This window comes from Sus scrofa, chromosome X (assembly GCF_000003025.6).
Source record: "Sus scrofa isolate TJ Tabasco breed Duroc chromosome X, Sscrofa11.1, whole genome shotgun sequence".
In the NCBI taxonomy this organism is placed as follows: domain Eukaryota; kingdom Metazoa; phylum Chordata; class Mammalia; order Artiodactyla; family Suidae; genus Sus; species Sus scrofa.
In genome coordinates, this window is record NC_010461.5 from 124,977,172 (window position 1) to 125,111,901 (window position 134,730).

At 58.2% G+C, this 134,730-nt stretch overlaps 9 protein-coding genes and 1 long non-coding RNA gene across 27 annotated transcripts in view; 3 read left to right on the forward strand and 7 right to left on the reverse strand.

Moving 5' to 3' along the window:
• PLXNA3 (plexin A3) lies at positions 5,136 to 19,927 on the forward strand. Its single transcript, XM_021080740.1, is given in 34 exon segments — positions 5,136 to 5,243; positions 7,000 to 7,623; positions 7,918 to 8,457; positions 8,705 to 8,887; positions 9,645 to 9,773; positions 9,841 to 9,941; positions 10,258 to 10,381; positions 10,465 to 10,621; positions 10,702 to 10,801; positions 10,915 to 11,029; positions 11,194 to 11,394; positions 11,535 to 11,631; positions 11,722 to 11,844; positions 11,847 to 11,911; positions 12,000 to 12,145; positions 12,237 to 12,357; positions 12,444 to 12,580; positions 12,676 to 12,846; positions 13,625 to 13,718; positions 13,795 to 14,034; positions 14,120 to 14,263; positions 14,342 to 14,576; positions 14,674 to 14,816; positions 14,896 to 15,152; positions 15,256 to 15,322; positions 15,429 to 15,575; positions 15,657 to 15,816; positions 15,930 to 16,033; positions 16,160 to 16,256; positions 16,465 to 16,655; positions 16,753 to 16,922; positions 17,397 to 17,609; positions 17,797 to 17,947; positions 19,011 to 19,927. Coding segments are annotated over 33 exon segments (5,616 nt in total). The 5' UTR covers positions 5,136 to 5,243; positions 7,000 to 7,026; the 3' UTR covers positions 19,107 to 19,927.
• Positions 24,502 to 26,035, reverse strand: LAGE3 (L antigen family member 3). Its single transcript, XM_003360514.3, has 3 exons — positions 25,440 to 26,035; positions 25,063 to 25,191; positions 24,502 to 24,827 (listed from the first exon to the last, which is right to left on the reverse strand). Exons 1-3 carry the CDS (start codon positions 26,018 to 26,020, stop codon positions 24,713 to 24,715), a joined length of 825 nt encoding a protein of 274 aa, XP_003360562.2. The 5' UTR covers positions 26,021 to 26,035; the 3' UTR covers positions 24,502 to 24,712.
• Positions 29,950 to 32,486, reverse strand: UBL4A (ubiquitin like 4A). 2 transcript variants are annotated; one of them, XM_003360512.4, is made up of 5 exons: positions 32,347 to 32,486; positions 32,107 to 32,212; positions 31,708 to 31,922; positions 31,491 to 31,597; positions 29,950 to 30,110 (listed from the first exon to the last, which is right to left on the reverse strand). In XM_003360512.4, the coding sequence occupies exons 1-5, from the start codon at positions 32,392 to 32,394 to the stop codon at positions 29,999 to 30,001; spliced, it is 588 nt and encodes a 195-aa protein (XP_003360560.1). In that variant the 5' UTR covers positions 32,395 to 32,486; the 3' UTR covers positions 29,950 to 29,998. The 2 variants fall into 2 exon arrangements, with proteins under 2 accessions (XP_003360560.1, XP_003360561.1); XM_003360513.4 differs by having other exon boundaries at positions 31,360 to 31,597; positions 32,347 to 32,478.
• SLC10A3 (solute carrier family 10 member 3) lies at positions 32,957 to 36,821 on the reverse strand. Of its 6 annotated transcripts, none has more exons than XM_013986576.2 (3): positions 36,777 to 36,819; positions 34,263 to 34,757; positions 32,957 to 34,175 (listed from the first exon to the last, which is right to left on the reverse strand). In XM_013986576.2, exons 2-3 carry the CDS (start codon positions 34,617 to 34,619, stop codon positions 33,186 to 33,188), a joined length of 1,347 nt encoding a protein of 448 aa, XP_013842030.1. In that variant the 5' UTR covers positions 34,620 to 34,757; positions 36,777 to 36,819; the 3' UTR covers positions 32,957 to 33,185. The 6 variants fall into 6 exon arrangements, with proteins under 6 accessions (XP_013842030.1, XP_013842031.1, XP_020936404.1 ...); XM_013986577.2 differs by lacking the exon at positions 36,777 to 36,819 and adding an exon at positions 36,633 to 36,725; XM_021080745.1 differs by having other exon boundaries at positions 32,957 to 34,757; positions 36,777 to 36,821.
• On the reverse strand, positions 38,814 to 47,948 carry FAM3A (family with sequence similarity 3 member A). Of its 2 annotated transcripts, XM_003360509.4 has the most exons (10): positions 47,524 to 47,948; positions 47,350 to 47,422; positions 44,592 to 44,705; positions 43,997 to 44,020; positions 41,333 to 41,456; positions 41,178 to 41,236; positions 40,909 to 40,959; positions 40,588 to 40,672; positions 40,385 to 40,511; positions 38,814 to 39,467 (listed from the first exon to the last, which is right to left on the reverse strand). In XM_003360509.4, the coding sequence occupies exons 2-10, from the start codon at positions 47,360 to 47,362 to the stop codon at positions 39,372 to 39,374; spliced, it is 693 nt and encodes a 230-aa protein (XP_003360557.2). In that variant the 5' UTR covers positions 47,363 to 47,422; positions 47,524 to 47,948; the 3' UTR covers positions 38,814 to 39,371. The 2 variants fall into 2 exon arrangements, with proteins under 2 accessions (XP_003360557.2, XP_005674108.2); XM_005674051.3 differs by lacking the exon at positions 40,909 to 40,959.
• On the reverse strand, positions 51,976 to 63,869 carry G6PD (glucose-6-phosphate dehydrogenase). Of its 2 annotated transcripts, none has more exons than XM_021080744.1 (13): positions 63,405 to 63,869; positions 62,452 to 62,579; positions 56,244 to 56,281; positions 56,063 to 56,171; positions 55,440 to 55,657; positions 54,261 to 54,419; positions 54,050 to 54,175; positions 53,661 to 53,754; positions 53,247 to 53,433; positions 52,920 to 53,155; positions 52,748 to 52,824; positions 52,569 to 52,661; positions 51,976 to 52,472 (listed from the first exon to the last, which is right to left on the reverse strand). In XM_021080744.1, exons 1-13 carry the CDS (start codon positions 63,514 to 63,516, stop codon positions 52,382 to 52,384), a joined length of 1,668 nt encoding a protein of 555 aa, XP_020936403.1. In that variant the 5' UTR covers positions 63,517 to 63,869; the 3' UTR covers positions 51,976 to 52,381. The 2 variants fall into 2 exon arrangements, with proteins under 2 accessions (XP_020936403.1, XP_003360563.5); XM_003360515.5 differs by lacking the exon at positions 63,405 to 63,869 and adding an exon at positions 63,132 to 63,277.
• Positions 58,404 to 79,274, forward strand: IKBKG (inhibitor of nuclear factor kappa B kinase subunit gamma). Of its 9 annotated transcripts, none has more exons than XR_002340522.1 (11): positions 59,315 to 59,435; positions 67,694 to 67,895; positions 70,346 to 70,557; positions 71,308 to 71,426; positions 73,327 to 73,479; positions 74,598 to 74,694; positions 75,586 to 75,729; positions 75,948 to 76,090; positions 76,203 to 76,264; positions 76,453 to 77,004; positions 78,763 to 79,274. XR_002340522.1 is itself a non-coding variant. In XM_005674040.3 (10 exons), exons 2-10 carry the CDS (start codon positions 67,709 to 67,711, stop codon positions 76,593 to 76,595), a joined length of 1,260 nt encoding a protein of 419 aa, XP_005674097.1. In that variant the 5' UTR covers positions 58,404 to 59,435; positions 67,694 to 67,708; the 3' UTR covers positions 76,596 to 79,274. The 9 variants fall into 9 exon arrangements, 7 of the variants coding, with proteins under 7 accessions (XP_005674097.1, XP_005674092.1, XP_005674093.1 ...); XR_309303.3 differs by lacking the exon at positions 59,315 to 59,435 and adding an exon at positions 63,713 to 63,849; XM_005674040.3 differs by having other exon boundaries at positions 58,404 to 59,435; positions 76,453 to 79,274.
• LOC100737597 (translation initiation factor IF-2-like) lies at positions 94,920 to 120,803 on the reverse strand. Its single transcript, XM_003484168.4, has 6 exons — positions 120,758 to 120,803; positions 118,851 to 118,998; positions 118,373 to 118,787; positions 95,881 to 96,122; positions 95,444 to 95,572; positions 94,920 to 95,252 (listed from the first exon to the last, which is right to left on the reverse strand). Exons 1-6 carry the CDS (start codon positions 120,801 to 120,803, stop codon positions 95,114 to 95,116), a joined length of 1,119 nt encoding a protein of 372 aa, XP_003484216.2. The 3' UTR covers positions 94,920 to 95,113.
• On the forward strand, positions 101,064 to 103,747 carry LOC110257719. 2 transcript variants are annotated; one of them, XR_002340632.1, is made up of 2 exons: positions 101,064 to 102,251; positions 102,334 to 103,747. It is a non-coding gene; the product is annotated as an uncharacterized LOC110257719 (long non-coding RNA). The 2 variants fall into 2 exon arrangements; XR_002340631.1 differs by having other exon boundaries at positions 101,064 to 102,081.
• The window catches only part of LOC102158155 (uncharacterized protein CXorf49-like), a 3,274-nt gene continuing 442 nt past the window's right edge, over positions 131,899 to 134,730 (reverse strand). The window contains exons 2-7 of the mRNA XM_005674055.3: positions 134,068 to 134,706; positions 133,477 to 133,633; positions 133,116 to 133,192; positions 132,845 to 132,890; positions 132,182 to 132,223; positions 131,899 to 132,077 (exon numbers count right to left, since the gene is read on the reverse strand). Coding sequence (XP_005674112.2) covers positions 132,183 to 132,223; positions 132,845 to 132,890; positions 133,116 to 133,192; positions 133,477 to 133,633; positions 134,068 to 134,706 — 960 coding nt within the window. The 3' untranslated portion in view covers positions 131,899 to 132,077; position 132,182. The remainder of the gene's footprint in view (positions 132,078 to 132,181; positions 132,224 to 132,844; positions 132,891 to 133,115; positions 133,193 to 133,476; positions 133,634 to 134,067; positions 134,707 to 134,730) is intronic.

Consider the following 134,730-nt stretch of genomic DNA (forward strand, 5'->3'; position numbering starts at 1 on the left):
CTAATATCCATGAGGTTGCATGTTCAATCCCTGGCCTCGATCAGTGGGTTAAGGATCTGGCGTTGCCTTGAGCTGTGGTGTAGGTCGCAGACGTGGCTCAGATCTGGTATTGCTGTGGCTCTGGCGTAGGTCTGCGGTTGCAGCTCTGACTCAAGCCCTAACCTGGGAACTTCCATATGCTGCGGATCCGGCCCTAAGATGAATAAGTAAATAGAATACAAAGAGAAATTCTCCCAGGTGTATTTCAAATGAATAACATCACTATATGAAAAGGGTATTTTTGAAAAAAACATTGAGAGGTTTTATTCTGGAAAGCACATATGCACATACCTGAAACACAGAAACTCAATCTGGGAGCAGATGTTCTAACAGATCAGCAGCTGACCGTCCGTCATGCAGCCAGGTGTGAAATGCACGTATTGGCCCTCGAATCCCCACAGCGTCTGCAGGAGGGCAAACAAGCAGGATGCTGCATCCCCACGTACCGCCAGGGAAAATGCACCCGAAGTGGCAGGTTCCTAGCGATGAGAAAAACGTACAAATAGAATCAAAACTGATTCAAGTCATGCAGTAAAAGGACAGAGGAGACAGGACAGAGCCTGTGCAAGGTCACTTCCAAATGGCAGACAGGCCCTGTCTGTGACCCTCTTCTCATCTTCAGGTTCCCCAGCAAGAGAGCGGAGCACTGGGCCTTGTCTCTAAGGGCCCAGGTAGCACAGGTCCCCAGGACTTGCTGAGGGTCGGCGGAAGCCCCCTCGGTCACTAGAGCTCCTCACCCAGGCCCCAGAGGCTCCCCCCCGCCCCGCCGCCTTCCTTGTACACGGGACCGACTCTGGGTCTCTGTAAGATCTTTGGGAATCACCTGCTAGGGAGATGCTGGATTTTGTTTTATCGATTTATGTATTTTTGCTTTTTAGGGCGGCACCCACAGCATGTGGAGGTTCCCAGGCTAGGGGTCCAATTGGAGCTACAGTCGCCAGCCTACACCAGAGCCACAGCCACGCTAGGTCTGAGCCACGTCTGTGACCTACACCACCGCTCACAGCAACGCCGGATCCTGAACCCACGGAGCGAGGCCAGGGATCGAACCAGCAACCTCATGGTTCCTAGTAGATTCGTTTCTGCTGCGCAGTGACGGGAACTCCTGTCCAGGCATTTTTGGCACTTCCTCTCCTCACACCTACCAGTGTCCCTCCTCCTCTGGCTCCGGGGTCCAGCCATTCCCTGTGATTAAAACAAGGGTCATTAATATTAGCAACAAACTGGCTTCAACAGACCAGTGAAACCGACTTTTTTCACCTGTCTTTCTTTTATATTACTCTGCCAGTTGTAAATCTATTCCTGTAACTGTACTTCATTGGGATTTTATTAATTCAGTAGCAGCTTAATCTAAAGTCTGTTGGCCGTGATGAGATTGATGTTTCCAAAGGCCAAGCCAAATGGCTCTTTCTCAATCTTGTCTCATGCGAATCACAAAGTCTCTAAAGAGAAAACGAAATTAACCCGATAGCCATGCCTCAAGTAAGCAACTCATAAAAATACTGAATAGACAAGTAGGATTATTGAGCTTGAAATGTACCAAAAGGAAAAAAAGGAATAATAACATATCTAGTTACTGTGATGATTATTTTAATAATCTTTAGTAAAAGCCCACCATTGTTTTCCATTCCAGAAAGCCTGGGATTGGAGTGCCCGGCGTGGCGCAGTGGAAACAAATCCGACTAGAAACCCTGAGGTGGTGGGTTTGATCCCTGGCCTCGTTCAGTGGGTTAACGATCCGGCATTGCCGTGAGCTGTGGTGTAGGTCGCAGATGCAGCTCGGATCCTGTGGTGCTGTGGCTGTGGTGTAGGCTGGCGGCTACAGCTATGATTGGACCCCTAGCCTGGGAACCTCCAGATGCCTCGGGTGCGGCCCTAAAAAGAAAAAAAAGAAAGAAAGAAAGAAAAAGAATGCCTGGGATCAAATGATCTAGACCAACACATTTCAGACTGCAGGACTGGTCCTAACTTAGAGTAGACTACAGACCTGGAGTTGAGGGAAGGAAGTGCTGACAGTCATTCCCAAGATTTAATTGGAAGGGGGAAAATTTTTTTTTTTTTTGTCTTTTTAGGGCCACACCCACAGCATATGGAGGATACAGGAGCCAGCTTGCAGGGGCCAAATCTGGGACAATTTGAGTGTGAAAATGAATAGTTGACAATCATGGATCACAATCCATCAATGAAAATCAACATCCACAAGTCCATACTGATAATGAATATACAGACAGATGAACAGAAGGGCTCTTGGAGACAGTAGAATCCCGATGAATGTAGGAGGGAGGATGGAGGGAGAAATGCTATCTTGTAACCATCAGAGTAAATCACTGACTCCCACAAAAGGTATCAGTGATTAGGTGACATTTTGATGAAGAACAGAATGTTTTTATCTAGTTTCAAAGTATCTTCCCACCAACTACGTTTTAGCTACAAAGGGCAAAACTGTAACTCTCCACTTAAGAAACTGGCTCGAATTTAACCGCACAGTGAAGGCATGAAACAGTACCTCCTGATGAGAAGCACCGATGGCCTGGTGGCCTCCCAAATGCCACACAGCCCGAATCACATCAGGAGAATCAAGCAAATCCAAACTGAGGACGAGACACTGGAGACCTGGCCTGCAGCCTTCAAAAATGTCCATGGAAGAGTTCCTGTGGTGGCTCAGTGGGTTAAGGACCCAACGTAGTTTCCAGGAGAACTCAGGTTCAATCCCTGGCCTCACTCAGTGGGTTAGGGATCCAGCTTTGCCACCAGCTTTGGCACAGGTTGCTGATATAGCTCAGGCCCAGTGTTTCTGTGGCTGTGGAGTAGACCTCAGCTGCAGCTCTAATTCCACCCCTAGCCTGGGAACTTCCATATGCCACAGGTGTGCCTGTAAAAAGAAGAAAAAAACATGTCCAGTGGTGTTCCCTGGTGGCGCAGTGTGCTAAGGATCCTGTGTTTTCACAGCTGTGGCTCTGGTTACAGCTATGGTACATGTTCAATCCCAGGCCCAGGAACTTCTGTATGCTTTGGGCTCAGCCAAGGAAGGAAGGAAGGAAGAAAGACAGAAAGAAAAAAGCTGTAAAGTTATGGGAGTTCCCGTTGTGGCTCCGGGGGTGAAGAATCTGACTAGCATCCATGAAGATGTGGGTTCAATCCCTGGCTTCACTCGGAGGGTCGAGACTCCGACGTTGTCGCAAACTGTGGCGTAGGTCACAGATGCGGTGTGGATCCTGAGTTGCTGCAGTTGTGGTGTAGGCTGTGGCTGCAACTCACATTTTACCCCTAGCCCATGTACTTCCATATGCCGCGTGTGCGGCCCTAAAAAGAAAAAAAAATAGCCAAGGAACTTGAAGTAGACATTTCCGATTTCTTTCTATGATAAAAAAGATATGCAAATGGCCAATAAACTCAGAAAAAGATGCTCAACATCATTAGTCAGCAAGGAAATTCAAATGAGACACCATTTCAAACCCACAAGGATGGCTAGAAACAAAAAAATATTAACAATGCTTGGCAAGGACGTAGAGAAACTGGCAGCCTCATACGCTCCTCATACACTGCTGATGAGAATGGAAAACGGTGCAGCTACTTTGCAAAATAGTTGGGCCATTTTTCTTAAAATATTAAAAATGAGGCATTCCCGCCGTCGTGGCGCAGTGGTTAACGAATCCGACTAGGAACCATGAGGTGGCGGGTTCGGTCCCTGCCCTTGCTCAGTGGGTGAACGATCCGGCGTTGCCTTCAGCTGTGGTGTGGGTCGCAGACGCGGCTCGGATTCCCGCATGGCTGTGGCTCTGGCGTAGGCCGGCGCCTACAGCTCCAATTCGACCCCTGGCCTGGGAACCTCCATATGCCGCAGGAGCGGCCCAAGAAATGGCAAAAAGACAAATAAATTTTTAAAAACATTAAAAACAGAGTTATCGTTTGTCCCAGCAGTTTCACTCCTAAGTGGAAGGGAAACGATAACGCGTTCGCACAAAAACATAGAGAGGAATGTCTGTAGCAGCGTTGTTCACCCGAGCCGAAAGATGGAAACGACAGCAGTGCCTGCCAATTGATGAACGCATCAATAACAGTGGAATATCCAAGTAATGGAATATTCTTTGGCCCTAAAAAGAAACAAAGTCCTGATACAGGTCACAATATCAAAACATCATGCTCAGCGGAAGACCCCAGACGCCAAAGACCCAAGCGGATTGTGTGAATCCACTGCTGTGAGACGGCCAGAAGAGGGAAAGCCATCGGCCGCAAGTGGAGGAGTGGGCACCGGGGCCTGGGGTGGGGGCAGTGCGGCCGGCTGGAGGTGGGCTGTGCCAGGGCGGGTGAGAGGTGGACCAGCGAGGACTGATAGTGGGTACTCGGGGCTTTTCTTTGGGGGTGATGAAGACGTTTGCGGGTCTAATAATGTGGCTGGTTGCCCAACTTTGTGAATACACCAGACACTGGCCCAACGTGACACTGTAAATGAGCCACTGGCAGGATAGATGGATGCCATCTCAAGGAAGCCGTCTAAACCGAAAAGGCCAAGGAAACCAAGGCGATGAGAGAAACCGAGGGCCGCGCGTGGGGCAGGGCCCCGTGCGAATGGCCGACAGCTCCGAGGCCTCGCGCCGAGCCCGGGGTCACCGACCGTCGCAGGCAGAGGGGCCTCGGGGCCGCGAGGCCGTGGCAGGTGTGCGCCTGAAGGAAGGGCGGGGACGAGGAGCGCGGCGCGCGCGCGGCAGGTGGCCCCAGGCGCGCCCCCGAGCGCCGGGGCGGGGTCTGCGCGCGCCCGCGGCCCGAGGGGGTGTGGCGCGGGCGCGCGCGGGCGCGCGGTTCCCGGGGCTGCCCGAGCCGCCGGCCGCGACGAGGGGGAGAGACGCGCGCCGCGGCCGCGGCCCCGGCGCGAGGGGCGTCGGCTCGCGGGCGGGGACCCAGCGGCTCTCGGGGCCTGGCCTGCGCCCTGGGCCTCTCCCTGGCTCCGCGGAGAGCGGCCCTCGCGCGTGAGCCCCGCCGCTCGGTCCTCCCCGGGCGCCCCCGCCCGGCGCGGTGGTACGGTCCGGGTTTAAAAGGCCCCGGCGGCGGCGGCGGGCCGGCCCAGTGTGTGGGCGGCGGCGGCAGCGGCGCTGGCGCGCGGGCTGCGGGGTGCGGCGGCGGCGGCGGCGGCGGCGGGGCGCGCGAACGGGGCCGGTGTGGGGCTGGAGGGCGGCCCCCCGGAGCCAGCGGCGGCGAAGGGACAGGTAGGTGGCCGCCATCCCCTGCCTCCCGTGGGGGTCCCGCCTGCTCGGCGGCCCGGGGCTCCCGCAGCCCGGGGGTTCGGCTCAGCCCCGAAGGGGTCAGGGCCCGCCCGGGCCCCCTGCCTTCTCCGGGGCCAGCCCTGTGGGGGACCGACCCTTTGTGGCGGAGGAGCGGCCGCTGCAAGGGCTGATGCCGCGCCGCCCTCCATGGGGGTCCCTGTGGGTCCGCCGAGGGGGGCGTCCCTGGTGGGGGCAGGGCGAGCCGGGCCAGGAGCACAGCGCGGGGCACTGGGGAGTGGGCGCTGGAGCCGGGTCTCTGCGAGGGTCTGTCCCCTCCTAGGGCTCTGCTGGCCGGGCTGTAGCAGAGAGGTGGGGGAGCCGGTGATGCCCCAGGCTCTCACTTACAGGCTAAGGTTTGGGGTGGGCGCTTGGGCTGCCAGTCCTGCCTCTCCAGGTCTCCCAGGCCACCTGCCCAGGCCCATTCTTCCGCTTGTATTCCTGTGCCGCCGAGTGGAGGAGGTGAGGAGGGGATGAGGCCTCCTTCTCTTTCTTTCTTCTCCGGCTGTTGCATGGAGGGTCCAGGATTCGGACCTGACAAAAGAGCCCCAGAGAGATGATCAGTCTGAGCTGAAACTCGGCAGTTCCAGGCTGTGTCTGCTCCTTGTTCCAGCAAATGCATTTCCCCGCTTTCTTCTGTGCCTCCTTGGTTTGGGTCTCTGCACCCCCCCCACCCCGCCCCGGCCGGGTACCTTGTGTCTCCCTGGGGGCTTGGGCACTGAGAGCGGAGCCCTGAGCCCTGCCCTGTCCGCTGCCACGACACTGCTCTACTGGCTTGGTTGCCTGGAGCTGGTCGAGGGCTGGGTGTGGCCTAGGGGTGAAGACCCAGCCAAGCGCAGTACTGCTTCTGTGCGCCCCCAGCCCATCTCCCCAAGGTCTCAGCTGTATTGCGACCGTGGCCTCCTTTCCGTAGGGCTCCTCGGGCCCCCCTGCGTCTCCCTTTCCCCAGCGAACCTCTGGGTTTGGAGGAAGAGCTGCGCGGGGCTGCCTGGGCATCTGTCTGGCTGCGCCTGAGCAGAGCCTGACTTATGTCTGTCTCTGTGCGTGGCTGTGGGGGCAGGCGCGACTCGGCTTTGTGTTGCAGCCGGTATAGGCTACACAGCAGGCTCCTGGACAGCTAGCAGAGGGAGGCCTTGGGCAGGGAGGCAGCTGCGGCCAGGAACCTGGATGTGGCGTCCTGCGACTGGTCTCAGGCTTCGAAGCCTTGGGCCTCTGTCCCGGGTAGTGTCCTGACACCCGCTGCCAATTTGCGATTGTTTTCTCCCTGCCTGTCCCTGTCCCCCAGCTGGGGTGTGGGGCGTGTCTGTGGCCTGGGCTGGCCACCCTCAGCTCGGGGGTCTGGTGTTTGGGTTCTCCTTCTGGGAGGGCCGCCCAGCCTGCCTTTCCCAGCAGCTGGCTCTGCTGCCCCCTTGGGTGTGGCCCAGCTGCGGCGAGGCCTCAGGGCCCCTTTCCAGCAGCGGGTGGGGAGTGATTGATGCCCCCGAGCCTGCCTGCGCTCGCCGCTCACTCCTGCGCCCGGTGGAGGCCCCTCCTCTCTGCCAGCCATGGTCACCATCTGGGGCTCTGGCGTGCTGGTGGGTGGGTAGCCTGCCCCCTCTGTGGCCTGGCTCCTGGCCTGCTGGGGGCCCCAGGCCAGGCAGGGCAGCCGGGCTGGGCAGCCCGGGCTGGCGCCCTCCGACCCGTGGTGGCCGTCTCTCCTCAGGCCCGTCCCCTGGGGCAGCCGCTGGCCATGCCCACCCTCTGCCTCCTCGTGCTGTTCCTCCTCGTCGTGGGGCGGGCCCTGGGTGCCAGCAGGCCCTTCCCTGCCTTCTCGGTGACGGACACCTCACTCACCCACCTGGCGGTGCACCGGGTGACCGGGGAGGTCTTTGTGGGCGCGGTGAACCGCATCTTCAAGCTGGCCCCCAACCTGACCGAGCTGCGGGTCCATGTCACGGGGCCCGTCGAGGACAATGCTCGCTGCTACCCGCCCCCCAGCATGCGCGCGTGCGCCCACCGCTTGTCACCTGTGGACAACGTGAACAAGCTGCTACTCATAGACTACGCGGCCCGCCGCCTGGTGGCCTGCGGCAGTGTCTGGCAGGGCATCTGCCAGTTTCTGCGCCTGGATGACCTCTTCAAGCTGGGCGAGCCGCACCACCGCAAGGAGCACTACCTGTCGGGGGCCCAGGAGCCTGACTCCATGGCTGGCGTCATCGTGGAGCAGGGCCAGGGCCCCAGCAAGCTGTTCGTGGGCACCGCTGTGGATGGCAAGTCCGAGTACTTCCCCACCCTGAGCTCCCGGAAGCTCATTGGCGACGAAGACAGTAGCGACATGTTCAGTCTGGTGGGTGAGCCTGCCGGCCTGCGCACCCTCTCGTCCCCCTGAAGAGCCAGCTGGCGTTCCCTCCTGCCCTGGCCCTGCCGTCTGGAGGCGCCCTGGTCCCGAGGGGACAAGCCGCAGAGGGCAGGCCGGGTCGCGGGCTGGGGCCGCTCCTTCCGGCCTGGGCTCCCGTGACTGTCCGGGCGGCTGGCGTGGGCTGCGGGGCAGTGGCGCGGGAGCCCGGGGGCGGTGGCGGGGGCGGGGCCTGGGGCCCGGGGGCCGCCAGGCCGACGCGCCCCCTCCGGCCCCGCCGCCCAGGTCTACCAGGACGAGTTCGTCTCCTCCCAGATCAAGATCCCCTCTGACACGCTGTCCCTGCACCCGGCCTTCGACATCTACTACGTCTACGGCTTCGCCAGCGCCTCCTTCGTGTACTTCCTGACGCTGCAGCTGGACACGCAGCAGACGCTGCTGGACACGGCGGGCGAGAAGTTCTTCACGTCCAAGATCGTGCGCATGTGCTCGGGGGACTCGGAGTTCTACTCGTATGTGGAGTTCCCCATCGGCTGCTCCTGGCGCGGCGTCGAGTACCGCCTGGTGCAGAGTGCCCACCTGGCCAAGCCGGGCCTGCTGCTGGCCCAGGCCCTGGGCGTGCCGGCCGACGAGGACGTGCTCTTCACCGTCTTCTCCCAGGGCCAGAAGAACCGGGCCAGCCCGCCGCGCCAGACCGTCCTCTGCCTCTTCACGCTCAGCAACATCAACGCCCACATCCGGCGCCGCATCCAGTCCTGCTACCGCGGCGAGGGCACGCTGGCCCTGCCCTGGCTGCTCAACAAGGAGCTGCCCTGCATCAACACCGTGAGTCCTCCTCGGTCCCGGGGGACACCCGTCTCTCTCCCGCTCGGCCCCCCCGCCGCTTGCTCCATCTCGTGGGGGTCCCGCTCGTCCTGCTGCCTTCTCCCCGCTCCTTCCCCCATCTCTCCTCTCAGCCCCCGAGGCCCCGGGGGGCCCCAGCGCAAACGCTTCGGACCCTGCTCCCTTCCTGGCCTCTGTCCAGCGGGTGTCCCCAAGCTCTGACCCCCGCGTACCTCTCCTGTTTCACCAGCCCATGCAGATCAATGGAAACTTCTGCGGGCTGGTGTTGAACCAGCCGCTGGGCGGCCTGCACGTGATCGAGGGGCTGCCCCTGCTGGCCGACAGCACGGACGGCATGGCCAGCGTGGCCGCCTACGCCTACCGGCAGCACTCCGTGGTCTTCGTCGGCACCCGCAGCGGCAGCCTGAAGAAGGTGGGCCCGGAACACCAGGGCAGAGGCCCCCGAGAGGCGGGACAAAGGGTGGCCTTTGAAGACGGGGAGTTCCCGCTGTGGCACTGGGGGTTAGTGACCCCGCTCGTCTGGCTCTGCGGCGGGGCCAGACCTGGCCCGCCTCAGGGCCTCCCCGCCGGGAGAGCAGGAGCCCTCGTTGCTGAGCGCTCAGCTGAATGAGCGAGGGACCCGATGTGGGCCTCACCCCCTGTGCCCTCATGTGCCCTCGTGGGCACCGGGGCTGCAGTGCTGGCTGGGCCGCAGCTGCCCCCATTCAGGACTGGGAGCGCCGGTGTGTCCTGGAGGGGAAGGAGTTGCGGCAGCTGCCACATCCTCCCCGGGTGGCGGGGGAGGTTTGGGAAGGGAGCCGCTGGTCGCTTTTCCCTCTTATCCCAGCTTTGTTGACGTGTCAGGCCGCGTCACACACTCCGCAGTCCAAACGCACCTTTCGGTGGTCTCAGTTAGTTTGCAGGGTTACGCAAGCACACCCGCTGTCTCGTCCTGGGACGTTGCCATCACCCGAAACCCCCGGCCCCTTTCGCCATCGCCCCTTTCCGCCATGCCCAGCCCTGGGCAACGCTCGGCTCTGTCTCCCTCTCCTGGGAGCCCTTCCCAGCTGGCTGTGGCGCCCGCCTGAGCCCTCCGTCCCTGGTCTGCAGCATGGGGGGGGCAGGGCGAGTCCCTGGCTGGAGGAGAGGTTGCCCGGGCAGTGGCATCAGGTGCCCGTCTCGTGGCCCAGGTGCGGGTGGATGGCTCCCAGGAGGCCCGCCTTTACGAGACGGTGCCCGTGCTGGATGGCAGCCCCATACTCCGAGACCTGCTCTTCAGCCCTGACCACCGGCACATCTACCTCCTTGGCGAGAAGCAGGTAGGCCCGAGGCGGCGGGCGGCGGGCGGCGGGCGGGGGGGTGGGGTGCTGACGCCACTGTCCCCAGGTGAGCCAGCTCCCGGTGGAGACCTGTGAGCAGTACCCGAGCTGCGAGGCCTGCCTGGGCTCGGGGGACCCGCACTGCGGCTGGTGCGTGTTGCAGCACAGGTGAGGGCGGCCGTGCGGGGCGGGTGGGCGGGCGCGGGCCTGGGAGGAGCGCCCCTGCCTCGTCGTCACCCACATGCCCGCTCCTCCCGGCTGTGCCCTTGTGGCCTCCACACCTTCTCCTCTCTCCAGCTAATGAGCGGAACCTCTACCCCGAGTGACGTCCCTAGGCCCCCAGGGCATGAGGCGGAGGCACGCGGTTGCCTGGCACTGGGGGCTGGGCCACCTGTCCCCTTTGTCCCTCTCAGGCCCCCACTGCTCTCCTGCTCGGGGGCTTCCTGGAGCAGCTGTGGGATGGGCCTGGCCTGACCCCACGCAGATGCTGCCGCCAGGGGGCCTGTCCGGGGGCCTCAGCCCCACACGGCTTCGCAGAGGTGCTGAGCAGGTGCGTCCAGGTGCGGATCCGGCCCAGCAACGTGTCGGTGACCTCGCCCGGGGTGCAGGTGAGTGGCGAGGTGGGGGTGCAGCCTGCACACCTGCACGTCGGGGATCGGGGGCCCCCGCTGTGAGTCCTCTGCTCCCCCAGCTGACAGTGGCCATGCACAACGTGCCAGACCTCAGCGCAGGTGTGAGCTGTGCCTTCGAGGAGGTGGCGGAGAGCGAGGCGGTCCTGCTGCCTTCTGGGGAGTTGCGCTGCCCCTCGCCTTCCGTCCAGGAGCTCCGGGCTCTCACCCGGGGGCACGGTCAGTGGGCCGGGGCTGCCCAGGGGTCGGGGGGCATTCTCTGTCCCCGACTCACCTGTGGCACCCCTGGGCTACTGCAGGAGCCACCCGCACAGTGCGGCTGCAGCTGCTCTCCAAGGAGACCGGCGTGGGGTTCGCGGGGGCTGACCTTGTCTTCTACAACTGCAGCGTCCTCCAGTCGTGAGTGCCGGCCTTCTCGACCCCGCGTCCCCGTGGCCCGTGTGTCCGGTCGGAGGGACGGGGAGGGGCGCAGCCGGGCCTGCTCTGTGACTTCGGCGGCCTCTTCCCTGCAGGTGCAGGTCCTGCGTCGGCAGCCCTTACCCCTGCCACTGGTGTAAGTACCGCCACGTGTGTACCAGCCACCCCCACGAGTGCTCTTTCCAGGAGGGCAGGGTGCACAGCCCCGAGGTGAGGCAGGCGCCACACGCGAGGGGGCTGGGCTCCGCGCGGGCTGGCCCCTGGCTTTTCTGCCTTTGGTCTTGTTTTCTGGGAGCCGCCTCAACCCGGGCCGCGCCCGGCCGCACCCGGGCAGCGGCCGTGTGCGCGTGCGGTGACGGCCACTTTCCCCTCAGGGCTGCCCCGAGATCCTGCCCAGCGGGGACCTCCTGATCCCGGTAGGCGTCATGCAGCCGCTCACCCTGCGGGCCAAGAACCTGCCGCAGCCCCAGTCGGGCCAGAAGAACTACGAGTGCGTGGTCCGGGTGCGGGGGCGGCAGCAGCGGGTGCCTGCCATCCGCTTCAACAGTAGCAGCGTGCAGTGCCAGAACGCCTCGGTGAGCCCCCTCTCCCGAACTGGTCTGGAAGCCTCCAGTGACTGGGGCAGGGGGGGGGGGCTGCTGAGTCTCCCGCTGGGGCTTCCTGAGCCGGGGGGCCTGCGCGGCTTCGCTGGGGTCACCCGGGCCCCTGTCCCCAGTACTCGTATGAAGGCGATGAGCATGGCGACACTGAGCTCGACTTCTCCGTGGTCTGGGACGGAGGCTTCCCCATCGACCAGCCTGCCACCTTCCGAGGTGAGGGCGGGCCGAGGCGAGGAGCTCGCTTCCGGGGGCAGAGGAGGCACGAGCCGGGGCCAGGTCCAGCGGTGCCCTCTGTGCCCACAGCCCTCCTGTACAAGTGCTGGGCGCAGCGGCCCAGCTGTGGCCTCTGCCTCAAGGCCGACCCCCGCTTCAACTGTGGCTGGTGCGTCTCGGAGCACAGGTGCCAGCTGCGGGCCCACTGCCCGGCCCCAAGACCAACTGGATGCACCCAAGCCAGAAGGGTGCTCGCTGCAGCCACCCCCGCATCGCCCAGGTGGGTCTCCCTGCCAGGCAGCCGCCCCGCTGCCCACGGGGCGCTCTCCGTCTCGGCTCACCTCCTTTCCTCCCACCCTGCCTCGCAGATCCACCCGCTCAGGGGGCCCAAGGAGGGAGGCACCCGGGTCACCATCGTCGGCGAGAACCTGGGCCTCAGCTCCCGAGAGGTGGGCGTGCGGGTGGCCGGTGTGCGCTGCAACCCCATCCCCGCCGAGTATGTCAGCGCCGAGAGGTGAGTGCGGCCGCGCGCGCGCGCGCACGTGCGCGCGCGCTCCGGGCCCCCTGCCGTGGCCGGACCTGACCCTGACCCCTCGGCCGCCTAGGATCGTGTGCGAGATGGAGGAGTCGCTGGTGCCCAGCCCGCTGCCGGGCCCCGCGGAGCTGTGCGTCGGCGACTGCTCGGCCGACTTCCGCACGCAGTCGGAGCAGCTCTACAGCTTCGTGGTGAGTGTGCTGCCCGCGCGCCCCGGGGGTGTGGCCGACCCTGCGCGGCTGCCACCCCCGCCCCACTCAGGCCACTTCTCCCGCAGACGCCGACATTCGACGGCGTGAGTCCCCACCGGGGCCCGGCCTCCGGGGGCACGCGGCTCACCCTCTCCGGAAGTTCTCTGGATGCCGGCAGCAGGGTCACGGTGACCGTGAGAGATGGCGAGTGCCACTTTGTGCGGTGAGCCGGGGCCGCCCCGCCTCGGGCTGAGGGTCAGGTGGGGGCTGCGGGCGGCCACCAGGTGCCAGCCCTGGGCCGCCTGCTTGCTTCCACAGGAGGGACGCGGAAGCCATCGTGTGCATCTCGCCTGTCTCCACCCTGGGCCCCAGCCAGGCCCCCGTCACCCTGGCCATCGACCGCGCCAACCTCTCCAGTCCTGGCGTCTTCTACACCTACACCCAGGACCCCACTGTCACTCGCCTGGAGCCCACCTGGAGCATCATCAAGTAAGACCCTGCCAGAGGCCCCACCAGGGCGCAGCGGAAACGAACCTGACTAGCATCCATGAGGAAGCGGGTTCGAGCCCTGGCCTCACTCAGTGGGTTAAGGATCCGGCGTTGCCGTGAGCTGGGGTGTAGGTCGTAGACGTGGCTCGGATCCCGTGTGGCTGTGGCTGTGGCTGGGGTGTAGGCCGGCGGCTACAGCTCTGATTCAGCCCCTAGTCTGGAAACTGCCATATGTCGTGCTTGTGGCCCTTAAAAAAAAAAAAAAAAAAAGAAAAAAAGGAGGCATTCCCGTCGTGGCGCAGTGGTTAACGAATCCGACTAGGAACCGTGAGGTTGCGGGTTCGGTCCCTGCCTTTGCTCAGTGGGTTAGGGATCTGGCGTTGCCGTGAGCTGGGGTGTAGGTTGCAGACGCGGCTTGGATCCCGCATTGCTGTGGCTCTGGTGTAGGCCGGTGGCTATAGCTCCGATTGGACCCCTAGCCTGGGAACCTCCATATGCTGCGGGAGCGGCCCAAAGAAATAGCAAAAAGACAAAAAAAAAAAAAAAAAAGATAAAAGATGAAAAAAATAAGACTCTACAGAGAATAGAGCCTGGTCAGCAGAGATGGGGCTGGGGACTGAGGCTGTGGGCATCGAGTTACAGCTCCTCTGAGCCACACAGCCCTTGGCCCCCACTGGGTGACCCAGGGTTGTGGAGGCCCTGGGCAGCCTCGATAACTCTCCAGGGCCAGGCTTGGGCAGCTGGGGACAAAGCCTGAGGCCCCTCCCCCTGTCCCTAGTGGAAGCACTGCCATCACCGTCAGTGGGACCCACCTGCTGACAGTCCAGGAGCCCCGGGTGCGGGCCAAGTACCGAGGCATTGAGACCACCAACGTGAGTGCCCGCTGACCCCATCCTGCCCCCCTGCCCGTGGCCTCGTGTGCCCGGCCACCCACCTTTGTCCCCACAGACGTGCCAGGTGATCAACGACACCGCCATGCTGTGCAAGGCCCCCGGCATCTTCCTGGGGCGGCCCCAGCTGCAGGCCCAGGGGGAGCACCCCGATGAGTTTGGCTTCCTGCTGGACCACGTGCAGACGGCCCGCTCCCTCAACCGGTCCTCCTTCACCTACTACCCCGACCCCAGCTTCGAGCCCCTCGGGCCCTCTGGTGTCCTGGACGTGAAGCCCGGCTCCCACGTGGTGCTCAAGGTGCCGGCGGGGCGGGGCTCGAGGGCCTGGGCGGGGGCGGTGCAGGGAGGCGGGAAGCCTGGCTGACCTCACACTCTGCCTGCAGGGCAAGAACCTGATCCCCGCGGCGGCCGGCAGCTCCCGCCTCAACTACACAGTGTTGATTGGGGGCCAGCCGTGCGCGCTCACCGTCTCGGACACGCAGCTCCTGTGCGACTCCCCCAGCCAGACAGGCCGGCAGCCTGTCATGGTGGGTAGCGGGCAGGGAGGCCACCCACGGAGCCTGGGGTGGGCGCAGGGCCGGCTTACAGCGCCCCTGTGCCCGCAGGTGCTGGTGGGCGGCCTGGAGTTCTGGCTGGGCACCCTGCACATCACGGCCGAGCGGGCGCTGACCCTGCCGGCCATGGTGGGGCTGGCGGCGGGGGGCGGGCTGCTGCTGCTGGCCATCACCGCCGTGCTGGTCGCCTACAAACGCAAGACTCGGGACGCGGACCGCACGCTCAAGCGGCTCCAGCTGCAGATGGACAACTTGGAGTCCCGGGTGGCCCTGGAGTGCAAGGAAGGTGCCTGGGCAGGGGCGGGGCGCAGGGTGGGCAGAGGGGCCTCCCTCCTTCTGCTCTGCTCACTCTACCCCGGCCCGGGCCCCCCCCCCCCCCCCAGCCTTTGCTGAGCTGCAGACAGACATCAACGAGCTGACCAACCACATGGACGGGGTGCAGATCCCGTTCCTGGACTACCGGACCTACGCCGTGCGGGTGCTTTTCCCGGGCATCGAGGCCCACCCGGTGCTCAAGGAGCTGGACGTGAGTGCCCCCCGATCGCCAGCCCGCACCCTGTCACGCCCAGGGCCGCCGCCACCCTCTGAGACACCCTGTCCCCCAGACCCCCCCCAACGTCGAGAAGGCCCTGCGTCTCTTCGGGCAGCTGCTGCACAGCCGCGCCTTCGTCCTGACCTTCATCCACACGCTGGAGGCCCAGAGCAGCTTCTCCATGCGCGACCGCGGCACCGTGGCCTCGCTCACCATGGTGGCTCTGCAGAGCCGCCTCGATTACGCCACAGGTCTGCTCAAGCAGCTGCTGGCGGACCTCATAGAGAAGAACCTGGAGAGCAAGAACCACCCGAAGCTGCTGCTGCGCAGGTACGGGGCCCCTCGCCTGCCCGCCCCAGCCGGGCGCCCCCCACCCCGCCCCCCCCGCGGGCCAGGCCCCGGCTGGCCCGGCCGAGCACGCCTTTCCCCCTAGGACCGAGTCGGTGGCCGAGAAGATGCTGACCAACTGGTTCACCTTCCTGCTGTATAAGTTCCTGAAGGTGCGCTCGGAGGGCGGGTGCAGGGGGGGGGTGGTGGTGACGTGGGCCAGCAGCCGGCTGGCAGGCCGGTGGCAAGCCGTGTGCGCGCCCGCCCACCCGCCCGCAGGAGTGCGCGGGGGAGCCGCTCTTCCTGCTCTACTGCGCCATCAAGCAGCAGATGGAGAAGGGCCCCATCGACGCCATCACGGGCGAGGCGCGCTACTCCCTGAGCGAGGACAAGCTCATCCGGCAGCAGATCGACTACAAGATGCTGGTGAGCGGGGGGGCCGGGTGGGCAGGGCTTCGGGCACGAGGGGCGGCCTCACAGGACCCACCCTGTGCCCCCCCGCCTCAGACCCTGCACTGTGTGTGCCCGGAGAGCGAGGGCAGCGCCCACGTCCCGGTGAAGGTTCTCAATTGCGACAGCATCACCCAGGCCAAAGACAAGCTGCTGGACGCCGTGTACAAGGGGATCCCCTACTCGCAGCGCCCCAAAGCTGAGGACATGGACCTAGGTGAGGCCCGGCCCCCTCCTCCTGGCCCCCGTGGCCACGTGGCCTGAGCTCTGTGCCCAGAGGGCAGCGGCAGGGGACCTGAGTGGGACCTTGGCGCTGTCTGTGGCCCGCAGAGTGGCGCCAGGGCCGCATGGCCCGCATCATTCTCCAGGACGAGGATGTCACCACCAAGATCGAGTGCGACTGGAAGAGGGTCAACTCGCTGGCCCACTACCAGGTGAGGCGCCGGATGGGGGTCCACTCGGGGCCTTGGGAGCTGCCCTGCATGTGGGCAAATGGTGGCTCCGGCCCCTTGGCTTCTCGGCCGCCTGCATGGCCCCCTCTCTGTGTCCGGGGTCCCCAGGTGACAGATGGTTCCTTGGTGGCACTGGTGCCCAAGCAAGTGTCAGCCTATAACCTAGCCAACTCCTTCACCTTCACCCGCTCCCTCAGCCGCTACGGTAGGTGTCCTGTGCGGTGGTCTCTGCGGGAGTCCACACTGGGGGGGACCCCTGCCTGCGCAGCCCGCTTGGGCCCCGGCGGCCTCCCCGGGCCCTGTCTCCAGAGGTCCCGGTCCCCTCGGGCCCAGACGTGCGGGGCTCCCGCGGCGGAGGGGGACGGCTGGCCTGGCCCCACTGGCCTAAGGGGCACAGCCGTGCTCTGCCCCAGAGAGCTTGCTCCGCACGGCCAGCAGCCCCGACAGCCTCCGCTCGCGGGCGCCCATGATCACGCCCGACCAGGAAACGGGCACCAAGCTGTGGCACCTGGTGAAAAACCACGACCACGCCGACCACCGTGAGGGCGACCGTGGCAGCAAGATGGTCTCGGAGATCTACCTGACGCGGCTGCTGGCCACCAAGGTGCGGCCGCTGGATTGTTCCTGGCCCTGTGCGCCCTGCCCTGGGGACCTCCCGCGCGGGCTCGCGCTCAGCCCACACCCTTGCCGCACCCTGGCAGGGCACGCTGCAGAAGTTCGTGGACGATCTCTTTGAGACCGTGTTTAGCACGGCCCACCGGGGCTCGGCCCTGCCTCTGGCCATCAAGTACATGTTCGACTTCCTGGACGAGCAGGCTGACCAGCGGCAGATCAGCGACCCTGACGTGCGCCACACCTGGAAGAGCAACTGGTACTGCCCTGCGCCAGCCGCTGCTGGCGCCCGCGGGTGGTGGGAAGAGCAGGCTTTCCCAGGACACAGGGACCACGGTCGGGACCACGGTAGGGGCTGGCGTGGTCCCTGCAGCAGGACGGGATGGCAGCCTGGCTTCCATGGTGCCACGGAGCACTGCGAGCAAGTGGCGCGATTCCGGAGTCGGGCTCCGCCAGGGTCTGGGCGGGTGGGACGTTGGTGGCGGGACCGCGATGCTCACCTGGTGGTACTGGGACAGGGCAGAGGTGCCGGAAGCCCCATCCGGCCGGGAGCTGCGCGGCGGGGCGGGGGGCGTCGAGACACATGAGACCAGAAGGGCGCGCTGCACGTCCAGCAGCAAGTGCGTGAACTGGCTGCTGACTCCCAGGGTCACTCTGGCGCCCGTGGGCCGGATGTGGCCAGAGGGGAGCCGTGCGGGTGAGCACCGCGGGCGTCTGTCCCCCCCCTGCCCAGCCTGCCCCTGCGCTTCTGGGTGAACGTGATCAAGAACCCGCAGTTCGTGTTCGACATCCACAAGAGCAGCATCACGGACGCCTGCCTGTCGGTGGTGGCCCAGACCTTCATGGACTCGTGCTCCACGTCCGAGCACCGGCTGGGCAAGGACTCGCCGTCCAACAAGCTGCTCTACGCCAAGGACATCCCCAACTACAAGAGCTGGGTGGAGAGGTGGGCCGCGCAGTGTGCAGGGGGGCGGGAGCGGCAGGGGGGGCGGGAGCGGCAGGGCCGGGAAGCCCAGGGGACACTGCTGCTTAGCCGGCCTCGGGAAAACAGCCTGGAGGCTGGCCTGGCCACCGGGGCGGGGGCTTTGTCTATCGTGGCACCTGCTTGCGTGACCCGCTCGGAGTCCCAACAGGTACTACCGGGACATAGCGAAAATGGCATCCATCAGCGACCAGGACATGGACGCATACCTGGTGGAGCAGTCCCGACTCCACGCCAGTGACTTCAACGTCCTGAGCGCACTCAGCGAGCTCTACTTCTATGTCGCCAAGTACCGCCAGGAGGTGCGTGCCCCCCCGCTCCCCCCGCGTCCCCAATGGCTTGGCTCGGAGGGCGCAGCCAGTGGCGAAGGCAGGGGGCTCGGATTGCTCACTCTTCTTCCCGTGACCAGGCCTTCGAGCCAGCACAGGTGACAGACGCGCTCTCTGCATGCTGGGATTTGAGGACCCAGGAGAGCGGCCACGGGCCGGAGTACCAGATTCTGGTCGGGCAAAAGTTAAGGGCCAGGGAGTTCCCTTGTGGGTCAGTGGATTACAGATCCACTGTTGTCCCTGCTGTGGTACGGATTCGATCCCAGGCCCGGGAATGTCGGCAGGCCCCGACCATGCCAGACAAAAAAGGAAGAAGAAAAGGTTTTAAACGGGCCAGGAGCACGGGGAGGGGTGAGCTCAGAAGGACGGGCTGGGGCCGGGAGGTGGGCGGGCTCAGCAGCCTTGCTGGTTCGTGAGCGGTGTCAGTAGGCAGGGGGACAGAGCTGGATCTGAGGACTGCGTTCTGGGCTGGACATGAGAACCCGTGAGGCCTGAGGCTGGGCGAGGGCACCAGCGTGGCCCGTGGGCAGCTGGACAGGGAGCCAGGGTGCAGGCTCTGAGCCCGGGACACGCAGGTGGCAGAGAAGAGGCGGGGAGGGTTGGGAGGGACACGCGGAGCGGCGGGGCCGTGGCGGAGCCCCGGTGAGGACCCCCCACCCCTGGCGGCAGGGAGGAGGCGGCGATGGGCTCCAGCCGGCGCGGCCCCCGGTCAGGGAGGCGAGGCCCCGGAAGGCTCGCTCGCTGGGGTCTGGCGGGGGTGGGGGTGGGTCCGGAGGGGCTGGGAAAGGGGACACCGCATGTGTCCAGAGGCGCCCTGGGAGGGGCTGCACGCCGGCTGTGGACAGGAGGAGGAGGAGGACGTCCTGGCCCTGGAGGAGGCTGCGGGTCACGGAGCAGCTGGACGTGCATTCGGAGGGGGACGCCTGGCTGGGGGGCTGCGCGGAGGCTGGGCACAGCGCCCGCGGGCGGGGGCTTGGCAGGGGCAGCCGGTGTCCTCGTCCTCGAGAGCCCAGCTCGGGGCCTCCCCCCGCCCCAGGTTCTCAGCGCTCTGGACCGGGACGCCTCTTGTCGGAAGCATAAGTTGCGCCAGAAGCTGGAACAGATCATCGGCCTCGTGTCGAGCAACAGCTAAGGGTGGCAGAACCGGTGAGGAGGGGGCTTCTCAGTCCTGAGCCGTCCCCCTGTCCCGGGGGGCGTCTCACGCCTGGGTCTCGGGCTTGGCCCTGGATGCCCTGGATCGGGTGGCACGGGAGAGGTCACGGCCGAGATGCCCCCGGCACACCTGGGCCCCCGTCGTTAGTGCCTTGCTCTGGGCCCTGCTGGGGAGGGGGTGACAGGACCCAGCCCCCGCCCAGGCAGCAGCAATACTCCCCTCCCACCCTCGTGCCAGGTCTCGTGGCATGGCCCCTGCCCTCCTTGCTATTTATGCCCGCGCCCCTATTTATTTATCGCCCCTGGCGGTCCCCGTCTGTAAATACGCGCCCGCACCACATGTCGCCGGCCTCGCTCACCTTCTCTCCTGGTGTCCTCCTGGCTCCCTGGTGACCTGGTCGGCCTCGGCCAGGCCCGGGCTGCTCACCTTTGCCGCTGCCAGCCCGCTCTTCCCAGGCAGTGCTGGGGTCTGGGGACACGGCCGGAGCGGCCCGCGGACTGTGGCCGTGCCCGGCGCCCCACCGCCGCCCCGCAGCCCCCCCCCCCACCCCCGGGCGGAAGCCTCTGCCACTCGGGGCACCCGGCGAGCCCGACCCGGGCCCCTGGCCCTCCGCCCCTCCGCCCCCTGCCCGGCGCCCGCCCGGGGCCCGGGCGGCAGTGCCTTACTCCCTCCTTCCGCCTCCTTGGAGCGGCCCGGCCCCGTCTCGCCGCCCTGGAAACCCAGTTTGCTTCGGGTCGTCGTTTGCATGAGGTTTTCTTTGCCGTGTGGGGTTTTCTCCTTATTAAATGTCGGGAAATGGAGTCCGCGTGCGGCTGTGGCCTTGGGCAGGTGGCCATTGGGCCAACACGGAGGCGGGTGGGGGCTGGTGGGCTCTGCCGGAGCTGGACGCTGTTCCGGGAGGAAGGGCGACTCCTTGCTGGGTTCCTGAGGATTTGAGGGGGCCCGGGCCACGTCCACCCATCAGCCAGTCCTGGGGGCCCTACCTTCGAGATACAAAAAGAATCTGCTCCCCTCTCGCCCTCCGCTGCCCCAGCCCGGGCCTGAGAAGGCCCCCATGACTTTGGCCAGGTTGCAGGATGTTTTGGGGGGCTGACACCTCGTTCCCGTGCCCGGAGGACTTAAGCAGCTGTCCCAGCACTCAGCCTCCCTCCCCGGAAAAAAAGCTGGTCAACTACAGAATTCCTAGCCTGGTATTTCTAGGTTGTTCTCTCATGCACACGCAGGGTTGTTTTTTTTTTTTTTTTTAATTTTTGTGGAAACTAACCCAATGGTGACCTAGATGTGGGGATTTTGCTGGTGTGAATAGAACAGAACCATTTGGGGAGGAGGAGGTGGGAAATGGGATAGCGCTGCGAAGCAGTTGCATTCTCTCCTCCCCGGTGATAATTAAGGGCTTCGAAATGATTTTTCTTTCTTTTTAGGGCTGTACTTGCAGCGTACGGACGTTCCTGGGCTAGGAGGGGGAATCGGAGCTACAGGCTGACTCCACAGCTTGCAGCATCAAAGGACCCATGTCCCACGGAGCAAGGCCAGGGATTGTGCCTGCACCCTTCACCGACACTGCGTCAGGATCTTGACCCGCTGAGCCCCAACGGGAACTCCAGAAATGACTTGTTTGTTTGTTTGGCTTTTTAGGGCCGCACCCATGGCATATGGAAGTTCCCAGGCTAGGGGTCGAATGGCAGCTGCAGCTGCCAGCCTACACCAGAGCCACAGCCACACGAGATCCGGGCCGTGTCTGCGCCCTACACCACAGCTCACGGCAACAATGCCAGATCCTTAACCCACTGATCGAGGCCAGGGATCGAACCCGCAACCTCATGGTTCCTAGTCGGGTTCATAACCCACTGAGACACATCGGGAACTCCCTAGAAATGATTTTTTAAAAAGGAGGAAAAGGGGTTCCCTGGTGGCCTAGCGATTAAGGCTTCAGCGGTGTCACTGCTGTGGCTCAGGTCTGATCCCCGGCCTTCCAGCGTCAGCGAGCCTTGGGCAGAGCCAAAAAAAAAAAGAAGAGAGAAAGCAAGAGGCCCTCGCTGTAGCCACTCGGGCCGCCGCTGCACGCTGCCCAGGGGAGCCACTGCGTCCTTGCCACGACCCCGGCCGGCAGCCCCCGCACACGGCAGGGCTCGCCGGCTCTGCGAGGGCGGGCGGTTCACGCGCGGCCCCCGTGGGGACGGGCTCTGCCCTGCCGCTTCCCTGGAAGAAGCCCCTCACACCCGGCCACGCGGATGACACCCAGGCTGCGACGGAGCCGGGCACCAGGCGGGGCGGCCGGTCGGGGACGCGATCGGAGGGGCAGCCGGGCCCCCGCCCCCGGCTGGCTGGGGAGACCGAGTCCCGCCGCTGCGGGGCCCGGGGGCGGGGTCTGGAGAGCGGAGGCCGCTGGACCGGCTGGGGCGGGGGTCCTGGCTGGCGTCGAGTCCGCAGCAGAGCAGTGAGCAGCCGGGTGGGTGAGGAAGCTGCGCGAGGCCGGGAAGGGCCGCCCCGGGGCCTGAAAGGCAGCTGGGCGCAGCGCTCAAGCGGGAAGGGCCTGGGGGCTGCCCCCACCGGCCGGAACCCGGGGGGCATCGGGCAGGGGGCTCAGAGGGTCTTGGCTCAACAGTGAGGGAGAAGAAGACCGCCCACACCGAAGGCCGCTCCGGTCCCACGGAGCAATGGTCACAGAGGCTCAAAAGCCCCCAGCCCTGTAACCGCATCACAGAACAAAGCTCAGAAACGACATCCGGGAACACAAAGGCATCATGTCTTTCTCCTGAGAAAACATGACCGCCAATGGCAAACATCCGACGGCATCTGCAAAAGAGCCGCTTGGATACGTGTTTAGCAAAAGGCTTCAGATACAACAGCTTTTGCAGGCAGATACTCCTTCTAACTAAACTCTTGTCCCAGGCATTTTTCTTTGCTGATCTGACACAAAGTCAGACAGTCACAAAGCTATTCGAGTGTTTCTGGGTTGTTTGCTCTTGTCATACAAGACAAGTTTTTAGGAGTTCCTGCTGTGGCACAGCGGAAACGCATCCCACTAGGAACCGTGAGGTGGCGGGTTCGATCCCTGGCCTTAGTAGGTTAAGGATCCGGCATTGACAGGAGCCGTGGAGTAGGTCGCAGATGCAGCTCGGATCCTGCGTTGCTGTGGCTGTGGTGGAGGCTGGGAGCTGGAGCTCCGATTCAACCCTTAGCCTGGGAACCTCCATGTGTCGCAGATGTGCCCCCACCCCCCAAAACACAAGTTTTAAAAAAGTTGAAAAAAATACAACATCGTAAGTCAACTATTCTCCAATAAAATTAAAAGAAAAATTTTGACCAAAGAGACCCGGTGGTGACCAGGATGTGGGAAACCAGCATCCTGGCGGGAGGGGGCATCTGCTGGAGAGCTCCTGCACACACTGAGAGCTTTAAATGTCTAACCAATTCTACCTCTTGTCATCTATCTTAAGGAAACAATCATTTATGCAAAGATTTATATACAGGCATTCCAGGGAGTTCCTGTTGCGGCTCAGGCGGTTAAGAACCCGACTAGTATCCCCAAGGATTCAGGTTTGATCCCTGGCCTCACTCAGTGGGTTAAGGATCTGGCCTTGCCGTGAGCTGTGGTGTAGGCCGGCAGCTGCATCTCCGATTTGACCTCCAGCCTGGGAACCTCCTTATGCCTCAGGTGTGGCCCTAAAAAGCAAAAAACAAAACAAAACAAAACAAAACAACAAGAAAACCCCAAACACCTATATAAGCATTCCACTGATTCATTACCTATAATATGGCTAAATTTTCAAATAACTTAAGTGTTCAGTAATGTATCCTTTATATGTTCATTCAACAAGTTTTTAAATTATTTATTTTTTATTCCACATTCTTTTCTTTTTTGGCCACCCCAATGGCATATGGAGTTGCCAGGCCAGGGATCAGAACCAAACCACAGTCGTGACCCATGCCAAGCTGAGGCAAAGGCAGATCCTTAACCCACTGTGAGGAGCTGGGGATTGAACGAACCTGCGTCCCAGTGCTGCAGCGATGCTGCCGATCCCATCGTACCCCCGTAGGAAACTCCTATATTCTTTTCCTTACCAGCAGCATCAGCAAGCCTCTCTCACTAATGCCGCTGTGTTGAGATTGCATCTACTGTCACAGTATAAATCACAGTATTTGAGATAATGCCAATTTACATATTTTCTTTTTGTTTGTTTGTTTTTGTTTTTGTTTTTTTGTCTTTTTGCTATTTCTTGGGCCGCTCCCGCAGCATATGGAGATTCCCAGGCTAGGGGTCGAATCAGAGCTGTAGCCACTGGCCTACGCCAGAGCCACAGCAACTCGGGATCCGAGCCGCGTCTGCAACCTACACCACAGCTCACGGCAACGCCAGATCGTTAACCCGCTGAGCAAGGGCAGGGACCGAACCCGAAACCTCATGGTTCCTAGTCGGATTCGTTAACCACTGCGCCACAACGGGAACTCCCAATTTACATATTTTCTGATGTTTATATTAGTTCTGTTTATTTTTCTTATTGCATTACCTAGACTCTTGAAGACAGCATTTAAAATAAAAAAAAAAGGGAGTTCCCCATTGTGGCTCAGCAGTTAACACACCTGACTAGAATCCATGAGGACTCAGGTTTGATCCCTGGCCTCACTCGGTGGGTTAAGGATCCAACGTTGCATCGAACTGTGGTATAGGTTGAAGATGTAGCTTGGATCCTGCATTGCTATGGCTGTGGTGTAGGCCGGCGGCTACAGCTGTGATTGCACCCCTAGCCTGGGAACCTCCATATGCCATGGGTGCGGCCCTAGAAAGACAAAAAAAAAAAAAAAAAAAAAGATGATAGGATTCTCGTTTCTATTTTAATGGAAATGTCTTGGTATTTCACTGGGGTTTGTTGTCATTGTTGCTAAACTTTGAAATATTATATATTACAGTTATGTTTACTATATAAACGTGACTATAACCCTAAGAAAATACTCCAAAATGTTGACAGTAGTTAATCCTGGATGAAAGACGGCCCCCATCCTCTTCCATCTCTTTTTGTCTTTTTGGGGCTGCATGGCATCTGGAGGTTCCCAGGCTAGGGGTCCGATCGGAGCTACAGCTGCCAGCCTACACCACAGCCACAGCCACGCCACATCTGAGCCGCGTCTGTGACCTACCCCACAGCTCACGGCAACGCCGGATCCTTAACCCACTAAGCGAGGCCAGGGATCGAACCCTAAGCTTCATGGTTCCTAGTCGGATTTGTTTCCACTGGGCCATGATGGGAATTCCTCCTCTCCCATCTCTTAAATTATCTTCAATGACCTTGTAGCACGTGACTGTCTGAGTCCCAGAACCTCCTCTCTAACCTGAGGACAACGGAGGTGCTACAGCTGAAGATAAACTCAGACGTAGCCTCGAAGCTCGATTTTATTTTCTGTGGTTACGAAACATTTAAGCACCAAACAAATAAGCGGATCCTGAGTGCGCAAGGGCCAGTACGGGCAAAAGATGAAGCCCCCATAATAAAGTGGCAATTCTGGCAGGAATCGCTGCCCCAGGAGGGCTGCACTGTCTGGGAAGGGACACAGGGCAGACCTTGGCCCCTCTCCCCAGCCCTGGCTTAGCGGCTAACAGGGGGCCCAAAGCGCTGCATGGTCCGAATCACCAGGGAAAGCTGGTCAAGAAAGTTTACGATGGAAATTCGGAGGAGGCGGGAATCGTCAGCTCTCCAGTGGCTGAAAGTGAGGGAAGTGACAATCAGGCAGGCGGCGGCGGCGGCGCCTCCAGTCCCTAGCTCGGCGCCTCCATCGCTCCCCAGCCGTTGCGATCTGCATTAGAGGTGGGCGCAGGGCAGCGCGTCCGCTCCCTCCCGGTCCTTGAGCGTCTGGGGAGTCGCCAGTAGAGCGCCCCTCGGGGGACCTGGGCCCGCCCACCTGCTGCCACTCCCGACCCGCCCCTTCCAGCACTTACACGGCCAGGTCGCTGCCGCTCACTGTGAGCTCCTTCCCAACCGCCCCTCGGTGGGGCTCAGCATCTGGGGCCAGCGAGCCGCGGGCGATCTCTGCCTCCCAGGAGGACGGGAACGGCACGCTTAGGGCGCTGATGGAAAGTCGGTTAAGGCTGTGGAGTTGGTGCTGTGGGCCGGGTCTCAGGCCGCCCTGACCAGGCTCGTCGCCTTCGGCACCGCTTCCAGCCCCTCCAGACCCGGCGTGGCCCTATAACCGCTCCCGGCGGCCGCGGCCTCCGCCTCGCCTCTCCGCCCCCCGACTCCTCCGTCTCCTCGTCGCTCCCCCCTCCCACGGCGGGCGGCCGCAGCCCGTTCCCCGCCGTCCCCTCGGGCAGGATACAAGACGTGTGCTCGGCTCCGTGGCCTTTTGGCTGCGGACGCGGGGTCTCCGCCCTCTTCCGAAGTGCGCTGGGCCGGCGCCACAGGCGGAACGCCCGCGGCGGCTACGGCAGCAGCGCCCGCGCCGCGGGGGCGGCCCCGGCCGCCAGGGGCACCCCTGCGGCCTGGGCCCTCGGAGCCGCCCGCCGCGCCGCTCGCGCCGGCGGCTGCGTCCGCCGCCTGCATGGCCGCCGCGCTCCGCCCTCGCCCCGCCCTCGGGCCGCGGCTTTCGCGGCCGCGCTCGCCCCGGCGGCTGAGAAGCTCGGGCCCCCTCGCGAAGCCCCGCCCCCCGCGCCGGCTCCGCCCCGCGCGCCTGCGCAAACCGGCCCCGCCGGGGCCGCGGGCCGTGCGTGGTCGGTTCCGGACCGTTGCCTCCCGCGGGGGTGTCAACCGGACCGGACGCGACTGGCCGCGGAGAAGCCGAGCCTCCCTCCGAAATCCCGGCCCCGCGCACGCTGTGTGACGCGATTTCAACTTCCTTTTTCTGTTTTCCTGCAAGTTTTTGACAGTGATTTTATACTCTTTTTTAAACTGGAGACACATTTTTAATCAAAAGTAAGTTTTTAAGGGAGTTCCCGTCGTAGCTCAGTGGTAATGAACCCGACTAGTATCCAGATTCGACCCCTGGCCTCGCTCAGTGGGTGACGGATCCGGCGTTGCCCTGAGCTGTGGTGTAGGTCACAGACGCGGCTCGGATCCCGCGTGGCTGAGGCTGGGGTGCAGGCCGGCGGCTACAGCTCCGATCCGACCCCTGGCCTGGGAACCTCCATGTGCTAGGGGTGCGGCTTTAAAACTAAATGTTTTCAAAGTAACGTGAAATTCTTTTTTTTTTTTTTTTTTTTTTGTCTTTTTGCCATTTCTTGGGCCGCTCCCACGGCATATGGAGGTTCCCAGGCTAGGGGTTGAATCGGAGCTGTAGCCACCGGCCTACGCCAGAGCCACAGCAACGCGGGATCCGAGCCGCGTCTGCAACCTACACCACAGCTCACGGCAACGCCGGATCGTTAACCCACTGAGCAAGGGCAGGGACCGAACCCGCAACCTCATGGTTCCTTGTCAGATTCGTTAACCACTGCGCCGTGCTGGGAACTCCATTTTTATTATTTATTTATTTCTTCGGTTCTTAATTTTTAATATAAATCCTATCAGGTCCCTGCTTGAAATCCTGAAACAATATCCTGCTGCCCTTGGAATCCAAGCCAAACTCCTTGCTGTAGCTGATAAAAGCCCTGTGTGCCCTGGCTCCCAGCTCCTCCACCTGCAGCTGCCTGCTTCCTTGCTCTGTGCAGCCTCTAGGGCATTCTCTACTCCTGCTCTTTGCACTTCCTCTTCCTATTTGGCAAACGCTGTACCCAGACTTTCCTAGGACTGCTTCCTTCTGGTCATTAGTATCTTGGCCCCGGTGTCACCTCTGAGAGGCCTTCGGGATCACCCATCTGACGTATTGCCATGCCCAGGCACCCTTCATCACAATGTCCTTTGCTACATTTCTAATAATCCGAGGCTGTCCTTTTGGACCCTCCTCCGCTGTTCCTGTATTGTCTCTGGGAACTTCTCCCGGCAGTTTATGCCCTAGGTGGTTTGTTGCTTGTTGGATGAAACAGTATTAACTACAACATTCCATCACTGTTAGTTACTCCTCGGTGTGAAACAATGTGTGCACAAAGTTACTCCCCGCAACCTAATGGGGTGGAGAGAAGCCATTGGACAGGAGCACTTGTCTCTCAGTGCAGACTGGGTGAAATCAACAACGGTACATTTACACACTTTTCCTCAACAGCACTGAGAAAGAATGAAAACCTCTAATGAAAAATGAAATGATTTCTGGAATATATCGTTATGTGAAAAAAGCAAAGTGCAAAGAACACCCCCACCCCCACCCACACATGCTTATTGAAAAGAAGAAGAAACACAGGATGGAGAACCCCGAAACTACTGAAAATGAGCACCTATAAGGGTGATTGCATTTCTTGTAATATAACTTTTTGTGTCGTTTTGACTTTGAACCATGTAAATATTTTATATATCCAAAAACATGTTTGGGGAGTTCCCGTCGTGGCTCAGTGGTTAACGAATCCCACTAGGAACCATGAGGTTGAGGGTTCGATTCCTGGCCTCGCTCAGAGGGTTGGGGATCCGGCGTTGCCGTGAGCTGTGGTGTAGGTCGCAGATGCGGCTCGGAGCCCGCGTTGCTGTGGCTGTGGTGCAGGCCGGCGGCTACAGCTCCGATTCGACCCCTAGCCTGGGAACCTCCATATGCTGTGGTGGGAGCGGCCCCAGAAAAGGCAAAAAGACAAACAACATGTTTGAAAGAGTGAAAAAGTCAAATGCTAAAATTGGATAAAAACAATTGAGGGAGTTCCCACTGTAGCTCAGCGATTTAGGAGCCTGGCTAGTATCCACGGAACTTCCCTTTGCCACAGGTGCTGCACTAAAACAAAAACCAAAAAACCAATTGAGTAGATGAGCCTAACTGCATATCTAATTGATAGCAGAACCACAGACAGAGACAAAAGAAGTCAGATACCTTTTTTTTTTCCTCGTTGGCTGCATCTACACCATGCAGAAGTTCTAGGGCTAGGGATCAAACCCGCACCACAGCAGTGACAACGCGAGATCCCTAACCTACTGAGTCACACGGAGAATTCCTTTCTCTCTCCCTCCCTCTCTCCTCTTTATCAGGTACCTTTTAAACTCAGTCTTCTGACTGTGTGCCTTTCACGGGATATACTCTAAGGACAGACAGAATTGGCTTTATTTTCGGTTTGTTGTTGGCAGAGAGAATGCCGAGGCGACTGTGAAGCTCTTTTGACTGTACTTTGGGCAGACTCTCTCTGGTAGAGGAAATGAGTGAATATATTGATGTACGGATGTTGTCAGGAATATTTCTGTGGAATGAGGGAAGGTGAGAAAGACGCATCCCATGCTGCTGGATTGGAATTGGGGTTGCACCATAAGCTTTTTTTTTTGGTTGTTAGGGCCATACCCACAGCCTATGAAAGTTCCCAGGCTAGAGGTTGAATCAGAGCTGCAGCCGCCGGCCTACGCCACAGCCACAGCCACGCGGGATCTGCGCCACGTCTGCGACCTACACCACAGCTCACAGCAACGCCGGATGCTCAACCCACTGGGCGGGGCTAAGGGTCAAACCTGCATCCTCGTGGACACTAGTTGGGTTCATTTTTGCTGAGCCACAATGGGAACTCCAGGGGTTGCAGTATGAACTCTTAAAAAACATATTTCCCGGAGTTCCCGTCGTGGCTCAGTGGTTAACGAATCCGACTAGGAACCATGAGGTTACGGGTTCAATCCCTGGCCTTGCTCAGTAGATTAAGGATCCGGCATTGGTGTGCATCGAAGACGTGGCTTGGATCTGGCGTTGCTGTGGCTGTGGTGTAGGCCAGCGGCTACAGCTCCGATTAGACAAGGCAAAAAGACAACACACACACACACACACACACACACACACACACACACACACACACACACACACATTTCCTGCAACTCTGGTGAGCTAGCGCTTAAGGATTCAGGTATGTCACTTCTGTGGCTCTGGTTCGATCCCTGGCCCTGGAACTTCCATTGCCAGGGGCACCCGCCCCCGAGTATATACAGTTCCTAGTTTTGTCCAGTGAAGTAGCCTAGAAGCAATGACACCCCAGCATTAATGAGCACACCCTGTACCCAAAACCAAAGGAACCAGAGCTCCTCGGATAAATGGATGAGTCCAGGTCTGGGGCAGGAAAAAGCACACACTGTGTCGGGAGCACCTCGTGGTACCAGAAGGTAAGGACATGCTTGAAAGGCAGAAGGGAGAGGCATGTCAAAGGGACACAGGAGCCAACCGGAAACAACCAAAGCTCGAACAATTTGTGCATCCGAAAAGCCCTTCAGCCTTTTGGAAGGAAAGTATGATTGGGAGGCCGGCAGGAAAGGTAATACGCGTGTCTATGTTGGGGGGGGGCACGGCAATTGGTGCCCCCACCCGTGCTGGAGGGGCCTTCCTGTGGCCTTACGCTTGGGGACACTCCTTGGCCTCTAGGGCATGTGCAGTTGGTGGGGTCCCCTCACGCCACAGGCCGTGCTTAGTGTCCAGGCTGTCCTGTCCACGGGCCACTCCTGGTCACAGAAGGCTGCCCAGAGCTGCGGCTTCAGACGGTCTGCACCCCGGTCGGTTCTGCCAGCGGGGCTCCCACCCTACACCCCGAAGGCGCCCCTCCCATCTCCCCGCCGACGTCCTGACCCCTGTGTCCCACTGCCCAGCGGATGGCTGCTAAGCACCAGATGACTCTGTCTCCCCGAGATGGGAGGGGCTGGCAGGCACCAGGGACTCAACCGCCATCTCCGGGGCGTCTGCACCGCCTCTGCCCTGCGCCTGCCAGTCGGCCCTGGCGGAGGCCTGGTCTGGGAGAAGCTCCCTCTCCCTCCACAGCCCACCCGAGCCCAGCCCAAATGATGGAGGCGCGACCCAGTTCGGTCTGAAAGGACAGCGTTTATTTGCTGGGGCATCTGAGGAAGAGGCTACACTACAGGCCGCGAAGGTGCTCCTTGCTGGCTGTGATCGAGGGATGTGGTGGCAGCTGTAGGCAACCATCTCCTGATCCTGAGGCAGAGGCCTGGGATGAAGCAGACGCTGCAGAGCAGAGGGAGGTAGGAAGACACACTGGGTATTTGGGGAAATTGCTTCTCTGCTGCCAACACCCCTGGACTCCTCAGCCTCGTAAACTAGTGTCTCCTTTATTGTTCGAACCCCCGTCCCTTATGGTTTATTGGGGACCACGAGCAGCGGCGCTAACACAGTCCCCTTCAGATCAGTCTCGCCCTCCCCTCTAGTGCAACGACAATGTCGACTTAAGTTTCCTGAAGGAAAAGGGACAGAGCTTTGGTGGGTGTCACGTGAGCTGCCAGAGCACCCCAGCTCCTAAGGGGGCCCCAGCCCCCGGCGTTCCCAGCTCCTGGTGGGGCCGGGGCCTTCCCCCTGCTCGTCAAAACCTCCGGCCCGAGGGCCTCTGTCTGTCTTCCCAGCCCGGGGACCCAGCGTTTACCCCAGGAGGGTGGCTTCCTTCAAGCCTCAGCCGGCCCAGGGCCCCTCCGCCGAGCAGGCGCCTGGACGGTCCCTGTGCCCGCACCCCAGGCCCCTCCCGTCCCTGCCGCCCGGGCTGCCCACTCAGCCAGCGAGTGGCGTGCCCAGCGACGTCCCCGTGCGTGCAGAGGTAGGGGCCACTTCCGAGCTGCGGGTGAGTGCAGGGCCTGGGGACCAGTCACCTGTCATCTCTAAGGGTCAAGAACTGCCCGCGGCCAGGAGCAGACAAGCAGAGGGGGTGCCCAGGACACCGCTCCTCTGGGCCGTACTTGGCCATTGCTCAGCTTTTGGCCTCAGCTGGTTTCGGGGACACAAGGGGGAGGCTCGCTGCAGCTGGGGGGTCAAGGAAGCTGACTGGCTGACTCTCCTTGCCGCGTGGAGTCAATGGCTGGGGACCAACGTGGCACAGGGACTTGCCTAAGGTCACAGCACAGACTCCCCAGCCTGCTCCTCCTTCGTCAGCTGCGTACTGCTGGCAGCAGCTGGGGGGCCTGGGCCTGTGTCACTTGGCCTCTGGGCAGCAGGCACCCGATGCCTCCCCTTTCGGGCCTGGAAAAGTGCGGCTAGCGGGCTCCTGCCCAGTGGGCTAAACGGGAAATGCGCCCCCCCCCCCCGCGCCCCTCAGAACCCTTCTAAAACAACGCCTTTCTCCTCCTCACCCTGAGGCACTTCTAGAAGCTGGCTGCACTCAGATTCTGGCTCCCCTAGGACACCGCTAGGAGCCTTGGCTGTCTCACCTTCTGTGCAAAGTGTGGGAGCAAACCCAGGGCAAGGGCTTTGAGCGGTGCCGGGCACCTACCGAGAGCCAGGTGCAGGTACCCGGTACCCGCCAGCTACTGTTATGAGCCAAATTGCAACATGAGAACACATTTAATGCTACATGCAGCTTGTGGCCTGGCCAGGCTCCTCCCCACACTCCGAGAATCCTACTTGGAGAACCCCTTCTCCATAGCTTCAGTCACTTCGGGGTGCAGGAAGCGGCTAGCCAAGCGCTCGATGTCATCCAGGGTCAGCCGGCTCAGGGACCGCTCGTAATCCTGAGGAGAGAGGCCGGGAGGATTCAGGGGCGCGCGGCGGGACGACCCTGTGATTGAGGCGGGGGCCGGCGGCGGCGGCGGCGGCGGCGGCGGCGGGCGACCCTTCTCACCCTCTGCAGTTGATCCAGGACTCTGCTGGCATCTGCAGCGCTGAAGTGGCGGCCCAAGACCTTGGAGACCAGCTGCCAGGCGGCTGGGGGCGGGGGCGGGGCCTCAGCCAGTCTCCGGGCCGCGCTTTCTTCCAGCAACACCTTCTCCAGCGGTTTGACCACTAGGTTGAGCTTGGAATTGGGCCCAACGCTGTAATCGGAGAGTCTTTTCCCATCTGCCCGAGAGAGAGGGATGGAGGTGTCGCCCGCAAGGGTGGGGATGGCCTCAGCGAGGCCAGGCGGGGGCGCTGCGACACCTGGCTGAGGAGGCCACCTCCCCGGCGCTCCAGCGGCCAGAGCCCCATCCGCCGCACCGCTGCGCAGGCTCGGCCCCGACTTCCCGCGGGGCTCCCCGGTTACCTGCTAGGGCCTTGCCCTTGAACAGCAGCCGCTGCTGGCGCACGGGGACGTTTAGCTTCTCGGAGACCAGATGTTTCAGCGTGGACACCAGCTCGTCCTCCGACACCTGGCCGGGCCAAGGATGGAAGGCAGGGGGTGAGGCGGCGGCCTCGGCCCCGGGCAGCCCTCCCGGCCTCCCCGGCGCCGCCGGCCCCGGCGCCCGGGGGCTGACCCAGCGAGCCGGGGGCCCGGCCGCCGTACCTGCAGGCTGCACTCGCGGCCCTGGAGCGCCTTCACCGTCAGCTGCATGGCGGCCGCGGCGGCGTCCACTCCGGCCGGCGCGCACCCCAACCGCCCCCTGCCGCGCGCCGCCGCCCCGGGCGCGCGCCGGAACCGCCCGCCGCCGCCGGAAGCCGCGCGAGGGGCGCGCCCGCCGCCGCCCCGCCCGCCCCGCCCCCACAACGCCCCGCCCCGCCGCCGCCGCCGCCGCCGCACGCGGGCGGCCGGGATGTGGCGGCGGCGGCGGCGCGAGTCGCGGAGCCGGGCCTCGGAGGCGTGGGAGCCGGTCGGCTCTCTGCTCCTGCGGCGCGAGGCCGCAGGGGGCTTGGCCCGGTCCTGCTCGTCTCCCGCTGCCCGCGGCAGACCAGCTGAGCTGGGGAGCAAGCAGGCGGGGGAGCCAGGCGCTCGTCTGCCCGCTGCTCCTTCTAGAAGCGAGGGGCCCGCCCCTCGGAGGGGATGCGTGGGGACCGAGGGCCGAAAGTCTGTTAGCCAGCCGGCCTCCGCCCCTTCCCCGCCGACCCAGCGACCCAGCCGCATCCGTCCTTGCCCCACCGGCCGGCCTCAAAGGGCAAAGACTGGAAGGGACCCGAGCTTGCTTCTCTCTTTTATTGAAATATATTTTCTGGGCAGTGCCCACCTACCTAACTCAGCATGGCCTCTTTGGCACTGAAAGCTGGAGAATAAAAAACCAGTAAAAAAAATAAGCCTGGATTTTTCTGAGTGCATAGTGCATGAGAACTAAAGGCCTTTGGTACACAAGAACTGTGGGGACAAGTGGGCGGAGGCTGGGTTAGGGGTGGCAAAAGCTGGCCCGAGGGGCCTCAGGGAACTGTGCACACGCTGCTATAGATGAAGTGGCCGATGACTAAGGCCAGCATCTCGGAGGTGCCACTCAGGGCCACGATGAAGGGGGCCTGGGAGGCGTAGTCGGCTTGAAGGCGGCGGAGAGACAGCTGCAGCATGGCTAAGGCCAGCAGGCTGTTTTGCACCCCAACCTCAATGCTGACTGTCCGCCGCTGGGCCACCGGGAGCTTCAGGCACGTGGCCAGGCAGTAGCCCACCAGGAGGCCCACCAGGGGCACCGTGAGGCCCACCAGCACGATGGGCAGCCGGACGCCTGCCAGGATGAAGACCCCCATGCGGTAGGCCAGGAAGAGGCCGCCCAGGAGCAGCACAAAGCTGAAGGGCTTGATGACCTGCAGCAGCAGCTGCGAGAACTTGGGGAGCTTGGACTTGATCACCACGCCTGCTGCTATGGGGATGGCGATGAACAGCAGGGTCCCCAGGATCTTGGAAATGGGCACGTGGAGTGTTTCGTGGATGCTGAGCAGGCGGCTGTAGACGGCCGAGGACAGCGGCAGGAAACCGGTGGCCGCCACTGTTGAGATGAAAGTCATGGAGATGGCCAGGGTGACATCCCCTCCAAGGAGGAGGCTGAAGAGGTAGCTCCCCCCGCCGCCGGGCGACGAGCAGGTGAGGATGAGGCCCAGAGCCAGGGCCTTGGGCAGCATGAAGACCTTAGCCATCAGAAAAGCATAGAAGGGCATGACCAGAAACTGGCCCAGGAGGCCCAGCAGCATGGGCTGGGGGCTCTGCAGCAGCCCCTTCAGAACCTCGAGCTCCACTTTGCACCCGAATGAGCACTTGTTGACAAAGATGAGAGGCAGGAGCAGGTAGAGGATGGGGTTCTCCGAGAAGTGAGCCAGGCCGGCGCCGAGGGTGGCGGGGGGGTCTTCGGCGGGCGAGACCTTGATGCGGAAATCTCTCCGCTCCTCGATCAGTTTGGGCGGGGCCTCGTGGGGGTCCACGAGCTGGATGTAGAGGGGGGCCAGGCCAGGCAGGCCTGAGTGGATGCTCACCACGAAGCCCCCCCCCCCGCCCCACGTGATGGCACTCACATTCTTGATGGCCAGCACCTCTGTGTCCAGGGAGGTGACCTGGAGCGCGGGGCCGGGCCCCGTGCCGTTGCCCCGGCCCGGGTACTGGCTTGAGATCACGATGATGCCCTCGCTCTCCTCTGGGAACTCAAACTCCATCACGGAGCCGTCGCCGATGCTCAAGTAGCGGCCCCTGGCCAGAGGCACGGCCCGGCCCAGAGCCGCGCTGGGGTGGGCACCGGCTGTTCCCTGGGCCCCCCACGGCAGGCTGGCGAGCAGCAGGGCAGCCCCGAGCACGCCTGCGGGGCCCGTGTGACCACCGCCCCCTCCCGGGCCAGGCCACCACAGGGGGCTGCCCCTGCCCCTCCTAGACACCATGGCTCCTCTGGAAGGAGAGTGAGCCCAGGCCCCCGGTGGCTCAGGAGCGCGGCCCCGCTGGTGCTGGCAGGTGGTCCTGGGCAGGGTCCATGGGCGAGGCCTGGCCCTGTGCCGCCTTTCTGGATGGTAGAGCTCTACCTGTGGACAGAAGGGATAGGGAGGTGGCTGGTGAGGGCCAGCCGCTGTTGGCCCGGCAGCATGGGCATCTGGAAGCCCACTGCTGGGAGGCTCAGCAGGGCCCCTGCCGCGAGCTCGGGAGGGGGAGGGAGCACCTAGTGCCACTGGCTGTCCCCTCCCCGGTCACGACTGCCTCCAGCGCCCCATCCCGCCCCCAGGGGGCCTGCCTACAGGTAAGCGTTCCCGTTCAGCTGCTGCTGTGTGCTGCCTTCCCTGGGTTTGCCCAGCAGTGACCATTCAGAGATGCCCTGATACCAAGGGAAATGGGAGAGCCAGCCCCAATCCTGCCACCATTAGCCTGTTCTCCATCTGCCTGACGACGCAGCTGTGGCACAGCAGTACCACAACCGGGGTGACATCTCAGCAAGACTGCCCTGGGCTGACAGACAGGCCTGATGGGAGGGAGTTAGGGCGTCTGAGCGTCATCTTCCAGGCAGAGAGCAGCAGGCGGGGTGGTGTGGGCAGTGGGACGGTGCCCACCAGCGACACGTGGTCGTGAATGGCGCTGCCACACTTGGCTCTCTGGCCTATGCCACCTGCTGAGACTGGAGATGGGGAGGTTCCCCGAGGGCGCGAGTCCCCTCTCCTCAGGGAAGCTGCTGGAAGGGGCAACAGGAAGGGATCGATCGGCTAGGGCCACAGGTCCACCGAGAAGTTTCCTCCTTCTGCCAGAGCTCCCGCTCCCCGGGCAGTCCCAGAGCCGCTGTGCCACATCTGAGAGCCTCTGCTCAGGGTCCGGGGACCCCTCCTCACGCCCATTTGTGCCCCTACCCGTGCCTGGAACTCCCCGTGAGACCCCAAGTGTTTCTAGTGCCTCGGGGCAAGGAGGAGCCTCGTCTCCTTTCACTTCGCAATGTGGGCAGCCAGCACCCTATTGTCACATCACCTGCAGGAACTGGGGCAACCAGGATGAGGACACAGTGATTTTTCATCACAAGTGTTGACTGACTCATGCCCTGTGCCCTCCTGGTCTTGGGAGAGGCCCCTGCTGCTCTAGATCCTACCCGGGCTGGGCCCCGGCCGCACCCCTCAGCCGCGACTGGGCAGCAGGGAAGTAGGTGGTGGAGGGCCGCTCGAGCAAAAGGCTCATCCCTGAGGAAGTCCCCGTCTACCACCCTGGGAGGCCATGGCCTCGCCCGGTTTGGAGTCTGGGTCACTTACCCTGGAGGCCTTGATCCAGCCTTGCGACCCACCGCCGCAGAGGGAGGCGCGAGAACCACAGGGAGTAGGAGAAGTAAAGTGGAGGGAGTCACGGGAAAAGACGAAGGCGCCCGGGGCTGAGGCGCCGGGCGGGTGGGAACAAGTGCAGAAGGGAGAGGAGACTAAGGGCCATCCACCCTGTCCTTCCAGTACGGCTGGCCGTTTTGAGTCACTGAGTCACTGCGTGAAGGGTCTGGCCCAGATCCCCAACGTTTCTGCTTGAGGCGCTGGAGAGTCTGAGGAGATGCACCCCAAGGCAGGGGAGAGAACCCCAGGCCGGCCGCTTTTTCTACACGGGCCGAGTGTTCGGTGGCAGGGCAGCTGGCAGTGCGCAGCCGGGGCTCCTCCCTACCTGGGAGTCCAGAAGTTTTCCGGGCGCGATCAGGGCTCAGGCAAGAACCGAGGAGGGAGCGAGGGAGGAGCACGCTGCCGCCCCGAAGCCGGCAGGCCGGCGACCCGCCCGGCCGGTCCCGGGGTCCCTCAAGCCACTCCCAAGCCCCGCGGCCACGCCAGGCCTCACGGACGCGCGGCGGTGGCCCTTCCCCGCGGGGCCCGGCCGCCCGAGCGGGCGAACACGGAGCCCGGCCGGGAGCAGAATCCGCCTTCCGCCCGCCCTTCCCGGCCCGAGGCTCTCACCTGCCTCCGCGGCCGCGAAGCTCGGCCCCGGCGCCTGCCGGGCCGGCGGACGCCCGCGAGCTCGGCCCTCTGGGGCCCCGCCCCCAGCCCGACGAAGCCCCGCCCCGCGCGCCCGCCCCGCCTACCCCGCGGCGGCCCCCTCACCTCCCGAAGCCGGGGCGGGTCCCGACCGGATGTGACGTATCTGGAAGCGACGGGGTTGCGTGCGCGCGCCGGCCCAGCCATCTTCCGGGGCGCGGTTGGTGGGAACTGGGCGTGGTCTCATGTGGCAGCCGAGCCTCGGGTCTCAGTCGTCTGTGGTCGCCGCCGGGGCGACTCGCTTTGGGTGGGCACCCCAGTCATTCCCAAACACGCTGCGACCTCTGGGGGCGGTGGGGCATGGGTTTAGCCGTTAGCCGGGCTGGGATGCCCGGGGGCTGTTGCTGGTGGCAGGAGCCTGGGTTCAGGGTTTCGCCCCAATTCCTGCTCTGGGCACCCAGCCCTGTGGCCCGAGGGCTGGGTCCATCCGACCTGGACTCCGGAACCCAAGCTCGGCCTGGTTCCACCTTCCTTCGTTGAAGCATTGACCGAGTGCCTATTCCACGCTGTGTCAAAACTATTTGGGGCCACCAAGAAGGTCTGGAGGCTTCACGGAAAAGGCTGTAAACAGATGGTGTGAGGAAGGACACAAAGGCAGTGAGGGTGTAGAACATGGCTGCGAGAAGAGAGTAAGCAAGTGTAGAATCGAAGGGGATTTGCATGTTTCCAAAGGCTGCTGGGCAACTGCAGTCACTCAGGCGGCGGGACAGTGGCCACCCACTGCTCTGGAAGAACCTCTTGTCTGGGCTGTGATGGAGGCCAGTGGTGCCCAAAGTTGCAAGTACTTACACCCAGGAGGTGCCTAAAGCACAAAGTTGAGAATGTCCAAAAAGACCCCAGAGCACCTTTATTTTATGTAATTTTCAAATAATAATTCATAATGTAAATAAAAACATTTCATACACACACACACACACATATTTTTTTTGCTGCACCTGAGGCATGCAGATATCCCGGGCCAAGGATCAAATCCACACCACAATGACAATGCCGAATCAACAGGCCACTAAGGAACTCCAAAAACATATTTTAAATTTTGACTTATTTAAATGCATTTTAGGAGTTCCCGTCATGGCTCAGCGGAAACAAATCTGACTAGTATCCATGAGGATGTGGGTTCGATCCCTGGCCTCCCTCAGTGGGTTAAGGATCCGGTGTTGCTGTGGCTGTGGTGTAGGCCAGCAGCTATAGCTCTGATTCCACGATGGGAACTCCTGGGAACTGTACTTTCTGCTCAACTTTGCTGTGATCCTAAAAAACAAAGTCTATTAGCCAATGAAGATACATAAAGCTTTTGGTTCAGGGTCATGGGTTTCAGCTTCTCAGATCACCGACTCCCAGGCAATAACCTGGGCCCTCCTCACGTCTGCTTCCTGGCCCTCTGGGCTCACGGTATCAGTGGCACGGCCTTTGCTCCTGGGCTGTCCCGCCCCCCCCTTCTGCCCCCTCCTCACATACTGTCATTTCTTGATGCTCTGTTCGCGCTCTGGCAGTACTTAACCCCTGGAGGAGGGACTCGTAAACCCATCACCCCTACCATGGCCCGAGCTGCCTGGCAGTGTGCCAGCCCCCCCCCCCCATCTAGGAAGTCCGAACCACCAAGTCTCCGTCATCTGACCCTAGACCATGTCTGCGCTCCCATGTGCTTTTCCAGCAAACCCTTCAGTTTCTGGCTGCTTCTCACCCAACGCAGGGAAACATAACTGTCATTTGCGAGAACGGCCAAGCAGCGCATGTGACCGGCCCGGACTTCAAAGGCATCTGCATTTGAGTGCTGGGGGGACGCACTTGCTGTTGAGGGAGGCACCTGGGCCGCTTCTAACCCCTGGCCCATCTGTGCAGGCCTGAGCTGTATCCAAGGGGCTCAGTGAGTTTCCCACAGCCCCAAAGGTCAAGACCAGCTTTCCCGAGCAAGACTACAGGGTGCCAGCCTGGGAGCCCCCTGCCCACCGCCCAAGTCACATCTCAGCCTCGGAGGGGCCGGTGGGTGGCAGGGCTGGACACAAAGGTGGCCTGCGAAGGGTGTGGGGGCGGGTCGGCTGGGCTTCTGGGACATGTCCCACCCCATGGCACCACCACCGACTCCCCACTGAATGCACTTCATTCCACTGGAGCCACCAGTTTATTGAGAGGTCGTCTAGAAAGCAGGCCCTCGGACAAACTGCAGGAGCTGCCACCCACCGTGCTAGTGACTGTGATCAGACTCGCCGCCTCCCCACCCGACAGGCCCGGCTCCAAAGTGGCCGCTCCTCTGTGCGGGGAGCAAGGCTGGAGGCAGCAGATGTCCGACGGAGCCGCCAGGTGTGGCTCATCACGAGTCACACGGAAAGAGCGAACCCACTCTGGGCTGGTGAGGTGCTAGAAGGGCTCCAAGCTGCCAGGCGGCTGCTCCCAGGCTTGGGGCTGCAGGAGCTGGGGACTTGGGTCGGAGCTGACCAGGGGGACAGCTTTAGGAAAAGGGGACGGGTCCCTGGGGCCCCCTGACCAGGCGCGACAGGGTCGGCGGCCGTGCACCCTCACGACAGCTCAGGGCCTGGTCGCTGGTCACCGCCTTGGCGCCCCCACGTGTCGGGGCAAGAGAACGCTCCTGGCCGGGCGTGGGCTCAGGCCTCCCCGGGCTGGGCACACGCTGCGTCCCTCGTGCTGTCCCGGGCTCGGTCGCTAGCTGGCTGTGGTCCTTCGCGGGATGCAGCCCTCCATCTCGAGCGCCTCGGGCCAGCCTTCGTACTTATTGGTGTGCCTGCTGTTCTTCACGTGCTGCGGGGCGGCAGGAGCGGGAGGGCACGGCCTCAGCCCTCGGGCATAGGGGACAGACAGAGCCCTCCACCCCCTGTGCTGGTGTCAAGCAAGCATGTCCTCTCAGGGCATCGTTCCCTCTGTCCCAGCCTGCCCCCCACAGGCGACACGGGGAGGCTGAGTGGGCCAGGCACACACTGGGCGGTCAAGAGGGAGCGTGTCCCCGCCCGAGGGGAGCCACGCTGGAAGCTGCGGGAAGAGCAAGGCCAGAGGGGGCGGGGAGGGTGGGCTTTCGGCAGCCAGGGCCTTCCAGAAACCACTGCCTTGTTTGCCTTGTCCTGCTGCGGGGAGCAGGGCTTGGGGGGCACCGTGGTGTTAACTGGGCTGGGAAGCTCCAGAGAACGAGGACAACACCGGGGGCTCACCAGCCACGTGCACACAGCCTGACACGTGTGGCCTCGGAGGAACAGTTGGCCAGAGAGAAGGGCGTGAGTGCAAACTGGGGTTCTGGGTGTCAGGGGATCAGACAGGACCGAGCATCTTTTTTCTCTCTGGCTGTGGCCTGCAGCGGCTTCATGTGGGATCTCAGTTCCCAGGCCAGAGACTGAAGCCAGGCTGTGGCGGTGAAAGTGCCAAATCCTAACCACTAGACCACCAGGGAACTCCCAGGACCGATCATCTTGAAGACGTACGGGAGGGTGGCTTCTTAGCTGCGAGTGCTGCCCATGTGAAAGCTTCGCCTTCTTTAGGGTGAAATCCCTGAGACGGGGCGATGGGCGTTACGGCCCTCCCTGTACAGACAGCGAGGGGCCAGGGCCGCCAAGGGGGCAGGGAGCCGGGCAGCACTCGGGGAAGGCTGTGGCGTGAACAGAAGGGGGCCTCAGAGGATGCAGGCGGGAGGGGCGCGCACGCTGCCCTGGGCCGGGCCCTGCCCATACCTGCTCAAAGGGGCTCTTGTTCTGCACACCCTTGGCCCCCACAAACACCCAGCTGTCCCGGAAGGCCAGGTCCTTGACGTTCTTGCTGCCCAGGTCACTGAACAGCTTCCTGGTCTCTTCGTTCATCCTGCCGCACAGAAGGGAGGCACGTGAGCGGGCGCGGCGGCGGGGCGAGGCTGAGGCTGGCCTCGACGAGAACTTACTTAGTGGCGGGGTCGTCGTAGGAGGCCACAAACACCAGGGTGCCTTCATGCAGCGGCCGAATAAACTTCAGCAGGTCGTTGACATCTGGGGGGACAGGTCCCACTCACCGAGGAACATCAGGCACCCCTGACGCCCCTTCCCCACCCGCCCTGTTCTCCCAACGAGGAAATGACATCGCGATCAGGGCCGCTGCGTGACGGGAGGGACAGCGGGTCTGAGCGGCCAGCGTGGGACCCGTGACCGTCCAGCTGTCCCTCCCCGGCCCGCGGACGGAGGGAGCCACGCTTCGGGAGAAGTGCCGCCTTCGGGGCCGCACTCACCGCCTGCCCACATGTCGAAGGCGCGGGCCTCAATGAGCTCTCCGCTTACCCCTGGGCGAGAGGGAGGAAGGGACGGTGCTGCCGAGAGCCACGCAAGGTTGGGGAGCTTCTGCCCGGCATCTGAGGCCCTGAGGGGCTCCCCGGGACACTCTTGTCCATTGGGTCGCCCCTCTGGGGAGACCTCAGCTCGCACAGACCCCTTGCCAGCATCCCCCCCCACCCCCGGAGTTCCTGGAGGAGCGGGGGCGCGGAAGGAGGTGGGGACTCACCGTTCACCAGGGCGACGTTCAGTCCACGGCCCACGTTGTCCTTGACACTGCTCATGAGCCTGGCGGGAGCACAGCGCCCTCCAGCGGCCCGCTCTGCCTCGCCCAGCTCCCGGAACCCCATGCCCTCCCCATCCCAGCCCCGCCAGGGAGCTCACATCTTGTCCTCCAGGCAGATCTTGGGTCCAATGACGTTGGCAGCCCCGCTGACCATGCGGAAGGCCAGGTGCTCCTCAGGACATGGCTGGGGCAGGCCGCACTTGTACTTCCTGGCCCGTGGCTCTGGGTGGGGACAGGAGGGGTGACCCATGGGCCTGGCTCTGGGGTGCGGGAGATCTGAGCGTAGGAGGTCAGGACCCGCCCAGGGAGAGGAAGGAGTGACCACAGACCAGGGGACTGGAGGGGGAGGGGACATGGCTCAGGCTGACCCGGGCCTCTTCCATAGATGCTTGGCACTCCGCTGGGGCCGGCTTCAGGGCAAGGTGACAGGAAGCCCAGGGAGGCTTTTCTGCCACTGGCGGGAGAAGAGGAAGGAGGCAGGAGGGCCGGCCCAGGCTGGCCCCGCCAGAAACAGGGCGCAGGCGGGGAGGGAGGCCCCCCCTGCCCCCCCGTGGAGAGCACTGGATCCCCGGGGACAGAGGCAGAGGCGGGGCAGGGGGGAGCATGGTCTCTGTTACAGGGTGAGCTGTGTCCCCACGAAAGGCGCACTCACATCCTAATGCCCAGGACCTCAGAATGTGACCCTATTCGGAAAGAGGGTCACTGAGGACGTGTTAAGATGAGATCATCCTGGAACAGGGTCTAACGACACGTGTCCTTAGAAGACAGAAGAGGAGACAGACTCGGAGGAGGAGCCACAGGTAGAGATGGGAGGGGGTGGCCACAAGCCAAGCGACACCTGGGGCCACCAGAGCTGCAAGAGGCAGGAAGGGCCCTCCCCTGGAGCCTTTAGAGTGTGTGCAGGCTTCTGGCACCTGTGGATGTCACACTTCCAGCTTCCTGAACCGTCAGCGGATACATGTTCCTTGTTTAAGCCGCGCAGCTTGTGCCAGTTTGTTATGGCCAAGGCGGGAAACTGATAATACGTTTGTTTTTCTTTTTAAATAGTCATAATTTGCTTTTAATTTTACTTCATTTTTTTTAGTGCTGCACCTGCAGCATATGGAAGTTCCCAGGCTAGGGGCTGAATATGCCACAGCCACAGATGCACCAGATCCTTAACCCCACTGAGCAAGGCCTGGGATTGAACCCACATCCCCAAGGATACTAGCCGGGTTCTTTACTCGCTGAGCCACCACGGCACTCCCTGATACAGATTTTGATACCAGGAAGTGGGGTGCTGCTGTAACAAGTCCCTAAGAATGTGGAAATGGCTTTGGATCCGGATAATGGGTAGAGGTTGGAGGATTTTGAGGCGCGTATTAGAAGAGGCCTAGGTTGGCTTGAGAGACTGTTGAGAGACATGCGGACGCTGTAGGTGCTTCTGGGGAGGGCTCAGAAAGGAGCGCCGAGCAGGAGAGAGAGCCGCTGCTGTCTCGGGGGACACATGCATCATCGCGCCTAGGATGCTGCTAGAAACGTGAAGGCTGAAGGTGCTTCTGGGGAGCTCCCAGCCGGAAGCGGGGGACATGCGATGGGACACTGCAGTCCTCGTCAGAAAGTGGCCAAGAACGTGGCCAAAACATGTTCTAGTGTTTTGTGGAAGGCAGGACTTGTGAATGCTGAACGTGGGGATTTAGCTGAGGAGATTTCCAAGCAAAGTCTGGAGGCTTTGGTCTGTGGCTTCTCCTCGCTGCTCATGGTAACACGTGAGGGAAGGGAGGTAACCTGAGAAAGGACTTATTAAGGAGCTCCCGTCGTGGCGCCACGGAAATGAGTCTGACCAGTGTCCATGAGGACGCAGGTTCCATCCCCGGCCTCGCTCAGTGGGTTAAGGATCCGGCGTTGCCGTGAGCTGGGGTGTAGGTCGCAGATGCGGCTCGGATCCCACATGGCTGTGGCTGTGGTGCAGGCTGCCAGCTGCAGCTCCGATTGGACCCCCAGCCTGGGAACCTCCATATGCCGCGGGTGCGGCCCTAAAAAGACCAAAAAATAAAGAAAAGAAAGGATTTATTAAGCATGAAGGAACCCGAACTTGAAGATCTGGAAAATTCTCAGCCTAATGATACTGCAAGAGCCGAGAAAGCAGTCCCCGGGGAGAACACAAAGAGTGCGGGCACAAAGAGTGCAGGCATATGTGCTCATGGACCCGCTCAGCCACGCTGCAGAAGTCAGGACAGAGAGATGAGGTTCTCCAGGAAAGATCTGGGGGCCCTCCTGTCCTACAGCTTAGACCCCCATGAATTTGCACAGGCGATCGACAAGGTTCCAAGGTTTTTGCGCCCTGGATATCACCCGGGACTGAACGACCCAGTAAAAGGGGCAGGGCAGGGGCTGCAGAGGCCAGAGGTGGCAGGGGCCCAGAGGGAGGGTAGGACCGTCCCCTGCATTCCAGAGCCTGCCAACCGCCCCAAAAAAGGCCCGGGATTCCTCTCATGCTTTGGAATCTACCAGTGTCTGCTCGGCTGGGCTTTGGACTTGCTTGGGGCCGACACGACCCTCACAGCTTCCTGGTTCTCCCTTTGGGAACGGGGATGTGTGGCCTGTGCTCGTCCCGCCAGCGTATTCTGGAAGCAGGGAACTTGTTTTCTAGGTTCACAGCTTGCAAGCAGCTCCAGCGGCCTTTGATGGCCACTCTGGAGGCCTGGGGACAGGCAGGGGGTCACAAAAGTGGGAAGAGGGCCGGGCACAGGGGAGGAGCGGGGCGGTGACAGGGGCCTTACCTGCAGTCACTGAGTTCTCCGGGCCTGTGGGTACAGAAAGTTGTTTCCGTTATAGTTCGTGCGGAGGTTTCCCAGTGGCTGCAGCAGGGCGCCTGGCCATGGACCATGAAGTCAAGGGGAGGGGCCAGCGGCTCAGCCGGGCTGACCTTGGCATGTCCATTCCTGCTCAAGGCTGAATGACGTTCAGAGACCAAGCGCTCTGCTCCAGGCAAAGGGTCAATCAGAATTGCCAAAAGCGCTGGGTGAAGCTCACCCGTAGTGAGGGGTAGGATGCCCTCCCCATCTCAGACCCTGGCAGGAAGCCAGCAGGGGGCAACCAGGGTGTCCTCCCCAAGTGAGCCCCCTGCCCCTCCCTCGGGCCCCACTGACTCTGAATGCACAGAGAATTCGAACGCGCCGGGATGGGGGCTTCCAGCCGAAGCCGCTGGGCGGTCGGGAAGGCCCGGCCGGACGCCAGGAGGCAGACTGAGGGCGGCTAGAGGTGTCCCCCCAGGAAGAGACAGAACACCCAGGCCCCCGTCCCCCACCCCGGCCCGGAGCCTCCGCCTGCAGCCCCCGCGGCCGCCCCGGGGACCTTCCCAGGGGGGACACTCACTGGCAAAAAGCTGCTGGATGCGGGGAAAGCCACTGCCAGGCCTGCCGAAGAGGATGCTCACCAGGATCCAGGTGAGGCCCACGGAGAGGACCAGGACCACGATGCGGAGGGGGCCTGGGGCAGTTCAGACACGGGCGAGGCCCCCTCAGAGGCCTGCGAGCGCTCGCGGGACCCCAGGGCCCCCCAGGGCCCCCAGCCGCTTAGGAAGCAGTGACTGGAGACCAGGACGGTGGGACCTGTGGCTCCCACGGGGGCGAGAGGGACCGGGGCTCCCGGCGGTCGGAGGAGGAACGCCAAGTCCAACGCCAAGGCTCTGGGCTCGGTTCTCCCCGGCCGGCGCCCAGGGCCTTGCAGGACGCCCTGCTCCAGGGGCCTCTCGCGCCCCCACGGGCCGGCAACCCCTCGCTTCCTGCCTTGGAGGCCCCAAGAGATTCGAGTCCCCCCATCCCGTCCCCTTGTCTCCTGCAGAGATGGGGGAGGTCCCTCCTCTCCGAGACCAGCCGGTCCTCCCTTCAGCTGCTGCGAGCTGGACGCCGGGCTCTCCGCCCTGCTCGGGTTACTTTTTCGTCTTTTACTTAAGATTTTTTTTAATTACAGTTAAGTTACAGTGTTCTGTCATTTCTGCTGTACAGCAACGTGATGCAGTCATATGTATATATTATATTCACACACACATATATATATATATACACTTGTTTCACTTTGTCCTCCCTCATGTCCCATTACAAGAGATCGGATACAGCTCCCTGTGCCAAACAGCAGGGTCTCACTCTTCTCCATTCGGTGTGCGACAGTTTGCATCTACGAACCCCAAACTCCCAATCCATCCCACTCCCTCCCCCTCTCCCTTGGCGAGCAGAAATCTGTTGCCTAAGTCCGCCATTGGATCCGGCAGTCCCACTCCTGGGCATCTATCCAGAGAAAACCATGACTCGCAAAGACACATGGACTCCAGTGTCCACTGCAGCACTCTTTCCAACAGCCAAGACATGGAAACAACCCAAGTGCCCACTGACAGAGGAGCGGATCGAGAAGAGGTGGTACATACACACAGTGGAATATTACTCAGCCATTAAAAGGAACGAAAGACTGGCATTTTTAGCAACATGGATGGACCTAGAAATGATCATGCGAAGTGAAGTCAGCCAGATTATGAGACACCACCATCAAATGCTTTCACTGACCTGTGGCATCTGAAAAAAGGACAGACGGAACTTCTTTGCAGGACAGATACTGACTCACAGACTTTGAAAGGAGAGAGGTTGGGGGATGGGGGGATGCTGGGGGTCTGGGATGGAGATGTTATAAAATTGGGTGGTGATGATCATTGTACAACTACACATGTAATAAATCCATTGAGTAATAAAAAAAAAAAGATACATGCACATGTATGTTCATTGCAGCACTATTCACAATATCCAAGACATGGGAACAACCTAAATGCCCATCGACAGATGAATGGATTCAGAAGATGTGGTACATATACACAATGGAATACTACTCAGCCATAAAAAAGAACAAAATAATGCCGTTGGCAGCAACATGGATGGAATGAGAGACTCTCATACTATGTGAAGTAAGTCAGAAAGAGAAGACAAATACCGCATGATATCACTTATAAATAGAATCTCATATATGGCACAAAGGAACCCATCTACAGGAACGAAACAAACTCATGGACTTGGAGATCAGGTTTCTTTTTGTCTCCCTCTTTCCCCTCTATTTCCACCACCTCCCGTCCTGAGAAAATGCAGAGGGAAAGGCCTCCTTCAGAATCACGCCCCCAGCCAGCCACTGGCCTCCCTGCCCTGCCGGCTCCTCCAGAGGCCTCTGTGCTGGCTCTTTGCAAGCCTAGTCTCCGACCCAGGGCAGTGCACCCCGGCCTCCGCCACGCACGGCTCCTCAACCCTGCCGCCAACACAGCTTGTTGCTAAAGCCACCTGGGACCTTCTTGGTGTCAGCGCCCCGGGTTACCTGTTGGCCCTGATCTTCCTCGACCTCTCAGTTGGCTCTGCAGCCTCCGGCTCAAACCCTGCTGGGCTGGCTTGTGGATGGACAGCGCCCTGGGGCCCCACCCAGACACGCCTCGTCCTTCTTGCCTGCTGGCTTGGTTCACCTCCACTGTCCCCTGAAAAGCTGGCCTTTCCCAGGCTCCTGCCCCAGGCTCCCCTCACTGCTGACACTCTCCTCTGCCCCCGGCCTTGGATTAACCCTCACCTGGCAGAGCAGTGACTCGATTTTCCTGCCCCAGCCCTGACCACTCTCGCGGCCACACCTTCCCAGCCAGTTACTCACGGGCCGGCTTCCCTAGGGTCACATTCATAAGGCGGCAACCTTAGCAGCTATGAAATCCGCTCCCAACCCATCCCTCCTCGAGCCCCTCATCTTACTTGTCTGGGCATGAGCAGGGCTGCCACTGGGGTCACATGCAACCCCAGGACCGCTTTGGCCAGCTTGTCCTCTGAGACCACCGCCTCTCCACCCAGCCCCAGACTCCCTGGAGCCTCTCTCCCAGTTGGGAGAAAACGACCATCTTACTCATCGCACAGCTTGGGGAGGTGCACTCCTCGGAGATGAAAAGATCTGCTCAAGGTCATAGAATGAGTGTTTCTGCAGAGGCCTCCATTTCCAAAACCCAACCTTAGGTCCCCCCCAGCGGCTCGGCCCCGACCCGTCCAGACACAAAACTCCCTGGACACCCGGGCCTTCAGGAGCTCTCCTTGCCAAGTCCCTCTCGTTCACTGTGCAAGCCACCCACCTGCCAACCTCATGTCCACTTCTCCCGCTGGGTTGGGGCCGCCGGCAGGTGCAGTGTTTGGGGACAGAGCGCTCTGGGGGGCAACAAAAGAAGAGCAGGTTGGGGCGGGGGTCTGGGATGGGCCCGTGCTGTGGCCTCTGCGCGATCGCTGCAAGGACTTGTTCATTCCACTACCTGACCAGGCTCCTCGGGAACGCGGAGAGAAGCCTTGCCGGGACCGGAGGGGCCTCTGGAACCTGTCGGCTCACGGTCGTGCCCACGGGAGCTCCGAGGGCTGGGAAGTCGAAGTGGTTCCCTCGGACGCGGGCCCCTCCCGTGGGAGGCCCCGAGCTCAGGCCGCCCCTCTGGGTCTGGCGGCCGGCGGCGCGGGTTGGGCCGGCCGGGGACGTGCCTGACCGCGGGGGGAGGCGAGCTCGGTCGGGGGCAGCCCCGTCAGGCCGGCCGCTCCGCTCCGCTCGGCGCGGCGAGGCCAGGGAGCTGCGCTGCGCGGCCCGAGAAGCCTGGCAATGGCGGCCCCGGGGCGGGAGCCCGGCCCACGGGCGCCACCTCCGCTGTCGGCCGGGCTGGGCGGCCGGGCCCCCGGTGGGAGGGCCCGGCCCGGCCCCGCCCCCGACGCGCGCTCCCGCGCAGTCGCGTGCTGCTGAGGGGGAGGAGCCCGGCCCGGCCCCGCCCACGAGGTTTCGGCTCAGACCCGGCTTTGAGGGCTGCGGCTAGGCTCGGGCCCCGCGCTCGGCTTTCTGAGGCCTCGGAAGGGGCGGGTGGGTCTGGGCGCAGGATGAGAAATTGTTTCAGAGTTAATCCACGTGCCTCTTAGAGAAGTGGGGGTAGAGACGAGCCCGGCGGGGAACCGGGAAGGCGACCAGGCCAGCGGGCTCGGCCCTGCCACACACACGCCCTCGCCGCCTGCTTTCTAGAGGGAGGCTCCCCGCTCGCTCTGAGGATGGCGGGGCGTCTAAACGCCGCGCTGGGAAACGCCTCGGGCCTCCGGGCGCAGCGCCCAGCGCACCGGGAGAGCTGCGGCCAGCCCTGCCGCCTGGACCCGTCTCCCTGGATACTAGCCGCATTCTTTTTATTATGATTTTTGTCTTCTCTAGGGCCGCACCCGCGGCACATGGAGATGCCCAGGCTAGGGGGCTAATTGGAGCTGTAGCCGCCGGCCTACACCAGAGCCACAGCAATGCCAGATCGGAGCCGTGTCTGCGACCTACACCACAGCTCATGGCAGCCCCGGATCCTTAACCTACTGAGGGGGGCCAGGGATCAAACCCTCAACCTCCCGGTTCCTAGCCGGATTCGTTTCCACTGCTCCATGATGGGACCTCCACTAGTCGCATTCTTAACCCGCTGAGCCACAACAGGAACTCCAGACTGCTGGTTCTTGGGGACAGTGTATACTGCTCAGAGCAGGCGTTCTGGGAAGGTGGCTTTAATGAGTCCCCCTGAGAGTCCAGAGGCAGACCATCAGCCACAGGGGCACCACACTGGCGATGGACCGGAGGCCTGCGATTCGATTCATTCCTGGTCTTCTGTGCCGCAGGGGCAGCCCTGTTCCTCTGGGGACTTGGAGAGGATGAGACCCTTGTGTCCCCACCCAGCCTCTTGCCTGTGCCCCAGTGTAGCTCCCATAGCTGCGATGCCAGTTTGCTGTTTCCTTGGCTCCTTGTGTCCCTGCCTGAGGCGAGGCACCCAGGGCAGTGCCCTCAGCCCATCCCTCATCGCCCTCAGTACAGACCCCAAGCGCTGAGCTGTCGTTTGTGGTGATCATGTGCTTATGCCCCTGAGTAGGCACCCAAAGCTGAGGTGACAGCTGGTGGTCCTCAGTTGGGCCCTCATGTCTTCGTTCCGTCTAGGCAGCCAGAGCTGAACAGACTGTCCTCATGCGCGACCTTTGGCCCCAACCCTAGATTGGCCAACTGGATCTCGGGCGACAGTCAAACACCCTCACCTGAGGTCGTCTCTGCCACAGTGTAGGAATGACCCTGATGGCCCGCGGCTTTCCATTCCAGGGTGGGTACCAAGACATGTGCCTTCACTGACCCATCTCACCTGGGCCCTGGCGTTTCAGGGCCCTCTGCTGGGCCAGGTCCCTGCCCCACTAGCTCCCATTGCTGAAGCACTACTCGTGTGCTGTGTCTTGGTTCCTGCCTCAGGGTGGGGACCTCACCTGTCTCTTGTGCCTTTACCAGAGCTTAGGCACCCAGAGTGGACGTGAAGTGACTCTACACCTGGGCCCTTAAGGCTCACCCTAGGCCAGCATCCCAAAGCCAAATGGTAGTCGAGCCCTGAAATTTGGACCCGATGCCTCTAAGCTGGTGTGGGCACCCAGGGCTGAGGGCTACTGGCTGTCCTCACGTGGGCCCTTCTGCTCTGTCCCAGTGTAGAGAGAGTCAGTGCCAGCCGAAAGCCCTCAGCGCCACTGTCACCTCCTAGAGCTCAGGCGACAGGTGTCTTTCCTCTCCTGGGACCGGCTGCATCTGCTGCAGGGCAAGCACGCAGGCCCTCGTCCCTTTCCCCACTGGAGGGCCTCACAGCTGCGGGGACATTTGTCTCAAGTCAGCGAGGCCCTAACGACTATGTCAGTCCTGAGCTTCGCCCGGATATGACGTGACCGGTGACTGTCCCCCTGCTTCTTCCCTGTCTCAGGCTCCTGGAGAGATCACAGCTACTGTCCTCAGGGCCCTCATCTCTTCATCACCAGGAGGCACTCAGTGGTCAGGTGAGAGCCGAGTGTTCTCAGCAGGCCCTCACGTCTCTGCCACGGGGTAGCATCCAGAGCTGAGGTGTCCGCTGACTGCCCTCCGTGTCACAGTGAGGACACTCAGAGCAGATCAGGTCGGGAGGGCCCCACTCTCCTGCTCACGCGTGGTCATCACACGTGGGGGCCCGGGAGCAGCCCCTGGTCCTCCGTGACACGGCGATCCAGGCTTCTACGTGTCCCCCTCGGTGATGCCACGGCAGCAGGTCCCCCAGAACACAGCTCTACCAGGTTCCCAAAGTCTGTAGACCCCAGCGGGGTCAGGAAGGGGCCCTGCAGCTTCGTTTATCTTGTTTCTCTCCTGAGGCTTGGCGGTCATCCTCCGGCTGGCATTTTGAGGCTGTGCGTCCCCGGACTGCGGGCCAGGGCGCCTGGCCGAGTCTTCCCCAAGCAGGCAGCACGGCGCCCTCTGGTGGCAGGTGGGGAGGAGGCCGGCTGCGACTTCAAAGGCCTGCTCTGTCCCTTTCTGGGTCATCATCTTGGGGGGTCCATCGTTCTTGTGTCATCTTGCTCCTTTTGCAAAGCCTCATCTGTCCCTCGCAGGCACGCGGCTATGCCACCGAGAGTCAAGGGCAGGACCTCAGCAGCTCCCAGCAAACCTCTGCTCCTGCCCCTTCTCCAGGAGGCCAGACCCAGGCCACTCCCTCCCCCCCAGCTGAAGCCTGGCCCCCCAGTCCTGTCCACACAGAGCCTCAGCTGCTCTGCACGGACCCGGGCAGGATGGACTGTGGGGTCGGTCCCAGCAGAGGAAAGTTAGCGCTTCAGGGTCTGGTATCTGTCCCAGCGAGCTCTTCTGTCCCTACGCATCTGGGTCCAGGTGACCTCGTCACCTCTCTTCTCTCACAGCCCGCAAGTGCCACCGTAGGGGAGTCGGGGAGGGTGGGGACGGCACCGGGGGTGCAGCCCGTCTGAGGGGACAGGACTTGCCACTCTGACCTGGCGGACGGGTTTGAGTGTCTCCCGTCTCTGTGTTGCTCCTGCAGAGTCCTGGGTGGGAGCCTCAGCTGGCCCCGCAGGCCCCGCCTCCGCCTGCTGCCAAACCAGCCCAGGGGGACCGCGCAGGGGTCAAGGACAGTCCGTTGTCAGTGGCAGGCCGAGGCGAGGTGCCAGTGGGTGGAGCACAATGCCCTGGGCCCCTGCCTTTGCTGACCGGGACACAGGGGCCGCAGGCAGAGGGAATCGAGGTGACTTCAGGTGACATCGTCCCGGAGGGCAGTGGGCCCCTCAGCCAGTCCCACTGGTGTCCTCATAAAGGGAAGAGACAAGGCGGGCCCCTCCGGGAACCCCAGGAAGGAGTGGCCCCGCCACACCCTGACCTTGGCCTCAGGCACTAGGAGGAGCTCCCCTTCTGCCTTCAGCTTCCCAGAGGCGGCGCTTTGTGACAGGGACCCCAGGAAACCCAGGCGGGGGAGGGCAGCTGAGAACACCAGCTGTGGCTTCCATGCGGTGGCCAGAGTGTGGGGCGCCCTGCACGCAGCCTGCCCCTTGCCGTCCACCCCCGGGTCCCTTCCCTGCTCCTTCCTAAACACCTGTGCCCTTGGCGAGCCTGGGAGCCGCCAGTGCTCCCGAGCGCCCCCCGCCGGGGGGGCAGGGGGAATGGATGGGACCTGCGCTAGTGCCCCTGTTGGCCTCGTGGCAAGACCCCGTGGAGCGGGGGGGGGGGGGGGAGGGAACGACGGGGACGCAGGGCACTGTGTCACAACCGGATGTGCGGTTAGGGGCGAACACCACCCGCATTCCCGGCCCACCCGGCGGAGGCGAGTGGGTGTTGGCAAGAGGCGAGGGCCGGTCCCCTCCAGCAGGTGGGCTGGCTTTGGCCCGGGCCCCGCCTCCAGGGTCACAGGTGGCAGGAAAGAAACCACCGGGGACAGTTGCGTCTCTTTGTGGATTTAATGGCAGGGACGGAGGTGGGCCCCCCCGCCACCACTTCTGCTTCTGAGGGGCGCGGATGGGCCGAGGAGTGCAGATGCGGGGAGCCGCGGGAATGTGGAGTGGCACCGCGGCTGGTTCGCACATGCCTGTCCCCATCCCCCGAGTTCCGGGGGCTCCCCCAGCTCCAGTCCGCCCCCAGGAGCCGGGGTGGAAAAGGCGGGCACGGCCACGGCCACGGCCACGGCCGCGGTGTCTGGAGTCTCCCTGGCTGAGGAATGTACTGGGCCCAGGGCGGGCGGGGCGGCCCGAGCGGGCGGGAATGTGAGGCTGAAGTCTATGGTCCCCTCGGGGCGGGGCTGGGCGGGGACAGCACCGGGGGGGGGGGTGGGGGGTGGGGGCGCAGGCTCAGAGCTTGTGGGGGTTCACCCACTTGTAGGTGCCCTCGTACTGGAACCCCACTCTCTTCATCAGCTCGTCCGCCTCCGGGGGCCCGCGGCTGGGACAGGGACAGTTGGGGGGGCAGATGAGAGGGAGCCCCTGCGCCCGCCGCCGCCCCCAGCCCACCCCCAGCCCGCGCCCCCACCCCCCGCACCTGCCGTAAACATAGGGAATGGGCTGGAGTTTCTCGCGTTCGATCTTGTGCAGCAGCGGCGTGAAGATGCGCCAGGCCTCCCGGAGCTCGTCGCTGAGGGGACACGGTGTGGCTTTGGGGGCTGTGGGGACCGGGGACACGGGGCGGGGGGTGGGGGCGGGGGGCGGGCTGCGGCTCACCTGCGCACGAAGTGCATCTGGCTCCCGCAGAAGACGTCCAGGATGAGGCGCTCGTAGGCGTCGGGGAGCTTCACGTTCTGCAAGCGGGGGTGGGGGGTGGGGGTGGTCACGGGGGTGTCGCCGGTGGCGCTGAGGGCGCCGCGCCGCCCCCGCCGGCCCCCGCGGCGCGCACCTTGTATCTGTTGCCGTAGGTCAGGTCCAGCTCGGACTCCTCGGGGCTGAAGAACATGCCGGGCTTCTTGGTCATCATCTTGGTGTACACGGCCTCGTCGGGCTGCACGCGGATCACCAGCTCGTTGCGCTTGCACTGCTGCTGGAAGATGTCCCCGGCCACGTCGCGGAACTGCAGGCGCACCTCGGCCTTGCGCTCGTTCAGGGCTTTGCCGCAGCGCAGGATGAAGGGCACCCCTGGGGGACAAGGCCGGCCCGGGCCGGGAGGGAGCGTGAGCGGGCTGCCGCAGCGCCGTCCCCTCCGGCCTCCCGGGCGGGCCGGCCCTACCGTCCCATCGCTCGTTCTCCACGTAGAGGACAACAGCCGCGAAGGTGGCGGTGGTGGACCCGCAGGGCACCGTGGGGTCGTCCAGGTACCCTCTGGTGGCCTCGCCCTCTCCGTTGGGGTTCCCCACGTACTGGCCCAGGACCACGTTGCTCGCCTGCACCTCTGAGATGCACTTCAACACCTTGACCTGCAAGAGGGGGGGCCCGCGGGTCACGAGGAAGCCACGCGACGGCAAGCATGGCCTTCCTGGCGGAGTGAGCGGCCGGTGCAGTCGGGCCTCGGCAGCGGCCGGCTCTGCTAACCCCGCTGGAGGCGGGCGCTCGAGGGCCCTCGAGCCCGCCTCGACTTCTCCTGAGGGAGAAGCTGAGGCCGAGAGAGGCAATGGGGCTGGAAGGTGCGCCTCCCCCCACCCACCTTCTCATCACGGACGTCGTCCGAGTCGGTGGAGGCGGGCTTCTCCATGGCCACCAGACACAGCATCTGCAGGAGGTGATTCTGCATCACGTCCCTGGTGGCACAAGCAGGGGGAACTTGGGTCAGGGCCCCCGAGCTCGGGAGGAGCGGGGAGCGTGCCTTCGTCCCCTCCTGGGTGGCCAGGTCCCAGAAGCTCAGGGCTGCCCAGTGCCTGCCGGGTCCCCTCGGGGGAAGGAAGATGACAGGGACTCCTGCCCTTCAGGCCCCCTCCGACTGCTCAGACCCTCCTGCCGCCCAACGTGCACCTCAGGGTGGGCGGAGGAGCCCAGAACAGGGAGGGGTGAGCCCAGGCCTGTGTCGCCCTCCCGGAAGGGGAGAGGGGCTCTCACCGGATGATCCCGAATTCATCGAAGTAGCCCCCACGGCCCTCGGTGCCAAAGGGCTCCTTGAAGGTGAGGATGACGCAGGCGATGTTGTCGCGGTTCCAGATGGGCCCGAAGATCCTGTTGGCAAACCTACCGGAGAGGCAGGAGGAGGCTGGTGCGGACGCGGGGGCGGCGGGGGGCGGCGGGGCCCCGGCCTCCCCTGGCCCGGCCGCACCTCAGCACCATGAGGTTCTGGACCATCTCCTTGCCCAGGTAGTGGTCGATGCGGTAGATCTGGTCCTCGCGGAACAGGGAGGAGATGTGGTTGGACAGCTGGTCGGAGCTCTGCAGGTCCCTCCCGAAGGGCTTCTCCACGATGACGCGGTTCCAGCCTCTGTGGGCGCCAGAGCTGGGTCACCCCTGCACCCTCTCTGGGGAGCAGGCCGCGGAGCCTCCTCGCCCCCGAACCCCCGCTCCCCAGACGCCGGCCTTTCTTTCCGGGCCCTCAGAAGCCTTGGCTGGCGACCGCGAGGAGCGACCCAGACTCGTGCGGCTCCCCTCCTGCCCACGCTGCGTCCCCACTGCGTAGGGAGCGGCCTGGGAGCTAGTGGGGGATCAGGCGTAGGGGCGTCAGGGCTTTTTTTTTTTTGGTCTTTTTGTCTTTTCTAGGGCCCATCCCGCGGTATATGGAGGTTCCCAGGCTAGGGGTCCAATCGGAGCTGTAGCCACCAGCCTGCGCCAGAAGCACAGCAATCCGGGATCCAAGCCGCATCTGCGACCTACACCCCAGCTCACGGCCACGCCGGGTCCTTAACCCCCTCAGCGAGGACAGGGATCGAACCCATCACCTCATGGTTGCTAATCAGATTCGTTAACCACTGCGCCACGACGGGAACTCCCCTGTGCGGGTTTTAACACGGGAAAGGATCCTTTATTCCTGATGGAGCGTGGATGTGGCTAAGCGGCACCCTGCACTCAGCCCCGGGACAGTGCTGGGGGAGCCGCGGCTCCGGAAACGGGAAACGGCTGCGCCTCAGGCAGCGGGGCTCTCATGGGGCAACATCGCCCCCTCGCGGCGGCGGCGGCGGGGCGACCTTGGGCCGCGTGCATAGCCTGAGAGCGGGCAGCTGGCGGCAAGCGGTTCGTGGAGCGACACTGCCACCTTGTGGTCCCAGCGGGGACTGCGGCCAGGAGCAGCAGGATTTCTAAGGAGGTGGACGCAGGTGCTCCGGCTGGTGAGGACGCGGGGCAGTATTTTTGGCAAAGGCTGTCGGAAGTGACCTCCACGACCCGTCTTTGGAGAGCCCAGTCATGGCAAGAATAGGCGGGCCTCCGCCCTTCAGACGCCCCCGGAGCAGCGGGGCCCGGGGCAGGGAGCAGCCAGGAGGCGGGGAGGGAGGAAGCCCAGCCTTACGCGCGGCTCATGCAGGTCTCGCGGATGTTCTTGGTGACGGCCTCGTAGACGGTGGGGGGCAAGGCCAGGTAGAAGAGGCGGTTGGCCTGGGACCCCTGGTGGAGGGCGTTCATGTGGCTGTTGAGGCGTGCGTAGGAGGCCGCATCGTCGTACTGGCCAGCCACGTAGGAGTTGCGGGCAAAGAACTCCTCCAGCCTGGGCTTCTCCTCGGGGGTGGCCTGGGAAACAGGGACGCGAGGCTGGTGCTGCGGGCCCTCCGGCTCCGAGCGTACAGGCAGGGTGGGCTCGCCCCCAAGCCAGCCTGGGAGGCGCTCTCCCACCTCAGCTGCGGGTGCCCAGAGGCACGGCTCAGACCCCAGGAACCTTTGACCCGGGAGAAAGCCGCTGGCCACAGTACGGGCTGTCGACCTTTCCGGGGTGGGGGGTGTGTGGGGCTCCGGGCCGCGGGCGGACAGGGCTCCCAGGCGGGCAGGCGGTGTCCCTGGCCCTGCAGGCCTCCTGTCACCAGGCACCAGGCGTACGAGGAGGTGGGGAAGGGCGTGGGGGGCTTCGGGGAGGGGTGCTGGGTTGGGAGGAGGCAGGGGGCTGGGGGGGCTCCCGCGGACACCCTAGAGGCCACTGACTTTGAAGAACGGCTCGCTCTGCCTGCGGATGTCAGCCACGGAGAGGCGCGAGCGGGCGTAGCCCACGATGTATGTGTCTTCGGGCAAAAGGCCATCTCGGAACAGCCACCTGCGGGCAGAGCGTGGCTGTGGCGAGGGCAGGAGGGTACGGAGGCTGCGGGGCAGCGGGGGACAGGCTTACCACAGGGTGGGGTAGATCTTCTTCTTGGCCAAGTCGCCCTGTGGCAGAGAAAACAGGCGGCGTTAGGAGCCGAGGACACGCCCTACAGCGCCTCCCGGGAGTCCTGGGCACCCTTCTGCTCCTGTGCGCACCCCTTGACCCTGACCGTGAGCTGAGAGTGCCGCGCGGCACCGGAGGCCCCTTGAGGCAGAGACCCTGCGCTGGCCAGGAGGGAGGCACCCACAGACCCCCCCATCTCCAGGCACAGGGCGAGCAGGCCGAACGGAAGCCAAAACAAGGGGGCTGCTTCCACCGACCGGGCTCGCGGGCAACGCCCCCCCCCCCCGATTCAGCAGAATGAAAGGGCAACAGAGGTAGCACACATCCAAGCTCCTGAGATGTGGCCTTAAATGCTTAGGTTGCCCAAAAAGAAGGGCTTGAAGCTGCTGAGCTCAGCATTTAAGTGAAGAAGTTATTAGAAAGACAGCAGAATTTACAAACCAAACAAGTGCCAAGGTGGGAAACAATGGAAAATAACAATTGATAAAATGGAAAACCCCCCAAATGATCATCGAAGCCAAAAGGTGGTGTTGGAAATAGACTAATGAAAACGGACAAACCCTTGGCGTTCCCATCATGGCTCAGTGGTTAAGGAACTCGACTAGGATCCACGAGGTTGTAGGTTCGACCCCTGGCCTCACTCAGTGGGTTAAGAATCCGGCGTTGCCCTGAGCTGTGGTGTAGGTGGCAGAGGTGGCTTGGCTCCTGCCTTGCTGTGGCTCTGGTGTGGGCTGGCGGCTACAGCTCCGATTCGACCCCTAGCCTGGGAACTTCCATATGCTGTGGGTGCGACTCTAAATAAAAAGACAAAAAAAAGAAAAGAAAAAAGAAAATCACCTTCAAGCCAAGCTACCGACAAAGTATTACAATTAGTGAGATTTCAGCGTGGTTGTGGGATTTAAAAAAATCAATAGATGGGAGCAGACAAAGGTTTCTTAGGACACAGAAAGCAATACCCCAAAAAACTGCTAAATTAAGGCTTCCTCAAAGTTAGAAACTCCTGTTCGCTGTAAGACACTATTAAGAAGAACAGACGAGCCACAGATGGGAACGTACAAATTACTCCTACAACAAAATAATAAAATGGGTAAAAGGGAGTTCGCGGGTGGCTCAGCACGTTAAAGATCCAGCACTGTTACTGCTGTGGCTCAGGTCACTGCTGTGTTCCCTGGCCTGGGAACTTCCGCATGCTGTGGGCATGGCCAAACCAAACAAACCAAACAAACACCAAAAACGGGTAAAGCACTTGACCAGACACTTCACAGGAAGAGAAATCGATGGCTAATAAACACACGAGAATGTGTTCAAGACAATCAGTTGTTAGAAAAACACAGATCCATGGAGTTCCCACTGTGGCGCAACGGGATCGGCGGTGTCTCTGGAGCGCTGGGATGCAGGTTCAAGCCTTGGTTAAGGATCTGGTGTTGCTGCGGCTTTGATCCCTTGCCCAGGAACCCCATCTGCCGAGGGCTGGCCAAGAACGCGCAAAAAAAAAAAAAGAAAAAAAAAAGAAAAAGAAAAAGAAAAACCCAATCAAATCATGATGAGGTCCCGCTTCATCCCTACTAGCGTGGCTGCCACCTGCAAGACTGACACCACCATGTGTTGGAGGCGACGCGGGGCAGATGCTTGTACACGCATGTTCACGGCAGCCTTAATTCCCAACAGCCGCAAGTCGGGAACAAGCCAAACGCGCCACTCAATCAACACGGGGTGGACACAGCGGGACGTGGATACAGTGGGACACCAACTCCGCGGGACACAAACTCAGCAACAGCAAAGGCATGAGCTGGGGCCCACCCAGCACACGTGACTCTCAAAACTCCTACGCTGAGCCAAAAGCCCAGACACAAGACGGAATGCTCTGCCATCATTTAAGTGAAACTTTAGAATAGCCAAAGCCGGAGTCCTCCTGTGGCGCAGTGGGTTAAGGACCCGGTGTTGTCACTGGAGCAGCTCAGGTCGCGGCTGCAGCGGGGGTTCAATCCCTGGCCTGGGAACTTCCACAGGCTGCCAGCATGGCCAAGAGAAAAAAAATAGGCAAAAGTCAGCTACTGTGACGGAACTTCCATCCATGGGTGTCTGGCCCAGGAGGTGGACTGGCCGTCCGAGAATTTTCTGGGGGGATGGGAGCAGCCTCTGTGGTGATGGAAATGGGTACCCGATGGGACACGGAGGATGTGCGTCTTTCAGTGGGTACAAATTTCGCCTAAAAACTCCACCGAAAAGAACACTAACGGAGCAGAGGGCGGGCCTGGGGATGGGGGCGGCCGTCTGCGCCACTGCTGACTTGTGCTTGCGCGAGATTTTCCAAAATAAAACCAAGGGTGTGACCACACGGCAACTGGGAGCAGCGACATGGCACTCCCACAGCGGTGACAGGAGACTCGCTGGAATGTCACCAAGTCCCTGCTCTCAGAGCCAGTTCGTCCAGCGTGACAGGCTTTCACTTGGTCACCCGACAGAGGGGCCCTTGGCTCTTTCGTGAGGCCGCCCTGTAATCAGGAAGGCCCTGAACGCCCCAAGCAAAGTGACCTCTTAGGAGCTGCCAGCCTCGGATGAGTCCGTGTCTGGGAGCGACTGCCCCACGGAAGCCGGAACCGACACTTGAAACTTCGCCTTCCTCCTGTGCCTCGTTTTGTCCCCAGGGTCCTGGGGAGAGCCGCTCTCTGCAGAGGGACAAGTCCAAGCCTCTCTCTGCCATCTCTGGTCCCTGCTGGGACCGCAGAGTGGGTGCTTCCCCAACCAGGGTTCCCCGTGTGGCTGCCCTGGCTCCGGGACAGCAGCCTCAGGGTCCCAGCTCTGACCCCAGCCTGGCCTCAAGCTCCCCTTCCAGGCCCCACTCTGGGCCTCCTCTTGGCGACAATCAGTGCTGACTGAGCCTGGGAAGCGGCAGCGCCACAGCCCGCACCCACCTCCCACCTCCCTGGCCTTCTGGGCACCGGGAATGTTTGCTTCGATCAAATTCCAGCGGGCTGCGACCAACTGGGACCGGTCTCCTGCCTGCTGAGTCACGGTGTGCCCCACACCCCGCGCTGTCTGGTCTCGCCGTGCCCTTTGGGATTAAGCAGCGACAGAACCTGCTTGCTTCAGTCAGCTCAGCCCCCAAACCAGCGGCCCGCTGGGCTCCAGGTCACCCATGGGAACGGCGAGGTAGGACCCAGGACAGCGGGGACAGGGGGCCCACCTGGGCCAGACTCCTCTGTGCGAAGGAAGCCGTGTGGGGAGGGGCACACCGCGTGCGGGGGCGGCTGAGGGCCAAGGGCTCCTGGCGGGGAGGCGGTGGGAGGCCTTTCATCTCCCCCAACCCCCCTTCTGCCTGCGGACCAGAGCAGGGGAGGAACCGCCTGGGGACACTCAGTGACTTTGCAGGAGAAGCAAGACCTGATTAAGACTTCCGGCTGCCAGGAACAGGAAAGGGCCCGGCTGGGGCATAGGGACCTGGGGCACCACCTGCCTGTCACCGCCCAGATCTGACCTCAGTCTCCAGGTCTCTAAAGTCTCAGTCCCTGAGTGTTTCCGGGCCGAGGGTGCGGCAGTGAACTCTGGAGGCCCGGCAGGGGTGGGCCATCCTTGTCCCCCTGTGGTCACTCGGGTCAAGGACCCACCCAGCCCCTGAGGCGAGAGAACCTGGGGCTGGCGAGCCAGGCTGGGCCGCAAAAGCAACAAAACGGCCCTCCCTCCTACACCCGGGGCCCATGAATCACCGGCCTTTGGGGGTGCGCCAGCGTCACCATGACACAGCAAGAACCTTATCGGCCCAGTGGCGGGGGCGGGGGGGGGGGGGAGCTCAGAAACACCCTGAGGACAGGGAGGGTCCAGGGACCTTGTGGGCTGGGTGGGGATCTGAGGCTGAGGGGTGAGGGGCGAGGGACCCTCCGGCAGCCAGGCAGCCAATCTTGCCCGAGGGCTCCCAGGCCCTTCTCCTGCCCTCCCCCCCTCCTCCGCCATCTCCGGTGGGGGGGGGGAGTGGCCCCAGCCTGGCCGAGGTCCTATCAGATGGGGGCAGACGCATCTGCCAGACCCAACGGTACTCTGTTCTCGCAGAAACGGAATCCTTTCATTCCAGAGCTCTCTGGACTGGGACAGTGAGTTAGCTCCTCTCCCTTCCTGCTGACGTGAGAGTCCCGAGAAGGGAAGAGAGAGTGGCCTAAAGCCATTGGGTAACTCCTGAGCAGCACTGGGCCGCCCCCAGGAAGGAAGTGGGGCGTGCGGGCAACGGGTGGGCAGGCAGGCGAGGGCGAAGCGGCAGAGGACAGCCCGGGGCTCCAGGTCTGCTCTTCCCTCCGGGTGCCAGGCTCCTGTGGCCCTGGCTCTGCGGACACCAAGGCCTGCTGGTGTCTTCTGTCACATGCGCTCACCCTGGGCCCCCGCCAGGCTGGGGAGCAGGGGCTCCAGCACGCGCCGTGCCAGACGGCTGAACGAACAGAGACCTCACTGGTTTCCTGGAGCAGCAGGTTCCGGATGGGAGGCCGAGCTCAGACCCTGCTGCTCCGTGCAACCAGCAAGTTCTCTGTGCGGCTGCTGCCACCCCCTGGGGAGGAGGGAGGGAGGGACACCTTAGAGGGTGGCGGGGGGCGGGAGCTGTTCCAGGTGCTGCCCGAGCCAGCCCCGAGCCGGGGCGCCCCCAAGCCTGGGCGCCCCTGCCGAGCAGGAGGAGGGAGAAACAAACAAGGAGGCTCCTCCCCCAGGACCCCCGGCGCCCCCACTCCACCTGCAGAGCCGCCCCGGAGCAGAGGAGAGCAAAGGGGAACCCAGCCGATTGCAAAGACACGAAGTTGCCTAACCCAGAGCCAGGCCACAAGAGAAGGCCACCAGGGGTCAGAGGGTCGGCTCCGCAGGGCCCTGGGCACTTGTTTCAAAAGCCCTCAGTCGATAAGTGGAGACAACGAGGGAAAAGACACTTGGCCCAGGTCACACCTGGCTGCTCTCGGCGAGGCGCAGCGCCTGGGGCCACGGGCCACTTCCGGAGGCCTGCGACAGGCTGGGGTGGGGATGGAGGAAGGAGGAAAAACCATCCGGGTTCTTGGATGAAGGGCCGAATGGTCAGAGTTCCAAGTGTTAAGGTTTGAGGCTCCTCTAAGCGGACCGGGCTGGGGCCAGGGTGCAGGATAAGCCTGTCCCCCTGTGTGTTCCTCCTGCGCACCCCCCAGTCGCCGGGTGACAAAGGTTCAAGGGATAGTGCTTAAGGTAGCCTTCGCCTTCTGGCTCTCCTTTTCCAAGTCCTGCCCAGAATCACAAAGTCGGCAGGGAGCAGGCGGTGAGTTCCCCAGAGCTGAGAGGACAGCAGCGTGGAAGGCACAGAGGGACAGTGGCCTGCCCTGTCAAGAGCTAAGGAGTTCCGGTAGGACTCTCGCTCAAGGTCTATACAGTAAGTTACCCGCAAAGCAGTGGATGCCACGGGTAGCAGATTCTTGGTCACATCCAAGGTTAAGAGGGAAAAGAGGACACAGATCACTTGCACAGGAAACCCCAGCAGGCCGCCTGCGTCTTGCCCCATGGGAGAGCTTGGGTCGCACGGCACGGCATGCAGAGGGAGTTTAGGCTGCGGGTCATGGCTCTCTGAGGAGCCACCCCCTTCTGTGTCTACTCTTTGGCCTTTCTGATCAGAGCAAAATGGCAGGTCCACTGGCTAGACAATGGGGCTGGTCGTAGCTCCTGAGCAGGCCCTAGAAGCTGGGGCAAAGAGATGCTGCTCAAAGCAAAGTTGAGTGTTTGTCCTCACGGAACCTGACGTGGCAGACACAAGGTGGAGATCAGACCTCAGATCCTACCTCTGGAACTAAACTGACTTCACGCCGTTTACCAAGTCAGACGCGAGTTTGGAAAACACACTCCCAGAATGAACAGCTTCCCCTGTTTGCCTCTCACTTTTCCCCACGGAGGAGGAAGTCCAAGCACACAGCCCCTGCGGACCTCCGGGCTCCAGGGCATGAGGCTGCAGCCAATGGCTGCACACAGACTTCAGCAAGGCCTTGCAATACGCCTACACCAGGGGGTGCTGGGGTGATAGTGGCGCAAGAGCAGGAGGGAGAGCCCAGCCAAGCAGAGCTGGAGAGGCCCTATAACAAGCAGGTGGGCGAGCCCAGGCACGGAGAGGGAAGGGACCTAAGCCATGTCCTGCTCTAAGTCTGCTGCATTTAAGATGTGGGGCCTGGGGGAGACTCACCGATGCTCCCATGATGATAAAGATATGTGTATCCGACTGATGGAAAGCATCGCCCTGGTACAGCTCTTCCCGCAGGATCCCGCACACTTGGGTCCGGCTCAGAGCCACCTGCTCTGCCATGGTACTCTCTGGAGGAAAAAAAACTTATTGATGAGGCAGGAGAACCGGAAAGCACTGAGAAGCTGGCTGGCCCCTTTCTGGAGGAGTCCTTTGGGCTCTCGTCCAGCTGATGCCTGATTACTGAAACCACTTGGTGGGAATGGCTGCGAGCAGGATGGTTGGGGGATGAGAAACTGCTGGCTCTGGTCATACTCTCCAGACAGCCTTCTTTCAGCGTGTACATTACAACATTACTCTAAGCATTAGTGGACTCCAACGAGGGCCTCAGCTCTGGGGGAGTAACACCAAGCTGGAACATCGGACCACCTGCTAAGGCCATCTCACCAAGGATTCAGGCGGAAGCTCCTCAATGAGCTGGAGCAAGTTAGATCAAGCAGCTGACAGTGTAGATCTAGTCCTCCTCCACCACCGCTGGGAGACCCCGGCCAATCCCCGCCCCTCTCGGGGTCCCCTCAGGGGCCCAATGGGGGTATGCAGGGGACGGTTAGATCAGTTAACACCCTCTCGATTTTGCCCCCTTCCCAAGCGTGGCAAATCAAAGCGTTCGCCCACTCAGTTACCTGTGCTTCACCGCTGCTGCCCTTCGCGCTCGCAGCCCCGGAGTTCCCGGCAGTTTCCTGGGGCTGCGCCCCGCCTGCCCATTTAACTGGCGGGGGCGGGCACCTGGTCTGAGCTGACCAGCCTCAGGCGAGGCGCGCGGGCGGGGCCTCCGTGTGCCCCTCCCCCGAGAGGCGGGGCGAGGCAGGTGCGCGCGCATCTCGGGCCGGTGGGACCCCCCCCCCCCCGCTCCCGCGCGAGGCCTGCCGGCCTGACCCGCTCCGCCCCTTGAGCACCTGCGCCGGCCGCCGGGCTGCGGGCCCCCTGCTGTCCTCGCCGCCGCTGCGCCGTGTCCCCGATGCTTCGCGAGTCCGTGTGCAGCTCCCCACAGCTCGCCCGCGTTCCCATCCCTGGCCTGGCCCCGCCCCTACAGTCTGGCTTTCTCGTCAGCCCGGGGTTGTCCTGCGCCCTCAAGAAGGGCTCCACTTCCGCCGGCAGCGTGGTCACGCCCCTCGACCCCACTTGTAGGCGGGGCCCTCTTTAGCCTCGCCCCCTCACTGGACGGGTCGTCGACTCCGATCAAACTGGCCCTATCACATGATAGCCTCGTCGTGGCTCCTCCCCTAGTGGGGGCGGGGCAGCCGACCTGCCGCTCGCTGGATGCCGCCGCCGGAGAGACAAGGGGAAATGCGGGTCGCGACGCATATTATTGAAGAGTGTCCTACGGGCCAGCCGAGCCTGGTACGCTCGGGCTTCCGTCTGGGGACAAGTCTCCCTCGCGCCTCTCGCGGGCCTGCTGGGGGCGGGGTGGGGGCGGAGTGTGAGTGTTTTACTTCCGGATCCCACAGCTACGACACCGGAAGCAGGAAATGGGAATTTGGCAGCCCGAGAAGGGAAGGGCGACCGCGGAACCCGAACTTTCTCCGAGCGCCGGGGTCCGAGGAGCGCTCGGGACCCGCCGCTCCCGCCCTTCTCACGTCGGACCGACTCTGCTGACAGGTGTGGTCCTCTTCTCCGAAGATAGGGTACTATTGGTGGGCGTTCCGCCACCTCCGAGACCCCCCCTGGACGACCAGGCTTTCCCCTCCTATTGGGCCCCGGCCCGGTTCTGCCGCCCGCTTCTAGATCACCCGCCGAGGCTGGCCAATTCAGGACCCAGGTTACTCTGGCGACGAGCGGGGCAGTTTTCGCCTCTCCTTCCTCTGCCGCGGCGGAGTCTGACCACACCCCTAGTTCGTGGATGACTATTCTACTTCGGAGACATTTTCTGTTCATCGAACTTGACTACATTTGAAGTTGTTAAGTTCTTTAAAAAAGCCTCAAGGGTAATTTGACAGCTAAGCATCTTTCCTCATGCGCTTCATTTTGCTCACTTTGCACAACGGTTAATGTCTGCCGGACCTCATATCAGTTCTGTGACTTGAGGATGAATGGGCCATAAGGAGGCCACTATACCTGGAATAGAGTGAGCGAGGGGGGAATAGTTAGAGAGGAAGCAATGGGGGACCAGATAGTGCACGGCCTACTATCTTGTTGTACGGGTTGTGGCTTTTTGGCGGAGGGCCATGAGGAACTATGGTAGGGATCTGGATAGAGGAGAGACGTGGTAGGAATTACCTTTTGGTCTGATTGTTCTGGCGCGGTGGGTAGAACAGACTGTACGTAGGGGGCAAGGGTTGGAGCAAGGTGATCTGCTAGGAGGTTATTGCAGTTATCCAGGTGAGAGATGATGGGGCTCGGATCGTTTTATTGTGAAAAATACCAAAGATGTGCAAAAGTAGAAAGGATAGTATAAACCCAAGGTACCCACCTCCCAGCGTCAACAGTTATCAACCTGTTGCTACCTTTGCTTAATTTATACCCCTCATAATCTCTTATTTTCAAAAATAGCTTTATTGACATATAATTCACATACCACACAATTCACCCATTGAAAGTGAACAATTCACTGCTTTTCAGTATATTCACACACCTGCACAACCATCACCATTCATTCTCGAACATTTTCATCAACCCATCACCTTATCTACTTCAGTTCTAAGCATCTATTAGTCTTTCCATCTCTCTATGTTTGCCTATTCTGGATAGTTCACATAAATGGACTCATAATATGTGGTTTCTTGTGAGCTGTTTCTCTGTGTTGCTCAGTGTTTTTTTTTTTTTTTTTTTTTTTTTTTTTTTTTTTGTCTTTTTGCCATTTCTTGGACCGCTCCCGGGCATATGGAGGTTCCCAGGCTAGGGGTCCAATCAGAGCTGTAGCCGCCGGCCTACACCAGAGCCACAGCAATGTGGGATCTGAGCCGTGTCTGCAACCTACACCACAGCTCAGGGCAACGCCGGATCGTTAACCCACTGAGCAAGGGCAGGGATCGAACCCGCAACCTCATGGTTCCTAGTCGGATTCGTTAACCACTGCGCCACTCCTGCTCAATATTATTAACATGGTAGGGTAGGAATGTACTAGATTGTGTTTATTCATCAGTCGATGGACATGTAGGTCATTTCCACCCTTTGGCCGCTAAGAGCAGTCTCACGTGGACCTGTGTTTTCATTTTTCTCAGGTACATACCGAGCAGGTCCCCCATTACCTTGAACCAAATTCCAGGCACCTTATAATTTCGCTGTAAATGTTTCAGGATGCATCTCTAAGAATGGACTTTGAAAGAAACAACCACAGTACCAAGTATCACACCTAAAATAAGTTAACATTAATTGCTTAGTGTCCTCAAATAGATTCTAAGATACCTTTTGACGGGATTTCCCAATGGATTAGACGTGAGCCCTGAGGGCCAGAGAGGACTCAAGAAGGACTCCCAGGTTGTGTCCTGCTGACCGGAGGGTGGACGTGCTGTCACCTAATAATAAGGGAGGCTGTGGGTGGAGCCGGCTTCTGGGGACTGTGAGCAGTGCAGTTCTGGAGAGGTGAGTTTTGAGAGGAGGATTAGATGTCCAGCCTGAGATGCTGAGTTTGATGCATGGGGGTTAAAGCTGGGAGTCTGGATGGAATTAGCGCTGGAGTAGCTGTAGTTAGAGAAAAGATGAGATCCCAGAAAGGAGCCCCGGAGCATCACAGCATGAAAAGTGTGGCGAGGATGGTCCACGGAAAGAGCCAGAGCAGGAGCAGCCAGTGAAGTGGTGGCTGTTCTGGACTCAGGGCTCAGCGGTTGGTCAGATAGTGCTGGTGGGTCAGGGGGTTATTCAGAGAAGTATCAGTGTAACAGCGAAACGTCCCAGCTTGTTTGGTGTTAAACGTCTCTAGCTGCAGCTCAGGCTCTCTCCTGGAAGCTTCTTTTGGGATCGGCTTCCTCCTCCATGTAGTCGGTTTTCTTGGGCAGGATTTAAAAGGGCTCCGGGCGGGTGCTGTCCCGCAGAGCGCCCCCCTGCCCCCGCCTCTAGTTCACAGGACGATGCACACAGCTCAGCCTGACTCTCGGCCCTGCCACCTTAGGCTGCAAGCCCAGCTCCCGCTTTCGGGTGCTCAGCTCCAGGGAATGCCCACCAGGTTCTGAGTGGTCTCTGTGAAGCCCTTCTCACTAGGTACATTGATTTCCTAGGCTGCCGTGAGAGAGTCCAAGGCAGATGGCTTAAGACAACAGCATTTGTCCTCTCTCCGTTCTGGAAACCAGGAGCCTGAAGTCAGGGCGTGGCAGGGCCCTGTTCCCTCTGGGGGCGCCAGGGGAGGGTCCTTCCTGCCTCTTCCAGCCTGTGGTGGCTCCAGGCATCTCTGGGCTGGGGCCGCATCACTCCAGTCTCTGCATCTTCACGTGGCTTCTTCTGTGTCTGTCTCTCCTTTTGTGTCTCTTAGAAGGACACTCATCATTGGATTTAGGGCTCCCCTGATCCAGGAGGACCTCATTTCAGATCCTTCACTTGTATTACATCCTTTTCCTTCTTTCCTTTTCCCTTTCCCTTTTTTTTTTTTTTTTTTTTTTTTTTTTTTTGCTTTTTAGGGCTACACTTGAGGTATATGGAAGTTCCCAGGCTAGGGGTCTCATTGGAGCTGCAGCTGCCAGCCCACATGAGTGAGAGCCACAGTGACACGGGATCTGAGCTGCGTCTGTGACCTATACCACAGCTCACGGCAATACTGATCCTTAACCCGCTGTGTGAGGCCAGGGATCGAACCTGCATCCTTATGGATACTAGTTGGGTTCTTAACCAGCTGAGCCACAATGGGAACTCCAACAAATCCCCTTTCCCAATCAGTCCCGGTTCCGGGGCCCAGGGAGTGGACCCATCTTACTGCTTGGAGGTGTGGGGAGGGTGGGCATTCCAGCACAGCGACCCCTGCCTCCCAACCTCATCTCCGTCGATTCTCCTCTGTGGTGAAATCGGCAGCTTCAGCGTCCAGCCGGGAGCTAGCCTGAGGCGCCGTTTACGGCCGGTGCTGAACCGTGACCTTTGCGAGCCCCACATGAGGGGAATGTGAGCCACTCGTAGACCAAAGAGCCCTTTTTAGCGCCTTTTCCACTTGGCAAAGTGCTTGTCCTTCTGCCGAGCGTGGCCCTGGCACTCCCTGTCCTGCAGGGTAGGAGAGTTCTGCCTGGGTCTCCTCACGCGATGCCTCTGCTGGCATCTCTTTCAGACGCTGACTTGTTGGATGAGCAGGACCCCCTGGAAGAGTCAGCCGTGTGAGATGGTGCAGCCTAGCGGCGGCCCGGCAGGGGACCAGGACGTGCTGGGTGAAGAGTCCTCTCTGGGGAAGCCAACCATGCTCCACCTGCCTTCGGAGCAGGGTGCTCCTGAGACCTTCCAGCGCTGCCTGGAGGAGAATCAAGAGCTCCGAGGTGAGGGCGGCAGCGGGCCTGTGCCCCGAGATCCCGGGCCGGCGCCTCCCACCTGCCGCACCTCTGCCTTCCTGGGACTGGGGCGGCGTGCACCCGGGCGGGTTAGTGATTTGGTCCCAGCCGCCGCCCCCGCCCTGGTCCAGGTGGGGTTTCCGGGAAGTGGACGCCGAGATCCAGGGAGGCACGCAGGAGGTTTATTCAGAGTCCTCTGGGACCAGCCCTGCAGATGGGGAGGGGAGGGCAGGGCAGCGAAGAAGCAGGGGTGGGTGCAGGGAGAGGCCCACCCTGCAAGGGGCTTGAGCTGGAATATGGCCCTTCTGCGTTGTCCCGGTTGGGCCGACGCCGCCAGGCCCTGGTGTCTCCGTACTCATGTACTGACCAGTCAGTCAGAACCAGCCTTACTGGGAGGGGCGCGGGTCTCCTGGGAAGGGGGCGGGATCTGCTCCAGGAAGGGGGTGTGGTCTGCGCTGGGAACGGGCGTGGCCTCCCTGGGAAGGGCCGGGGGGCGGCTTTGGGAAGGAGGGGCCAGGCGGCGCCGGGGACCTGACGGAGGGCTGTGCTCCAGCAGCACTTGCCGGGGGCGGGGGGTCGAGGGCTTTTCGGCACCCCCCACCCCCCCGCCTCCGTCCCAGCCCCACTCACCCAGCCTCCGCGTCCTCCCCTGTATCGGGGTCACCTTCTCGGGTCCCAGGGGCCATGGCTCCGTGCCCCTCAGGTGTGACCCGTTCTTGGCCCCCTCGTGTGGGACAGCGCCCCCTCCTCCTCGGGTTTGTGCCCTGGGCCTCCGCTGCTGGCAAGCTGCCCCTTTGGTGCAGTAGCCTGGGGCATCCGGGGGGGGCACCCCTAGCCTCTCATTCAGTGACACTCTTGTGGGTGGGAGGTTTCTTTTGGGGGTGATGGGAATGCACTGGAACTAGAGGGAGGGGCGGGTGCACAACTATATGAATACATTAAAGCCACTGAATGACTGTGTATTTTTTTTGTCTTTTTTTAGGGCCTCATTGGGGGCATATGGAGGTTCCCAGGCTAGGGGTCAAATTGGAGCTGCAGCTGCCAGCCTACGTCACAGCCACAGCAATGCGGGATCTGAGCCTCATCTGTGACCTACACCACAGCTCATGGGCAACGCCGGATCCTTAACCCACTGACCAATGCCAGGGATCAAACCTGCGTCCTCATGGATGCTAGTCAGATTCTTTTCCGCTGAGCCACAACGGAAACTCCTGATTGTGTATTTTAAAATAGTTAAAATGGTGAATTTGCTGTTACGTGAATTTTACCTCAATTAAAAACAAAAGTTGTGGGTTTTCTTGTGGTGCAGCAGGTTAAGGATCCAGTGTTGCCACTGCAGTGGCTCAGGTCGCTGCTGTGGTGCAGGTTTGCTTCCTGGCCCAGGGACTTCACATGCCGTGAGTGCGGCCCAAAAAAAGATCTTTAAAAAAACCCCCAAAACAGAGGTTTTGTGGGAGCTGAGGTGAACCTCGGACGGAGGCTTGGCAGGTGGCCGTTGGGGGGGACCATCTGCCTTCGGCAAGAGGCCTTGTCCAAGGCTTGTTGGTCAGCTGCACAGGAGGAGTCATGTGGGGACCGTGGAGTCCAGAAGGTGGCTTTGGAGTGGGGCTCAGAATTTGCCGTAGGAGTTCCCTGGTGGCTCGGTGGGTTAAGGATCTGGTGTTGTCACTGCTGTGGCTCTGGTCGCTGCTGTGGCACGGGTTCAACCCCTGGCCTGGGAACTTCCACATGCTGCAAGTGCAGCCAAGAAAAGGAGGGGAGAGAAAATAACTTGCTGAAGTTCTAGTGAAAGAATGTTCCAGTAGCAGGCACCAGTTAGCTGGTCACGTGTTTTGACCAGAGGGTGACATGAAGCCACTGCCTGCCCCGTGTCATCTGGCTCTGTGCTTGCTAGAACCTCTGCGTGCCGCTGATGAGTTTTGTCGCTCACGATGGCCTTCTGCCGCCTGGGGTGTCCGCTGGGTGTGTGGGGAGAGGACGACCGACTGGTCCCCGAGTTGGTCTTGTGTGCCGGCTCTTGGCTGCTTGTTTGTGTGACCTTCCTTGTCCCGTGAGATGGGTGTCATCGTCCCCGTTGGGACATGTCGATGAGGATGGTGGGGCTTCGGTGACCGGCCGGCTGGCTCCAAGGCTTCCGGCCCCCAGTCTGCGGCAGCAGGGCCACAGGGACGTTTGCCCTGTGTGGCCGGCCCCCTGATCCTGGAGGCAGTGACCGGGTGCCCTAGGGTAGGCCTGCCTCCCACCCGAGCAGAACATAGACGAGTTCCAGCGTCACTTACAAAAAAGGTGGCATCGGACCCAGAGCTCTCAGTGCACCTGATGTGTTTAATGTTTGATTGGAAAAGCATGGGCACGTGATGGGCACCACTGCTTTTGAAAGTGCGCTGCCTGGGAGAGGCCGGCGCCCTCACCTCCCTCTGCGTCTCCTCTGCCGCCAGATGCCATCCGGCAGAGCAACCAGATGCTGCGGGAGCGCTGTGAGGAGCTGCAGCGTTTCCAGGGCAGCCAGCGGGAGGAGAAGGAGTTTCTCATGCAGAAGTTCTGCGAGGCCAGGCGCCTGGTCGAGAGGCTGAGCCTCGAGAAGCTGGAGCTGCGCAGGCAGAGGGAGCAGGCCCTGCAGGAGGTGGAGCTCCTGAAGACCTGCCAGCAGGTAGCGGGGCGCCGGCCGCCTGCCCTCTCCCCCGGGGGTCCCCAGGAGCACCCTCGGGCGGCCGCACAGAGTCGAGAGAAGCCGTTATCCTCGGGGCTCTGACCAGGGCGGGCGGGGGTGGTGGCAGTGGGCGCCTTAGCCAGCAGGGCCTGCGGACGGGCGTCAGGGCGATCGGCAGGCCGTTGGCTGGCTCAGTGGGGGTTCAGGGTTTGGAAGCCGTTGGCCTGTCCAGGGCAGTGGAAACCTTGAGACCGACCCGATCATCCTCAGGTGCACGCAGATGGGCGTGAAAAGGAGGGGGATGAGTGGCGGGCGGGGTGGGTGGCGCTGCGTGTAGGGGTGGGGGCCTGAGGCTTGACCCTGGGCCTGAGCAGCCTGAGGTCTCGGGCCCAGGGTTTGCACAGCCTTGGGAGGGCGTCTGGGCGGTGGGGAGTTGGAGAACTCTTGAGTTTTGGGGCAGGTGCAGGACTTGTGGGAACAGCGTCACTCCCTCTTACCTGCTAGTGGCCTGGGGCCCGGGGAGCGCGCAGGTTTCTGTCACATGTTTGAGTCTCAGCAAGGTGGGGAGACTCCTGCTGGGCTCAGCCCGCATGGGCAGCTCTGTGCTCCTCTGGCCCCATCCTCAGTGGCCTTGCTGGGGGAGAAGCTTCGAGAGATGAGAGGGAGATGAGTCGGGGTGCCGGGGGCAGGAGAGGAGCCCCGGGGGTGGCCGGTCTCAGTGCTGACGTGGCGTGGCTTCTTCTCGTGCAGCAGATGGCAGAGGACAAGGCCTCAGTGAAAGCCCAGGTGACGTCCTTGCTGGGGGAGCTGCAGGAGAGCCAGAGTCGCTTGGAGGCCGCCACCAAGGAGCGGCAGGCTCTGGAGAGCAGGTGAGCGTGGAGGGAGAGCCCTGCCCGAGGCCGCTGACTTTTTGCCAGAGTTTTGGATGATTCCCGAGGGGCCGTTTGCGGGGTGGGGGGGACGAGTCCACGTGATCACAGTGCCCTCCCGGCCCAGGACCCCCGAGGACGGAAGGCCCAGGGCGGGGGCGGAGCACCCCCTGCCTCTGGCCCCCTCCTCCTTTCCTCCCTTCTCTGGCGGCGACTTGGGCCTCCCTGGAGGCCTGGGGCGCCACTGGAGACTCAGCGCCCTGAGTTTGATGGAGGGCTGGTCATGGCCCAGCACACGCCAAGCCTCCTGACTCCTGGAGGAAAGCAGGTGCTCCCCATAGGCCACCGTGTTGTGCCCACGGTCTAGGCATGGGGACCTCCCTCATCTGGAGGGCGAGTGTCCTGGCAGCGTAGGGGACTCACACCAGCCCTGCTGGCCCCTCTCTTCTGCAGAGGCTGCTTCCTGTAGCTGTGCTCACCGGGTCAAAGGGCACGGGCGTCTCTGTGGTTCTCACGCTGCCCGGTGGCTGCCGTCCAGGGAGACGGGTCCAGGCGGCAGGGCTGGCCGCAGCTCTCCCGGTGCGCTGGGCGCTGCGCCCGGAGGCCCGAGGCGTTTCCCAGCGCGGCGTTTAGACGCCCCGCCATCCTCAGAGCGAGCGGGGAGCCTCCCTCTAGAAAGCAGGCGGCGAGGGCGTGTGTGTGGCAGGGCCGAGCCCGCTGGCCTGGTCGCCTTCCCGGTTCCCCGCCGGGCTCGTCTCTACCCCCACTTCTCTAAGAGGCACGTGTGTCATTTCTAGGACACTGCCACGTGTTTCTTGCCTTTTTTCTGTGCACATAAAAGAGACTGCTGGAGGCGTGACGCTGTCTGCAGTTTTGTGGCTGACTCTGCTCAGTTAATGACCCCGCAGTTGCAGGCTCTGGGCATCTTCCTCTCTTGTCCCCCCACGTGGCTGAGATGGAAATGCTGGCTGGCAGCTCAGGGCAGGGAGCCTGCTTGCGTCTCCCATCGCTCGGTGTGGCCATTTAAACAGATCCAGACTTCGTACATGTGGCGGCCCTTTGAGCGCCAGGCCTGTCACATCAGAACGGCTGTCCTCCTTGTTCTCGGGCCCCTGGCAGACAGCACTTCCGTCTGGCGATGACAATGCCGGCAGCTAAGTTTTGTCGGGTCACAGATGGACATCTGAGTTGGATATAGCTGGCCAGGTGTGGAGATGAGACCAGAGGAGAGGGCCAGGAGCCGCCCCCCACTCAGAACAGCCACTGTCGCCCCCGGGACACAGGATGACGTGGCTGCAGCCTGGAGCTGGGGATGGAGGGAGCTGTGAGCAGACATGAGTGTGGAGATGCGAGGCGGGGCCGTGGGGTGACGGGCCCCCATCAGAGGGTCAGGCCCCTTGGGGGACCCGGGTGAGGAGAGCCGAGCTGTCACAGCTTGAGTGTGGATGGATCCAGGATCTTCTCCCGGGCAGGCAGGTGGGAGGATCTCGCAGATGTAGACGTTTGGGACTCCAGATGGGCCAGCCAGCCACCTCCTTGCCACTGTTAGAGCGGTGGTGGCGGGCGGGGTGGGGGAGCCGTGGAGCCACTGACCCCACTTTCCACCCCCCACCCCCGCCTCACCTCACTTCTCACCTGCGCCCGCCCCACCTTCTAGAAAGGCTGTCTTTGCTGACTGGCTCTACTTCCTTTCCTCCACTGAGATTGCTCTGGCCATGGCCCCCAGCACCCACCTCTCGGAACCCCACGGGCAGGTCCCTGGGGCTTCTTTCCCCTGGGACCCCCTCCTTCACCCCTGGCCCCAGTGCCTTCTGCTGCAGTCTTTCTTGGTGCTGCAGGGTTCCTCGAGCACTTTTGCTCCTGCTGGGGCCCTCCGGTGACCTCCCCTTCCTGCCACCAGGGTTCGCGCCACTAGCGAGCAGGTCCGGCAGCTGGAGAACGAGCGGGAGGCCCTGCAGCAGCAGCACAGCGTGCAGGTGGACCAGCTGCGCCTGCAGAGCCAGAGCATGGAGGCCGCCCTGCGCATGGAGCGCCAGGCCGCCTCGGAGGAGAAGTGAGTGCCGGCTGCGGCGGCCTTTGCCTGCCCGCGTTCAGATCTACCCTCTGGCCCACGTGTTCAAAGCCTCGGGGCCGGGGTCCTGTGTGCCACTTGCATGCCCTTTGAGTCTTCTTTAGTCTAGACCGTCCTTATGCTTTTCCCGATTTTTAATGGAGTTGACTTTTAAAATATATTTTTTATGTTTTTTTTTTGGTCATGTCTATGGCATGCGGAAGTTCCCGGGCTAGGGATCGAACCCAAGCCACAGCAGTGACCTGAGCTGTGACAGTGCCAGTGCCAGATTGTCTTAACCCACTAGGCCATCATGGACGTCTAAAGCTGACTTTTTTTTTTTTTTTTTTTTGTCTTTTTGCCATTTCTTGGACCGCTTCCGCAGCATATGGAGGTTCCCAGGCTAGGGGTCGAATCGGAGCTGTAGCTGCCGGCCTGCACCACAGCCACAGCAACGCGGGATCCGAGCTGCATCTCGACCCACACCACAGCTCACGGCAGTGCCGGATCCTTTAACCCATTGAACAAGGCCAGGGATCGAACCCGCAGCCTCGTGGTTCCTAGTTGGATTCGTTAACCACTGAGCCACGACAGGAACTCCAGGAACTCCTATTTTTAATTTTTATTAAAAAATGTTTCTGGTGGCTCAGTGGGTTAAGGATCCAGTGTTATCACTGCTGTGGCTCAGGTTGCTGCTGTGGTGCAGGTTTGATCCCTGGCCCAGGAACTTCCACATGCCACAGGTATGGCCAAAAAAAAAAAAAAAAAAAAGTTTCTTTTGGCCGTGTCGTGGCAAGGGGCAGTTCCCAGGCCAGGGATTGATGCCAGTGCCGCATCCTTAACGCAGTAGGGCCACCAGGGAACTCCGAGGACAGCTGTATCTTATTATAAGTGTTTCTTCTGATGCTTTAAAAAATGCTACATTGAAGAAAAGTGATGTCAACGAGTTGGCAAAGCTTGCCTCGCGGCTGACTGACGGCCTCTGAGGCGCAGAGCCCTCCCTGGAAGGCACATTGTGTAGTGCGGAGACGGTGAGAAGGCAGAGGCTGCAGGTGGAAGCAGTGAAAGCCATGGCTGGGGCAGGACCGGGTGGTTCTCCAGCCAAAGCTCCTTTGCCTCAGGCGGAAGCTGGCCCAGCTGCAGGTGGCCTACCACCAGCTTTTCCAGGAGTATGACAACCACATCAAGAGCAGCGTGGTGAGCAGCGAGCGCAACCGAGTGAGTGTTTGGGGGCGGGTGTCCCCCAGGCTGCCTGGGGCTGACCTAGCCCTGCTGCTCTCCCTGCAGCCTGGGACCAGGGGAGCTCCCCCTTCGGGCAAATCCCAGGCCCCACCTTCCCAGACCCGGGAGCAGCCCAGGGGGTTGGTGACGCTGCTGTCCGTGGCGGGTCTCTCCCGCCGGCTGTCGGCGCCAGCTTGGCACCTGGCTTGGCTTTCTCTCAAAATGTCTCCGTATTACCGTTGGGGGGCGCTGGGAGCCCTTTTCTAGGTTGTCCTCATCTAACCTGCACGGGGTGCGGTTTCTAGTGATCACCTTTTAAGAAGGACGCCGTCCAGCGTGAACTTGTCTGGAAGAGACCTGTAAGGGTAGAGCCTGGTCACGTGAGAAAGAGTCAGTTACAAAACCGTGACCCTTTGGTCTGCAGAGGGAGGGAGGGCTGGATGGTCTGTGAGTGGTCTGTGTGTGCGTGTGTGCGTGGGGGGGGGTCGTGTGTGTGTGTGTGTGTGTGTGTGTGTGTGTGTGTGTAGGGGGGGTCATGGGTCATGTGAGGGACAGCAGACCTCTGACCAGGTGGCAGAGTGGAAGGACCCATGGGCCTCAGCTGAGCTGGCATGTGGTGGCGCATTAGTGCATGGGACCCGCTCAGGACAGACGGTGGCCCGTGCCCCTCGCCCCTCGCCCCTCGCCCCTCGAAGGGCCGGAGGAGGGCTGTCCGCCGGGAAGGGCGAGGCAGCGCTCCGGCCTCGCCTCCGCTTTCCGGGGCTGCGCGCACAGCGATGCCCCGGGCGCGGCCTGGCAGCCGGGCCGGTCTTGGTTCCTCTTGGTTCTTGCCTGGCGTGGCAGCCGGCCTGGGCCAGCTCGGGCTGCTAGCCCCTCGCCCGTCTCTAGGGATTGCAGCTGGAAGACCTCAAGCAGCAGCTGCAGCAGGCCGAGGAGGCCCTGGTGGCCAAACAGGAAGTGATCGACAAGCTGAAGGAGGAGGCCGAGCAGCACAAGATTGTGATGGAGACGGTTCCGGTGCTCAAAGCCCAGGTGAGCCTGGCCTGGGGGGCCTGCCTGGGGGCCTGGCCTGGGCGCGCTGTGACTTCGAGGCCCTCGCGGTGTTCCTGGACCCCTCCGGGCCCTCGGGGTGACCGGCTTCGCGCCACGGGCTCTGGGGGGGCAGGAGCGGGTTCTGCCGGTGCCCCGGCAGCCGCGTCTGGCAAGAGGCCGACGGCCGGCGGGCGCTGCCCCTGTCTTGGCTCTGCCAGGCCGACATCTACAAGGCGGACTTCCAGGCCGAGCGGCAGGCCCGGGAGCAGCTGGCTGAGAGGAAGGAGCTCCTGCAGGAGCAGCTGGAGCAGCTGCAGAGGGAGTACAGCCGGCTGAAGACCAGCTGCCAGGAATCGGCCAGGTGGGGGCGCTGGGGCCGGGCCTCCCCCTCCCCGCCGCCCTCCCGCCCCGTCGGCTTCCCCGCGGGGGAGACTGGCTCGTCCCTGCTGATCGGACGGTTTCTCTTCTCCAAGGATCGAAGACATGAGGAAGCGGCACGTCGAGGTCTCCCAGCCCACCTTGCCCCCCGCCCCAGGTGAGTGAGCCCGGGGGCCGGGGGGGGGCTCGGGGGGCAGCTGCACCCGCCACCCCTCCCCCTCAGGGCTGCTGATCCCGCTCATTGGATCCCAGGGTCCCATGGAGTCCCTGTCCTCTGCCCCCTGCAGTTTGCGCGTGGGGACGCCCGCGGAGCCCGCCCCCACGGTGCCCGCTCTTTCTCCGCAGCTCATCACTCCTTTCACCCGGCCCTGCCCAGCCAGAGGAGAAGCCCCCCCGAGGAGCCCCCCAACTTCTGTTGCCCCAAGTGCCAGTACCAGGCTCCCGACATGGACACCCTGCAGATCCATGTCATGGAGTGTATCGAGTAGGCCGCCCGCCGCCGGCCAGCCCAGGACGCTGCGCTCTCCTGCTCCGAGACTGAGGGTGGCCCCTTCTCTGGGCCCCGGAGCCAGCTGCGGGCCTCACGCCTCCGCCCCGCCTGCTGGTCGACCTCTTTCTGGGCGCACGGAGCCCAGCCAGGCCTGACGCTCTGCTCTTTCTGTTTGTTCTGTCTGCTTGAACCGCTTGTCTCTGGAGCTCGCTCATCCTCTGCCTGCACCAGCGAAGTCAGGAGTGAAGGCCGGGCTCTCGGAAGGAGCTGCTTCCCCGGCCCAGACGGGCGGGACCCCTCCTGCCAGCCGCCTGGCACAGGGCAGCGCCGCGGGCGTGGGCTGAGTGGTGGCCTGGTGGCGGCTGCGCCGAGTTGGATCGAACCTGTCCGCTGCCCATGGACACTGGGTTTGTTACCGATCATCGTTTTATGGTCATAAATGACTCTGCACTGCAAAGCCCTGGCCATCAATCGTGTGTACCTCTGAGTTGGCTTCTTAGAAGCAGCACCCCTGAGCTTCTGCAGAGGGGCTAGTCGTGCCGGGGTCCTTCCCCCAGGAGTGGTTTCGTGCCCCGTAGCCTTGCCCCACGTCAGGGGGGTCCAGCCCGTGGGCTTGTGCCATCTGCCAGACGTGCTCTTCTCTCGTAAGAGTGAGCATAGGAGTTCCCCTTGTGGCTCAGCAGGTTAAGAACCCGATGTAGTCCCTGTGAAAATTCGGGTTCGATCCCTGGCCTCGCTCAGTGGGTTAAGGATCCGGTGTTGCCATGGCTGTGGTGTGGGCTGGCGGCTGCGGCTCCGATTCGACCTCTAGCCTGGGAACCTCCATATGCCGCAGGTGTGGCCCTAGAAAGAAAAATAAAGAAAAGAGAGTTTGAAGCTTGAAGGAGTTCTCCAGTGGCCTCGCAGTTAAGGATATGGAGTCGTCACTGTCGTGACGCTGGTTTGATTCCTGGCTCAGGCACTTTCGTATGACGCGGGTGAGGCAAAAAGAAAGCTTGAGCATCTTTCCAGAGCTCGAAGGGTCCTTTTCAGTCGTTCTAGTATAAATGGCTTTTTTCCATCATTTTGCCCTGTTTGCTGCTGGACTGTTGGTCTTTTGTTCCTTGACTTCTACTAGAGGCTCTTGACTCGTTAGTGGGATGGAGTGAGAGGAATTGCAGTTATCTTTTCCCACCAACTTGGTGCTGGTGTGTTTGGACTCGAGCTGGTTCTCTTCGTGTAGTCACATTTCTCCACTGTTCCGTCACGGCTTTGGGTTTGCTCAGACGTTTTCCCAGCACTGCAGTGTGTGCCTTGTCCTCCCCAGAGCACTGCCACACAACCAGCGCAGGGGGGCGTGTTTCATCACCTTCCAAAAGTCTCTCATGCTGTTCTTGCACCAGCCCTGCATGGCCTGGCCTTGCCAGTGGCAGCCACTTGGTAATCTTTGGCAGACTGCCAACAGCGCAGGCCTCTTGCGTGTTGTTCTGCAAGATTCTGGCTCTTTCCGAGGCTGTCAAAGCCATGGGCGTTGGCCTTGCAGTTGTCAGGAAGGATGTCCCCCCCGCTGCTGCCGAGGGCTGGCCTGCTGGGGAGTGGAGGTCACGGGCCCAGCCCCGGCTTTTGTCCAGGGCCCCCTGCTCCCTAGGGTCGGGGTCTGGGTCTCCTGCTGGAAGCCGGCCCAGCCAGCGGCCTGTTCTGAAAGCAGAGCCTGGCCTGGGGACTTGCTTGTCAGCTGCAGGTGTGGGAGGAAGACCCAAGCGGGGTGGAAGGAGGGGGGGGCGCTGGGGGGCGAGCGATCCTCAGGACCTCTGCTCTGCAGCTGGATGCCACTGCCGGGGTGATGGGCGTGGAGCTGCTGGGCCGCCTGCACCCTGGGTGCTGGGACTGTGCTGCTGAGAGGGGCTCAAGGAGGAGGCAGGACGCGGGCCCCCCCCCCAACCCGCCGGGGCTCTGGCGGTGGCGCCCCCAGAGGCTGCCCAGCAGCGGCCGGGAGCCTCCCATCGCCCCCGCCTGGGCCCTGGGGGGCCACTGCTCTTTCGGACCTTCTATTCCCGGAGGCTGGGCGCCCTTGCTCGCTGCCACCTTCTCCGTGTCGGGCCGAGCGTCCGTTAGAGACCCAGGGTCTGAAAGCAGGCCGGTGGCCCGGAAATGAGTGATTCCACTGTCTCTCTGGCTTTCCTTAGGTTGGGCTTCCGGAACAAGTGGCCGGATTCTTGCCATGAGGGAAGCCGCTTGCCCACCTTATTAGCTGTGGCCCCTTGCTCGTCACCGTCCTGGGTGTGGGAGGGAGAGAGACGGCTGGACGCACAGCCCCGGTGTCGCTCCCCGCTGCTCCACAGCGAGCCAGCCAGTAAGAAAGGAACCCAGACGAAATGGGACGTCAACATAGCAACCAGTGAAGACTTCTGGTGCCTTCCTGGCAAGGGGCAGGGACAGGCCTGGGATGTCGCCCCTTCTGTGGGACGGAACAAGCACTTAGGGACAGTGGGTACCCACAGAGACTTCGGCATTTTAGAGGCTCACGGCTCTGTCATCTGTCGCCACCAAAGACCACGGTGAGATCAGAGGCTGCACTTCTGGACAACACGGGCCTCTGCAGCCAGCGCTGTGGACACCCTGTCGCCCGGGGCACACTCTGGCCGAATAGACAAAGTCCTGTATAAAGTCTGGCCCCAATAAAGACGTAAGAGCTGCATCCATGTGCGTGGGAGTGATTGTTTTCCTTGTGTGTTGAGGTATTTTCCAGATGCCTGGGCTTCGTATGCAGGACTTGGAGCCCTGGAGACCGTGGTGGCCCGTGTGGGTGCAGCTGGGAGGATGGCCGGCAGGTGGCGGGCGGCAGGCAGCGCGAGGCCCCACCCTGCCCCTCTGCACTGTGTTTGCTGGGGCTGCACAGGCTGGGCGGGGTCGGCAGCACAGACCTATGCCTCCCAGTCCTGGAGCCGGAGTCCAAGGTCAAGGTGTGTTCCAGCCTCTGTCCTGGGCTCGTAGGCGCCACCTTCTCTCTGCCTCTTCACATGTCTCTGCTCCGTGTGCACCTGCGTCTCCACACCCGCCTCGTCCTAAGGACTGCGGTCACGTGGCTGAGGGCCCGCCCTGGGCTCACCTCTGCCAAGGCCCGTCTCCCAGCACAGCGGTGCCCTCAGGTCAGGACTCCCAGGGGTCTCTTTCGAGAGGGACACATTTCAACCCGTCTTTGTGTGTGCTTGGCCTCAGGCTCCTCATCCATGAAATGGGAACATCCAGGTTCTGCCTTCCAGTCGAGTAGCTACCGAGAGCAGGCGGTGGGCCGCACACTTGGTCCGCAGTGGACGGAGAAAAGGCGGCGCTCAGATAGGCCCGCAGTAGCAGGGCTTGCAGGGCCCAGGCAGGATGGGGGGCAGCTGCCCCCCGATTTCTGCGACCTCCACGCTTACCTGCCGGAGCGTTTCTGTGCTTAGTGAGGGTGAGGCCGCAGGCAGGGGAGGGTGGCTCGAACCTTGCCCAGGGCCGGAGCGGGAGCTCTGGGGAGGTAGGACCCACAAACCCCGAAAGTGGACGTCTCCACCCACCGCCCAAATCCCACTGCGTCGCACTGTGGGGAGGGGTCCAAGAAGTCAGCGTGGAAAACCAGCAGCACCTCGTTGCCACGCCTGCATTTGCATCGCCTGCAGCGCTATCACGAGCATCAGTGCGTTTTCTCGTTCATCTGCAAAGCCTTCTTCAGCCCCATCAAGGTGAGCTATGCGTGGCTGCTGAGAGACAGAGAGAGAGACAGCTGTAGCCCGACCGTGATTTCACACGGAGTAGCAGGTGTCCGGCTGCCTCAGGCTTTGTAAACACAGGCGCCCGTGTCACAGGTTCCCATGTTCGCGAGCGGATCAGCTGCCCCGCGAACCACGGTGGGGGTGGGCAGAGAGCCCCCTGCATTCAGGGATGAGGAGCCAGTGCTTCAGCAAACCAGGAGGAAGCAGAAAATGCATCCTGAGCTTATTCTCGAGTGTGGTACGCCAGCTGCTGTATTTCTGACACACACACACACACACACACACACACACACACACACACACACACACGGCTTTGTCCCGAGGTGCGGGGGCTGTGCGGTCCTCGGCGAGCCCTGACGTCAGGCAGCGGCTTCTGGGAGCTCATCCCCAGATGCACGTGCACTGACCTGACCGCCAGCTGCTTGTTAATCCCAGCTGAGCTGTGGAGGTGGCCGGGTTGCTGTACACTTGTGATGCCAAAGCAAGTTCAAGGACTGTGTGGTTCATACTGTAAACCTAACATCACATCATTCCAACCAGGAAATGATTTCTTTTCCTTTTTAGGGCCACACCTGCAGCATAGGGGTCAAAATGGAGCTGGAGCTGCCGGCCTACACCACAGCCACAGCCACTCGAGATCCGAGCCGGGTCTGCAACCTACACCACAGCTCACAGCAGTGCTGGCTCCTTAACCCAGTGCTGAGCGAGACCAGGGATCGAACCTGCAACCTCATGGTTCCTAGTCGGGTTCGTTAACCGCAGAGCCACGACGGGACCTCCTGGAAGCACCTTTTCTAAATCTAGCTTATTTTAAAGCACTGCTTGCCCAGTGGGTTGGGAGGAACGCAGTGGAAACAGGAACACATGTCTCCTTCCCCAGGGCAATTACACAGTCTGTCTCTAACAAGCACTTCTGAGAATTGCCCGCCCAAGGTCCCGGGAGGCCCCGAAGCTCCTGGATGTTCATTCTTCCGACAGCGCTCCCAGCCTCTCCTCGCTGCCTTTACCCGGACCCATGCGCACAGCTCCTGCTCTCTTGCTTTGGTGGATCAAGGCTCCGGGGAGTTCCCGGTGAGAGTGGGTGAAAAGGCCTGCTGGTTTCCGGGGGCAGCAGGGAGGCCAGGTGGGGAGCTGGGCGCGCATCCGGCTGTGAGAACTCGGGTCTTGGCGGTTTGCCGTCCCTGGCATCAAGCGCCACTCTCTCCCCCTCTGCGTGCCGGGCTGATGAACCGGAGAGGGACTTGGGGGTCGGACAGCAGCCTCTTCTGGGGCACTGCAGGGAGAAGACTTACGGGTGTGGCCGGGGCTCCAAGAGCAGAAGATCCTGAGGCCCGAGATGAGGAGCAAAGGGAGGCTTCTGGGCCAGGGCTTTGGCTCGCTCCAGGAGCGCCCGCCGCTGTTGCGTCAGGATCCGGGGACCCAGCAAAGCCCCGTCCCCGTTAGAGGGCCAGGATGGGGTGGCCCACGGGACAGGAGCCCGCACGTGTGCCGCAGGCGGCCGAGCCGGCCCGGGTCCCTCCGTGGCCTGTCGGGGACTTTGAGCTCTCTCCCGGGGTGTCAGGGCTGGGAGCGGGAACCATCCTCCTGTGAGCAAGCTCTCGGACCCCCGTCACGCCAAGCGCAGGTGCCACAAGACTTGTGGCTGGGTGGCCTCTGCGTGGGGGACTCAGCAGGTGGGTGCCCGCTGAGACACGTGGGGGACGGGAGGCCCCGGGTCCGGGCGAGCTTCCCGCCCGCGTGTGGGCCATCAGCTCAGTGGACTGTCACCCTCCAGGAACCTCCCTTCCGCCACCCTCCGTGGAGGGAACAGGCTGGCAGCGACTGCTTTGCCCTCCAGTCCTGCTCCCCCGGCAGCCTTCGCTTCGCGGCCGCGGCCGGAGGAGCTTTATCCGGACGGCTTCCCACGCCCGTTTGTGCTTCTAAGGCTTCTCCACGCAGACGCACAGGAGGCAGGGGCAGGAAGCGGGCTGTGCGATGATCCACACATGTCTATGCCACAGCTCTTTCAGCCGGTCCCCTGTGTAGACACACCTTTGGGCTGCTTCTCATTTTTCAGGATCAGAGAGAGTACCGAGATGAATTCCTCGTACCTTTGTCTTGGGGCAAGAGATGTTTAGAGGGGGCGGTGTTGAGTCAGAGGGCAGGCCCTTTCCAGGAGCTTCGGACAGAGCAACAAACGGCCCCCGGGGAGGCTGCATCGGCTGACAGTCTAACCAGCTGTGTGTGAAAGGAACCCGTCTCCGCACTTCCCACCTCAAACAGGATGTGTTCGACGCTTTACACCTTTGCCCGTGTGGTCACCCGGGCACATGCCGAGGCAGGCCCACTTTCCTTTTGATGTGACTGTAACGGAACGGCACGTGTGGGACTTGGACAGTCGTCTCTCTTCTTCCAGAACTGCCGATTCATCTCGCTTGCCTGTTTTGCTTCTGCCCGTCATACTTTTCATGCGGGTGAGTGCTCTCTCTACATTCGCGTATCAGATCTTTCGCAACATTACAAGACACGTTTCCTCGCCTCCGCAAGCTTCTCTTGCCTTTGCTCCTGGTCCTTTTCTGTGTAGAAGCTCAGAGCGTTTAAACGTCTTCAAGTGACCTTTTGTGTTTTCAAGATAAATGCTGGATTTTGTTTCCTCTGAGAAGCCCTGCCCGTTAGAAACTCGTGAAGGTGTTCACCCGCATCTTCCAGGACTTTCTTCTGTTATTTTTGCTTTTTGGGGCCACGCCGGCGGCATACGGAGGTTCCCAGGCTAGGCGTGCAATCGGAGCTGACGCGGCTCGGATCCCGTGTTGCCCTGGCTGTGGGGTAGGCTGGCGGCTATAGCTCTGATTCGACCCCTAGCCTGGGAACCTCCCTCTATATGCCGCAGGAGCAGCCCTAAAAAAAACCAAAAAGAAAAAAAAAAAAAAAAAAAAAGAGAGAGAGAGAGAGAGAGAGAGAGAGAAGATAAATGCAACAACACATTAGTTTTGACTTTTATAATTACCTATGGATTTACTTTGACTGATGCTCTTTATTTCTCTGTGGGACTTTGTGTATCGTCTCGTGTCCTTTCGACTCAGCTTGACACACTCCCTTTGGCACGGCTCGTAGGGCTGATCTCCAGGCAAGGACTTCTCTGATTTAGTTTATCAGGGCGTGTCTTATTTTTTCTTCATTTCTGGAGGAAAATTTATGTCAGACAGAGAACTCTTGCTTGACAGCTTCCCCACGTCCCCCGACCCCGGCCCCTTCAAAACGTTAAACATGTCACCCTAGTGCCTTCTGGCCTCCATGGAATTTGATGAGAACTTGTCAGTCTTGTGGAGGATCCCTTCCGAGAAGTCACTCCTGCTGTGCTGCTTTCAAGATTCTCTCTTTGGCTTTGGCTTTCGTTTGTGTGCTGGTTTGTTTCTGCCTCACCGGGGCATGTGGAAGTTCCCGGGTCAGGGACCGAACCCGCACCGCAGCAGCGACCCGAGCCGCCACAGTGACAAGCTGGATCCTTAACCCACGGTGCCACAAGAGCAATCCTGTCTTTGGCTTTGAACAGTTGGATGACACTGTGTCTTGGTGTCGGTCTCTCTGGTTTTATCCTGTTTGGGATTCACTGAGCCTTCTGGAGGCATACATTCAGGCTTTCATCAAATGTGGGCAATTGCTGGCCATGCGTTCTTCAAACACTCTTTTTGGCCCCGTCTGCTTTCGTTTCCCGGGCCTCCCGCAAGGCATGTGCCCTCTCCTTGATAACGTCCCACGGGTCTCTTAGACTCTGTTCATTTTCCTTCATTCTTTTGACTTTCTGCTCCTCAGACGAAACAACTTCAGTTTTTCTCTCTTCCAGTTCAGTGATTCTTTCTTCTGCCTGCTCAACTCTGCTGTTGAGACCTTATCGTGAATTATTCACTTCAATTTTTTGGGTACTTTTCAGTTCCCCATTTTCTACTTGCTTTCTCTTTATAATTCCTATCCCTCTATTGATAGTCTCTGTTTGTTGAGACGGTTCTCCTGGTTTGCTTTAGCCTTCGGAACATGTGATAGAAAGCTACTTGAGTCTTTGTCTAGTAAGTCCAACGTCCGAGCCGCTTGACAAAGAGATTCTGCTCCTTTCTTTTCATCCTGTGACTGGGCCATGCTTCTTTGTTTCTGTGCATGCCTCACAATTTTCCACTGAAATCTGGAATATTATTATATTATTATGTGAGTATTATTATGTGGTGACTCTGGAATCTGCATTCTTCCCGGCCTTCAGGGTCTTTGTGGTTGTTGTTGTTGCTTTCTGCGGGTTGTGGTTGCTCTTGGTTTCGCGAGGTTTCCAAACCGTTTTCCAAAGAGGTATGTTCTATCATGTGTCGTCTCTGAAGTATCTGCTCTTTTAACTTGTGGTCAACTAGTGCTTTGACAGAGCTTTCCTTAAATACTCAGAGCTGCAAACGAGCAAACAAACAAGCAAAAACACAAAGAAGAAGGAAAATGAAGAAGGAGGAACATGAGGGACAGAATACCTGCCCGGCCTCTGCAGACTGGCTCTGTGTCGGGGCGTTCCTTCCATGCTTGGCCAGTCCGTTCGCAGCTCTGCCTTAGCCGTGGTTTCTTATGTTTTTCTGAGCCTGCACATCAACTGGAGGTGGAAGCTCAGAGTGTTGTCAGGTCTGTTCTGAGCATGCATCCAGCCCTGGGCATGCCTGAGACTTTCTCGATTCCCCATGGTGAGCAGGAGCTTTGCAAAGTTGGTATTCCCGAAGGTACCTGTCCCCAGTTTCTCCTCCAAGGTTTTTGGTGGGTCTCTCGTCTGCCCCAGCTGTACTCTTTTGCCCCAAGAGGCAGGGGCTTGCTCAGTGTTTGCAAGGAACACCCTCTCGGCCGCTCTTCTGCCCAAGGAGTTGGCTCAGGTGAAACAAAGGCCAGTGTCTGGTGTCGGTCCTTCAGAGAAGCCCCAGATAGGTGCAAGCCAACCACAGATGCGATCGCTTGGGAACAAGGTCTGCACTCCTCTCCTCCCTCCTGAGCCAGGGATCACCCTGGGGACCCAGGCTGCCACCCGCAAGGCGGCTCCTCTTCTGGGAAGGGGTGTGGGGGCGAGGCTAACGTTCCAACACCAGGAAGTCCTCCTGTGTTGAAACCGCCTCTCTCTTGCTTGGGTGCTGGAAACAGCACACTCGTTTGAGGGTTCTGGCCGCATTGATTCTGACCACGTTTGCTAAGTCCGTGACTGCCTCAGTGGAGGGACAGGCCCCCGGAAGTCCACCCTCTGCTCTTTCGGCGACGTCCCTCTTGGGCTTTCCCTTTCAAGAGGGGAGGAGATCTTGTGCTGAAAAGTCGCCCTGGGAGTGGGGAGGGGTCCCCGGCCCCGCCCCCTGGCCCTGAGGAGTACCGGCAGTGAGAAGCGAAGGGAGTCTTCCTTGGACAGGGCCGCGAGGAAGTAGTGTCCTCGGGGTTCGAGCTGAGCCTCCTTCATGGCAGAAGGTAGAGGAAGCTTCGAGAAGGGCCTGATGACGAATTCTGAGTCCCAGAGGGCGCAGCCCAGGTGGGGGTCCCGGGGGAGGTGTTGGACCAGGCAGCGGGCTTGAGGCAAAGCGTGTCCTGGCTCGGGTGCTTTGAGGTGAGGCCTGGACTCCGGTCTCACTAAGGGTTTGGAAAACCAGGCAGGAATGTCAGGTGTGGGAAGTGCCATTTTCGCACCTGCTGGATCTATAATGTAGTTTCTTTCCTCTTCCCTTCCATTTGTGGGATTGTTTGCATTAGTAAAGCGCATCCTACCGGTCACTCTTCGATTCCTCTGTGACGCTTTATCCCTTCAAGATCCTGCTGGACTGGGTGTGAGTGTGTTGAACCTTTTCGCCTCATTATTCCCTTGTCTGTACACTGTGGTTACCAAATTTGGGGTTCAGTGGTATGCTGGCTTGAGGCCATGTTGAGCCAGATAGATGTCCGTTCTCCTTGGTAAACTCTTTTGTGTGTGTGTGTGTGTGTGTGTGTGTGTGTGTGTGTGTGTGTCTGTGCCCTTGGCATGTGGAAGTGCCCGGGCCAGGATTCGAACCCACCCCACAGCAGTGACCCAAGCCGGTGCAGTGACAACGCCGGGTCCTTCACCTGCCGAGCCACAGGAGAACACCATCAACTCTTTAACAGTTGAGCAGGGGACTCGTGGGGTGGAACTCGGGTGAATTCAAACTGCTTTCTCTTAAAATCACCCGGACTGAAAGCATGTGCTTCCTTTTTAGGTGCGGGCGGCCCCTGGAATCTTGTCCGGTTTCTTCCACGAGTATTTGCTGGTTCATCCCCTGCCTCTTCTTGGGGGACGATTTTCCAATCAGCTTTTACTTCTCCTGCTCCGACGCCCGCCCGCCCGCCCGCCCGCGGCAGGGAGCCCGCCGTCTCCCATCGTCTCCCGGGGCGGGAGCTGGCTTCTTGGCTCCCCCTTCCTCCTCTTTCCCCTCTCGTGCCTGCGCATCTTCTCAGCCGTCCGTCCGTCCGTCTTCCCAGGGCAAAGCCGCGGCCACGTGCACTGCCCCCGGGCGCTGGGGTCCTCGTCCTTCTCCGCGACCCCGATCCGGGTGCACCTGCCCCCGTCCTCCGGCTACCCAGCCGAGGGCCCGGGGGCTGCCGCGCTGGACGCGGCGGTGGCGCCCACGCTCACCCCGGCATTTCCAGCCTGGCGAGGCCGGCCGTGAGGGGCCCCGAGGCGCCTCCTCAGCCGGAGGCGGGCCCGGCCCGGGCGACGGCCGCGGCTGCTCGGTGGCAAGGCCGGGGGCGCCCCGCCTTCGCCTGCCCGGGCTGTGCGTCGGGGGCACCGTCCGTCCGGGAGGCCGAGGTGTCCGCGTCCGGCTCCGCCCCGCCTGCCTGCGGGCCTCCCGTCCATCTGCGCATCGGCCCCTCCTCCCCGAGCGCGCCTTGCGCGCCAGGCCGCGGGGACGGCCGGTCCGCGCGAGGACCTCCCTTCCCGCTCGCGCTCTGCGTCTGTCCGGGACCAGCCGGAGCCCTCCGCGCCCCGTGGGTTTGCCCCGCCGGCGGGGCCGGGCCGGGCCCTGGTCGCGGAGAGCCCGCGCGACGATTCCGCGTCCCCGCCGGCCTGCGGTGGAGACGCCGCCGCGCGCCCCCCGTTCGCCAGGTGAGCAGCGTCGTCGCGGGAGCCGCGGCCGCCCGGGCCGCTGCTTGGGCGGGACCCCGCGGGCCCGTCGCTTCCGCGGAGAACGGCGCCGGCCGCGGGCGGCTCTCGTCGCCAGGTGGCGCTAGCGGCACGGGTCGCGCCCGAGGGCCGGGGCCGCCCCGCCGCCCAGGTCGCAGCCTCCCCCGCTGTCCCCGCGGAGGCCGTTCCCAGGGCGTTCGCCGCCCTTGCTCCACCCGTGCGCGTGACGAGGGTCCCAGCCGTGCGTGCGTGGCCGAGGGGCTCTTCCAGGGCCGGGCCCAGCGGTAGGCACCCCGCGTGCCGCCGCCGCCGCCGCCGCCGTCGCCGCCTCCGGGCAGGCGGGGGCTCTGTCCCCGACGCGCGCCTTGGCCTGGGCCCGCGTGCGCCGGGCAGAGCCGCACAAGGGATGCAGCAGGACGCCCGAGGCTGAGTGGCGGAAGGCGGGGCCGCTCCCGCATTGTCCCCTGGGCCGGGTGCTCGGGGTGCTCGGGACGCCCGAGCCGCCGGCGGCAAGAAGGCGGCCCTGGGCTTGTCCCGGGGCGCCGAGGCCCCAAGCTCCACGGAGGGGCCGCGCGGAGGTGCTCCGGCGCCCGGGGCCCAGGCCTCCTGGGGTGGCAGGCAGAGGGGGCCGCGTGAGGGCGTGAGCCCGGCGCGGGGGGCGGGGGGGGGATGGCGTCGCAGCCGCTCGGGTCTTCCCAGCCGCGTCCCCAGGCATCGCGGAGCAGAGCAAACAGGTCCCCACTCTCTGCCCTGGCCTGACTCCTCAGCCTCCCACTCTGTCTGCGTGCACAAGTTGTGACAGTTTTAAGCCACCTTCCCTTTGGGGTAATTTCTTATGCAGCCACAGTAACTGGAAGAGAAAAGTATGGCTACAATCGCCAAACATAAAATAATGGCTCCCCGACTTTGTCCGGGGTCTTCACTCCTCTTGATTTTTGTTGACTCCAGTCACGTCTCATGACAGCCCTGCAGGGACATATTCTTCCCATTTCCAGTCCTCGGAATCCATGGTTTAGGTCCAATCTAATCATCAGGGAAATGCACACCGAAACCGCAATGAAATATCCCCTCACAGCTGTCAGAATGGCCAGCACCGCAAAGACAACAAATAAGAAGTGCCGGTGAGCATGTGAAGCATAGGGAACCTGGCCGTTCCTGTCGTGGCTCAGTGGTAAAGAACTCGACTAGGATCCACAAGGATGCGGGTTTGGTCCCTGGCCTCACTCAGTGGGTCAAGCATCCAGCGTTGCTGTGAGCTGCGGTGTAGGTCGCAGATGTGACTCGGCTTTGACATTGCTGTGGCTGTGGTGGAGGCCAGCAGCTGTTGCTCCAATTCAACCCCTAGCCTGAGAACTTCCATATGCCATGGGTGTGGCCCTAAAAAGCAAAAAAAAAAAAAAGTGAACCCTCATGCACTGTTGGTGGGAATACAGATTTTTGCAGCCACTGTAAAATAGTAGAGGTTCCTCAAAAAGTTAAAAATACAACTGCCATATGATTCAGCAATTTCGCATCTGGGTATTTACCCAAAGAAAACAGAAGCACTTATTTGAAAAGATATAAACTCTAATGTTCATTGCAGCACTATTTCCAATAGCCAAGATGTGGAAGCGACAAAGGCATCCATCAATAGATGAATGGAGAAAGAAGAAACGTGTATACTCAGCCATTAAAACAATGAAATCTTGCCACATGTGACAACATGGATGGAGCCAGAGGGTATTATGCAAAGTGAAATAAGTCAGACAGAGAAAGACAAATATCGCCTGATCTGACTTATCTGTGGATCTAAAACATGAAACAAACAAAACCCATGAGACTCCCGGAACAAAGGGGAGCTTCCCAGAAGGGAGGAGGGGCGGGGGAAATAGGGGTAAGGGGTCATATACTAAGGAGGTGACACATGTGCACTACGCAGCGGAAAGGAAGAGGGCCAGTCGTCTGGTAGTAACTTCGTCTGGGAAGATGATTACGAGGCTCATGGTGATTGGTGCATCATCTATGGAAAGGTCGAATCCTTATGGAGTCTGCCAAGACTAATATCATATTGCTCATCAGCTACATGTCAATTCAAACTTTAGAAATGGGAGTTCCCTCGTGGCGCGGTGGGTTAAGGATCTGGTGTTGTCACTGCAACACTGCGGGTCGCTGCTTTGGCCTTGGGTTTGCTCCCTGGCCTGGGAACTTCCACATGGCTGTGGGGGCGGCCAAACACATTTCTTTTTTAGTAAAATAAGAATGAAGCCAGCTGCATCATCAATGACCATAAAGCAATGACGTGTTTCTTCAGACCTTCATTTCCTTATGAAGACTCCCATGTCACGTACAACTTACATTAAATACATTTGTAAGCTTTTCTCCTGTTTTGAAAAAGAGATTTGGCCAAGGTCACTGAGGATGCTCATAGATGTGTTGAAGATTCAGTATTGTCATTCTGATCTTCATCAATTCGTCCCCAAGCCGATTGAGGGGCAAGCCCAGACCTGGACGAAAACTCCTAGTGGGGAAAGCCCCCAACAACCTTTAGAAGTTCAGGTATGTCAACCACCAGCTCTGACTGTGACTAGCCAAGCTCGGGCCACGGCCTCAAGGCTGCGTCTTGCCAGTCCCAGGGCTTCCCCTAAACCAGTCCAACAAAACTCTGGTAGCACCAAAAGCCCGCTGAATGTGTTCATGCCTGCTGCAGCAGACTCCAGGCTGTTCTTACAGAAAATTCTGGGCTCCCTATAGACATTGAATGCATCAGAGGGGCGTTTAATTCACTGCTTATAAGTGGTTTAAACAGATCACTCTCTGTTAGTCAAGAGAACCCAAACAGAATGGCAAACACCGGCCACCTCTGACCTTGTCGGTCTGGCTAAGCAGCCCACACCCTAGAAGGTGATTCCAGGAGAAGGCCAACCTGGAGTTCCCGTGGTGGCGCAGCGGAAACGAATCTGACTAGGAACCATGAGGATGCGGGTCCGTAAATACAGGCTGCCCCCCGCCCCCGGTGGACTACCTATAGCTTGCCTGCAGTTTGTGTGTCTCCCGAGTTGCAATTCCTCTGCTAGCCCCAAATAAACTCAGTTTGGGGGATGATTTTGAGCTTGACTTCATTGACCGCTTTCTTCGCAGCAACGGCACACACCTCCACCTCCCAGACTGAAAGAATGTTTGCATCTCTTCTCACCGATGCACAGAGGAGGCTGAGTTTGACATAATCGTATTTCCTTAGAGTCTGGGAACCTTTCAGATATTCCAGTGCAACTACTCAGACCCGAGATTCTGAGCAAGTGGCGATGCATCTCAGAGCAGCAATGGAACAGACTGGCAAAAAGACTAGAAGCAAATTTAAATGAAAACAGCTGCTCTTCTCTAAATTTTTAAAATTTTATTTTTAAGTATAGTTGATTTACCATGTTATTCCAATTTCTGCTGTACAGCAAAGTGACCCAGTCATTCATATGTGTACTTGCCTTTTCTCAGTGCTCATCCACTCTAAATACAAAAATATGGAACGCGTTTGCGTGTCATCCTTGTGCTGGGGCCGTGCTAATCTTCTCCGTATTGTTCCAGTTTTAGTATATGTGCCTGTTGTGCACACCCTGTATAAACGCCTCCCCTGAGGACAGAGGGGAGCAGCCAATACGATGGCGCGAGCAACCTGCGCCAGGTGTGCTGGCTACCTGCCATCCCCAGCCTGCTGTCGATTTGGGCATTGACTGATGCTAAGTGGGCAGTTTAAATGTCCTAGCAGAGTCTCCTCTCTCAAATCAGGAACTTTCTTCTTTGTCAAGGTTTTCCTTAGTGGTACATTTTATTTTTTACTAGATTCCAGAGTTTAGTAAGTGTCAGTTCTGACAATGTTTGCCAGCTAATTAGCAGCATTTGTGGAGGACTGGAGCCTTTCTTGGCAATGTCACCCAGAACATCCGTGCACTGTGTTTTAACTGAATATCCAAACTTTCAGAAATGGAGAGAATCTAATAAAACCATAGTGGAAGAATGAGAGGGGAAACAGGGTGGACAGTGTTATACAGGAGCTGAATTCTATTCATTAGGAATTCATCTCTAAAACATAAGAGTCCAGGCAGAAAGACAAAAGGACACAAGAGCAAGAAAGGGACGGGGAAGGGACAGGACAGGGAGAAGGAGGAGGAAAGGCAGGAAAAAAGGAAGAAAGAAAAGGAGACAGAAAGGAAGGGCAGAAAGAGAAACAGAGAAAAGAGCGTTGGGGGGGGAGAGGGGAGGAAAAGAAAAGGAAACAGGTCCTCCCTGTAGTCAGCGCAGCTGCCTCCTTCAAGGCGACAGTTTTCAGCGTCTTCACAGCCACCGGTATCGTGCCCTCCCTCGCTGTCACCATCAACAGCGTCCCTCGCCCTCCAGCCCGTAACCCCAGGGCTCTCCACGTCCTACAGAGCAGGCAGACTCTGTCCAGGCACACGAGGTAACAGGAACAGGACTTACTCTGCCACCTGAAAGACCCCCAAAGACCAGACAACAGAGATGAACTACAGGTCGGGAGACGCTGGCTAGCTAGCCACTAGGTGGGGAATGACAGTGATCTCTGGGGGCCAACGGGTGGGCCCTGCAGTTGCCCCAGGTGACTGTCTGGCGAGGCAGGTTCCTGGTGGGGCTCAGCAGACGCCCTGAGTTTAGCGGATGGAATTGAAATTCAGAGCCCCTAGAGTCGGCAGGGCAGAGGGAGAACCGTGCGTGTGGACAGAGGGTCCCGCTGGAGTCCGCGCAGACCCCTGACCAGCACGAGCGTGTGTGAGGACCCCGTGCAAGGACCACCAGAATGGATGAAAAGCAACGGTGCTCAGCATTCCAGCGAGGCAGGGACTAGTGGCTGTCCCCACCTGGCACAATGGCAAACGTCATGATTTCAAGAAGCCTCAGAGCTCTTGTCTCATTAGCGTGGGGAAAAATGAGTCCTACGCTGAAAGCTGCTCCGGTCCCTCGCAGCAAGTCTTCAAAGCAAGTATCTGGAGGGTTTAACTGTTTCCAAGTCAAACATCCCATGAATAAACATGAGTGTGTTTAGGAGCACAAGACATAACCAGCAGCCAGGGTACAATCGTAATGTCTCGTATCCAGTGTAAATTTACCAGGCATGCAGAGGAGCAGGAAAATCCAACCCATGATGAGGACAGATCCAGCAATAACAGGCATTCCGGGAGTTCCTGTTGTGGCTCAGCGGTAATGAACCCAACTCGCCTCCACGAGGATGCGGGTTTGATCCCTGGCCTCGCTCAGCGGGTTAAGGATCTGGCGCTGTCGTGAGCTGCGGTGTAGGTTGCGGATGCGGCTCGGATTCCGAGTGGCTGTGGCTGTGGTGCAGGCTGGCAGCTGTAGCTGCGATTCGACCCTTAGCCTGGGAACCTCCACATGCCGCAGGGGCGGCCCTAAAAAGCATACAGAACAAAACAACAAGCACCACAACCCCCCAAAACTCATTCCAGACTGGAAGGAAAGAAGAAAAACTGCCTTTATTTGCAGACACGATCGCCTGTAGCGAAAAGCTGATGGAGTCCACAGAAGAAGGACTGCGGGATACACCGTGTTGGAGAGAGCACTGGAAGGACGCACAGGCCATGAAGAGAAGAGGCTTAATTCTTCGTGTCGAAAGCAAGGAAGAGGAGGTCCTGGTCTTTTTTCTCCTTCGGATTCCAGAATCCATTCATCTTACAGCTGAGAGTTGGTGCCCTTTGCCCGACATCCCCCGCCCCGTTCCTTTTCTTAGAGGCTTGACGTTGGAAAGCGTGTAGGTTCGTTCTCTGTCTCTCTGAGGGTATGTCTGTAGTTTTAAAGGCGAAAAAGCCTTTGTCAGCGTTACAGCCCAGACACGTCTTTTTCTAGGACCTGGGAGACATCTCTTTGGAATGTAAACATCCAGCAAGACAGCAGCCCTTCCTCCCAGTTTCTGTGGGAGGGTGGAGACCGACCTTCAGTGGGTACCTGGCTCCCGACTGCAAAACTAGCTCCTGTCACGAGGACAGGAGACGTTGTCCCCGGACAAAGCCAGCTGTATTAGTGCACTCAAGCTGCTAGAACAAAATACTGATCCCCTGATCCACAGAGGGCGGCTTGCAGAACGGCAACTTATTTTCTCACAGTTCCGGAGTCTAGAGACAAGTCCATGATCAAGGAGCCAGCAAATTCCGCTTTCTGATGAGGCCTCTTTCTCTGGCTCTCGCACAGCTGCCTTCCGCGCCTCTTTCCTCAGTGCACGAGGGGAGATGGAGATGAGAGCGCGCGAGAGCGGGCCTTTCAGGTGTCCTCCTGCGAAGGACACTGACCTTTGGGAGACGAGGGCTCTAATCTTGGCTTTGCTAGTTGAAATATGGTTGGTTTCCAATGTTGTGTTAGTTTCTGGGGTACAGCAAAGTCATTCAGTATCTTACATACGTATCTCTTCTTTTTCATATTATTTTCCGTTACAATTTAAGATTTTGAATGTGGTTCCCTGTGCTTTACCGTAGGGTCTTGTTGGCTTAGCAGCGTTATGTTCAGTAGTTTGTAGCTACTGATCCCAAACTCCTAGTTTAGCCCCCACCTCCTTTCCCCTTTGGTAACCATATGTTTTCTGTGCATGTGGGTCTGTTTTGTAAGCAAATTCATTTGGGCCATATTTTAGATCCCACATATAAGTGATATCATATGATACTGTCTTTCCTCTGATCCGCTTCACTTCATGCGATGACCTCCAGGTCAGGGCCCCATTCTGAGGACTTCATTTAACCTTAGTCGTTTCCTTGAAGGCCCTGTCTCCAGCCAGGTACAGCCATACTGGGGCTTAAGGCTTCAAATACAGATTTGGAATGGGCAGTGGTGGGCAGGGGCACAAACCTAAGTCCAAAACACCAGTCAGTTTATTTTGTTATTTTTTTTGGGGGGGCGCACCCACAGTATATGGAGGTTCCCAGGCTAGGGGTCTAACTGGAGCTGTAGCCACTGGCCTACACCACAGCCACAGCAACATGGGATCTGAGCCACATCTGTGACCTACACCACAGCAAATGGCAGCGCCAGATCCTTAACCCACTGAGTGAGGCCGGGGATCAAACCTGCATCCTCACGGAGACTCCCCAAACACCAGTGAGAACTCCCCAAACACCAGTTAACTGATATATTGAGTCACTGCAGTTCCCAGGTAAACTTCAGATGAGCTGGACGTGAGACCTGGTGGCGGCGAGTCCTCTTATTTGAGGACAGGCATGTTACAAGTTAGAGCTGCTTGGCTCTACAACGGGGAAAGGTTTCTTTCTGCCTTTGGAATCTCTAGGTAGATTTTGCCTGTGCTTTGCATCACGTTCTTGTGCAGAATATGCCTACTCAGGAAAAGTATCTCAAAGTGGTGACAGTGGCCAATGCGGAACAACAGGACCCAGATCATTTTCATTTGCTTCCCTTTCCTAAACTGCCTTCAACTGCCTTTTACTACTGGAACATCTGAACCCCAGAGCCTCCCCTCCCACCCGAGGACAAAGGCGAGAAGATCTGGATGCCGCAAAGAAACTCCGTTTTATTATCCGCGGTAAGCAGTACCTAGGCAGCAAGCCAAGCCACGGGGGTAGAGAGTGGCCAAGGGCTGGTGCAGGCAGACAGTCGGGCCCTCCAATAAAGTGGCCACTGGTGCGAAAATCACGGTCCTAGGGAAGGACGCGCTGCCTAGGACAGGGTACTCTTGTGGCCTCAACCCCCCTTTCCAGGCCGAGGCTTAACAAACACCGGAGGCACGAAGTGCTGCATGGTCTGCACCACGACGGAAAGCCTGCTGAGCAAGGAGGCAGTGGAGATTTGCAGGAGGCCGGAGTCTTCAGACGTTAATCGGCTGAAAGTGAAGGAAAAAGACACTCACCTCCGAGCTGATACCTCCTGGCCTCCCTGGCCCCCCAAACGGCCCCCGCACCCCAGCCCCTCCTTAGACCCACCCTGGCGCCGCCACGTCTCCAAAGGCGCCCTTGGCAGAGGCGCCCCGTGCGGCCTGCTGCCACTGCCTCCCAGCCCGTGTGTGCAACTCACATAACCAGGTCACTGCCAATCACTGTGAGCTCCCTCTGCACAGCCCCGTGGTAGAGGTCAGCACCTGCGCACAGGTACCTGCGAGCCACCTCCGCATCCGTGTAGGACAGGAAGGGCACCGTTAGGGCGCTGGAGGCTTCAGTTAAGGCCCGTCTGCGGTTACGCCCCCCCCCCCCCGTCGGGTTGAGGCCCGCCGTCCCCGGGTTGCCCCGCAGGTTCCCTCAGAGCCCCCAGGCCAGGCCTTCAGGGAACTCTATGCCACGCTCCCTCGGGCCATCCTGGCCGCCGCCCACAGGCTGCTTGTTCCAGCCGCACTTGGTCCGCCGGCTCCCGTTCTGTCCCCCACCGGGGCCACCCCAGCCCCTCACCAGCCCCTGAAACCTCTCCCGCTCCTCCTCCGACCCCCTCCCACCTCGCGAGCCCCCTGCAAAGGATACAACTCCAGCGGCGGGCTTCCAGGGGTCGCACCAGGGGAAGAGGCCTCTGCACCCGGCGCAGGGGCAAGCGAGGCCCCTTGGACCTGGGGAGCTGCACCGGCCACAGCGCCCTCCTCTCCTTCACCCTCCCAGCCGCCAAGGCCTGAGCAGCCTCCAGGACCATTGGGCGTCCCTGCGCCGCCCTCGCCATCGTCCGGGGCCTGCATGGTGGCCGTCCTGTCCTCCTCCCCGCCAGCGACCAACTGAACAGAAGCCCAGGTCCTCTCAAAGCCCCGCCCCTTCAGCCCCAGGCGACCCAGTGCGCCTGCGCAGGCCCCCTCGCGGCGCCTCCTGGCCTCTGATTGGTGGCCACCAAGCCCGCCCTGCCACGCCCAGGAGACCCCGTGGCGCCAGACTCTGCTCCCGCTCGAAGCCCCGCTGCTCCGGTGGCCGCCCCCGCCCGGAGGCCTCCCCCCCTCGCCCCCACCCCCACCCCCGTGCGCCTGCGCACACAGGCCCTCCTGTCCTGGACCAGAGGGCTGGGCGTGCAGGCCCCCGGGTGGGGCGGGCCCCAGAGTCCAGCCCGAGGAGGGGAGCCGCAGAGCGGGCTCCCGACGGGGCCGACAGCCTGCGGGGGACGGTGGCCCCCCTGCTCAGGACGTGCAGTGCCCCAGGGACACGAACTCCTTGTCCCTGCGCCTGTGTCCCTCGCGCGTGTGGCAGCGGGCCGTGGGCACACGGTGACGGGAGGGGAGCTGCGCCAGGAAAAGGCCCTGCCCGTCCCCAAGCACGACGAGCTTCTGAGAGACGGGCCAGTGAGCCCCGGGGCCCCGGGCAGCCCCCCTCCTCGGGCCGCCCCGGAAGCACGTCGTCCCTTGAAGACGGGCTGCGAGGGCGCCCACGTGCCCACGGACGCGCCGCCAAGACGGCGACGACAGCCTCCCTCCCCAAGGCCTCGACGGCACCTTCCGAGCCAGCTGCTCCAGCTACTCGGGCCGGCCGCCTGCGGGGACCGATGGTCCTCCTCCTTCCTCCCGACGTCCTCCGGCCGCTTGTGCCCGCTCCCTGTGCCCCCTGCCTGGGCGCCAGCGCGGCCCCTGCCGGCCTGGCCGGTGCTGCTGACGGCTCCTGCCCCTGGGCCGGGCGCCCCTCACAGCTCAGGCCCGAGAGGCCGCACGGGCCTTGTCTGGGCTCCTCTCGGCTGCTTGCAGGCCGCCTGCTACCTGCTGGGCTGGTGACCCGCCCGCCCCAGCCGTCCCCACCTTCCCCTCCGTGTTCCCGTCCCCCACAGCGGTCCCAGGAGGTGCTCCCCCCGGTTCTGGGGGGTCTCGGGGCCAGACTTTCCCAGCCCCGCTCCGGAGCCGAACCTCCGCCTCCCCCTGACCCTCCGGACCCGGGCCCCCAACCAGCGCCATCAGCCTCCTCTGGCTCGTGGGGTCGGTCGCAGGAGGAGCCCCAGTGGCCGGGGAAACGCCCAGCTCCAGTTCTGGGGAGCCTGGGTGTGCACCTTGCGGTGGCGAGGAAGTCCTTAGTGGGTCCCTGGGTGGTGCTTTGCCAGGCTGGCAAAGGCACGCGGGAGGGCGGGCAGGTACACGTGCCGAAGCCGCGCTGAGGCTGCCCCCGCCCCGCGTGGGGCAAGGGGCCAGGGTAACCAGCCTTCTGGCAGGTCGCTGGCCGGTCCCCTGCAGGGTAAGCCCTGGGGCTCGGCGGGACTGGGGCCGGGCACCGGCGCAGACGTGCCAGATGGGCCTTGGCGAGCTGAGGACCGGCCGGCAGCCCCCTGCCCACAGGCCTGGCTCCAGGTGGTCGCGCTGCGGCGCCCCCTCCCTCAGGTCCAGCCCGCGAGTTCTTCCCACCCAGCGGAAGGCGAGGCTGCCCCCGGCCTTACCCTGAGCCGCGCGCTCCCCTCCCCGCTGGCGTCTCAACCAGCAGCTGTGGGGAGACCGAAGGCAGCGGCGGGGACAGCGGGGACCTGGGCCCCCCGCCCCCGCTGCGCTCCGTCCCTGTCCCCCGTCCCCGAGGGCCCGCGCCTCTGCCCTGGCGGGGCGCTCTCTCGCAGCATCCTTCCCCGAAGGCTTATTTCTCCCCGGTGTTATTATTATGATCTCGCCTCCGGCCCTGCCGCCGCCCCGCGTGCTCTCCTGAGGTCACCGGGGCCCTGGAGGACCCCCCCCCCCGGGGCCCTGGAGGACCCCCCCCGGGGCGGGGGAGGAGGGGGCTTCCCTGAGCGGGAGCAGGGATGACGAGGCCCCGACGACGACGCAGCAGCAGGGGGGGCCACCCGCTGCGGGGTCGCCAGAGCAGCGAGGACGCGGCATGGGCCAGGCCCCCGGGCCGGCGCCCAGCCAGGTGAGTCCCTGAGTCGGAGACGGGGGGACCAGGCCGGGCCCGAGGGACCCAGGCAGGGAGCCCGAGCTGTTAGCGTGTGTGGCTCTGCGTTTCCGAGACGTCTCTGCCTGCGAGTCTACAGGGAGGGCTGCCTGCGGGCGTCAGAGGGGCCGGGCGAACCTTGCTTATCTGTGACCGAGGTGTGACCGGTGCCTAGAACGGCTCGTGGCTTGAGGAAGCATCTCACGGTCTCCCTGATCAAAGTCACCCAGGAACCCCTGGGGCTCGGACTCTCTCTGCCAGTCCTGTCCATTGTCACTTTCTCCTGCGCAGGCAGCTCTAGCCTCTCAGGCAAGTGCAGGCCTTCATCTCTGGAGCCAGAGATCAGAAGCACACGCTGCGGGGCCTCTTTGACCTCGGTCAGGGCCTGGGCTCCAGAGGCAGACCTGCCCGTGTTTTCCGTTGTGTGACCTTGATTCTTTTTCTCTGATTTCCAAGGTAGTCTTTCTCCACGTAAAACCATACAAACATTGAAGAGATGCACACGCTGCAGAGGGAATGTTGACGCGACCTAGGCTGTAACCGTGGTTAACAGCGCGAACATATTTCATGAGAAAAATTCTGAAAACTAGGAATAGAAGGGAACTTTGTCACCCTGATAAAGGTCATTTACTGAGACCCCGCAAGTAGCATTCTAGTCAATGGCGACAGACCGACAGGTGGTGTCCTAAGAGCAGGAGCAGGGCCTTTCGATGCCCATATTTCGCCGCTCCTCGTCCCCCAAACTACGGAACCATGGAAACTTAATTGACTGATAACATTGTAGAAGTTGAAAGTGTACAAAGTGATGATGTCACACACACCCACCCCCCCCAACATGATTGCCACAAGAGAGTTAGTTAACAGCTCCATGACCTCATAGAGTTACCGTTGTGTGTGTCGGTGTGTGAGTGCTTCCATTCAGCATTGTACCGGAAGCCCTAGCCAGAGCAAATACACAAGAAAAAGAAGTAAAATACATCCGAATAGGAAAGACAGAAGTAAAACTATCACTATTCACAAATGATATGGACCCTTTACACAGAAAATTCCAAAGACTCTCCAAGAGGGCTAGTAACGCTGTTAAAAACATCAAAATAGATCAACACGCAAAATCAGAAGAGAAAGGCGAGCGGTTTCCTTTATAATGGCATCTCCACGAAGAAACTACCTGGGGAGAGATACAATGGAGGTGAGAGACTTGTACAGTAAAAACATCCCTGACAGAACTTTAAGTGACCTAAACACATGGAAAGGCATCCTGTGTTCACGAAGCGGCCGACTTCATACGCTGTCTTGCGCTGCCTAGAGTGGTCTGTAGCTTCGGTGCAATCCCTGTTAAAATGTCAATTGCCTTTTTTTTTGGTGGATGTGCAAAAGCTGATCCTAAAATTCATATAAAATTGTAGGGAGCCTGATCACCAATCTTGAAAAAGAAAAACAAATTTGGAGGAGTCGTTCTCAACTTCAAATCTTTCTACAAGCTCTGGTGATAAAAGACAGTGTGGTACTGGCATAAGTAAAGGCATGTAAACCAAAGAAGTAGAATTGAGAATCCAAAAATAAACCCCAAATTCTACGGCCAATTGATTTTCGACAAGGATGCCAAGACCATTCAAGGGAAAGAATAGTCCTTTAACGAACGGTGCAGGGATAACAGGATTTCTACCTGTAAAATAATGAGAGTGGAACCCTACGTCACATCACATACAAAAATTAACTCAAAATGGATTAGTGACCTACATATGGAAGCTGGCAAGGTAAAACCTACAGGAGAAAGCATAGGGGAGGCTTCCGTGACCTTGGAAATGCCGCTGGAGTCTTAGATACATCAAAAGCACGAGTGAGAACGAAACAGATAAACTGAACTTCATCAAAATTAAACACTTTTGGAGTTCCCGTCGTGGCGTGGTGGTTAACGAATCCGACGAGGAACCACGAGGTTGCGGGTTCGATCCCTGCCCTTGCTCAGTGGGTTAATGATCCGGCGTTGCCGTGAGCTATGGTGTAGGTTGCAGACGCGGCTCGGATCCTGCGTTGCTGTGGCTCTGGCGTAGGCTGGTGGCTACAGCTCTGATTAGACCCCTAGCCTGGGAACCTCCATATGCAGTGAGAGTGGCCCAAGAAATGGCAAAAAAAAAAAAAAAAAAAAAAAAAAATTAAAGACTTTTATGCCTCAAAGGAAATTGCCAAGAAAGTAAAAGACAATCCTAAGAATGAGAGATAAGTGTTTGAGAATTATAGATCCAATAAGACTCTAGTTTTCAGAATATATCAAGAACGCTTACAATTCAACAACTAAGAGACAATCCAATTTTAAAATGAGCAAAGGACTTGAATATACATCTCTGCAAGAAAGATATGGAAGTTACCAGCAGCATCAACAGTGACTGGGAGGAGTTCCTGTTGTGGTGCAGCAGAAGCAACCCGAGTAGTATCCATGAGAATGCAGGTTCGATCCCTGGCCTCGATCGGTGGGTCAAGGATCCAGTGTTGCCACAAGCTGCAGCATAGTCGCAGATGAGGCTCAGATCCAGTGTTGCTGTGACTGTGGCTGTGGTGTAGCCCAGCAGCTTCAGCTCCGATTCAGCCCCTAGCCTGGGACCCTCCGTATGCCACATGTGTGGCTGTAAAATAAAAATAATAATAATAATAATAACAACAAAAAAAGGAGTTCCCGTTGTGTCCTGACTGGCATCCATGAGGACGCAGGTGCGATCCCTGGCCTTGCTCGGTAGGTTAAGGATCTGACATTGCGGTGAGCCGTGGTGTAGGTCGCAGACATGGCTTGGATCCAGCATTGCTGTGGCTGTGGTGCAGGCTGGCGGACACAGCTGCGATTAGACCCCTAGCCTGGGAACCTCCATATGCTGCAGGTGCGGCCCTAAAAGGAAAGAAAAAAAAAAGTCACTGGGAAATCCTAATCACAACCACAATAAGATGCAACTTCACACCGACCAGGATGTTTACAATCAAAAACAAACAAATCAACACAAACCACCATGGAAAACAAGTGTTATCTGCATGTGGAGAAATTAGAAACCTCTTACATTTCTGTTGGAAGTATAAAATATTACAGCCACTGTGGAAAACAGTGTGGTGGCTCCCTGGTCATTGAAAAAGAGAATTGCTATGTGATCCAGCAATTCCATTGCCTGGTATAGACCCCAAAGAATTGACAACAGGTACTCAAACAAACGTGTGTACGTGAAGGGTCATAACAGCACTATTCACAGCAATCAAAGAGTAGAAACAACCTAAGTGCCAATCGATGGAAGAACAGATACACCAAATGTGATCTAATCCAAACAATGGACTATTAGGCAGCCATAAAAAAGAATGGAGTACCAATACGTGTGACAACATGTAAAAGACCTCAGGAGCACTGTGCTGACCCAGAAATAATCCACATCATTAGCATTTACATTCCACTGACGAAAGTCACTTGGCTTCACTGAGCTATTAGAATAGCGTCACAGTCCTTGGCTGAAGTTCATGGGTGCATCTAAGATCGGGCACCTAAAAACAGCAGGTGAACGGAATGTGGAGCACAAGGAGAGTGATTCCGCTTACCTTTTGCTTCCCTGGCCTCTCAGATTTTCCTGCGCTCTCTTTTCCCCATGAAGAACCCAGCTTACCCTGCCAGCAATCCCACCCCATGGTCAGATCCAGCGTTATCCCAGTTTACTTGCCCAAGCTCGACCTGCACATTAATGTGCTTTTGTTTTCGTTACCTCCACTAGACTGGGAAACTGGACATGCACACGGGAAATCCACAAATTATTCTAAGTGACTGAAGCCAGACAGAAAACATCACATGTTGTGTGACTCCGCTGTACGAGACATCCAAACTAGGTAAGTGGTGCCTGCCGGGGCTTGAGGGGAGGGGGCTGGGTTGTGTCAGCCTAATGGGTTTGTTTGCTGGTTTGTTTGGTTTGTTTTGGGGGTGATGAAAATACTTTGGAACTAGGTTCAGGTGGTGGTGGTACAACATTTTGAAGGACACAGTGACGCGGAATGGAATGGTGAGTTTCATGTTCCCTTCATCTTTACTGAAAAAAAAGCTGCTTCCTTTTGACCTTAAATTATGTCTGTCATTTGGAATAGGCGATGCTTTCTGACACGAACGTGAAGATTCCTGCACGTGTCTGCTTCTAAGAGGCTTGCAAGCCCCAACAGCCACTTGTTTTTAACATCCTGCTTTATAAGACAAATTACAGTCCAAAGGGCGGATATCACATTTTGATTCAAAAAGAAAAACCTCCCAGGATGTCTACAGGCCAGCATGCGTTCAGTTGAGTTTTCTCTGTCGTCAACAACTACAGACCTAGAAAAGTACTAACTGATGGTTTCATCCAAAGCACTTCAGCATCAACAAAGAACAGGGCGTTGTTTTGAGCACTGTTTTCTTTAAAGATTGGCAATTCCTGAAACTGAGGTAAAAATAACAATGCTAACCATTCGGCGCACACCGACGTGGGCCAGGCATCATGACTCATCTTCGCAACAGCCTCCCGAGCCATGCTCTTCAACCTCGCTTTATTTTCGTTTATTTTTTGCTTTCTAGGGCCACACCAGCGGAACATGGAGGTTCCCAGGCTAAGGGTCGAATCAGAGCTACAGCTGCCGGCCGACACCACTGGCACAGGAACTCAGGATCCACAGCTCACGGCAATGCTGGATCCTTAACCCACTGAGCGAGGCCAGGGATCGAACCCGCATCCTCATGGAGACTAGTCGGGCGGTTTCTGCTGAGCCACGAGGGAACTCCTCGACTTCATTTTAAAGATGAGGACGTGAAGAACCCAGGTAACTTGTACAAGGTTACACATCTCAAACATAAGCAGTTGGCTGGGATAGTCACTTCCCAGACACTTGAGAGCTGTAGGCGTTCAGCTCACTTTGTTGCTCTATGTTCTAAGAAATCTGTTCTCAGTGCCTCCAGCCCCGGAGCCAGCCTCCTCCTCTGAGCTAGACTGCGTCTGGAGTACCGGGTTCGGTTCTGGGTGCCACACCGCCCAGAAAAGGGTGACAACCAACAGTCAGGACTTGGTCGGAGATGGCATGGGCCTCCTGCATGCTGTGGGCACCGTTCCAACGCCACGTTGCAGGCATCAGGTGGCCTTGAGGCCAGACGTTAAAATGAACTTTCGGACTCAAATCCCTAGGAGTCACTGGTGATTTTGAAGAAGAAAAGGGCAGAACAATTTCTACCAAGTTCGAGTGTGCAGTTGTGTCACCGGGAGATGGTTCGATGACCCGTCGAGCGTCCCCACCAGTCTGTCTGAGGGGTGGAGGACTTTCATGCGTAAAAGGTGAACGTTTCACCATCCGCCTCAGGACAAAGCTACAGACTTGATTTTTAGCTTTCGAGTGGCAGAGGGTGTTTATTTTCAATCATGCAAGGAGGGGAATCCATAGCTCAAAAGTATCACCCATCTTATGAATCTATCGTGACTTTTTTCATAGAAGACAGAGTGTACATTTAGAAATATTTAATCATTGTTTACAAAGATTCAACTCACCCTAGGCCAGATGTTTTTCTTTTAAACGGAACAGTTGGAAAAAAAAAATAAAGTGGAACAGTTGGATTTGGGGCAGGGGCGAGGGTGGGAGCGTGTGGCAGACTTTATCCCCCCAAATGAATTTTGCCTCAATCGCCTGGGCTAGGTTGGAGGAATGTTTTGGAAACACACATTCTTATTAATGTAGACTCTGCTGAAGGTGACCCCCGCGACTGCATAGTGCAGGCATCACGGGTAAGTGACTACAGGCCACTCTGCTTCTGCTGCCTTTCATGAGCTCTAAGGATGAAGTCAATGTTCGTTATTGTTTAGAGCAGCTCTGTCTTTATCCGACACGAAATGCCCCTTCTCCATTTTCTTGCCCGGTCTCTTTGATCAGGACCACATCTCATACGTACACAAGGAGTTATTTGCTTCGCTGTTCCTGGTCGGAGGGGTTACCGTCCCCATCTTGCACCTGAGGAAACAGGTGCAGAGAAACGTGAAGCGGTTTCAGCAAGGCCTCGGAAGAACTCCGCGGTAGAGTCTGCATAGAAAGGGAGCCGTGGATGGAGCTGTGTGCTTTATATACATCTCTCGAACTTGGTTAGAATAGATTCTGCACGCGTCTTAACCAGAGCTTCATCTTTATAGTTCACATATGTCTGTTGATAGGAAGCCTCTCCTTAAGAGGGCCCCACACGGTACCCAATGAAACGGGATTGCTTGTGGGTCAGAGTTCTCAGGGCTCATCACTTCCCTGATAAACACATTATAGATAGAATCACAAAAAGACCATGTGGCTTGAAACGCTTCCCATAAAACAGATGGGAAAACATCTGGCATATTCCCTGACATCAGAGCCACACAGTACCTTGCTCAATGCTACCGAAGCCAACGATTTCACAACAGTGTGGGCCAGAGACAGTAAATTTGAAGCCGTGACATTCGGGTACATTGCGAAAGGGCTGCTGTTTGCGAAGGAAAAGCATTTCATGAGCAGGAGCAAACACGTCTGGAATGCCTTCCAGATGCTGCTTCGGCGCATCCTCACGGTTCCGCGTGGAAGGCACCTGCATTTAGAGATGAGGACAGGGAGAGGCTGCCCTGCCCGAGGCTAAGGGCAGAGCCGGGTTCAAACTCAGGCCCGTCTCACACCCGGATGCCGCCTAACAGTTAATCACTGTTTTCGAAACGAGGGCCTTAGGAAAAAACCATCAAACAGGAACTCCTTGATGGAGAAAATAACTGAACGGGGCTCCCGACGCAGCTGGTTGCTTCCAGAGATGGTCCTTCGCGTTCTCACGGCTCCAGGGACTTTGTCCTTTTGGAGACAGAATTCGAGAACAGTGAAGAAGTAGGGAGTTATCGATCCCGACATATGAAGGTTGGTTACTTTCAATACCCCTTTAAGAGTAAACATCATTGCTCAGTGAGCAAATCAGATAGCTAGCAGGCACTGCACTTTCATCTCTGAACTGTGGAGGCGGTTACGAGTTGGAATGCAATCCTGCTGCGCAACTGAGTCTTAAGTTTCCAAATGCTTCAGTCATGGCCCCAAACTCCTCGTGGTTGCCTGTAAACTGGCTTAACGACAGGGAACTTGCCTCTGACAAACAGCGTTGACATTTAGAGGCCTAATCTATAGACACCCTGAAAACAGCATGTACTGCAGCTAAACCACATCCCATCACAGTAACTTGCAAATGTGTTGGCTTCCTTTTTTACTGATAAAAATCCAGGCTTTGGACACAGGACAGTCTTCCAAATCCTTCTTCCTACCACTTCAAAGCACCTCTTTTTAGTTTTACTTGCATAATTCCCTCCTATCTCACAGGAAAGGATTGCCGCTTCTTTCCGATAGCGTGGATATGTCCAAATCATTAAATATTTCTCGGCATTATCTTTAATAGTGCCCTAGTACTCCAATACGCAGCGCTGCTCCAACCAAGTTCACGATTCTCCCAGGGGAAGATGTTTTGGTTGTTTCCAACTTAGTGGTATAGACAACACTGGCTCGACTATCGCGGGAGCTGTGCATGCAGATATTCATGAAAAATTCCGTACGATAAATTCTTAAGGAATGGTTCTTGACCTTGGCCACACTGCTTCCTACCAAGACTGCCCCAAGGTCAAGGCAACCAATAGTGGGGGCAACTGAGAGTCTTCTTGTACCCTCCCCTTTTGGGGAGGATTGTTTGACAATTTGCTGGCCAAAATAGGGGCACCTCTTTTGCTTTAGTTTGGACCTCTGGTCATTGGTGACCTTAAATCCTATGAACATTTCTTTGTTTATTTGTTTGTCTTGTCTTTTTGCCTTTTTTCTAAGGCCACTCCCACGGCACATGGAGGTTCCCAGGCGAGGGGTCTCATCGGAGCTGCAGCTGCTGGCCTACGCCACAGCCACAGCAATTCGGGATCCAAGCCGTGTCTGCAACCTACACCACAGCTCAGGGCAATGCCGGGTCCTTAACCCACTGGGCGAGGCCAGGGATCGAACCCACAACCTCACAGTTCCTAGTTGGATTCGTTAACCACTCAGCCACGACAGGAACTCCATGACTCCATTTTTTGATGTGTGGCTGCTGACAGTTGTCAAGCCCCACTGCTCCGCCTTCTCCTTCTGGCCACATCTGGGCAGGTTGATAAGGAAGTCTGGCGGAAAGTTAAACCACACAAGCCCCTGCCCAGGGATGGGAAGCCTCACTCTAGCCTCAGCCCCAAATCGCCGTAAAACCCTGAGCCAGTCAGCTGCCCCCCCCCCCAAACCAGGCTTGGTCCCCCTGGGAGCTGGTCCTGCTGCCCCAGAAAGCATCACGTGTGAGGTGCGAGTGGCCCCTATAGCTGCATCAAATGTGGGGTTGGGAGGGGGTCCATCCCACGTCTGCGGGGTGGCCCGGCAAACTCAGGCTTCACAGAAGCTTACTCACTGGCATAGGCATATGAACACGGCACTTTCGCAAAGAGAGCGGTATTTCAGGAAATAAACACGTCTGCAGCGCCGGGTGTGTGTCAGACGTGGTGGTAGCCCCGGGCTCACAGCAAAGAACAAGACGTCTAGAGGCTCTGCCATCAGGGGTTACGTTTTCCCGGGCGGGGAGGTTGGGGTGCTGTGGCGCTGCTGTGCCTGCACCTGCCAAGGGAACCTCCCGGGAAGCCACACTGGCCCTGAGAACTGAGCAATGAGCCGGACTGGGCTGTGGGGCGCGCTTCGCTCTTTCAGCTTTTCTCACATCCCTTCCATCCATTCATCCTTTGTACCGTATGGCGGGAAAACCCCATGGTTTGATCCTTTGGTTTATTAAATTATGTGTCACATGCAGTCACTTTGCTATTTATTCCATTTAAATATTTGGTTTTTGGAGTTCCCGTCGTGGCACAGCGGAAACGAATCCGACTAGGAACCATGAGGTTGTGGGTTCGATCCCTGGCCTCACTCTGGGTTAAGGATCCAGTGTTACCGTGAGCTGTGGTGTAGGGCGCAGATGCAGCTCGGATCCCGAGTTGCTGTGGCTGTGGTGTGGGCCGGCGGCTGCAGAGCTCCGATGAGACTCCTAGCCTGGGAACCTCGGGAAGCCGCCCCAGAAAAGAAAAAAAAAAAAAAGAAAAAAAGTCCACGCTATTCCCTTCCTCCCTAAAGACGGCTGGGCTCAAAATAACCCTTCATTTTCTTTTGCTAGTGATTCCTTTGCCCTATCCTCCTTTTTTGTTTTTGTTTTTTTTTTTTTTGGTAAGACTCTTCAGAATGGTGCCTGATTCACGAACCACCCAAGGAAGCCAATTAGATCTTCAAATTTACTTGGTGGAGTTTTGGTTTTTAACAGTATTTTGTCTGCAGAGGTGAGCAATGTTCATTCTTTCTAAGGGGAACTGAGGGAGGGAAAGCCTTTGTGAGGGGGGATGAGAGAGGCCGGGTCTTTCAGGAAGCAAAAGAGGAAATGCTTTAGCAAAGCTTGGGAGTGAAAGTGAGACAGGGAAGGACTTTGTGAGAGGAAGTGAAGGAAGTTACTCCTTTGTGAAAATTAACAAAGGGAAACCTCGCTAACATGGAGGCGTGAGGCCAGAAGGGGGCGCTGTTACACACGTATCACTCCAGGTAGACGCAGATCCCAATAGGAAGAGATGTACTTTCCATCTCAGGCAGGAAGTGACACTACATTACTACTGCCAGCAGGGAAGATTTCTCCTGGCCTGGCAACAGCTCAGCCAATGAGAGAGTCACAATTCAGCCAATGAAAAGCCACTATATTTCAAACTCCAAGTTTTCTCCAATGGACTTTTTGTTTATAACAGCCCCTCCCAACATCCCCTCCCCTACAAAATAACCGCTCCTCTTTTGTTTTACCAGACTTAGATGTGGTTCACCACAGTTGCATGTCCCAAATTGCAATTCTTTGCTGCTCTTGAATAAACCCATTTTGCTGATAAAATAACTGGCTGTTTCACTGTTTTATTTATTTATTAGTTTTCTTTTTGGTCACACTTTCAGCATGCGAAAGTTCCCTGGCCAGAGACTGAACCTGTGCCACAGCAGTGACCCAAACTGCTACAGTGACAATGCCAGATCCTTAACGTGCTGAGCTACCAGGGAACTCCTGTTTCATTGTTTTAGTTTAATAACTTTTGGAGGTGAGGTGAGGGAAACTGAAAAAAAAAAAAAAGGACAAGGTAAGAGCTATGGGTTGAGTTTTGCTCAAAGAGGACTGTATCTTTGGGACAGTCTCAGATAGTGCTGAGGAACTGCTTTAAAGAGGTGGCAGGAGGATGTTCCCATTGTGGCTTAGCAGTAATGAACCCAACAGTATCCCTGAGGGTGTGGGTTCCGGTCAGAGGGTTAAGGATCTGGTGTTGCCATGAGCTGTGGCGTAGATCACAGATGCAGCTCAGATCCTGTTTTGATGTTCCTGTGGCTGTGGTGTAGGCTGGCAGCTGTAGCTCTGATTCGACCCCTAGCCTGGGAACTTCCATATGCCACAGGTGTGGCCCTAAAAAAGAGAAAAAAAAAAAAAAAAAAAAGACTGGCCGATCAAATACAATAATACATTAAAAGGATCATACACCATAATCAAGTAGGATTTATTCCAGGGATGTAAGGATTTTTCAATATCCACAAATCAATTAGTGTGATATATCATATTAACAAATTTAAGAATAAAAACCATGTGATCATCTCAATAGATGAAGAAAAACTTTTCATAAAATTCAACACACATTTATGATAAAAACTCTCCAGAAAGTGGGCATAGAGGGAACATAGCTCAACATAATAAAAGCTGTATATGACAAAGCCACAGCTAACATACTCAACAGTGAAAAGCTATAGCATTCCCTCTAAGATCAAAAACAGGACAAGGATGCCCACTCTTGCCACTTTGACCCAACAGAGTTGTGGAAGTCCTAGCCACACCAATCAGAGAAGAAAAGAAATAAAAGGAATCCAAATTGGAAAGGAAGAAGTAAAACTGTCACTGTTTGCAGATGACATGATGCTATACATAGAAAATCCCAAAGAAAATTGCTGGCACAAAATTAATATACAGACATCTGTTGCATTTCTATACACAAACAATGAAATATCAGAAAGAGAAATTAAGGAAACAATCCCATTTACCATTGCATGAAAAAGAATAAAATACCTAGGAATAAACATACCGAAGGTGGTTAAAAGACCTGTACTCAGAAAACTACAAGACAGTGATGAAAATAATTGAAAATGACACAAACAGAAAGATATACCATATTCATGGATTGGAAGAATACTAGTAAAGTGACCATAATACCTAAGGCAATCTGCTGATTCAATACAATTTCTATCAAATTACCAATGGCATTTTTCACAGAACTAGAACAAAAACCTTTAAAATTTGTATTGAAACACAAAAGGCTCTGAATATTGCACTCACATAAATTTTAGAAATAAACCTGACCAGGGACGGAAAAGAGTTGTATGCTGAGAACCATAAAACATTAATCAAGGAAATTAAAGATTATTCAAACAAATGGAAAGATAGCCCATGCTCCTGGATTGGAATAAATAATATTGGTAAAAATAGACACACTACCAAAGGCAATCTACAGATTTAATGTGATCCCTATCAAATTATGCATGACGTTTTTCTCAGAACTAGAGCAAACAATCCAAAAATTTATATGGAACCACAAACGACCCAGAATTGCCAAAGCAATCATGAGAGGAAAAAACAAAGCAACAGGTATAACTTTCACAGGCTTCAGACAATATTACAAAGCTACAGTAATCTAGACAGTGTGGTAATTGTACAAAAATAGACATACAGATAAATGGAACAGAATAGAGAGCCCAGAAATAAACCCAGACACCTAGGGTCAATTAATCTTTGACAAAGGAGGCAAGAATATAAAATGGGAAAAAGACAGTCTCTTCAGCAAGTGATGCTGGGAAAGCTGGACAGCTCCATGCAAATCAATGAAACTAGAACACACCCTCACACCATGTACACAAATAAACCCAAAATAGCTTAAAGACTTAAACATAAGACAAGATACCTTAAAATTCCTTGAAGAGAATAGAGGCAAAACATTCTCTGACATCAACCATACAAGTGTTTTCTTAGGTCAGTCTCCCAAGGCAGTAGAAATAAAAACAAAAATAAACAAATGGGACCTAATCAAATGTACAATATTTTGCATAGCAAAGGAAACCATTAAAAAAAAAAAGACAACCTACGGAATGGGAGAAACTAGTTGCAAATGATGCAGCCAACAAGGGGCTTCATCTCCAAAATACACAAACAACTCATACAACTCAACAACCACAAAAACAACCCAAACGAAAAATGGGCAGAAGACCTGAATAGACATTTCTCCAAAGAAGACATACAGATGGCCAGCAGGCACATAAAAAAATGCTCAACATCACCATTAGAGAAATGCAAATGAAAACTACAATGAGGTAACACCTCACCCTGGTCAGAATGGCCATCATCAAGTATACAAATAACAAATGCTGAAGAGGGTGTGGAGAAAAGGGAACCCTTTTATACTCTTGGTGGGAATGTTTTCCACATAATAAAAGCCATATATGACGAAGCCACAGCTAAAATACTCAACAGTGAAAAGCTATAAGCATTTCCTCTATGGAAAACGGTATGCAGGTACCTCAGAAAACTAAATATAGAACAACCATTATGATCCAGCAATCTCACTCCTGGGCATATATCCAGACAAAACTACAATTCAAAAAGATACACGCGCCCCTATGTTCATAGCAGCACTATTCACAATAGCCAAGACATGGAAACACCCTAAATGTCCATTGACAGAGGAACGGATTGAGACATAGCACGCGCACACAGTGGAATGTTACTCAGCTGTAAAGAAGAACAAAATAATGCCATTTTTTAGCAACATGGATGCAATTAGAGATTCTCATACTAAGTGAAGTAAGTCTGAAAGACAAACATAGATACCATATGATATCATGTATATGTGGAATCTAAAATATGGCACAAATGAAGCCATCTGCAAAACAGAAACAGACTCACAGACATAGGGAACAGACTTGTGGTTGCCAAGCGGGAGGGGAGGGGGTGGGATAGACGGGGAGTTTGGGGTTCGTAGATGTAAACCATTATATTTATGTACTGGATAAGCAATGAGGTCCTACTGCATAGCACAGGGAACTATATCCAATCTACTGTGGCGGAGCAAGATGGAGGATAATATGAGATGTATATATATACGACTGCGACACTTTGCTGTACAGCAGAAATTGGCACAAAATTGTAAATCAACTATACTTTATTTTTAAAAATTTTAGGAGTTCCCGTCATGGCTCAGCAGAAACGAATCTGACTAGTATCCATGGGGACACAGGTTTGATCCCTGGCCTCGCTCAGTGGGTTGGGGATTTGGCTTTGGCGTGAGCTGTGGTGTAGGCTGGCAGCTGCAGCTCCAATTTGACCCCTAGCCTGGAGACCTCCATGTGCCGTGGTTGTGGCCCTAAAAAAAAACAAACAAACAAATTTTTTAAAGAAAAAAAAAACAGACTCTGAATAGCCAAAACAATCTATACATGTTAGACCTTGCTGTGACCTGTGGTGTAGGTCACAGGAGTGGCTCAGATCCCTAGTTGCTGTGGCTGTGGTGTGGGCTGATGGCTGCAGCTCCAATTCGACCCCTAGCCTGGGAACTTCCAAATGCCACAGGTGTGGCCCTAAAAAGAAAAAAAAACCACTCTAGGACAACTAAATTCAGAGGGGAATTCAACCAAATCTTCAAATTAACTCCAATGCAACTTAAACTCTGCTAAGGCATTAAAAAAGTAAAATTTGGGAGTTCCCTTTGTGGTGCAGTGGAAATGATTCCGACTAGTATCCATGGGGATGTGGGTTCCATCTCTGGCCTCGCTCAGTAGGTTGGGGGTCTGGCATTGCCATGAGCTGCGGTGTAGGTCACAGATGCAGTTCAGATCTGTCCTTGCTGTGGCTGTGGCGTAGGCTGGCAGCTGCAGCTCCAATTTGACCGCTAGTCTGGGAACCTCCATATGCCGCAGGAGCAGCCCTAGAAAAGGCAAAAAGACCAAAAACAAAAATATGTATATATACAATGGAACTCAAAGAATTAATATGAATAAAGAATGTGAAATATCTCATTGGTATTTTTATATTGATTATAAGTTGAAATATGTTCCATATGATTACTTTAATAAAATGGGTAGATGCCGCTTTTTGTATACCTACACAAACAGTAGCTTGACATGCTCTATCAAAATTTATGCCACTTAACACACACACACAGCATTTGACTTCTATTAATTTATCCCAGATATTTTATTATGGGGCATTCAGTATTTTTATGTTTCCTCATTCTTCTGGCAACTTCTCCCCATAGTATAGAATATCTGCTTTACCACATTGCTGCGGTTTTTTGTTTTTTTTTTTTTTGTCTTTTGTCTTTTTAGGGCCACACCCGCAGCATATGGAGGTTCCCAGGCTAGGGGTGAAATCAGAGTTGTTGCTGCTGGTCTACACCACAGCCACAGCAACGAGGGATCCGAGCCGCGTCTGCGACCTACACCACATCTCACGGCAACGCCGGATCCTTAACCCGCTGAGCGAAGCCAGGGATCAAACCTGCCACCTCACGGTCCCTAGTTGGATTTGTTTCCGCTGCGCCACAACAGGAACTCCCACATTGCTGTTTTGATCAGTGAAAATTGTAACTTGACAGTTTCAATTCACATTTCTTTATTAATGAGGCTGGTTTTTCTCCGTATTTTTATGGTTCATTTTGTTTATTCTGCCATGATTGTCTTTTCATGTCCTTCATTTTGTTTTTATGTCTTAATGGATTGGATTTTTAAATTATCCATGTAATCTATTAATATTAGAAGGATGCGGTGTTCTCCACCACCAAGGATCAGTTCTCCGATTCTCCAGACACCATTCATTTCCGTTCTGACACTAACTGCCTGAAGTAGCTCAGACCTCACAAGTTCAAGGCTCAGTCCCTCAAGCCTGTGCCCCGTGTTAGATGCCACTTGGAAGTCACGGTGGCACCATATGCTTCTGACAATGTGGTTATAAATCGGAGGTTCCCAGGAACCCCTCCTCAGGCTGGGTATTTTGCTAGAATGGCTCCCACAACTCGAGGAACACACCTACACTTACTTGTGTGTTATAAAGGATTTAAATGAAAAGCCAGCTGAAGGGCTACACGGGGCAGGGTGCGCAAGAGTCCTGAGCACAGGCGCTTCTATTCCTGACTCGGGGCACACACTCCCCTGGCACCCGGCTTCGTGGAGCTTTCTTCCGGGAGCCCCATCAATTAAGTCAATTTCCTGCATCTCTCCTCTCGCAGGTAGTTGGGAGGAGGGGGTGGGAATGAAGGTTCCAGGCTCCGAAAGAAGAGTTGGCCCTCCGGTGACCAGCCCGAGGGGTGGACGACACGGGATGCTCACATCCAGGAAGGCATCTGTATTGTTCTGCAAGGGGTGTTAGGGTTTGTTAAGTAAACGGAAAAACGCGTTTCCCTACCTACGTGCTTTGTCTTTTCATTTTTATGTAACTAAACCTGTCAGTTTTCCTTTGCGAGCACATCCATTTTACCCTCCTGCTCCAGCAGTCACGAGATCTGTCCATTGCCTCGCCTGCCCGAGGCGCTCCGTTTAAATTATTTCACCCTTTAATGTCCTGCTATCTCCATACACAAGCTCCTTTTATTTCTTGTTAAGGCAATATTTTATTATTGGTGCTATTGTGGGAGGGAGATTTTCCAATGCCACTTTTAAGTAGCAATTCCCCATTGACTGGAGGAGAATTATTGATTTTTGCATTTATCTTTCACTTGATTGTCTTGAGTTTTCCAGAAAGAGAATAATATTTACAACATAGGATCATAACTTTTCCCCCTTCCTTTCTGATATTAATACCTAATACATGTCTTTTCTGCTTTATCGTTAAGCTAGAATCTTGACCCAAATGCTAATTGACAGTCGTGGTAGAGGTACTGCAGGAAGGGGGGCCCCTTCCAAGGCCAGAGAAGGGGCTCTTGTCTGCCACTCAGGCGGGGTTCCTTTGCTCTGCACTCTCTCTCCCTCGGTCAGGACGGGAGCAGTTCTGGGTCGAAGGGAGTGTCCCCTCGAACCGACATTGCAGTGTGACAGCTCTGACCTGGGCTCTTTCAATGAGCTATTCTGGACCCCGAGCGAGAAATGCTCCTGCCCGTGGCCTTGGGGATTGCAATCTTGATTGCAATCAAAAGTCTGCAACCAAAAGTCAGGTAGCAGTCTACTGCAAGTTTTATTTACACCCTCAGAGAGAGGGGGCCGCCCTGGGGTAGGGACTGGCCCTGGCTGCAACTGGGTCCCTCCTTATATTCCTATATCGCGGACCCGTTTGGGGACCTCTATTCTCTTGCCCCAGGCCCACTAATTTCCTGTCCCAACCCCCCTGCACCATGTGTTGTTCTGATCTTTCTATGGGGGGGTGCGTTTTGATCCTCTGCTTGGTTCTGGGTGAGATACTTTATTTGCATGGGGAGCAGGTTATATAGAGGCGAGTGAGCAGCCCAGGCATTACGATGAGACCTGGCCAGAAGCTTTTGGGTTTAATCTCCTTGAAGGGGACTTGACGCCTATAACACGCAGAAATGAAAGGCTTTATTGGGAAGGGGCGCCAGGTGGCTTGCAGTCTCAGGTTTTATGGGAATGGGGTTAGTTTCTGGGTTGTCTCTGGCCAATTGTCTTGCTCAGCCCATACTTGGTGTGACTCGGGGTCCTTCTTGGTGGCACCTATGGCTCTCGGCCAAGATAGATTCCAGCCCCGAGCATCCTGAGAGGTTGGTCATCTCCTCCCTACTAGTCCCTCCCAAATTCTCCTGGTTAGTCTTCAGGGCAGCCCCACATCCCTTATCAGGGCCTCCTGTTGGGAGACAGCTCATGCAAGTGGCTATCAACAACAGATCCGAGTCTTGTCTGCGACCTACACCACAGCTCACGGCTATGCCGGATCCTTAACCCACTGGGCGAGGCCAGGAATCGAACCCGCAACCTCATGATCCCTAGTCAGATTTGCTTCTGCTGCGCCACGACGGGAACTCCCTTCCTATCTCTTTCCTAGAAAGAGAAACTTTCCTAGAAAATTGCCAAAGCAATCTAGGGTTTAAAACTGATAATCATAAGCCACACGGAGTATTTTGGTGAAGTGAAAGACTGTCCTCTGGGAGTTCCTCTGGTGGCTCAGTGGTTACGAACCCGACTAGTAACCATGAGGATGCCAGTTTGATCCCTGGCCTTGCTCAGTGGATGAAGGATCCCGAGTGGCTGTGGCTGTGGTGTAGGCCGGCAGCTGTAGCTCTGATTAGACCCCTAGCCTGGCAACCTCCATATGCCACGGGTGTGGCCCTAAAAAGACAAAATAAATAAATAAATAAAAATTAAAAAAACCTTTTTTAAAAATAGAAAATGTCCTCAGTATGTTTACACCTGTTGTTAGACTGTCTTCTCATTTGTAATGTTGTCTGTGGATTTTTCTTCTTTGTCTCCACTGTCGCTATTTTCAAGAACCAGATCTTGGTTTTATTGCCATATTCTACATGGGTTTATCATACCACTGCTTTTATCGTTCTTATTTTCCCACTTTTGTGTTTGGTTTTTGTGTTTCTGTTGTCATTTTAATAACTTCTACTCTTGAAAGCTTAGTCAATTTAATTTTTTTAGGGTCCCACCCGTGGCACATAGAGGTTCCCAGGCTAGGGGTCCAATCGGAGCTGTAGCCCCTACCCTACACCACAACCACAGCAGCACCAGATCCGAGCTGCATCGGCGACCTACACCACAGTTCATGGCAACGCCGGATCCTTAACCCACGGAATGAGGCCAGGGATCAAACCTGCGTCTTCATGGATGCTGGTCAGATTTCTTTCCACTGAGCCACTACGGGAACTCTGAAAGCTCAGTTGATTTATGTTGAATCTTTTTTTTTTTTTTTTTTTTTTTTTTTTTGGCTTTTTAGGGCTGCACTTGTGGCATATGGAAGTTCCCAGGATAGGGGTCGAATCCGAGCACAGTTGCTGGCCTACGCCACAGCCACAGCCAACTCCAGATGCAAGCTGCATCTGTGACCTACACCACAGCTCACAGCAGCCCAGGATCCTTAACCCACTGAGCGAGGCCAGAGATGAAACTCGTGTCTTCACGAACTCCCTGTTGAATCTTCTAAGGCTGTTAGGATTTTGGCCATCTCATAGGTTTCTTCTCTCCTGGAAGGAGATGACTGGATCCGGGTCTTAGTACCTTCTTAACAAGGAGTTGTTTTCCTTCTTTGTAATACATCATATCATGGTATGTGTACATCCCATGAACATTAAAAAGTAATTCTTTTCCATAAAACACTGCAAGTCTGGAGTCCTTTTGCAGGAACTTATTTTTATATCATTTTGGATTTTGGTATCTGACAGATGAAAACCAGAATTTTGATGCAAGTTTAATTTGTATGTCTCAAATTACGAATGAAATTGTTTTCTCTTCTTATGTTTAAAAGCCACTTGTATTTATCTTTCTGTGAAGTTCTGTTCACCTTCTTGTCCATTTTTCCATTGCACTGTTGTTGATAATTGACTAGGAGCATCAATTACATTAACAATGAAAAACCAGTTAGGATAAATATATACACGCGCTCCCATGTTTACTGAGGAAGCCCTCCACGTAGTGAATTACAATGCGATGAATTACGTTCCCAGCCCTTCCTTCAACGTACCTTTACTGAACACCTACTAATGTCACCTAAATAGGACAGACAAAAGCTCTGGCCACATGGAGACACGGAAAAGAGAGCTAAAAATGCTCTATGTGTTGTAATTGCAAGTATAAGCAGCAAGTTTAAGAAAAAAGGCAGAGTGAGTAGTAAGTCATGTTTGAAAGTCTTTTAACAGGTGATTTTCGGCTTTGTTTCTTTTTGTGTGTAGCATGTGCCTGCACATGTGCACAGTTTGTTTTCAGGCTGAAGACAGCCATACTAATTTTAAAGAATAAATTGCTATACTTGATATATTTTCCCATGTTCTTTAACCTTTTCATTAACATGAGAATATTTTGTTTCTTAAAGGTTCAAAGAAATAATCCGAACCTGATTTCTGTCTCTTTGGACTAAGAATGTCACCCATTTCAGATTTTCCGTTTGGTTTTATGTAAACAAATGATCTCTTTAAAGTCAATTTAAAAAATTAATATCATCCTACGCAGTCCCATTTTGTTGGAGTCAAATGGATTTGCATTTCAATATCTAGATTCATCCTTTCCTCATGCCCAACCCTACTATCTGTGTTGCGTATGTGTATCAGACAACCAATTTGCTGTGCACGCAGACAGAGTGGGAGGCTGAGGAGTCAGGCCTGGGCAGAGAGTGGGGACCTGTTTGCTCTGCTCCGCGATGCCTGGGGACGCGGCTGGGAAGACCCGAGCGGCTGCGACGCCATCCCCCCCCGCCCCCCGCGCCGGGCTCACGCCCTCACGCGGCCCCCTCTGCCTGCCACCCCAGGAGGCCTGGGCCCCGGGCGCCGGAGCACCTCCGCGCGGCCCCTCCGTGGAGCTTGGGGCCTCGGCGCCCCGGGACAAGCCCAGGGCCGCCTTCTTGCCGCCGGCGGCTCGGGCGTCCCGAGCACCCCGAGCACCCGGCCCAGGGGACAATGCGGGAGCGGCCCCGCCTTCCGCCACTCAGCCTCGGGCGTCCTGCTGCATCCCTTGTGCGGCTCTGCCCGGCGCACGCGGGCCCAGGCCAAGGCGCGCGTCGGGGACAGAGCCCCCGCCTGCCCGGAGGCGGCGACGGCGGCGGCGGCGGCGGCGGCACGCGGGGTGCCTACCGCTGGGCCCGGCCCTGGAAGAGCCCCTCGGCCACGCACGCACGGCTGGGACCCTCGTCACGCGCACGGGTGGAGCAAGGGCGGCGAACGCCCTGGGAACGGCCTCCGCGGGGACAGCGGGGGAGGCTGCGACCTGGGCGGCGGGGCGGCCCCGGCCCTCGGGCGCGACCCGTGCCGCTAGCGCCACCTGGCGACGAGAGCCGCCCGCGGCCGGCGCCGTTCTCCGCGGAAGCGACGGGCCCGCGGGGTCCCGCCCAAGCAGCGGCCCGGGCGGCCGCGGCTCCCGCGACGACGCTGCTCACCTGGCGAACGGGGGGCGCGCGGCGGCGTCTCCACCGCAGGCCGGCGGGGACGCGGAATCGTCGCGCGGGCTCTCCGCGACCAGGGCCCGGCCCGGCCCCCGCCGGCGGGGCAAACCCACGGGGCGCGGAGGGCTCCGGCTGGTCCCGGACAGACGCAGAGCGCGAGCGGGAAGGGAGGTCCTCGCGCGGACCGGCCGTCCCCGCGGCCTGGCGCGCAAGGCGCGCTCGGGGAGGAGGGGCCGATGCGCAGATGGACGGGAGGCCCGCAGGCAGGCGGGGCGGAGCCGGACGCGGACACCTCGGCCTCCCGGACGGACGGTGCCCCCGACGCACAGCCCGGGCAGGCGAAGGCGGGGCGCCCCCGGCCTTGCCACCGAGCAGCCGCGGCCGTCGCCCGGGCCGGGCCCGCCTCCGGCTGAGGAGGCGCCTCGGGGCCCCTCACGGCCGGCCTCGCCAGGCTGGAAATGCCGGGGTGAGCGTGGGCGCCACCGCCGCGTCCAGCGCGGCAGCCCCCGGGCCCTCGGCTGGGTAGCCGGAGGACGGGGGCAGGTGCACCCGGATCGGGGTCGCGGAGAAGGACGAGGACCCCAGCGCCCGGGGGCAGTGCACGTGGCCGCGGCTTTGCCCTGGGAAGACGGACGGACGGACGGCTGAGAAGATGCGCAGGCACGAGAGGGGAAAGAGGAGGAAGGGGGAGCCAAGAAGCCAGCTCCCGCCCCGGGAGACGACGGGAGACGGCGGGCTCCCTGCCGCGGGCGGGCGGGCGGGCGGGCGTCGGAGCAGGAGAAGTAAAAGCTGATTGGAAAATCGTCCCCCAAGAAGAGGCAGGGGATGAACCAGCAAATACTCGTGGAAGAAACCGGACAAGATTCCAGGGGCCGCCCGCACCTAAAAAGGAAGCACATGCTTTCAGTCCGGGTGATTTTAAGAGAAAGCAGTTTGAATTCACCCGAGTTCCACCCCACGAGTCCCCTGCTCAACTGTTAAAGAGTTGATGGTGTTCTCCTGTGGCTCGGCAGGTGAAGGACCCGGCGTTGTCACTGCACCGGCTTGGGTCACTGCTGTGGGGTGGGTTCGAATCCTGGCCCGGGCACTTCCACATGCCAAGGGCACAGACACACACACACACACACACACACAAAAGAGTTTACCAAGGAGAACGGACATCTATCTGGCTCAACATGGCCTCAAGCCAGCATACCACTGAACCCCAAATTTGGTAACCACAGTGTACAGACAAGGGAATAATGAGGCGAAAAGGTTCAACACACTCACACCCAGTCCAGCAGGATCTTGAAGGGATAAAGCGTCACAGAGGAATCGAAGAGTGACCGGTAGGATGCGCTTTACTAATGCAAACAATCCCACAAATGGAAGGGAAGAGGAAAGAAACTACATTATAGATCCAGCAGGTGCGAAAATGGCACTTCCCACACCTGACATTCCTGCCTGGTTTTCCAAACCCTTAGTGAGACCGGAGTCCAGGCCTCACCTCAAAGCACCCGAGCCAGGACACGCTTTGCCTCAAGCCCGCTGCCTGGTCCAACACCTCCCCCGGGACCCCCACCTGGGCTGCGCCCTCTGGGACTCAGAATTCGTCATCAGGCCCTTCTCGAAGCTTCCTCTACCTTCTGCCATGAAGGAGGCTCAGCTCGAACCCCGAGGACACTACTTCCTCGCGGCCCTGTCCAAGGAAGACTCCCTTCGCTTCTCACTGCCGGTACTCCTCAGGGCCAGGGGGCGGGGCCGGGGACCCCTCCCCACTCCCAGGGCGACTTTTCAGCACAAGATCTCCTCCCCTCTTGAAAGGGAAAGCCCAAGAGGGACGTCGCCGAAAGAGCAGAGGGTGGACTTCCGGGGGCCTGTCCCTCCACTGAGGCAGTCACGGACTTAGCAAACGTGGTCAGAATCAATGCGGCCAGAACCCTCAAACGAGTGTGCTGTTTCCAGCACCCAAGCAAGAGAGAGGCGGTTTCAACACAGGAGGACTTCCTGGTGTTGGAACGTTAGCCTCGCCCCCACACCCCTTCCCAGAAGAGGAGCCGCCTTGCGGGTGGCAGCCTGGGTCCCCAGGGTGATCCCTGGCTCAGGAGGGAGGAGAGGAGTGCAGACCTTGTTCCCAAGCGATCGCATCTGTGGTTGGCTTGCACCTATCTGGGGCTTCTCTGAAGGACCGACACCAGACACTGGCCTTTGTTTCACCTGAGCCAACTCCTTGGGCAGAAGAGCGGCCGAGAGGGTGTTCCTTGCAAACACTGAGCAAGCCCCTGCCTCTTGGGGCAAAAGAGTACAGCTGGGGCAGACGAGAGACCCACCAAAAACCTTGGAGGAGAAACTGGGGACAGGTACCTTCGGGAATACCAACTTTGCAAAGCTCCTGCTCACCATGGGGAATCGAGAAAGTCTCAGGCATGCCCAGGGCTGGATGCATGCTCAGAACAGACCTGACAACACTCTGAGCTTCCACCTCCAGTTGATGTGCAGGCTCAGAAAAACATAAGAAACCACGGCTAAGGCAGAGCTGCGAACGGACTGGCCAAGCATGGAAGGAACGCCCCGACACAGAGCCAGTCTGCAGAGGCCGGGCAGGTATTCTGTCCCTCATGTTCCTCCTTCTTCATTTTCCTTCTTCTTTGTGTTTTTGCTTGTTTGTTTGCTCGTTTGCAGCTCTGAGTATTTAAGGAAAGCTCTGTCAAAGCACTAGTTGACCACAAGTTAAAAGAGCAGATACTTCAGAGACGACACATGATAGAACATACCTCTTTGGAAAACGGTTTGGAAACCTCGCGAAACCAAGAGCAACCACAACCCGCAGAAAGCAACAACAACAACCACAAAGACCCTGAAGGCCGGGAAGAATGCAGATTCCAGAGTCACCACATAATAATACTCACATAATAATATAATAATATTCCAGATTTCAGTGGAAAATTGTGAGGCATGCACAGAAACAAAGAAGCATGGCCCAGTCACAGGATGAAAAGAAAGGAGCAGAATCTCTTTGTCAAGCGGCTCGGACGTTGGACTTACTAGACAAAGACTCAAGTAGCTTTCTATCACATGTTCCGAAGGCTAAAGCAAACCAGGAGAACCGTCTCAACAAACAGAGACTATCAATAGAGGGATAGGAATTATAAAGAGAAAGCAAGTAGAAAATGGGGAACTGAAAAGTACCCAAAAAATTGAAGTGAATAATTCACGATAAGGTCTCAACAGCAGAGTTGAGCAGGCAGAAGAAAGAATCACTGAACTGGAAGAGAGAAAAACTGAAGTTGTTTCGTCTGAGGAGCAGAAAGTCAAAAGAATGAAGGAAAATGAACAGAGTCTAAGAGACCCGTGGGACGTTATCAAGGAGAGGGCACATGCCTTGCGGGAGGCCCGGGAAACGAAAGCAGACGGGGCCAAAAAGAGTGTTTGAAGAACGCATGGCCAGCAATTGCCCACATTTGATGAAAGCCTGAATGTATGCCTCCAGAAGGCTCAGTGAATCCCAAACAGGATAAAACCAGAGAGACCGACACCAAGACACAGTGTCATCCAACTGTTCAAAGCCAAAGACAGGATTGCTCTTGTGGCACCGTGGGTTAAGGATCCAGCTTGTCACTGTGGCGGCTCGGGTCGCTGCTGCGGTGCGGGTTCGGTCCCTGACCCGGGAACTTCCACATGCCCCGGGTGAGGCAGAAACAAACCAGCACACAAACGAAAGCCAAAGCCAAAGAGAGAATCTTGAAAGCAGCACAGCAGGAGTGACTTCTCGGAAGGGATCCTCCACAAGACTGACAAGTTCTCATCAAATTCCATGGAGGCCAGAAGGCACTAGGGTGACATGTTTAACGTTTTGAAGGGGCCGGGGTCGGGGGACGTGGGGAAGCTGTCAAGCAAGAGTTCTCTGTCTGACATAAATTTTCCTCCAGAAATGAAGAAAAAATAAGACACGCCCTGATAAACTAAATCAGAGAAGTCCTTGCCTGGAGATCAGCCCTACGAGCCGTGCCAAAGGGAGTGTGTCAAGCTGAGTCGAAAGGACACGAGACGATACACAAAGTCCCACAGAGAAATAAAGAGCATCAGTCAAAGTAAATCCATAGGTAATTATAAAAGTCAAAACTAATGTGTTGTTGCATTTATCTTCTCTCTCTCTCTCTCTCTCTCTCTCTCTTTTTTTTTTTTTTTTTTTGTCTTTTTGGTTTTTTTTAGGGCTGCTCCTGCGGCATATAGAGGGAGGTTCCCAGGCTAGGGGTCGAATCAGAGCTATAGCCGCCAGCCTACCCCACAGCCAGGGCAACACGGGATCCGAGCCGCGTCAGCTCCGATTGCACGCCTAGCCTGGGAACCTCCGTATGCCGCCGGCGTGGCCCCAAAAAGCAAAAATAACAGAAGAAAGTCCTGGAAGATGCGGGTGAACACCTTCACGAGTTTCTAACGGGCAGGGCTTCTCAGAGGAAACAAAATCCAGCATTTATCTTGAAAACACAAAAGGTCACTTGAAGACGTTTAAACGCTCTGAGCTTCTACACAGAAAAGGACCAGGAGCAAAGGCAAGAGAAGCTTGCGGAGGCGAGGAAACGTGTCTTGTAATGTTGCGAAAGATCTGATACGCGAATGTAGAGAGAGCACTCACCCGCATGAAAAGTATGACGGGCAGAAGCAAAACAGGCAAGCGAGATGAATCGGCAGTTCTGGAAGAAGAGAGACGACTGTCCAAGTCCCACACGTGCCGTTCCGTTACAGTCACATCAAAAGGAAAGTGGGCCTGCCTCGGCATGTGCCCGGGTGACCACACGGGCAAAGGTGTAAAGCGTCGAACACATCCTGTTTGAGGTGGGAAGTGCGGAGACGGGTTCCTTTCACACACAGCTGGTTAGACTGTCAGCCGATGCAGCCTCCCCGGGGGCCGTTTGTTGCTCTGTCCGAAGCTCCTGGAAAGGGCCTGCCCTCTGACTCAACACCGCCCCCTCTAAACATCTCTTGCCCCAAGACAAAGGTACGAGGAATTCATCTCGGTACTCTCTCTGATCCTGAAAAATGAGAAGCAGCCCAAAGGTGTGTCTACACAGGGGACCGGCTGAAAGAGCTGTGGCATAGACATGTGTGGATCATCGCACAGCCCGCTTCCTGCCCCTGCCTCCTGTGCGTCTGCGTGGAGAAGCCTTAGAAGCACAAACGGGCGTGGGAAGCCGTCCGGATAAAGCTCCTCCGGCCGCGGCCGCGAAGCGAAGGCTGCCGGGGGAGCAGGACTGGAGGGCAAAGCAGTCGCTGCCAGCCTGTTCCCTCCACGGAGGGTGGCGGAAGGGAGGTTCCTGGAGGGTGACAGTCCACTGAGCTGATGGCCCACACGCGGGCGGGAAGCTCGCCCGGACCCGGGGCCTCCCGTCCCCCACGTGTCTCAGCGGGCACCCACCTGCTGAGTCCCCCACGCAGAGGCCACCCAGCCACAAGTCTTGTGGCACCTGCGCTTGGCGTGACGGGGGTCCGAGAGCTTGCTCACAGGAGGATGGTTCCCGCTCCCAGCCCTGACACCCCGGGAGAGAGCTCAAAGTCCCCGACAGGCCACGGAGGGACCCGGGCCGGCTCGGCCGCCTGCGGCACACGTGCGGGCTCCTGTCCCGTGGGCCACCCCATCCTGGCCCTCTAACGGGGACGGGGCTTTGCTGGGTCCCCGGATCCTGACGCAACAGCGGCGGGCGCTCCTGGAGCGAGCCAAAGCCCTGGCCCAGAAGCCTCCCTTTGCTCCTCATCTCGGGCCTCAGGATCTTCTGCTCTTGGAGCCCCGGCCACACCCGTAAGTCTTCTCCCTGCAGTGCCCCAGAAGAGGCTGCTGTCCGACCCCCAAGTCCCTCTCCGGTTCATCAGCCCGGCACGCAGAGGGGGAGAGAGTGGCGCTTGATGCCAGGGACGGCAAACCGCCAAGACCCGAGTTCTCACAGCCGGATGCGCGCCCAGCTCCCCACCTGGCCTCCCTGCTGCCCCCGGAAACCAGCAGGCCTTTTCACCCACTCTCACCGGGAACTCCCCGGAGCCTTGATCCACCAAAGCAAGAGAGCAGGAGCTGTGCGCATGGGTCCGGGTAAAGGCAGCGAGGAGAGGCTGGGAGCGCTGTCGGAAGAATGAACATCCAGGAGCTTCGGGGCCTCCCGGGACCTTGGGCGGGCAATTCTCAGAAGTGCTTGTTAGAGACAGACTGTGTAATTGCCCTGGGGAAGGAGACATGTGTTCCTGTTTCCACTGCGTTCCTCCCAACCCACTGGGCAAGCAGTGCTTTAAAATAAGCTAGATTTAGAAAAGGTGCTTCCAGCTATAGGCACTGGTTTGAAAAGTTACCGAAAGATCCCTCGGGCAAGCTCGTCCTTTACCATCCAACAGAGATAGATAACAACTCTCCTGGATCTGGCGTTGCTGTGGCTGTGGAGTAGGCCTGCAGCTACAGCTCCTATGGGACCCCTAACCTGGGAATCTTCATATGCCACGGGCGCAGCCCTGAAAAGAGGAAAAAAAAGAAAAACAAAGGAAAGAAGGAAAGGAAGCAACCCTCTTTCTCATAGACCTGTTGGTTCAGTGGTCACAATTTAGAAAAGAAGAACAAGGAGGCCGATCGTGCTTTTATATTGAGCTGGAGGGCCGTGTGCTCATTCTATTCCACCCTCGCCTGCCTCTCTTCCATGCAGTGATTCTCAAGTGGTCCACCGACCAGCACTTTCAGCATCATCAGCTGAACCTCAGTAGGAACACTGAGTTTTGTAGCCTTTCAACTTGTTCCACTCCTATCCCCTTCACCCTAGTTCTGCAGTAGCTTTCAAAATGAGCCACCTACTGTCTGGGTGAAAACCAGAAGCCTAGCACACACTGTGGGGGCAGGGTTAGAACGCATCCTTCAAAGTCCCATTCTGAGACAATCATCGTTATTTGACTTATCTGGCGATTCCCTGGAAGACATCACTGAAAATGTGCCTTTATTTGACCCAAGTTGGAGTTCATGCAGTGTAAGCATCCTTTCCCTGGTGAGGGTGTGGCAGTGTCATAGGCAATTGCTTAACACTGTGGCCACCTGAGGCAGTGGATAACAGTTGGGAAAATAATTTGCTAACAGAAAAGCTTAAAAGGGGAGTTCCCATCCTGGCTCAGTGGAAATGAATCTGACTGGTATCTATGAGGACACAGATTCGCTCCCTGGCCTCGATCGTGGATTAAAGATCTTGCATTGCCGTGAGCTGTGGTGTAGGTCGCAGATGTGTCTCGGATCCTGTGTGGCTGTGGCTGTGGCGGAGGCTGACAGCTACAGCTCCAATTCAACCCCTAGCCTGGGAACCTCCATATGCCAAGGGTGCGGCCCTCAAAAGACACACACACACACACACAAAAAAGCTTAAGAGGAAAACCTGGGGAATGAGATGTCCATAGAAGACTTTGAAAAGCCACGACATACTCCTGAATCCAAGGGCCACAAACACGCATAGGGCTGTGTGCATACATACCCAGGGCTGAACACATGCACAGGAAAGATCCGAGAGGACCCTGAGCCCTCAAATCTGGCTAACCTTGAAGCTCTGCTCAACCTGGAAGTGAAGCCTAAGACAGAGTTGTAAACTGCCTGGTCAGGTGGTGAAGGCATGCCCCACAGTGCTTAAAGAGCCCATTGGCAAAGACTGAGAGACATATTGGTTCCAGGAATTGAAAGAAATATCAGTGCAAAAATCATTATCCGACCGCTAAGCTAACCAAAGAGACTCTAGAGGCCACACGACAAAGAATACACACTGTATAGAATTAGTCCAGAAAACTCATGAAACAAACAGTAGCAATAACAAAGCCTGTGAAGGGGACAGAATCTGATTTCCAGAGTTGACACCTTACATTTAAATGTCCAGTTTTCAACAAATGTGAAGAAACAAAAAATAAGTAAAGATAACTACAGAGGTAAACATAAAAGTATAATTTTATGTTTGTAACTCTTTTATTCTATCTACTTAAAAATACTCCTTAAAGCAATAATTATAAAACAGTGCTGATGAACTTATATGTGTAACGTGTATGACAAAAAATCACGCCATAGAGCAGGGAAGGGAGCAAATTCGTACCTGCTGTTGAAATTTGTATAAATCTGAGAGCTGTTAAAAGTTAAGATGCTATTTGTAATCACCAGGAATTCATCACTGAGAAAACACCTCAAAAGCTTTAGTAAAAGAAGTAAGAGAATTTAGAGTTCCTGTTGTGGCTCAGTGTTTAAGGAATCCAACTAGGAACCATGAGGTTGCGGGTTCGATCCCTGGCCTCACTCAGTGGGTTAAGGATCCAGCGTTGCCGTGAGCTGGGGTGTAGGTCACAGACACGGCTCAGATCCCGCAGTGCTGTGAGTCTGGCATAGGCTGGAGGCTACAGCTCCACTTAGACCCCTAGCCTGGGAACCTCCTTGTGCCGTGGGTGCGACCCTAGGAAAAGACAAAAAAAAAAAAAAAAAAAAAAAAAAAAAGTAAGAGAATTTAAATGGTCAGTAAAAAATATTGAACAAAAAAGTAGACAATAATGGAGGAATAGAGGAACAAAATAATACATGATACAGAAAACCAAAAGAAAAATGGAAAAGTAAACCCTACCTTGTTAATAATGACACTGAGTGCAATTGGACTGAACACTCCAAGTAAAAGCTATAGATTGGCAGATTTAATTTTAAGAAAATATGATTCAACTATATACTGTGTACAGGAAACACACTTTAGATTCAAAGACACAAGTAGATTGAGAGTAAAAAAAACTGAAAAAATATACACCAGGCAAAGAGCAACCATGGAGAGCATAAATGCATGTATTCATTTAAAAAGTAGACTTTAGGAGTTCCCGTCGTGGCGCAGTGGTTGACGAATCCGACTAGGAACCATGAGGTTGCGGGTCCGGTCCCTGCCCTTGCTCCGTGGGTTAATGATCCGGCGTTGCCGTGAGCTGTGGTGTAGGTTGCAGATGCGGCTCGGATCCCGCGTTGCTGTGGCTCTGGCGTAGGCTGGTGGCTACAGCTCCGATTGGACCCCTAGCCTGGGAACCTCCATATGCCGCGGGAGCGGCCCAAGAAATAGCAACAACAACAACAACAACAACAACAACAACAACAACAACAAAGTAGACTTTAAGGTCAAAACTGTTGCTAAAGACCAATAAGGCCATTTTGTAATGATAAAGAATTGAAAATTATATAGGTCAGCTTGGGCCGCTCTAACAAAATGCCACACTAGGTGGCTTAAACATCAGTTATTTCTCACAGTTTTCTAGGCTGGGAAGTCCAAGATCAAGGTGCCAGCTTATTCAGGTCCTGGCTTGCACACAGGACAGCCGTCTCGCTGTGTCCTCGCATGGCGAAGAGAGACAAAGCCAGCTCTCTATTGTCTTCTTCCAAGGGCGCTAATGTCACCATGGGGACCTCACCCTCATGACCTCATCTGAACCTAATTACTTCCCAAAGGCCCTATGTTCAAATACCATCATATTGGGACTAGAGCTTCAACATGTGCATTTACGGGGACACAAACCTTGAGTCCATATACCAAAAATATGTCTGCAAGAAGACATATACAAGAATGTTCATACCAGCCTTATCCATTACAGCCAAAAAGCAGAAACAACTCAAATGCCTGTCGGTGGTGAATGGATAAGCCAACTCTTGGTCTATGCATACGATGGAATATTATATTATTTGGTCATAAAAATGAATGAATTACGGACACAAGCAACCATAGGGACGAACCTTGAAAATACTATGCAAAGTGACAGAAGCCAGAGACAAAAGGTCCCAATTTGCATGATTACATTCATTTGAAATGCCCAGAATAGGCAAATCCACAGGGACAGAAACATAATAGTGGTTTCCAGGGGCTGAGGGGGAAGGAGGAGTAATGCGCCCAGGGTTTCTTTTGGGGGTGGTGAGCGTGTTCTGAAGCTAGATGATGGTGATGGTTGCAAATCTCTGTGAATATTCTAGAAGAGGCTGAAGTGCGCACTTTAAGATGAAGAATTTTATGTTATGTGTATTATATCTCAGTGTTTTAAATCCCGGGAGGCACGTTCTATTAGTAAAAGGAATAAGCAGGAGTTGCCATCGTGGCTCAGCAGTTAAGAACCTGACTAGTCTCTGTGAAGATGCAGGTTTCATTCCTGGCCTCGCTCATTGGGTTAAGGACCTGGCGTGGCTGTGGCTGTGGTGTAGGGCAGCAGCTGCAGCTCTGATTTGACCCCTAGCCTGGGAACTTCCAGATGCCTCGGGTGCGGCCCTAAAGAGACAAAAAGCAAGGAAGAAGCGAAGAAGATGCATGGAAGATGCCTCTGCCAGGTTCTCGTCTCTGGTGACGCAGCTCTAACAGGAGACCCTAAAATACGTTACAAAGGTGGGTTTTAACTTCTCAAGCAGAGGTGAGCAGGAAGGTGGGCCCTGGCAGGGGGGAAGCTCTGCTGCTGAGCCCATTCAGGGAAACTGGCTGGCGATTTGGCTGGGCCAAACCTTCTAGCTCCAGTTCCATGACAGCTCCAGCTGTTTCAGCAGTTCCAGCAGCCCCAGATGTTGCCAGTTCCCCACAAGGGGTAGAGGGAGGCAGGTGCAGCTGACAGGAAGTAGAAGTTTAAAAAGTTTCCCTGGCCCAGTGATTGCACGCATTGTTTATGCTCATGTCCCTTTGGCAGAACTCAGTCACACTCAGGGCTGGCTCTGGCGACATCCCTTGCAGGGCTCAGTGCAAAAGGAAAACATGGGACCACTTATTCAAGCAGTACGAGAAAAGTACAGCTCAAGATAAAACAATACACAGTTTTCTATCATTTGGCTTGCCATCTATAAAACATTTTAAGAATGATAATGAATCACAGACTCACACACTGCAAGAAATATTTTGCTGTTATAATTGTGAGTAATACAGTAGATAATAATAGCCTCGCTTGAGAATCTGTGCTTGATTCTTAGCTAAGGCTTTGATGCGGACTCAGATGGTCAGCTCTTGGTAGGTAACACAGCAGGCTGTTGTCTGGGCGAATATGTTTTAGCAGATACTTTCCAACTGGGCTTTCTGGCAGCTGAGCTGTCCAGGCAAGTTCTGACTGGGGGAAGAAGGCTAGCCCCGGGGGCCTGGGCCATTGGTGGCTGCAGTGGGTCAGGAGAGAAGCGTGTTGAAAGGAGTTGGGGAGGCATGACACCACCCCTTGTGACTGTTTTTCCCAGCCCCGCTTCCCACCTCTGCGGGATCTCTCTGTTCCATATTCAGACCACGTCCCACGCAAGGGTCTTGCCCTGAACAGGTGCACCACGGGCTGTGGCTCAGCACTGAGCTTTCCAGTTCCAGGAGGAAAAAGTGGAAGATACTCAAGCTTAGCTGAAAGAAATATGTCTCAACCCCAGTCAAAAGGAGTAGATTAGACCCCACCCCAAACTAAGTTCCTCCTTTCTGTTGTCTGCACAAGAGTTTTCTCCAACCAAAGAGGAGGTGGCATTCGGCCCAGGAGACCCCTAGGCCCTATCCTGCTGCTTTGACTGGCAGCCCAGGTCCTGGGAAGATGGTAACGCTGCTGGGTACCCCTGCCCCCTGCCCCACACCACTGCAGACAAAATGACATAGTTGGGGGCATTAGCCAGCCTTCCTCATCAGCTCTGCCAGATCTGACTTCATGTGTCCTCAGGGATATGCATGCTCAACCCACATTGAGAAACTGCTCCATCCTTCGATGGCGACCGTAAAGCACACTGACCCAAGCAAGCGTTGGCCAGCACGTCCGTGCTCTGCTGTTTCGGTGCAAGATGGTACAGCCCGCCTGTTTCTTGAAAGGGCTGACATGCACTTACCAAAGGGGCCAGCCACCCCCTCCGAGACATTTACCCAAGATAAGCGGAAACTGTCTATGCCCACACAAACACTTGGACACGGCTGCTCACGGTCCCTTTATTTGAACTAGCCGAGAGCTGGAAACCATGTGGACGTGATAAAAAGGGCAGCCTACTGGTAACTACTACGACTGGCTGAGTGTTAAAACCGCCCTGCCAAGCGAACGTCACCAGGAACCTACGACTGTACACGGGAGGACCCATCTATACGCAAGGCAAACATACCTGGAGCGAAAGGCAGAAGGTGAGCGGGTGCTGTGGGTGGGGCCCGGCGGCCTTTTTAGGGATGATGAAGATGTTCGCTGCGTGGCCCTGACACTGGTTTCGTGGGCAGACGCGACTTCCAGAAATCATCAAAGAATCCCCTTTAAATGGACACAGTCTGTCACATGCAAAGGGCTCCCACGAGACGTTGGAAGGCAGACGACACGCTGCCCAAGACTGACGTGTACAAACAATCACAAAGGTACAAACAATCACAAAGTCAGGGGCATGCTGGCGGATTCTTGCTACTTTCAGGGCAGCTCTACGGAGGATGAGCTGCGACCAGACTGCGCCCCCATCCTCCCCGCTCGTTGACTGCAAACTCCCCCTCAGGGTCGAGCCCCACCTTCTTCCTTTTGGAAGCAGATGTCCTCCCGGTTTTACCCGTGCACACCGTTCAGCTGGAAATGGACCCAGCTCCCTTGTCATTCGATGTGACCAGAGCTGGCTTCCTGGGCGTGCAACCTTTCCCTGAGCCCTGTGGTCAGAGGATCCCTCCGTGCTTGGTGCAAAGCTCGCTGTTGTCATTTGGAATTCTTTTTTTTTTTTTTTTTTTTTTTTTTGACACATTCCTGGCATATGGAAGTTCCTGGGCCAGGGATCAAACCTGTGCCACAGCAGTGACAACGCCAGATCCTAAACCCACTGAGCCCCCAGGGAACTCCCTGCTGTTTGGAATTCTTACCCGTTTTATGTGTGAGCTCGTGTTAAGTAAGTGAGGTCTGATGGGCCAGTGGAACATGTATGAGCAAAGCAGATACACTGGTGTCAGCATGCAGATGTGCGGGCTCAGGGCCACAGGCAGGGAGACCTTGTGTGGAGTGCCTACCATTCCTGAGGCAGTCTGGGGTGACATGGGGCCCTGACAGGGTGGCAGTGCAGCGGTGGCTGGGACATGAAAGATATGAAACCCCTGACCGTCCTTTCTGTGGGCAGCTCCCCTAAGTTGGACCAGAGTCAACAAAACAGACTGATGTCCCCTTTTTGCTCTGCATCTGGCTCCGCTGTGACTCGTGCTCAGCCCTGCTCCTGAGGCTAAGGAGTGAGAAGCGACACAGGTAAGGACGAGAAAGAGGGAATGGGGACGACGCAGTGGTGCTGGCTGAGCTGTCCTGCAGGTCAGGGTACCAGCGGCAGACAGACTCCAGGAAAGGACCAGGCCTGGGAAGGGGAAGACGAATCAACGGTTCGTGTAACAGCTGCTCAGATGCCCACGGAGGAGGCAGGGGAGGGCAAGCGGGGATCCCGGGAGGAGGGGAGAGGGGCTGCGGCTCTGCAGGAGGGCGGCTGGCTGGCTCCTGAGCAGGAGGTGGCCTCGGCCAGGGGGGATGGGAAGAGAGAGGCGCCTGCAGGGGCACAGCCACCATGGCCCCGCTTCCCCTCCTGTTTCCCCCCAGAGAGCAGGCAGCCCACAGAACCACAAAAGTACTTTAATTCCAACTGCGGGGTGACAAAAGCTGTGTTAAACCTCAGGAAAGGGGGAGGCCCTGGCAGGGCAGGGCCTTCCGATGAGAAGTGGGCAAGGAGAACGGGGAACCAGTGTGGCTGTAACTTAGAGATTCAGAGGGTACCAGCTGCTTCCGAGTGTTCAGCCTGCGAGAGAGCAGAGTCAGGGCGCTCCCTTCCCCAGGCCCTGCCGGCCTCCAGCCCCCCGCCCCCAAGACCCCTCGGAGGGGCGTGGGATGTGGCCCACTCACTTCAAAGGGTCTGGAACTTGTCCATGAGGCACTGCATGGCCGCTGAAACAGAGAAAGGCATGTACCCAGGCGGTCCAGGCACAGGGACTCCGAAACCCACCTCGTCCCCATGGCACAGGCCTAACCCTGCAACCTGACCCCCCCCCCCCCGCCCCCGAAGCAAACAAAAAATCTCCCTGGCGATTTGCGGCCTGGGACGGACCCATCCATCCCCAAGTGAAGAGGTTTTCTAAATGAGAACGCAATGTATGAGTGGTTCCCAGAGTCTGCTGTGTATCAGGACCATTCAGATCCTCTGAAGACATGTACACTCTCTGCCAAGCAGCAGTTAAAGGAGAAAATAAATGCGGCGTCTCCAAATGAACTAAAATTAGATCTCTAGGACTTGTTGGCAAACTGCACGTGTGGTTCAAGTAATGCATTTCTTAATGGAAAGACAGAAATGACAGATGGATGATGGACGGATGGTAGGTAGATGGATGACTGACAGGTGACAGGCGATGGAAGAGAGCAATGTAAGCGAACCGAAGGCCCGGGGGCCAGCCCTGACAGTCTCCTCCCACAGGAATGTTTGTCCCCGGGGAGTCCCCTGCACCCCCACCCCAGCCTCCGCACTAAGACGCCCTGGCCTCCCCCTGCGCCCCGGGCAGAGGTGCGTCATACCAAGCTGATCTTTGAGGTTGTCGATTTCTCTCTGCAGCACAGGACACTAGCCCAGCAGACAGGGGACAAAGAAATTAATACAGTCTCACCTCCTCTCTCTCCTTGTCCCCACTTGCTCCCTGGGACCTACCCCATGTCCCAAAGTCCAGTGGCTACACGGGAATGAGACCTTCCCTGCAAAGGAGAGGGGCTCTCTCCACTGGGGTTGGGGGATGATAAAAGTCTGTTTAACCTGGACGCAAACCCCGGGGCCTAGACTACAGGGCATTACTTGAGGGCAGCTCTGTGCTCCAGGCAGCAGCTGCTTCATTTCCTGTCGTGGCAGATGGAGAAGGGGCCTCCGGTCACCTGAAAGAGAACAGACTCCAACTCCCGAGCCCAGGAGAGAGATGGGATGAGCCCAGCAGGTTTGCAGGGAGGCAGTGCCACCCTCCCTGGACGAGCTGCCCTGCTCTGTGCAGCTCTGCCTCTCTCCGGCCTGCCTTCCTAGGAGCCAGGCTTCCGCCTGGCCCTGTCTGCTCTCTCCTACAGAGGAACTGCTGGGGCAGGCAGAGAGATCTGGGAGCAAGGGTGGGGTCCTGGGAGTGGCTGAGCAGTTCCCCCTCCGTATAGACCAAACCCTATAGACTCACCCAAGGGTGGGGTGCCTCTGGACTTGGCGGCTCTCTGGGCCACGGCCAAAAGCTGGGAGTTTCCGGGAATTTGACAGGTCTTCGTACTGGGGTCCCCACTGTTGTAGCCTCCATGAGGCATGGACAGGCGAGATGGCCCTGGCCCGCTTGCTGAAAGCTAAACACACATTTTTGTCTGATGAGGGTGTGAGGGTGTACGGGTGCGGGCACGCGTGCAGCGGCTGGGGCAAGGCCGGGAACAGATGAGAAGCAAAACCTAAACGTGTGAGCACTTTTCCCCAGGTCATACAGGCAGCCTAGTGGGATTCAGAGAAAGCTCGGCTACTTTGAGGAAGGTGACAGGAATCAACGGCACCCCAACCTTTCAGGGCTTAGTCTTCGCTAACTGACCACCAGACCCACTCCCTCCCCACCCCCCCGGGGAAGGGACCGAAAATGGCACCTGGCACACAGCAAGCCCCTGATCCTATTAAAAGGACCCCCAGCTGGCATCCTAAGGGCCACCTCAAAGAAGAGAAAAGGCATGTGAAGAGCTGCGTGTGTTCGGTGCAGAGATGGGGAAGGGAGGGGAGATGGCCGGCACCTACTCACTTGGCCCTTTGGGGCTGGCTCTTTATTTCGGCTGCAATCTCCTTGGGCCACCAGTTCGGAGTCCCTTGTCCTGCTCACGGCAGGTGTCTTCCCGATTCTGTGCCTGGGTTGTTTGGTCCCCACAGGGACCAAGGAATATTTCTCAGCTTTCCCAAGCCCAGGAAGGCCAGAGATGGGAGGGAAGGTGTCTGGTGCCACAGGACCCCCAGAGAGACAGGCCTGGGATTTTCTCCCCAGGACAATTTTTGAGACACTGCTACCCAGAGATTTCTTCTCCTGAGGCATCTTCTTTCGAGGTGTGGCCCGTGGCAGGTGGCTGGACCGGCTCCCTCTCTTCCCGCTGACCACGGTCGGCGCTTTCTTCGATGATGACTTGGGAGAAGAGATGTCCAACTCTCCAACGAACGGCCTTTGCATGGTTGCAGCTAACGCGCGAGGAAGCGAGGACACGAGAGGGCCCGGTCCACCAAGGACGCCCTGTCTGGAGCTGTCTCCAGAATCATCCAGGCCACCGGACGTGACTTGGCTTCCTTCTTTGACGAAGATGCCCGCCCTCGTGAGGTCTGTCTCCAAGAGCTCGTCCGACGACAAGTCGGAGGGCTCCGGATCTGAGGGCGGCTGGTCGGGCGAAGTCGGCCCCTAGAGACCCACAGCGACATTCTG

What these genes read in the sequence shown, in the direction of transcription:
- LAGE3 (XM_003360514.3), bottom strand. Translation starts at nt 26,020, where the DNA reads ATGTGTCTCCAGTTTAAAAAAGAGTATAAAATCACTGTCAAAAACTTG. An exon ending in CGGAGCCGAGCACACGTCTT is followed by an intron (nt 25,192 to 25,439) that starts GTATCCTGCCCG and finishes ACTTTCCATCAG; the next exon opens with CGCCCTAAGCGTGCCGTTCC. An exon ending in AGCGGCAGCGACCTGGCCGT is followed by an intron (nt 24,828 to 25,062) that starts GTAAGTGCTGGA and finishes CCTCACTTTCAG; the next exon opens with CCACTGGAGAGCTGACGATT.
- UBL4A (XM_003360512.4), bottom strand. Translation starts at nt 32,394, where the DNA reads ATGCAGCTGACGGTGAAGGCGCTCCAGGGCCGCGAGTGCAGCCTGCAG. An exon ending in TCCTGGATCAACTGCAGAGG is followed by an intron (nt 31,598 to 31,707) that starts GTGAGAAGGGTC and finishes CTCTCTCCTCAG; the next exon opens with GATTACGAGCGGTCCCTGAG. An exon ending in ATGGAGAAGGGGTTCTCCAA is followed by an intron (nt 30,111 to 31,490) that starts GTAGGATTCTCG and finishes TCTGCTCTGCAG; the next exon opens with CGTCTGCTTCATCCCAGGCC.
- SLC10A3 (XM_021080745.1), bottom strand. Translation starts at nt 34,619, where the DNA reads ATGGTGTCTAGGAGGGGCAGGGGCAGCCCCCTGTGGTGGCCTGGCCCG.
- FAM3A (XM_003360509.4), bottom strand. An exon ending in CTTCGACATGTGGGCAGGCG is followed by an intron (nt 40,673 to 40,908) that starts GTGAGTGCGGCC and finishes CTGTCCCCCCAG; the next exon opens with ATGTCAACGACCTGCTGAAG. An exon ending in TACGACGACCCCGCCACTAA is followed by an intron (nt 40,512 to 40,587) that starts GTAAGTTCTCGT and finishes TCTGTGCGGCAG; the next exon opens with GATGAACGAAGAGACCAGGA.
- G6PD (XM_021080744.1), bottom strand. Translation starts at nt 63,516, where the DNA reads ATGGGAACGCGGGCGAGCTGTGGGGAGCTGCACACGGACTCGCGAAGC. An exon ending in GGAGAACGAGCGATGGGACG is followed by an intron (nt 53,156 to 53,246) that starts GTAGGGCCGGCC and finishes CTTGTCCCCCAG; the next exon opens with GGGTGCCCTTCATCCTGCGC. An exon ending in CAGATGCACTTCGTGCGCAG is followed by an intron (nt 52,662 to 52,747) that starts GTGAGCCGCAGC and finishes GTGTCCCCTCAG; the next exon opens with CGACGAGCTCCGGGAGGCCT.
- IKBKG (XM_005674035.3), top strand. Translation starts at nt 63,769, where the DNA reads ATGCCGCCGCCGGAGAGACAAGGGGAAATGCGGGTCGCGACGCATATT. An exon ending in TGAGCAGCGAGCGCAACCGA is followed by an intron (nt 74,695 to 75,585) that starts GTGAGTGTTTGG and finishes GCCCGTCTCTAG; the next exon opens with GGATTGCAGCTGGAAGACCT. An exon ending in AGCTGCCAGGAATCGGCCAG is followed by an intron (nt 76,091 to 76,202) that starts GTGGGGGCGCTG and finishes CTCTTCTCCAAG; the next exon opens with GATCGAAGACATGAGGAAGC.
- LOC100737597 (XM_003484168.4), bottom strand. Translation starts at nt 120,803, where the DNA reads ATGCATCCAGCCCTGGGCATGCCTGAGACTTTCTCGATTCCCCATG. An exon ending in GCGCGCCCCCCGTTCGCCAG is followed by an intron (nt 96,123 to 118,372) that starts GTGAGCAGCGTC and finishes GCTTCTGTTCAG; the next exon opens with TTGGTCGCTGGCGGGGAGGA. An exon ending in ATTGGCAGTGACCTGGTTAT is followed by an intron (nt 95,253 to 95,443) that starts GTGAGTTGCACA and finishes CTTCACTTTCAG; the next exon opens with CCGATTAACGTCTGAAGACT.